This window comes from Dromiciops gliroides, chromosome 1, assembly GCF_019393635.1.
Source record: "Dromiciops gliroides isolate mDroGli1 chromosome 1, mDroGli1.pri, whole genome shotgun sequence".
NCBI lineage: Eukaryota > Metazoa > Chordata > Mammalia > Microbiotheria > Microbiotheriidae > Dromiciops > Dromiciops gliroides.
This window is the reverse complement of record NC_057861.1, coordinates 614,976,594-615,109,124: the sequence shown is the minus strand read 5'-3', so window position 1 is coordinate 615,109,124 and position 132,531 is coordinate 614,976,594. Positions and strand designations below refer to the sequence as shown.

Here is a 132,531-nt window from a genome sequence, read left to right as displayed (position 1 = left end):
AAGATGTTCTTTCTCCCTCCCTTCTCTGTATCATGAGTGGTTGCCCAGTCCCTAGGAGAGAGTTGGAAGACTTACTACCAGGGCCTCCTTCCCAGACCACCTACAATCCATGGTGTAGTAAAGGAAGGGTGACATGGTTGATTACTCTACTTGGTTAAACTGGGAGTTACCAATTCTAATACTTTTGGTGAGCTGGAGGACCACAAGTTCTTATCACTTGCTGCAGTATCTTAATGTTCTCTGGGGTTTTTTTTTTTGTTTTTTTTTGTTTTTTTTTTTTTGGGTTTTTGGTGGGGCAATGAGGGTTAAGTGACTTGCCCAGGGTCACACAGCTAGTAAGTGTCAAGTGTCTGAGGCCAGATTTGAACTCAGGTCCTTCTGAATCCAGGACCCGTGCTTTATCCACTGCACCACCTAGCTGCCCCTCTTAATGTTTTCTGGATCTAACCATCTGTCCTCCCTATCTACCCCTCCAGACTCCCAGGCACTATTGTATGGCTTGTTGGTAGATTCTAAGGGTCTAGTCATTCACCCTATTGCTCTATTTTCTATCCTTTCTTCAGCCGAACTATTTTTTATGTGCTGTTTCCCCCAATTAGAATGTGAGGTCTTTTATTTGTATCTCCAGCATTCAACACAGTATACATATAGTAAATGCTTAATAAATGGTTTTAAAAAATAATTTATTTATGCTCATTTTGTAGATGAGGAAACTGAGGCTCTCAGAGATTGTGACATTCCCAGGATAAAACAGCTAGTAAATGTGAAGACTAAGATTTCAATTACTCCAGTTCCACTGCTTTTTCACTATATTATGTTGCTAGTACCTTAATACTAATGTACGCTTTTATTTAATGTGCATATCCTAAATATTCTCTGTTACTATTTTGTATCTCCAATTACAAATTCCTAGATAGTACAAACCATGTTAGTTTCATTGACTTTTTTTTTTTTGCGGGGCAATGGGGGTTAAGTGACTTGCCCAGGGTCACACAGCTAATAAGTGTCAAGTGTCTGAGGCCGGATTTGAACTCAGGTCCTCCTGAATCCAGGGCTAGTGCTTTATTCACTGTGCCACCTAGCTGCCCCAGTTTCATTGACTTTCAAAGAGTCTTATCCCAAATGTTCAAATAAGTCTTAAACATTTTGTATGATGATAAAGGAATAAGATGGCTTATTTCAACCTTGTTAATTTTATAGTTGATAATATGGATCAGAGCATATTAGCATGGGCTTTGAGAGTATTTCCTTCTCCTAGGAGCTCTGTGGCACACTAAGAGGACATCTAGAACATGTGTCTCCCTGATGCTAAATCATTTTGCTCAGGAATAAATATGCACCCCTACCCTAGTATGTGTATGTGGAAAGGAGGGAGAAATTGGAGGAGTGTGCAAATTGTTTTCATGGTTCTAAGTTCAATGCTGTAATACTTGTTGAAAACATTTCTTTCTTAGGTATTGAGGAACCTTTCAGCACTTAGCACAGTGCTGGCCCATAATGAGAGTTTAATAAATGCTAAATGCCCAACTAATTTGTTATCAATGGATCAAGTCTTAGGTTGCACCTTTTGCAGTTGCCTTTGCTCCAGATTATAAAAGGAGAAGAGTATACAGGACACTATTAATGCTAAATGTTTGAGAACAAATTAGCCTGTGTACTTAACTAGGGAGCTCTTCAAAGTGGAAACAAGAGAAGAAGATATTGCAGAGATCAACTGGTAACAAAGATTGTCTATACTGCATAAATTGAAGAAAAAAATCTGGTGAAGGAACCATATATTTCAGTCAGTTATCAGTTTATACTGTTTATAGGGTTGTCATTAAGTTAAAAATGTACAGCTTAGTACCTGTTCCTTATAATTTCCATTAAATAATTCTTTCTTCATCCACCAAAGAGAAAAAGACCTATTTGTTACAAAAATATTTATAGCAGCTCTTTTTGTGGTGGCTAAGAATTGGAAATCAAAGGAATGCCCATCAATTGGAGAATGGCTAAACAAGCTGTGGTATATGATGGTGATGGAATATTATTGTACTATAAGAAATGACAAGCAGGATGATTTCAGAAAAGCCAGGAAAGACTTGCGTGAACTAAGGTATAGTGTGAAGTGAGCAGAACCAAGAGAACATTGTGCATATTGACAGCAATATTGTTTGATGAAGAATTGTAAATGACTCAAATATTCACAATAATACAATGACCCAAGAGAATCTCAAGGGATCATTGATGAAACATACTATCTACCTCCAAAGAAAGAACTGATATTGATGGAACACAGACTGAAGCATGCTATTTTTCACTTTCTTTAATTTTTTTCCTTTTAAGTTTTCTTGTACAAAATGACTAATATGGTAATGTTTTACATAATCATCCATGTGTAACCCTTATCTGATTGCTTGTCCCCTAAGGGAGGGGAGAGAGGAAGGAGGGAAGGAGGGAAGGAGGGATAAAACTTGAAACTCAAAACTATAAATAAAAATGTTTATTACTTTTAAAAATAATAATCTCTTGATCAAGACTATCTTGTGAGGTTCAACTACTAGAAGAACCAGAGTTATTGGCCCCCAAAGTTTTGGGTTCCAACACACTTGATTGCAATAGATAATTTACAATGTCACTTGGAGTTCTAAATATTTGATTCTACTCATTTTTACTGTGAATGTTAAACTTTGCAGAATTTATTAGCTTGAGATGTATAGAAATATTGAAAAAAGAAGAAGTTGAAATGGCAAATTGGTTCCCAAAGGATTTAGATCAATCCAGCTCTGAAATGGATTACTTAGAAAATAAAGTAATGGTTGGGGGTGCATCTCTAACCTACCTGCCATGCTTTCTCAGGACTGTCCTGCCAAATATATGCCATTGAGGCCCCCACAGATTTGGCAGCCATCCAATTAATTCAATCAGTGCAGATCACCAAACTGCCTAAATCACGTTTTCCACTTCACTGCATGTTCTGTAGACACAAACTCTTATCCGTGCCTTAAACAAAGTACAAGATGAGGTACTGTAACAATTAGTTATTTGTTTTCATCTAACATTTGAACCTAGTGAGATTCAGCCACCTCCTGGGAACCAACTGTCTGCCAATGGAGCATGAATAAAACAGGGACAGTTCCAGCTGGCATCACCTGCTATGTTTTGCCTTATTTTCTCTGCACTTACGTAATTTTTGTGTCAGAAGATGTGACCCCTGACACAATGGGCGTGGGTCACTTTTGTGACCTCTTACAAATATCTTTGGTTTGTGTGCCCTTACACTGGGGAGCCCTGGGAAATTCAGTGTCTGGCACATTTTGCTCTTCAGCAAAAAGGGACCTCAGCTATCTTGCAAGCATTTAGACTATCAAGGGCATCAAAAGAACAGAAAGGGTTTTATTTAAGATAGTAATGGTCACAGAAAGGACCTGTATGCTAACCTTTAGCAAGTTAGAAGAGCCCTCTCCTCCTTACATTGGAACTCTTCTTCTCTCCCAAAGATATTCCCCACTCCCCATGATGAAGAGCACTTATTTTATTGAATTAAATTAATTCATAGGCATAGGTGAGGAGGCAAGTGATAGTATATCTAAATTGATGAGAGTTAAGTAGGAGTTTAGGTGTCATGTGAAATATGGAAAATTCATTGAAATAAGTCTGATAAGGTAATCTGAAGATAGACTGGTGGACTTTACACACTGGGCTAAGGATTTCATATTTTATCTTAGAGGCAAAGGGAACCCCTGAAGATTTTATTTTTTTGGCGGGGCAATGAGGGTTAAATGACTTGCCCAGGGTCACACAGCTAGTGTCAAGTGTCCGAGGTTGGATTTGAACTCAGGTCCTCCTGAATCCAAGGCCAGTGCTTTATTCACTGTGCCACCTAGCTGCCCCCAGCCCTTGAAGATTTTTAAGCAAGAGAGTGATGTGGTGAGACCTAGGCCTTGGGAATATTATTTTGGCAGCTGTATGGAGCACAGATTAGAGAAGAGACAGGAAATAGGGAGACAAGTTAGAGACCATTGTGATAGTATGAGAGTCAATGAGGACTTGAGCTAGGACAGTGGCAATATTAATTGAGAGAAAGGGTAAGATGCAAGACATATTTTGGATGTGGAATTGACAATGGTTTGGGTGTCAGGAGTGAGGTAGAGAGAATTAAGAATGATTTCAAGGGGACAGCTAGGTGGCGCAGTGGATAAAGCACCGACCCTGGATTCAGGAGTACCTGAGTTAAAATCTGGCCTCAGATACTTGACACTTACTAGCCGTGTGACCCTGGGCAAGTCACTTAACCCCCATTGCCCCGCAACCAAAACAAAACAAAACAAAACAAAACAAAAAAAAGAATGATTTCAAGGTCATGAACCTGGTAGGATGATGATGCTTTCAGTGGAAATAGGGAAGTTTGGAAGAGGGGTAGATTTTGGGGAGAAATAACGGGTTCTATTTTAGACAAATTGAATTTGAGATTCTTGTGGAATATCAATCAACCAAAAAGTATTTCCTAAGTGCCTAGCCACTGACAGTATAGCAACAAGCAGGAGACTATTCCTGCCCCCAAGGCGTTGACATTTTATTTTATTTTATTTTTTTATTTTTGGTGAGGAAATTGGGGTTAAGTGACTTGACCAAGGTCACACAGCTAGTAAGTGTCAAGTGTCTGAAGCCAGATTTGAACTCAGGTCCTTCCTGAATCCAGAGCCAGTGCGTTATCTGCTGGGCCACCCAGCTGCCCCCTAATTTCTTTTTCTTTCTTTTTTTTTTTTTAAAGTGAGGCAATTGGGGTTAAGTGACTTGCCCAAGGTCACACAGCTAGTAAGTGTGTTAAGTGTCTGAGGCCGGATTTGAACTCAGGTACTCCTGACTCCAGGGCCGGTTCTCTATCCACTGCGCCACCTAGCTGCCCCAGGCGTTGACATTTTAATAAGATCAATACCACTTATGCAAAGGAGTGATGGTCAAGAAAGGAAGTCCTGGTCTATGCAGTATCCAGGACTGTGAATAGATCCATAATAGATGCCTTTTCTAGTAGCAAAAGTAGTGTCGATTTGATTGTTCTTTCCAGAGCAAGAGAAAGGGGAGGAAAGTGGAGGGTGGGTGCCTCTGTTGAGGCAGGGCAGATAGCAAGGTGTCCATGCTACATAGATGGCCGGATGGGATGAGAAACATGATCTAGGCCTAGATACATAGAATGGATTGAGGTGAGTTTTCACTCATTAACTCAAAGATCTGGATGACTCAGCCCCAGAGTAGAGTCTCATAATTGTGAATCAACTCACCTCATATTTGAGGGGAGGGAGGGATCATCTCTGGAGGTGTAGGTCTTGGAAGGAGGCCACTGTTTCTGATGGGGGAAGAGGACACGGAAGGAAGACAGATGACAAGCTGCCTGTGCTGGTAGGCCCTGTCATTTTGGTAGATGACTTATATTCAGTTTAGATGTCCAATAGAATATTTGGTGGGATATGGAAGTAGAATTCAGGAGAAAAATTAGGATTGGGTATATAAATTATAATTTATCTTACATAGACATGATATTTAAATCTATGGAATATGATGAGATCACTAAGAGAGAGAGAATAGGGAGCACATGTTTTAGTTTTCCTTGAGCATATTGGTATAATACAAGGAGTAATTGAAGCTGGCTGGAGAACAGGAATACTGTGACTACAGATATTATAATATAGCTAAGAAGAGGATAGAAAGATGGATCAATGAGAGTATGTTCACACTAAGTCACCAATGGCTTTCCTCCATACAGAGTGTTTTGTTTGAAACAAATGATCATCTTCAACAAAAGAAATTTAAATAGGGTCCTAATAAATTTGCCATCTCATTGACCTCATTATAGGCTACATTCTTTTTTTTTTTTAGTGAGGCAATTGGGGTTAAGTGACTTGCCCAGGGTCACACAGCTAGTAAGTGTTAAGTGTCTGAGGCCGGATTTGAACTCAGGTACTCCTGACTCCAGGGCCGGTGCTCTATCCACTGCGCACCCTAGCTGCCCCAATATAGGCTACATTCTTAAGATGAGATCTCTTTGAAAAGAAATGATATGGAATTATTCCCTGAAAAATATTTACACAGAATTCCATATAAATTTTTTTCCAGTGCTTAATAACTTGATCACTTAAGCAGTGCTGTCTCTGTCAATCAGGCAGCAAATGTTTATTAAGCACCTACTATGTGCCAGGAACTGTGCCTAACACTAATATATAAGAAAAGACACCCAGGTACATAAGATTACTCTATTGATATTTCATTCTTCTACCTAACTCACTTTCTTAAAAAGAAGCCCAGAAAACACCAGCAAAAAGTCTAGTTTCTCCTGGCTTTGTGTGTGTGTGTGTGTGTGTGTGTGGGGGGGTGTTGGGTGTGGGGTGGGGTGGCGGCTATTGGCTTGTTATAAGTACTGGCTGAATTTCTTCAGCAGTGTTACAAGCATTGCACCTTATCTTAAAATTCCTTGGCTAAATTCCTCCAACAAATCTGTTAAAAAGTCAGTGCTTTGTTTACTTTGGCATCTTTTCAGCAATGGACAATAGGATGCTTCATGAGCCGAAACCCACTGAGTGAATAAACAGATGAGAGAGACAGAGACAGAGATAGAAGTGGAGAAAGAGAGAGAGAGAGAGAGAGAGAGAGAGAGAGAGAGAGAGAGAGAGAGAGAGAGAGAGAGAGAGAGAGATTGAGATTAGTGAGGGAAATTTCTAGTTTAGCAGAAGCATATTAATCCATTGAAATTGCTTCATGAATAGAAAATAATTTCTAATAGAAACCTAAAGATACTTGACACACAAGCATTTTTTATAAATAGGAGTATCATATTACCTCTCTTGGGACAAATTGGGCCTACTTTGACACCAAGCCATGAAGGCTTCTAAGCTCCAAACCATGAAGAAAGATAAAGACAAAGAAAAGCTGAGTCTGGGTTCTCCTCTGCCCACCAGAAGGCCTCTGTTGTCATCTGCCATTGTCATCAGGAAGGGAGCTTGCAAAGAGAGCAGAGAAATAGAGGAGAGAAAAGAGACTCAGAAGGATTCTATGTCTTTAAGGCCTACCTTGTATTTTTGGTTTAGGTGGGGCATGTGCCAGCTTTCTACTTAGGTTCCATCATGGCAGAATCTATGTCTGCCCCATAGCTTGTGAGGATTACAGATTATTTTTTAAAAAAATAATAAACATTTTTAGGTATAATTTTGGGTTCCAATTTTTATTCCTCTTTCCCTCTGTCCCCTCCCCCCTTCCCTGAGGCGGCAAACAATCAGATAGGGGTTTTATATGTATGATTAGGATTACAGATAATTTCATATCTTCTGTATTCAGGCCAGGTCTGAAAGCAGATGGAGGGGTCTTCTTGATTTCCTTTACCCCTCTTCAAAGAATAGTTAAGTTTTGAATTGAGGAGAAACTGCCCTGTTAGGAACAAAAAACCTCGTTCATCTTGCCAAATGATAAGTTAGGGCTCGCTTTCCTGAGACTTGCTGTTCTGTAGTTCCGAGTAGAGCTGAGTCTTTTAGAGGTTCCCAAATGACTAGAATATAACAAAGTATCAGTTGAAAATGATGGTATTTCGGGGCGGCTAGGTGGCGCAGTGGATAGAGCACTGGCCCTGGAGTCAGGAGTACCTGAGTTCAAATCCGGCCTCAGACACTTAACACTTACTAGCTGTGTGACCCTGGGCAAGTCACTTAACCCTAATTGCCTCACTAAAAAAAAAAATGATGGTATTTCCAAAAAAGGCTAAATAAACAGACAGGTAGTCCTAGGGTGGTAGCAAGGATAGTAAAGTTCCTAGGATGATTCACCACAGATCATTATTACATTGCTACTCCTCACTGTTCGGCTCCCTTGCCTTATATTTATGGTAACTCTATGGCATAAAATGATGCTATTGTCTAGGAGTTTTGACCTTTGGCAACAGATCTCAAACTTACCATTCATACTTATCACTTACAGGCCAGGATGATTTATTCCACGTCTATATAAGGACAACAGTTCATTTCCCAAAGGAATATTTAAATGTAGATTGTTTCCTTAAGAGTTGAATTGGGATCGTGCCATTTGATGGCTAAAGGAGAGATTCTAATCACTCTTTATTTTCTGTATTTCTCATTTGTCATCTAACCATACACTGCCTATTTTATCTAAAATTTTCAGCAGTGTATGTCTTACATGCTCAACTACATTGGAAGTTTATGAAAGTCAAGGACTATTTTAAATTTTCATTGTTTCTCCCATAGCAGCTTAAAAAGTTGTTTAGATGCACCTAATACAATAAATTTAGAGATATGCTAGGGGCCTCTGAGAGATAAAAGTGAGATGCCTAGGGTCACATTACTTAAATGTGTCAGAGATAGAACTAGAACACAGGTCTCCCTGACCCTGATTCTAATCTCATTGACTTTCAATGTCCCCTTTTAAGATTACAAATTACAGAGCAGGTGCCTGTCTGCTTTGGTAGAGGCAATTTCCTCACCAAGAGTTTCCTATGCCAATGAAATGAGAGAGCTGGTCCTTTAAAAGAATCACCTAATTGACACTTCATTACCTTTTAGATATTTGCAAGGGTGACATGAAGAATAATGTCCTTGCCACTCAACCGAAAGTCTACTTGGTCAATGGCCCAGCCTTATCACCATCTTTCTCTTTTATTTCTATCTTTGTGCTTGGTGTTTGGAGCTGATTGTCTAGCACATAAATTCAACGTAGGTAAACCTGACATGACTCTATGGAAGAAAATGGCTTGTAATAAAATTCTATCCTTTTTGTAGGAATATTTGTGCACTTTTATTTTAATGATTTCCATATAAAAATTATGTTCTCAATTTTTTGAAGTAATTTTTGATAGATTTGCATGTTTGTACTGAGCTAGAAAATTTCCCCAAATTCCATGTTCTTATAAGTCCTCGTTAAATACTTACCTGTTTTTCAAGGAAAGCCATGTCTGTTCTGTTGAGTGATAGCCAACTACAATTGTGTGCTGACTACATTCTCATTGATCTAGAAATTTCCTGGCTCTCATACCCCAAAACCTTTCCTAGAATGTAGTTGTTAACAAAGTGCCTTACGCAGGATAGACACTAAAAATTGGAAGAGGAAGGGATACCAGGGATCTTTTAGTTCAACTATTTTGTCTTATAGATAAGGAAATGAAGACCAAGTGAGGTTGAATGACTTTCTTAGAGTCACATAGGCAGGAAAAGGACAAGGCTCCAAACCTCACATGAGTTTTCTAGTTGGTCTCTTGGATGACTTTCACTTCTACCATGCTCAGAAGGAAAGGGGGCAAATGCTGTATCGTTTCTGACTAGTAGACAAAGGTTTCTTGCTTGTGGGTATGGGATTTCCCAATCCTAACAGCTCATTTCAGACCGATGTAAGAGTGAAAGTAGAAAATCATGAGAGGGATATGGAAGAGGGGGATTTTTAGAGCAGGGACTGAATCTGAGAGTCAGGGGGTGAAGGAAAGAGCAAATTAATAGGTAGAAAGATCTCTGACATGAAACTAACTTTCCTTGAGTCCCAGAGATCTTTTCAGATTCAATCCTTCAATCAAGTCAGTTAACAAGAGTTGATTAAAAGCTTTTTACATGTAAGAAACTGCTAGGCAATGGACATAAAATGATTTTTAAAAAAGCAACATGGGGGCAGCTAGGTGGCACAGTGGATAGAGCACTGGCTCTGGATTCAGGAGTACCTGAGTTCAAATCTGGCCTCAGACACTTGACACTTACTAGCTGTGTGACCCTGGGCAAGTCACTTAATCCTCATTGCCCCGCCCCCCAAAAAAGAATAAAAAAAGCAACATGTACATATATACATTTATACAAAATACATACATAATGTAAAGTCATTTTTAGGGGGAAGCCCCAGCAGTTGGGGTGAGACCTGGGGAAAGGCCTCATAAAGAAGATAGTATTTAAGGTGAATTTTGAAGGAAATTAGGGATTCTAAGAGACAGAAGTGAGGAGAGATGGTATTTCACACATGGGAACAGGATGAAGAGAGGCAGGGATATGAGGGAGAAAATTTTGTATGTGAACTAAGAAGGTTATTTTGGTTGATCTGATGAATTCATAAAAGGAAGTAATGTAAAAGTCTAGAAAGGAAGGTTGGAGTTAGGTCTTAAATGCCAGAGAGTGGAATTTATGTTTGACCATAAAGGTAATAGGGGGCTATTGAAATATATTGAGTAGGGCAGTGACATGGTTAGACCTGGGCTTACTGCAATTCAAAAGGTTTATATTTCATGCTTACTGTGCATAGAGTACTGCATTAATCAGTGTTAGTAGAGGCCTTTCCTGATTTCCTTCCCTTCTCTTCTTCATTGTCCTCCCCCTACCTCCCGGTACCTTTCCCCTCCAATTTACCATATACACACACATATGTACATCTATACATCCATATGTATAACTTGTCCTTACATTGTTTGCATATTGTTTCCCCTATTATAATGTGAGCTTCCTGAAGAAAGTATTGTTTTTGTCTTTTTTTTATATCCTCCACAAGTATTAAATACTTATAGACCAACTGGTAGGAGGAGGGAAGGAAATCTAGGAAAGAAATAGAAGATACTGTCTCCAAGCATAACAAATGTATAGTCCTATTAGAGACGCAAACTATGCATGAACACCTAGGCAGGTGTTCTTAAACTCTCAAATGCATAAAAACTTATAGGTTTACAAAAGAAACCAATCATATTGAAATATAGTTATCACATTAAAAAAAAAAGTTCATGGACCCCAGGTTAATCACCTCTTACCTAGAGAAAAGCACAAAGCAACATTAGATTAGAGGTATGATAGCATATTGGTCAGGCAGCTACATGTGGCATAGTAGATAAAATTCATCTTCCTGAGTTCAAATCTGACCTTACACACTTACTAGCTGTGTGATTCTGGGCAATTCTCAACCCTGTTTGCCTCACTTTCCTCATCTGTAAAATGAGTTGGAGAAGGAAATGGCAAACCACTCCAGTCCCTTTGCAAAGAAAACCCCAAATGGGGTCACGAAGCATCGTACATGACTGAAAAATGACTGAACAAACTGAAGCATATTGGTCTGACCATAGGACACACCTGGAGCATGATCTCTCTGAAAGCAAATGAGTGAGTAGAGATATACCTTTATGCTGAAAAATAGTACCTATTCTAATGTGCATTAAAATATATATTCAAACCAGGTTATGGGGGAAAGTTTAGCCCATGTTCAGGCCAATGCTGTAATATGGAATAAGGTCTATATTTTACATATATGTCAAGACAGTGTGAGAGTAATTTATGTGATTAGAGTGGGGTGGTAGTTAATCCAGAGCAATGAAAGCTTGCCACAGTCCCTTTACCGTACTCCATCTTTTACCATTTCCCTTTCCATTTAATAAATGCCTTCCATTTAATAAACTACTGTTGCTCAGGCATTCCTGCTAGTTACCGTAATTCAAGCCAAAAGACACATAACCGAAAGGGCAATGCCAAGTAACAATAGCATAGAGACATGAGAGGTACTCAGAGTTGAGCTATTAACTATTTGTATGCTCTCAGTTGTTTCATCTGTAGCACAGGAATAATGACATTTATCTTACCTGCCTCAGAGGGTTGTGCTTCCCCTCAAGGCAGAGTGGTATAATAGACTGAACGCTGGCTCTGTCCTCAGAGGGCTGAGGTTTAAACCCTGCTTCTTATGCTTACTGTGTGACCTTGGGCATGTCATTTACTGTCCCTGAGACTCAGTTTCCTCATCTGTAAAATGAGGGGCTTGTATGAGTTGGCCTCTGAGTATCCTTCTAGCTGCAGCTCTGTGATCCTATTGTGAATTGATGATCAATATAGAATGAGGTGTTTTTTTTTAATGTGAAAACACTTCAAAAATGAAAAAGTGTTATTATATATAATGTCACCAAAGTCTTAGTGTAGTTTTAAGCACTAAGACTTTTAGGATTTCTTGTATAAATGTGAAGTATTTTCATCCTCTGGTCACCCATGTCTCTGCTCTCTTACTCTATTTCATTACAATCCTTTGAGACCATCTTTGAATGAAATTGCACACTGGTATCCTCTTGTTGTACTGTGTAGACCTGTCCATCTTGAAGTAAGGGTTGTTGTAAAAAGAGCTAGAGGCTTTTAGGTCGGTAGAATGGGTCTCCTACCCTCCGAAGGGTGAAGATGCATGTGCCGCTTCCTGTATTGTCTGGGTGTTGAGCATTTTGCATAAAGCTGGTCATCCTGGCAGACTCACAAAGTCATGAATCATGAAACATGGGTAATGGCTCTTCTTAGGGGTTCTTAGCAGCAGTATTCCTGAAAACCCTCTCTATGCTCAGGTTTTACTCTCAGAGTATTCTCATGGGCTATTCTCTCTTCTCCAGTGCCAGCTATCTGCCTGAACACAGATGTAACAAAGGGTGTATTGTGTGGAGTTCTTATTATATAAACGTATTAAAGGCCCATCTAATCTATTTTGGTTGCTATCAAAGGAAAGGATTGCCATCAAAATGTCTATTTATGCAAATAGAACAGAGTGCTCTATTGAGTCACCAATTAGGAGTATCCAACTATTTTGGTTTGTTCTCAGAATTTGCAAGTTTCTTCTGTGGTTAGCAGAATGTTAATGAATAGATAAATAAAACAAATATAGTGTGGAATTAAAACACAGTAGCCAAAGGGATTATTAAAATACCCTTATTGTAATTCTTGAGGGATGCCTAATAATGTTGTTTTCCCCTCACCATTTTGGAATTTGGGATAAATCCTGTCCTATCAGGATGCAATCGAGGGTAGCTAGGTGGCACAGTGGATAAAGCACTGGCCCTGGATTCAAGAGGGCCTGAGTTCAAATCTGGCCTCAGACACTTGACACTTACTAGCTGTGTGATCCTGGGCAAGTCACTTAACCCCCACTGCCCTGCAAAAAAAAAAAAAAAGGATGCAATCATTTAATTATTTGTGTGTGTGTGTGTGTGTGTGTGTGTGTGTGTGTGGTGAGGGGCAATGGGGGTTAAGTGACTTGCCCAGGGTCACACAGCTAGTAAGTGTTAAGTGGCTGAGGCCGGATTTGAACTCAGGTCCTCCTGGATCCAAGGCCAGTGCTCTATCCACTGTGCCACTTAGCTGCCCTCATAAGTTCTTGAAATCTATGTCGGAGGAATGCAAGGTCTGCCAAGTTCTACCAGGCAGGGGAGTATAAATCCAGTGTCAGTTTGTATCTGTTGAGAGAGGATGAGCCCAGATAAATAGTAAGAGGTTCATGGAAGTCAAGTCTTTGGTCACTTCTCTGACTCTGGTTCCTGTGTTTTAATCCTGATTTGTTTTATGTCTATTTATTCATATTCTATTCATTATTTTTTTTTCCTTTGTCCTGACCTATTTCAGGGACAGGTAAGTGGTGTAGTGGATAGATTGCTACACCTGCATGACCGATTGCTTCAGTCACGAAGATCTGAGTTCAAATAGGACTTCAGATACTTACTAGCTCTCAGCCTCAGTTTCCTCCTCTGTAAAATGGGGATAATAATAGCACCTACCTTCTAAGGCTGGTATGAGGATCAAAGGAGATAACATTTGTAAAATGCTTTGGAAACCTCAAAGTACCATATGAATGCTAGCAATTATTTCACCTTTTAGGAGCCTGCAGGTGAGGGAATTCCTTCTACCAATGCTAATGGTAAGGGATTCTGCAACTTAGAGCTACCCGAAACACTGAAAGATTAAGTGACTTGTCCTGGGTGATACAGTTTGTGTATGTCAGAAACTGGGTTTTTCTGACTTTAAGGTCCATTTTCTATTTACTATGCCAGACTGTCTATAGCCACAAAATAAACTCAGAAAACAGCCCTTAAAACCCAGTTTCCACAACTTTATTCCAACAAAAGTATAGCTTTAAATCTAGTGCTAGTCGTTGATCAAGTTAATGAGCATGCTATTTTGGGGAACAGTAAGTATAGGTCTATAATCAGGTTTTATCTCTGTCCTGAGACTTCAGATTTGTATCATTGATGATCTCAGAAGCTACTTCTACATATCTAGGTCAACCCAAACATTGTCCGGGATTTGGGCATGTAACCAGAAATGTTAGGTGGTTCATATCATCTAGCTAACTAATTTACATATACTAGCTGATTAGGTAATTTTGGGGCAATAAAAATAAGTGTGGTAGAAAAATAAGTGTATATAGAGAAATCACTCTATTTGCACCCAGATGAAATGAGTTTAAATCTAGATTCTCTTAGTTACTAAGTATCAACCAATCAAATAGCACATTTATTAAGTGCCTATTGCATGCTAGGCATTGTACTAGGTGCTTGGGATACAAATACAAAAGTGTTAACAGTCACTGACTTCCAGTTTAGGAGAAATAACATGTTCACAAGTAAATCTGGGATAAATGAAAAAATAAATATACAATGATTTTTGTTAGTCAACAAGCACATTTATTAAGTGCTTACTATGTATCAGGCATTGTGCTAAATGGCTGGGGATACAAAGAAAGGCAAAAACACATCCTTGCCCTTGAGGAGACAACAAGCAATCAACTATGCATATATAATCAGTCAGTCAATGAAATGTATTAAGCACTTACTATGTACCAGGCATGGTGTTAAGTGCTGAAGATATAAAAAAGGCAAAAGACAGTCTCAAGAAGTTCAGAGTCGCGGGGGAGGGAGGGGCTGGGTGATGGTGGTAGGGGAGACAACATATATACAACTATTTACAAACAAATTACATACAGGATAAATTGAAAATAATCAACAAAGAGAAGATTCTAGAATTAAGGGAGATCAGGAAAAACTCCTTAGAGGAGGTAGGATTTTATCTGGCACTTGAAGGACTCCAAGAGACAGTATAAATGGAAAGTAATTTCGAAGGGCAGGCACTAGTTTTGGGATAGGGGAGGGACACCAGGAAAGGATTCTTGCAGAACCGAGGATTTAAACAAAATCTGGAATGAGGCCAGGGAAGGCAGGTTTTGAAGTAGAGGAGCAAGAGCATTCAGGGCATGGCATTTGTTAGGGAGTGGAGGCAGCGCTAACAATGAGGGAAATCAGGAAAGGCCTCTTAAAGGAGATGGCACTAGCTACCTGTGTAGCCCCACCTGGGCAAGCCACTCCATTTCTTTGGGGTTCATTATCTTTAAAGTGAGGCAGTTGTAGAGCAATAGGGAACCTTAGAGATCATAGATATATGGCTGGAAGAATACTAGAGATCGTGCAGTTCAAATCCTCTATTTACAGTTGAGGAAACCGAGACCTGGGGAGATAAAGTAACTTGCTGAAGGTCACACAGGTAGGAAGAAGCATTGCTAGGACTAGATGATTTCTAAGGTCCTTGATCACTCCAAAAACCTATGATCTTGTCATCTCAGGTAGGCTTGTCCTCTTGCATTAGATGAACCATATTTGACCCTTGGGTAAAGTCACTACAACTCTTAAGTCAAATCAAAACTAAACTAATAACTATTGTTCATTTTTTTTTTTTTTTGGTGAGGCAATTGGGGTTAAGTGACTTGCCCAGGGTCACACAGCTAGTAAGTGTCAAGTGTCTGAGGTAGGATTTGAACTCAGGTACTCCTGAATCCAGGGCCAGTGCTCTATCCACTGCGCCATTTAGCTGCCCCTACTACTGTTCATTTTAAAAAAAGGGACAAGGGAATTAGAATCTCTTTGTAAAAATGCTGCATAAAAATAGTTCACCTCTAAGCTAGGGGGTTTCATGAAGGATGCAAGTCAGCGGTTGTAAACATTCTTTATTCCTCTCTAGAAAAGAAACACACCATGGCACAATAAGCTAGCTACTGCAGCTTGCTGACAACATTGAACACAGGTTTGCCATAGCCGAGTTTGCCCAAGGCCGAAAATGATACTGGGAAGAGATTTGGTCTTTGGAGGTGGAGAGAAGGGAGCTGCTTCTTCTGCATCGGCTCGCTAAGCAGCCATCTGCTCTCTCTTCCTCTTCAGTGATGATATATTTGTAAATGTGGGCTGCTTATGCCTACTTGTTAGATTATGTCACTCTCCTTGTAGTTCACATGTGGTACATTTGGGTGACATGAAACCTAGGCTATGTTTCATTTCTGCGTAATTTGATGGATATGCGTACATTTGCTTCCAATGCAACCTCTAAGAGTTTTTGAATGTCATTTGGATGAGATTCCTGTCTAACAACAATAACACTCACAGTTTCTACTTCCCTTTTTGTATGGTATGAGTCAGCCAGGAGAAACTTGGAAAAAAAATGACCAAGGGAACCCAATTATTAAATAACATCTTTGTTAATTTTTTCACTTAATTTGACACAAATGACCTTTTAAAAATGTCTCTGATTGCTATTTTACAATTCACCATTGAAAGTTATTTTCTATCAAAAGTCATCTGGACTCAAAGGGCAGGTTGTGGCAAATGTGTAAAGGAGAATTCTCCAAAGGTTATGTATGTATGGGTAGGAAAACTGGTTTTCTGCCTCCAGTGAAAAGAAATTCATTCTGTTCCAGTGCTTTGTGAGAGAGTAGGAGGAGAGTGGAGACTAGGTAGCTAAGGTATAGGCAGCCACTTAAAGAAAGACACATGGGCAATGGGGCACAAAACACAGGCAACAAAGTCTAAAGAGATGAAATTTGGGTTTTTCTTTTGTTATTTCATTAGTTTATTGATCTCTCATTGAAAAACATCCTACATCTGTGCTGCTCAGCACATTATCTGGAATGTAAAGTCTTCAAGAGTTGCCTTGGACACTGAGTGGTTAGGTGACTTTCCCAGAGTCACACAGCCAATATGTCTTAGGGGCAGGACCTGGATCTTCCTGACTCCAAGGCCATCTGTTTATCTACTCTACCATGCTGTTTCTCAAGATGAAATCTACTAGGGATAAATGTAAAGGCTTATGGTCAGATTCAAAAGACCATCTTTACAAGGACAAGATGAGGGTAGGTGTGGTTCAGCAGCAGTTCGTACGAGAAGGATCTGGTAATTGTAAATGTCTTGGAAACTCAATCTATGCCAATTGTGTGATATGACTCCCTTAAAAGCTAATGGGATCAGGGGGGGCAGTTAGGTGGTGCAGTGGATAAAGCATAGGCCCTGGATTCAGGAGGACCTGAGTTCAAATCTGCATCAAACACTTGACACTTACTAGCTGTGTGACTCTGGGCAAGTCACTTAACCCTCATTGCCCCAGAAAAAAAAAAGCTTATGGAGTATTAGGTTGCATTGGGAGAGGGAAGAGCACTATGGAGGTGCTATAGGATACTGTTCCCCTGGAGTGCTTTTTAAAATTCTAGACACCACATTTTACAAAGGACAGCGATACGCAGACGATCACCAAGATGGCAAAGGGTCTGGTGTTCATGACATGTGAGGATCAGTTAAAGAAACTGAGATGTCTCTATATGGAGGGGAACAATCATCTTCAAATATTGAAAGGTGATCACAGGCAAGAGGGATCGTACTTCTGCTCAGCCTCAGAAGGAAGAACTGGGAGCAATGAGGGAAAGCTACAGAGAGGCAGTTTCAGTTCATTATAATGAGACATCTCTTATAGATTAGAGCTGTTAAAAGTACATTGGGCTATCTTGAAGATAGTGGGTTCTTTGCCTTCTTTGCCTTGATACTCTAGTATTTTTTAAAAAAAATTATTCTTGGGGCAGCTGGGTGGCTCAGTGGATAAAGCACTGGCCCTGGAGTTAGGAGGACCTGAGTTCAAATCTGGCCTCAGACAACACTTACTAGCTATGTGACCCTAGGCAAGTCACTTAACCCCAATTGCCTCACCAAAAAAGCCAAAAACCAAAAACCAAAAAAAAAAAATTATTCTCTCCTGGTTCTCCTCCCACCCCTCTGACTTCTCCTTCTCAGTTTCTTTTACTGGATGTTTATCTAAGTCATGACTGCTAACTAAGGGTATTCCACAGGGTTCTCTCCTGAGAAAGTCTATACTCTTTCACTTGGTGACTTCATCAGCTCCCATGGTCTCAATGATCATCTCGATGCTGATGATTCTCAGATTTCCTTATCTAGCCCTAACCTCTCTGCTGACTGCCAGCCTTACACCTCCAACTGCCTTTCAAATAACTTGAACTGGATATCCAGGAGACATCTTAAACTCAATATGTACAAAACAGAACTCATTATCTTTCCCCCCAGCCCCTCCCTTTTCTCTAATTTCCTTATTACTATTGAGGGTTCCACTCTCCTCCCAGTTTCTGAGGCTCAAGATCTAGGTATCCTTCTATACTCCTCACTTTCTCTCACCGCCCTCACCTCTCTTCCAGGTACAAATGATTGCCTAGGCCTATAACTTCTCTCAAACACGCCCCCTTCTCTTCTCTGACACAGCTACCACCCTGGTGCAGGTCCTTATCTCCTCATGCCTGGACTATTGAAATAGCCTACTGGTAAGTCTGCCTGCCTCAAATCTCTTCTCACTTCAGTCTATCCTCCACTCAGCTGTTACAGTGATTTTCCCAAAGCACAGGTCCGTGGGTAGAGCCAAGATGGCAGAGAGAAGCAGGAAGTTGCCTGAGTTCTCCTGAGTTTCCCTCAGAAACAACATTAAATCAAGCCTCTAAACAGATTCTGGAGCTATAGAACCTACAAAAAGACAGAGAGCAATAATCTTTGACCTTGAGATAATTTAGAAGGACTTCAGTAAAGGTCTGTCTCACTTGGGTGAAAGGGGAAATGTGGAAGGTGTCTGGGTAAGTCAGTGGGGGGCTCTTGGCCACAGCACTGATCAGCAGATGAGACCCTTCAGTCCTGGCTCACACAGGCTGGTGGCACAGCAGGCCAGTTGTGAAGTCCCCCAGCCTCAGTGGAGAGGACAAACTGCCAGCTGGAGAAACACCCACAGGACAGGACAGGTCACCCCAGCACGGATAGCAAGTCCAGAGCAGTGAGTAATCTGAGAGTCCCAGAGTCCTCAGAGCAGAAAGTCAGTGATCAGGCCTCTGGCCACCAGCACAAGAAGCTTGGCACAGTGCCCCCTGTGCCCCAGAAGCAGAGTTCAGCTTTAAAAGTCACAAAATATGCTAAAATATGAGGAAGAAACAAAAAAGAACCCTTACCATAGAGAACTATTATGGCTATAGGAAAGACAAAAACACAAACTCGGAAGAGGACAACACTGTCAAAAATGGCTACATGTGAAGACTCAAAGTGGACAATGAATTGGTCTCAAGACCAAAAAGCCTGCTTAGAAGAGTTCAAGGGGCAGCTAGGTGGCACAGTGGACAAAGCACCGGCCCTGGATTCAGGAGGACCTGAGTTCAAATCCTGCCTCAGACACTTGACACTTACTAGCTGTGTGACCCTGGGCAAGTCACTTAACCCCTATTGCCCTGCAAAAAAAAAAAAAAAAGAAGAGCTCAAGAAGGATTTTAAAAATAAAATAAGAGAGGTAGAAGAAAAACATGGGAAGAGAAATGAGAATTATGAAAATTGGAAAAGGAAGCATAAAAATTGACTGAAGAAAACAATTGCTTATAATTGGCCAAATGGGAAAAAAAAATCCACTGAAGGAAATAACTCTTTAAAAAGTAGAATTAACCAAATGAAAAAGGAGGTACAAACACTTACTGAAGAAAATAATGCTGGGGGCAGCTAGATGGCACAGTAGATAAAGCATTGGCCCTGGATTCAGGAGGACCTGAGTTCAAATCTGGCCTTAGACTCTTTACACTTACTAGCTGTGTGACCCTGGGCAAGTCATTTAACCCTCATTGCCCCTGCAATAAAATAAAATAAATTTAAAATGACTTAAAAATTATAATTTGGCAGGTGGAAGCTAATGAATCTATGAGATACCAGGAATCAGTCAAACAGAATCAAAAGAATGGAAAAAAAAATAGAAGAAAATGTGAGATAGGAGCTAAAGCACAGGTCCAATCATGTAATTTCCCTCCTCCCTGCCATTTAATGGAGTCCAATAACTTTCTTTCACCTCTAGGATCAAGTATAAAGTCCTCTGTTTGGCAGTTGAAGCCTTTCATAACTTAGCCCTTCCCCAACCTGTCTAGTCTTCTTTACACTCTATCCCCCTTCTACTTACTTTTTGATCAAGTGACATAGACCTCCTTGCTATTCCTTGAATAAGACAAGGCACTCCATCTCCTGACTCTGAGTGCTTTCACTGACTGTCCTCCATGCCTAGAATTCTCTCCCTCCTCATTTCTTCCTCCCGATTTCCCTAGCTTCTTTCAGGTCCCAGATCAAGTGCCACTTTCTACAGGAAGTTTAATTTCCAATTTATCCTGTACATAGCTTCTTTGTATATGGTGGGTTACATGCCGTCTATGCCATTGGATTGTGAGCTTCTCAAGAACAACGAGTGTCTTTTGCCTCTCTTTGTATCCGCTGTGCTTAGCACAGTGTCTTGCACTTAATAGGCACTTGATAAATATTTATTGACTGAATGATGGATTGATTGATTTCATACTACCTTAGCCACCCACAGAGACAGAACTTAGATCTAATCATCACACATGACTATGTCATATGTGTAATCCTCAATTATGAAATTCTACTTTCAGAACCTAATTTCTCAATATTCTATCTTTCCCTTTCCTTTACTCTTCCTAAGTATATTATTCATCTTTGATGTGATTTGGCTTTGCTTCTGACTCTCTATTTCATTGCGATGCCTCAGCTGTCTTCTTTTTTTTTTTTTTTTAGTGAGGCAATTGGGGTTAAGTGACTTGCCTAGAATCACACAGCTAGTAAGTGTTAAGTGTCTGAGGCCGGATTTGAACTCAGGTATTCCTGACTCCAGGGCCGGTGCTCTATCCACTGCGCCACCTAGCTGCCCCTTCTTTTTCTTTTTCTTTTTCTTTCTTTCTTTTTTTTCTTTTCTTTTTTTTTTTTTTTAGCTCAGCTGTCTTCTTGACCTGGAAGTTCCATCAGTATCTATGGCCTCATTATCCTGGTACACCCTTCTACTCCTTTGGCCCCTTTCTCCCATTGGAGAGTATTTCCTGGAACCTCCATTTTGAGGAAAGGTTCAGGATGGATTTTTCTTCTCTAGGCTCTGCTTCTGACTCTATTGCCTATTTTTGTGTGTATTTGTTTCTTCAGTACTTACTACAGTACCTGATAAAGAACAAATAATAGCAGTGCCTCATAAACTGCTGAATAAATACTTGTTGACCTGGTTTACAATAACTCTGCTGCTTCCTATTCTCTCAGTCCACCATTACTGTTCTGACTTCACTTCCCTCCCTTCAAAGTCTTGCCCCTATGGTTGATCAGATCAAATATACATTGTGCTCTACCCTTGGATTCCTTGCTCCTTTATCCTATAACCACTCATACCTTACCAAATCCCAATCCTGGTTTGTCTCAACCATCTGCATTCTCTGTTCCTACTCACATGCTGCTCGAGGCTGATGAAGGAAGTTATAAAACTCTGCCAATTGGCTTTGCTACAAATTTGTTATCTAATCTTAACTGGGCCTCCGTTGCCACATGACAATCCTCTCATTTAATTATTGAAAGTTAGATAATGTATATAAAGTCCTCTGGAAATCTTAAAATGCTGTGCAAGTCATTTATTATTATTATTATTATTTTCTGAATGCCTTTTTTTTTAATTAAGTGAGGCAATTGGGGTTAAGTGACTTGTCCAGGGTCACACAGCTAGTAAGTATCAAGTGTCTGAGGCCGGATTTGAACTCAGGTACTCCTGACTCCAGGGCCAGTGCTCTATTCACTGTGCCACCTAGCTGCCCCCTGATTGACTTTTTAATCATTGTCTCCACAGTAGCTATTGCAAACTTTCTCTGCACTTATGTTTGCTATTTTGCCTTTCTCTAGCAACAAGGACCTTGCCTCCTTTTATTATTGACAAATTTGGAGTTATCTACTATGAACTCTTTCCCCCCACTTTATATCTGAAAACATTTCTTTATTACTCCCCTCTTCCCATTCTCTTTTGTTCCATTCACTGAAGAAGTGACCCTTTACTTTGTCAAGTTCAACCCCTTTCTTTACTTGTACCCCTGTTCCCAGTCCCTCCTGACACATGGGAATTTGTCCCCTTAATCATTCATTCTTTTATTGTCATCAGTCTCATCTAGTAGATCTTTCTTGGTGCCTACAAAATGCCCAGTTCTTTCTCAACTTTAAAGATCTTCCACTTGACCCTGCCATTCTCTTGAACTACAGTTCTTCGTCTCTTCTCCTTTTCGTAGCTGAATCCCTAGAAATGGTCTTCTACCCTTACATCTTCCATTCTTCCTCACCTCTCACCCACTTCTCAACCTTTGCCATTTGACTTCTGACTCTGTCACTCAACTTAAGCTGTTCTAAGATTATCTGTGGTTATCTGTGATATATAATAGGTCAAATGCAATGATCTCTTTTCATTCTTCATCTTGGTAAAAGCCCAGGTTCTGTAGTCAGAGGTCCTGGGTTCAACTTTCACTTCTGACTTGTGTGACCTTGGGCAAGAAAAATAGCCTCCCTGGGCTTCAGTTCCTTCATCCATGAAATGAAGGGGTCAGATTAGATCTTTGAGGTCCCTTCCAGTTCTAGAACTATGATTCTATGTGATGTTCTGGACTTCTCTAAAACTTTTTACATGTTAATTAACCCTCCACATGGATAATCTCTCCTCCCTTGTCTTTCATGATGCTGATCTCCCCTGGTTCTTGTCCTACTTGTTTTACCACTCCTTCTCAGTCACCTTTTCTGTATTATTTTACAGATGAGGAAACTGAGGTCGAGGGGGTGGGGCTGTAAATGACTTGCCCCAAAGTCACATGAATAATAAATTTGAGAGGTGGAATTTGAATCCAAGTCTCTTGAGTCCAGAACCAGTGTCTTTCCTACTATGCCACACTATGTAGATGACCCCTAAATCTAGCTTTCATTACCCTCCTAGTTGAATTCCAGTCCCACACTTCCTCTTCTGGTTGGATATTTAGATAGGTATATCTCAAATTCACCATAATCCAATAAGAAGTTATTAACTCTTTCCATAAACCCATCTTTCCTCCAAACTTCCTTGTTTCCACTGAGGAAACTGCTATTTTTCTAGTCACCCGAATTTGTAACTTTGGAGTCATCCTTGAACCTTCCCTCTTCCTCACTACCCATATTCAATAAATTACCAAATTTCATTGATTTTACCTTCACAACATCCATTTTTCTCTCTGTAGTCACATGGCCTGAACCCTAATTCAGGTCCTCATCAATTCTTACCTAACCTTTAAAATTTTTAGCCACAGGGCAGCTTGGTGGCGCAGTGGATAGAGCACCGGCCCTGGAGTCAGGAGTACCTGAGTTCAAATCCGGCCTCAGACATTTAACACTTACTAGCTGTGTGACCCTGGGCAAGTTACTTAACCCCAAATGCCTCACTAAAAAAAAAAAATTAAAAAAAATTTTCAGTCACCTCCAAATTAGCCTCCCTTCTCCTTACTCTAATCCATTCTCATGGATCTGACCTAAGGCATAGACCTTGCCATGTCATTTTGTTACCCTCAAATTTCTAGTGACTTCTAATTCCCTTTAGGATACAATATAAACTCCTCAGCTTGGTTTTTAAAATCAGTCATTATTTGTCTCCAACATGCTTTTCTGAACTTATTTCATATTACTCCTAGTCACACATACTATTCTCTAGCCAAATTGGACTAGCTGTTCCCCAAACTTGGCCTTTCATCTCCAAGCCTTTATTTTTTTTTAATATTAATATTAATTTTCTTTTTTAAATTCAATTTTGTTTTATTTTCAGGTCCATATTTTCTCCTTATCTTCCCTTCTCTCCAATTCAATGAGAAAGAAAAAAAAAGCACCCCCAAACCCTGTTACAAACATGTGCAGTTAAACAAAGCAAATTCCCACATTGCTCATGCCAAAAAAAATATGTCTCAGTGTGCCTTCTGAATCTATCATCTCTCTGACATCTCCATGCCTTCGTAAGATTGTTTATTAATGCACCCCCTCCTCATTTCTGCTTCCTAGAATCTTTAGGTTTTTTTCAGGTTTTAGTTCAGGATCCACTTCCTTTTCACAGCTTTTCCTGATACCCCTGTTTATGCTCTCTTCCTCATCAAATTACATCTAATGTACTTATTTGTGTACATGTTGTTTGTTCCTCCTTAGACTTTAATTGCCTTGTGCTAATTTTTATCTTTATAAATCCAGCGTCTACAATAGTGCCATGCACAGAGTAGATACTCAAATATTTGTTGTAATAAATATTTGTTGAATTAAATTAGATGAAGAGAAGAATAACAGAATCCTAAACTGAACTGTGTCTATCTTTTGCCACAGTAGGAGAGCCTTCTGCTTTGCAGATGACAACACTTACACATCAGTGTCAGGAGAATGATCATTTTGTAGTTTCTTTTACAATGTCCTGAGTCTTGGGGTATACCACACAGGCTGTATTATTGAGTTTACATAGAAAAGAATGGAAATAATGGTGTTTTGAGCAGCAGGGATTCTAGGGTTCTCTATGTGGCGAGTTGTATAGATTGGAGAGATGTTCAATGGTCACAGCTTGACTTGGCCCTGCTTACATCTAAAAGAAGAAAGATGACCAAATAGTTCAACTTTTAGCTTCTGCCATTTTGTGAGACCTTTACAACTCTTCTGTTTTCAATTTCTTTGTTTTCAATGCTTTGAAATTGATATGTGGATCTGAAGAAGAAATTATTAATTTTGTAGTCTAGGTTTATTCTATCAGTTTAAAAATATCTCAAGGCAATTTAAGATTTATATTTTTTTCTCTTTCCTTTTTAAGTCTGATTACCTTAACACAAACTTTTCATTTGTCAGGACATCGTTACCCCATAACTTTATTAAAAATTGTGAGGATGACGTTCCTTGACCCTAGGGAACATGAGTCATACAGCATTTGATTCAGGAGAAACTCCTCTAGGAATGGTGGCTCCATTTAAGTTTCTAGGGAAGTCCCAGTCAACCTCCTAGACTGTCCAGATCTTTAGATACTGACATTGAAAACTGTTGCTATGTGAAGAGGAAGGTGCTTTTCTATTAGTTACTGTGCTGCTTCCCTTAGTCTCTTTCTTTAAATTGAAGGAATGATCATAGGATGGTAATGTCATAGATCTAGAGCTTTAAGGGAGACCAGTGAATCATTGATTTTTTTGAGGGAGATCATTAGATCATAGATTTAGAGATGGGAGGGACTTTTGAGGTCATCTAGTGTCATCCCTGATTTTACAGTTGAGGAAGAGAGCTTGTGTCTTCCTCAATATAATAAGGTATTAAGTCTTGAGGGACATTTAAACCTAGATCCTTTAAGCTTAACACTAAGCCCTATCCCCATTTGGAATCTGACCTTTTCTATTCAACAGAATCCAACTCCTTTTTACAAATGAGCTAACAGAGACCAAGGAAGAATAAATGACTTTAAGTATCAGAGGTGGGATTTGAACCTAGGACACCAGTGGTTACTCTATTGCAAAATCCTTAGAAGATGCCCTCAGGTATATGCTCAACCAGCAAAATCTGGATTAAATTATCTTCATCGGCAGATTCCAACAGTCATAAAATCAGCCCCAGGACTTGTTCTTATGATCCCACAAGACAAAAGAAATCTCTCCAGTACTTGTTATCCTTTTTAAAAACATACAGACAGGACTATCCCCATGTGTTTGATTCTTTACCATATTATCAGAGGGAACCATTCACAACTCTAGAAGTAAATCCTGCTTCAGGCAACATACCCAAGTATATTTAAGAAGCTTGTAAACCTTGCTAAATATGGCATCTCTTAGGGCATAACATTTAGGTAAATGGTATAGAAAATTGAAATTAGCCAGCAGGTGAAGGAAACTTGCTTCTTCCGGTAAGACTTAGATGAAAAGATGAGCTCTGAGGATCTGGCTTTTCAGATTTAGGATGACAACAGTAACAGATGGTAAATGGTCTTGTATCGCAGTCTTTGCAGTGACAATAAAATCATATAGTTCACCATCATGAGAGTAAAGGAATTAGAAAACCAGTAGAATATCCTTTGGATCAAAAATCTGGATCTCATATTCTGATGATTAAATTTTTTTTTTTCATTTTTGTTTTTGTTCTGGATCTGATTGGTGTAAGATACTCCTAGTGATGGGCTCCCTCTACCAATGAAAACAGGCCACTGTTCTGCCTCTATAGCCTTGGAGAACAGCCTATAATAGTTCTGTATAGAACTATATAGAACACTCCAGATACTGGAGATATCTATCCATCCCTTCTCACTAGCTGCATTTCAGACAACCCAGGTGGACATAGAAATAACCTACGGCTCACATACCGTATACTAATTTTAAAAAATTAAATTGATGCCTCACAAAGGAGTTCAAAGAAGGAATGGAATCTGATATCAAAAAAGATATTAGACAATCTGTCAACAAGCATTTATTAAGCACCTACTATGTATTAGTCATTGTACCAAACACTGGAGATACAAAGAAAGGCAAAAACATAGTCCTTGCTTCAAGGAGCTTATATTCCTTTTTTTTTCCTATTTTTTTCGGGGCAATGAGGGTTAAGTGACTTGCCCAAAGTCACACAGATAGTAAATCTCAAGTGTCTGAGGCCAGATTTGAACTCAGGTCCTCCTGACTCCAGGGCCGGTGCTTTATCTACTGTGTCACCTAGTTGCCCCCAAGGAGCTTACATTCTAATGGGAGGGGGCCACAGCATGCAAATAACTACATCCATGAGACATGCAGTATAAATGGAAGATAATCTCAGAGGGAAGGCACTTAACAGCATGAGTAGGGGTAGGGCCAGGAAAGGCTTCCTGCAGATAGTCAGATTTGAGTTGAGTCTTGAAGGAAGATAGGGCTCACTCCTGCTTCAAAATGCTGTTTTGGAAATTTACCCAGTCATGCTGTAATTGTCTCAGCTTCTCCAGAAACAATGCAGCCCATTTTGACAATCACAAGGACCAGCAGACTTGTGGTACTGTTTTGAATAAAGGGCCTTGAATTGCTACTCCCAGGAGGCTCAATTTACTTGCAGCTGGCCTCAGACTGCTGGCATGCCTTCCCTAGGTCTGTGCACTCGCTACAGACATTGACAGTTCCTATGCAGACATAGGTGGAATGTATACCTTGGGCTTCTGATAGTGCTGACATTATTCCTCAGAGGAAGCATATTTGGATGGCTTACCTAGTCTTTTAAATGAAAGGGCTCTGCCCAGGAGGAGAGCTGAATGGGGAGTCCGGACCCATTTAAAATAAAAGGTAGACTTGATTGCCCCAAGGATTTCTGACACATTTAGCCCCCTTGCTGAAACTTTCTCCCATGACCTGTTAAGGCTGGGGATCTAGGGTTCTTGACCTAGTCTTTACCTTTCAGAAATGACATCCCAATGGTGTTAACTTGCCCAGAGATGGGATTCTTCAACTTAAATAAACATTGTGTGTCTAATTCTATCCATTACTGAGGAGTCAACAACCTGTATTCAACATCAGTGGGGCTAATGATTGCTCAAGAAAGGGTAATTTGCTTCATGTAACAGGAGTGCAAAAAGTCCCAGAGTAATAGCTAACACATACATGTATGTGTGTATATATGTGTATATATACATAAAAATACATACATACCATTTTTAATGACATCATGGTCCTCTTTGAGCATGAAGAACAAACAACAAAACAAACAGCAATATAGCACTTTAAGGTTTGCCAAAAACTTTACATATATATATATATATTTTTTTTTTGAATAAAAGTATTTTATAATTTTCCAGTTACATGTAGTTTACATATATTTTCTATTTTGTCCTCACAGTGGTCTGGGAGCTTATTATTGTCCCAATTTTAAGGATGAGGAAGTTGAAGTAGAAAGAGGTTAGGTAGCTTGCCCAGGGTCACATGGCTAGTAAAGGTATGAGGCAGTATTCACATTCAGGCCTTCCTGACTCCAAGACCAATACTTTACCCACTACACTACCTACTTGCCTTAGGCAAAGCTTTAGATTTAGAGTTAGGAGTCCTGAGTTCACATCTTCTTTCTTTTGCTTCATCCTTGTGTAACATAGAGCAGATAACAACCTTTTAAGGGTCGTAATTTCCTTCATATGTAAAATAAAGGGTTTGGATTAGATGATCTCCAAGGTTTATTCCTTCAACTCAAAATTTTGTGATCCTCCCAAGACATCTCAGTCCCTGGAATGACAGCCAACTTGACCAATAACAAGAAAGACATGGATTGGCCCACTACTTGGGTTAAGTTTAAGCAGTGCTGGCCTCAGGTGGGTCAGCTTGGATTTACCTGCAAAGGACACAGAAGTGGCAGTTTAGGTGTTCTACTTGATAGAGACCAATATCTCCCTGCCAGAACCAAGTCTATCAACTATTTATAGCAAACACTACTCTGTGAGTAACAACTCCAGGAAACATAGAGACCACGGACCTTATATCTTTCTCAATGAAAACCACATTCCCAAACAGTCTTCTTAAGAAACCTGAAGGCACCCAGAGCTGTTTAATTTCCTGCTTCTGATTTAGTTGTATATGGAGCTACCTGTGGCCAAGTCCCTGGCTGTCTGCAGAAATAGTTTAGCCCTTGTCACTTGTTAGCCCGGAGGTAACATCTAGACCATCCCCTCTCCCTCAGGTAGCTTTCCTAGAAGAGGCCTAATAAGCTTTCCAGGATAGGCCATAGAAGGAGATTGCCAATCTCCTAATTGGGTACTAAAGGAAAAGCCCTGTGTCTTTTCTCAACTATGTCAGAATTCCTGTTATGTCCCCAGGACTATAATTGGAGTTAGTTGGTAGTTCAAATGATTTCAGGACACAAGATGAACTGGACCCAGGCAAGATTTTAGAGATCATATAGGCTCTAACAATCCTGTACCTCCACTGAAAGACTGAATCATAGAATCTCAGAGTTGGAAGCAGGGGCTATCCTGAAACCAGCTCAAATTGGCTTGTGAAAGCCAATTGTTATTTTCAGTGTGAGCATTTATACCTTTGGAATCTGCAAATGGTACCAATCAGGGCTGGATTTATTGTTTTGTTGATTGTCTAGATTAAGGAAGTGATAGAGAAAATATTGATAATGCAAACTAAACTTAAAAATCTGTTATTGCTGTTGTTTCTTTCTGGAGAGCTGATTGTTAAACATTTACCAGTACACCCCTGTTTGGAAGGGACCTTGGAGATTGTATGGCCCAACCCATCCCTGAACTGAAATGCTCTTTACAATATCCAGTGATGGAAAATTCATTGCCTCCTAAAGTAGCTCTTTCTACTTTTTTGGCAGCTCTATTTAGTGTCTTTTATATTGAACTTTAATCTGTATTTTAGCAACTTCCCAATGTTGCTTTTAGCTATGCCCTCTGAGGTCAAGGAAAACAATGCACATGGCCTCCTGCACCTGATATTCTAGGACATCTGTTATGTCTTTTCCAAACCTTCTTTTATCCAAGTTAAATATTCCTGGTTTCTTCAGCAGATACTATCCTCGAATAGCATGTTCTTTAGTTTTGGGAAGCACCACAGTATAGTGCAGAGATTGGGAGTCAGAGGGAGTGAATTTAAATTTTGGCTCTAAAAGGGGGAAAATTGTACAAAAAATATTTATAGCAACTCTTTGTGGTGGCTAAGAATTGGAAATCAATGGAATGTCCATCAATTGGGGATTGACTGAAGAAGCTGTGGTATATGATTGTAATGGAATATTATTGTGCTATAAGAAATGATAAGCAGGATGAATTCAGAAAAACCTGGAAAGACTCATATGAACTGATGTATAGTGAAGTGAGCAGAACTGGGAGGACATTGTGCAGTATTGTTCTATGAGCAATTGTGAATGACTTAACTACTCTCAGCAATACAATGATCCAAGACAATCCCAAAGGACTAATGATGAAGCATACTATCCACTCTCAGAGAAAGAACTGATATTGATTGAACACAGAAGAGAGAGAGAGAAGAGAGAGCACTTGTGGATTGTTTAAAATAAAAAAAGAAGGTACAATGTCCAGGACTAAAGAGTTCATGGTTCAGGTGTACTTTGCCAGTTCTGACCACATTGGGTATATTTTGTTCATTTCTAGGCACCATATTTTAACAGAGATATTGAGAATTTAGATTTATTTATTTTTTGGGGGGGTGGGGCAGTGAAGGTTAAGTAACTTGCCCAGGGTCACACAGCTAGTAAGTGTCAGGTGTGTGAGGCCAGATTTGAACTCAGGTCCTCCTGAATCCAGGGCTGGTGTTTTGTCCACTGTGCCACCTAGCTGCCTCCCATGTTGAGAATTTAGAGAAGAGATTCTTTTTTTTTTTTTAAGAGGCATTGGGGATTAAGTGACTTGTCCAGGGTCACACAGCTATTACGTATTAAGTGTCTGAGGCTGGCTCTGAACTGGGGTCCTCCTGAATCCAGGGCTGGTGCTTTATCCACTGTGCCACCTAGTTGCCCCGAGATTCTTAATCTGAATTCGTGGACTAGATTTCAGGGGGTTCCTCAGATGGGAAAAAAAAGACAATTTTTGCTTTCACCAAAAAAAAAAAAAAATTGGCTTTGCCAGTTAGTGTCATCTTTTTTTTTTTTTTTAATTAATTAATTATTTTTTTTAACAAGGCAATGAGGGTTAAGTTACTTGCCCAGGGTCACACAGCTAGTGTCAAGTGTCTGAGACTGGATTTGAACTCAGGTACTCCTGAATCCAAGGCCAGTGCTTTATCCACTGCGCCATCTAGCTGCCCCCCAGTTAGTGTCATCTTAATTAAACTGCTTAAAATTTCTGAGCCTCATTTTCTTCATCTGTAAGATGAGGGTGTTGAACCATATGACCCCTGAGGTCCCTTCTAGCTTTAAAAATATGATTTGACTAGATCTGTGATCAATTGGGACATTCAACCTTTAGGGTCCCCTTTCAGGTTCTATGAATCAATGAGTTATTTATTATTCTTGGTTGCCCTTCTCTACATAAGGTCTGAACCTAGAGTTATCCCCTGCAGATGGCTCTGAGATGTTGTATTTGGGTTTAGCATTTCTCCCATTTACTCAGGGAATAGGAAAAAGATGTATTGATGTCAATCAGTATTCACAATGATTTTTATGCCAGAACCCATCCTAAGGAAAAACTCTATTCCTGCACAGGAGGAAAAACCTGGGCTTACGGCTAGGACAGGCAAGGCTAGCTGTTTTTCTCATGGTTGATAAACTTCGTTACAATCTGCAGATACCAAGACGGGGCTACCAACCACTCTCTCACTCTTGGTGGATCTGATTGATGTCTGGTGTGCCCAAGAATTTAATTGACTTGGGTTCAAATCCCTGCTCATCTCTTCATTCCTTGTGTGTTTTTCAGAAATACTTCTCTGAGCCTTAGTTTCCTCATCTCTAAAATGAGATCACTGGACTAGATGATCTCAAAGATCTCTTCCAGCTTTTTACCTGTGATTCTGTGATCTTATAGACGTGTGATTTATTTAGTATGAATATTTCCTTCACTGACACTGATCGGGGTTTTTCCACATCTTCTAATCTTATATGATTCTTACTCATGCTCTTATAATAAATAATTTGTAAAGGATCGAATCAGTATAATGGAGGTCTTTTCTATGTTCTAATTGCGGGCTGTCACTCAGGATTCTTATTTATTATCTCTTACCCTTATACCATAGCTACTTCAAGTTTTCTGGTCATATGTCCTCAATATTATCCACTTCTTCCATATAAGGTAATCTTAGTACCATGCAGTGTGACTGTTTAAATGGACTTGGTTTAAGTTTCAACTTGGAATAGATTGCCTATAAGAGAAAGAGGGAGTCAAAGGAAATTTGCTACAAATTCCTGGATTTACAAATAAACTTCTACTATTTAAAACCTGTGACTAGGCTAAGTGTAAGAGAGTAATTAAAAGTACATTAGTTACAAGTTAATTAGAAAAGATAGCGGACTACTGGGACTTGGCTTTTGTTTGATTTTCTTTTGCTCTATAATTTGTTGTTGATTTAGTTGTTATTTGAAAAAGTGAACTAAATTATTTATAGTTTGCTCTTATTTCAATACTTTAAAAGATCTGTGATTTTCATTCTCCTGTATGTGCCCTCCAGTGACACAGATTACATGCCTTCAGTGTCTTAGTGGATAGACAGTAGAATTGCTGTAGCAAAAAAAGCAGGACTTGGTTTCTAATTTTCTGATGATGAGTTTTTCTGTACTCATCTAAACATTCTCCAGATGATGCACAGTTTGTTGCTAAGCCCATATTCAAAGCCTTTCCAGCTTGGTGGGACTTGTGAGAAGTTGTGTTTCACTCATATAGCCTTCATGAACCCAGGTCCTACTGTTTGTAAGGAGGTTAATCAATCAGTTAACAAGATATTCTTAAGCACCTACTAGGTGCTGGATACAGTGTTATGTACTGGGGTTATAGCACAGAAATGAAACATATCCTGCCCTTGAAGAGCTTGCATTCTGTTATCAGAGACAATGTATACACGCATGCTTGTGTGTATGTACAAAATACATACAAAATAAATGGAGGGTGATTATAAGAATGAATGCATTACTAGCTGGAGAGAACAGGAAAGGCGTCATGTGGAATGTGGCATTTGTTTTGAATTTTGAAGGAAACTACAGATTCTGACAGGTGGAGGAGAAGAATGAGAGCATTCTAGGCATGTGGGATGCCTGTGAGAAGACATGGAGATGGGAGATGGAATGAGAAATGTGTGGAAAGGCCAGAAGACCAAGTTAGCTACTCTGAAGAGTGTGGGGAGCAATATATAATAAGGCTGGAAAAATAGGTTGGAACCATATTACATTGGACTTTAAATGACAAATGGAGGAGTTTGTATTCAATTCTGGAGGCATTAGGAAATGCAATTTATTGTAAATAAAGAATATTTTCCTTTCACATGATCCAGGTATGCAAGGGGCATGACCTTCATCAATAAAGGGAGGCATCTACACAGATAAAAACACAGAGATTTTGAAGAATTGATGGAACAACAAATTACAAGTAACTGTTTAAATAATTGAAGTATTAGAGGAATACCTTTGCACAATCAGACATAGATGTGACAATTACCTTGTATTTTTAAGTTCCCATCCTAGGAACTCAACAAGAGGCTTAAACTCCTTTGGATTATATGATTTTTTTCCAGACTATACTACTCCATAATGGCACTATTCATAATGGCAATGAAACAAGGGAAGGGTAAGTTCAGAAATTGTATGTTCAAAAAAATCAACCATACAAGTAGAAGAGGAAGAGAGCAAATGGCATTATTTATACAGCACTTGGCATAATGCCTGACAAATAACAAGCACTTAATAAATGCTTGTTAATAAAAAAGCATTTCCTAGACTGACTTCTAGGAAACTGGAAAATTTTTTTTTAATGACCCAAAGTTTCTCTTAGAAACAAAACCTCTGGGGCAGCTACATGGTGCAGTGGATAGAGCACGGGCCCTGGATTCAGGAGGACCTGAGTTCAAATCTGGCCTCAGACACTTAATGCTTACTAGCTGTGTGACCCTGGGCAAGTCACTTAACCCTTATTGCCTCACCAAAAAAAAAAAGAAACAAAACCTCTTCTTTTTATTATCAATATTATCAATATTCTGCCACTGTTTTAAGGACTACCATATAGGAAACAACAGTCTCTGAAGATTTAAAAATGAATTTTACACAGATGGATGTGAGAAAACACTATGACACCAGGAGTATACTAGTAAATGGTTAAAAACCAAGGCTCTCCAAAAAGGGACATTTTAAAGTTTAATCTGAATTTTTAACATTTTCTCTATCACTTTCTTAAGTCTAGACAACCAACAATATGATAAATCAACACTCATTTGCAGCATTTGTAGATTTCCAAGATATAAATCCTCACGCTGAATATTTGATCTCAGTCCTAGAGAGTCTGTATGACCACTGGGTTCCAACATGTGACCAATGAGGAACTTCAAAGAAGAATAGAAGTAAAAGCTATCATCAGGGAAATATATGATAGAAAAAGATAGGACAAGGGATGGCAGGTGGATAAATGAATGAGTGGATGGATGGATGAAAAAACATTTATTCAATATTTGTCATTAGGAACTATACAAGTTACTGGAGACACAAATACAAGACAGACTGTGCCTGCCCATATATAGCTTATATTCTAAAGAAGAAAGACAGTACATCCATGGGAATGGTGCTTTGGGAAGGAGACTTTGATCTGGAAAGGCAAAAGGATCATGCAATCAACAAACATTTATCAAGGGTAAGCCATGTGCCAAGCACTAGATGGGGATACGTATGAAAATGAAATAGTCCAAGCCCTTGATGAGTGTACATTCTTTTGGGGGGCAGACAATGTGTACATATAACTATTAGGAAACAAACCAATAAGAGATAAAGACATTTTGGGAAGGGAAGAAGGAAGGGGGAATGGAATGAGCATTTATATAGTACCTACTATGTGCCAGGTACATTTTACAAAGACATCTCATTTGATTCTCACAACAACTCTAGGAGGTAGGTGCTGTATCCCCATTTGTCTGCTGAAAAAAATGGAGGCAAGCCGAGGTTAAGTGATAGCCCAGGGTTACATAATTAGTAAGTATCTGGGACTGGATTGGTTTAGGAAAGGCCATAGGAGGCTGTGCTTGAACTGAGTCTTGAAGGAACTATGAGATTCTATGAGGTGGATGGGATTCAGGGTAATGGGGGGAAGTAGCACAAAGATATAGGAATGGGAGATGGAGGTTATGTGTGAGGAATGACAAGAAGGCCTTCTGGCCTAGATCATAGGGATGGGATATATAACAAGGCTGGAAAGATAGGTTGGGGCCAAACAGAAGTATTTAGAATCAATCCTAAAGGTACTAGGGACTTTCTTGAGTAGGGACTGGCTAGAGATAGTGTGCTGTGAGTCTGTGATAAGGCAATCACCAATCAAGACAGCAAATCCCCATGGTGGGAAGTCCAAAGTAGAGTGGCTTGGAGAGGCCTAACTTCTTCAGGGCATGGTCTCTGGAGTCTAGTTTGGAAGCCAGAGCAGCAGCAGTGGTGGGAAGATGTCCAGGGTGAAGTGACTCCAATGCTCTGCCAATGTCTTCACGATGTCATGACAAATAGAGAAACTCCTCCAGGAGGTAGACTGGGTCCCCTATGGTAAACTTGAGAGGACATGGACAATACTTATATAGGATGATCAGGCATATGGATTGCAATCTGCATTATTCCTGGCAACATCCAAAGGGATATAGTCATAGATTTGAGTATAAGTATGGGATAGGGAAAGCATGGCTAGATGACAGTTTGTATGAAAAAGACCAAGGAGTTTTAGTGGACTAGGTAGGTGGTACAGTGGATAGAATTTTGATCTTGGAATCAGGAAGATATGAATTCAAATCCTGCCTCAGACACTTACTAGCTGTGTGAGCCTGGACAAGTCACTTTTCTTAGCCTTAGTTTCCTTATCTGTGAAATGGGGATAATAATACCAGTCATATCACAAGGCTGTTGTCAGGATCAAATCAAATGAAATATACATGTAAAAGCAGACCTTAAGTGCTAAATAAATGTTAGCTGCTAATATTTTTGTTGTTGTTGTTGCTATATTATGTGTCATAGCAAACAAAAAAAAATACCCTAATGCAAAGCTAAGATGCCACAGTAAGATAGTACCCAATACTAAGGAGGTGATGGGATTACTATTTTCTGCCTTCACATATGAACTCACTGTTTTCATATACTGCTCCTCTCTGCTCTCACAATACTTACATATGGAGTACTATGTTTAGCTGTGGGCATCATATTTTAGGAAGGACATAAACAAAACTGAGTGCATTCTAGGGAGGATGACATGCCAAATGAAGATTCGCTGCACCAACTGGGGGTGTTTAGTTTGAAGAAGAGAAGGCTTCAGGGAAGCATTGTTAATGTCTCACAAGAGTTGAAATGTTGTCATATGACAGAGAGAGTAGGTTTATTCTGTTGCCCCAGGTGGCAGTGCTAAGAGTATTGGTGAAAGCTGTGGAAATTCAGATTTTGGCTTGCTGTGATGAAAAACTTCCATGACAATGGAGCTGTCTAAAAATGTAATTGCTTGGGGCAGCTAGTTGTCTCAGTGGATAAAGCACCGGCCCTGGATTCAGAAGGACCTGAGTTCAAATTGGCTCTCAGACACTTTACACTTACTAGCTGTGTGACTCTGGGCAAGTCACTTAACCCTCATTGCCCTACTAAAAAAAATGTAATTGCTTGAGGAGGTGGTGAGTTTCTCAACTCCAGAAGTGTTTCAGCAGAGGCTGAATGACTTCATGGCACAAATGTTAGAGGAGGGGGTCCAAGCTTGAAGAAGGAGCTGAACTGGATTATTTTCAGGTCTCTTCTAGTCCCAATTTTCTGTGACTTAAGAAGTCATTTTATTACTTGTTATATGTACAACAAATTGATAGTAACCTATCATTTCCTCTTCACAGACATAAGTATAGTCTCTTTAGTATTTCATGTATAGTAGGCATCAAGGTGGTGCAGTAGATAGAGCATTAGGCCTAGAATCAGGAAGATCTGAGTTCAAACTTGGTTTCAGACACTTACTACCTATGGGACCCTGGGCAATTCTCTTAACCTCTGTTTGTCTCAGTTTCCTCAATTGTACAATAAGGATAATAGTAGCATCTAACTTACAGGGTTGCTGTGAGGATCAAATGAGATAATATTTGTAAAGCATGGGCAAACAGTAGGTGCTTAGTAAGTGCTTATTCTTTTCTTCCTTTCATCCCCTTCATCCTAGGACTTCAGCTTCAAGTTCATTTCAGCGTAACCAGTAGAATGAATTCTAACATTCACATCTATTGACCAGAAGCCCCTAGTAACTTACTTGACATCTAATGATTTATTTTGACACCCTTAGGTGACACCTTTGGCCAGACATGCGGGTTATCCTTCACAAATTGTATCTGAAGACAGAGCTTCATAAGCAGTCAAGCGTCTCTTTGTCACATTCTAGTTCTACCACCTGTTGCTGTGTTAGTTCCTCTGGGATCCCAGAACAAAGAGCTCTTTGCTCTTTTATAACCTTACAAGCTATGTTTACCCATGCTCTGCACTACTGTCACTTAAAGCAGTTTCTAACTGCCATTGTTCAAACCTGTCCCCTGCCCTTTGCCCCTTCTTTTGGCTTCACATGCTTTACGATATCTTTTTTCCCCATCTGACCAGTTACAAAGCTCCATTACTAGTGGCCCAGGACAGGAAATAACCTTTTCTTTCCCCCCAAGCCTTCTCCTAAAATCCCAAGTTAAGCACTTGTGATTTATATCCCTTCTCTCTTCTTAGATATAGGCCCTAACACATAAACCAAAAGTTTTTAACCTGGAGTCTGTAAACTTGTTTGTTTTTTTAAAAAGTATTTTAATAACTATAATTCAACATTCTTGGTTTCCTTAATAGTTCCATGTATTTTATTTTTATGCATTTAAAAAAATTCTGAGAAGAGGTCCATAGGCTTCACCAGATTGTGGAAGTGGTCCTTGACACACAAAAAGGTTAACAACTCCTGACAGAAATAGTCTAGAAGGCACTTGTGAAGATGAGAGTGGGTGGGGAGACTTGTGGTCTAGTATCCTTTTAATTCTTATAAACCATTTTTCCTCACTGTGTAGGCACATACTGCTTAGCATTACTATTTAGGCTTAAAATTGGTATCTGCTAATAATCTGTCTTCTAAAAGTGAAACCTATAGATATCACTTTCTTGGGGGAAAAATCAAGATATTATCTTTCAGTGTAGTGATACTCAATTCTGTCTCTTCAAGATTCAGCTCAATTCTACCTTCTGCAGGAGACCTTTACCAGTCCCATTTCTCCTTTTAGATTTCTTTCTGGCTTGTGTCCATTAGAATATATTTTGGAAAATAAAATTCTATTCAAAACATTAAAAAAAAAGAAAAAAAAGAATGTAAGCTGTTTGAGGACAGGGGCTGTTTTTTGCCTTTCTTTGTAGCTGTGTAACAGCCCACAGCCTAGGGCAAAACCTCTTAAACTGTGTGGTTTGTGACTCCATATGGGGTCCCATAACTGAATGTGGTGGTTTCAGAAAAATTTGGCAACAGTAAAAGGTTATGGATATCTATTTTATATACCTATATACCCTGGGCTGTTTAAAAATCTCCCCTCTGATAATTGCTGTGTGACTATGGGCAAATAACTTAAGCTTTCTGAACCCAAGTTTACTCAAAGTAAAATGATGGGGGGTTGGATTAGATGGACTCTAAAGTTCTCTCTCTCTCTCTCTCTTTTTTTTTTGGTGAGGCAGTTGGGGTTAAGTGACTTGCCCAGAATCACACAGCTAATAAGTGTTCAGTGTCTGAGGTCGGATTTGAACTCAGGTCCTCCTGAATCCAGGGCCAGTGCTCTAACCACTGCACCACCTAGCTGCCCCCCCTTTTTGTGGGGCAATGGGGGTTAAGTGACTTGCCCAAGGTCACACAGCTAGTGTCAACTGTCTAAGGCCAGAATTGAACTCAGGTCATTTTGAATCCAGGGCTGGTGCTCTATCCACTATGCCACCTAGCTGCCCCTAACGTTCTTTTTAATTCTAAATCTATTATCCTATGACTTTTAAATCTATTGGTTACGAAGTTACTAATGAATATAGGACACAAAAGAGGCAAGAGACATGGGTCAAAAGTGTGATTCCCTTTCAAAGCGAGGCCTTTCTTGGAAGTGGCTGCTTCAGTTTTGAAATTTGGAGAAAGATTTCCAAGTAAGGAGGGATAAATGTTGCCACTATGGGCAGAATGACAGGGCCTGGAAATGAGTGATTCGTTTTAGGATGAAAACCAGCTTACACACTTAGAATATATGTGGAGTACATATGTAGTATATATGGAGTACATATATATAGAGTATATATATATATATATATGTGTGTGTGTGTGTGTGTATATTTATATATATATGCTTACACACTTAGAGTATATGTGGGAATTAGAAATAGTTGGAATTTGGGGGTAGAGTGTGAAATAAATTGTGCTGTGTGACTCTGTAAATTGGATATAGATAGGAGTGGATGGAAAGGGAAGACTTGTCCTGCCCGGGGAATAATTCCCTGCCTCCTTTCTCCTCCCATGGTGCTTCTCGCCCACAAAGACCTTCTTGTGATTTTCAAAGAGTATTTTCCGTCTAATGCTTCGGTGCCGTGGCATATTTGCAGTAAGTCTTGCTTCCTTCTTGGGCTATGAAATGTTTAAATAGTAAGATAAACATCTGAACCATGCAGTGCTTCAGAGACATGACTTTCATTTACTAAGATTTTGAAATAATCCTCCTAATTTTAGGATTTAAGAATGAAAGGAAAAAAAGGAAACACCAAGATGATTTTTGAAATTGAAAGTGAAATTTGGCAAAAAAAAAAGAGACCTAGAGCAGAAAATGTTACAGACACAAACTTTAAAAATAAAAATTCTATATCTTCTGGAGTAGTTTAAAGAGGATAGACCCACTTCCTCCCCTGTCTCTTCTACCCAAGGAACAGAAAGCTTAACATAAAGACACATGATGGCATTTTGGTAGTAAAGGAATTTTCTTCTCATGTTCTCTTAATTGTTGCGTGATTTTGGTATATCATGAAGCTTTTGCTGACTATTTCAGCTCATAGTCATCTCTTCCTTATTGGAACCCCTAAAATTTCACGTTTGTATCACTTGTAATCATTGATTCAGGAGCCTCCCCCCAGAAGATTCCGGGCTTATGTAGTCTTGAATCCTGGGGACTGATCCTAGAAGACCAATATCTGGGATCATGCTTCCTAGGGAATTCAAAGATCCCCCTCCTTCACAGAAGAGTTTGGAGTTCAGTAAAATTATTATCTTCCTTTGGTATAATGCCTCTATTTGGAGTTGCTCTAGGAAAATCTAATATATCAGTCAGTCAGTAAGCAGTTATTAAGCATTTACTATGTCAAGCACTATGCTAAGTGCTAACTATATGAAGAATGGAAAAAAATGGTTTCTATCCTGAATGAATTCACATTGTAAAAGGGGAGACAACATGTAAATTTTAACTATACATATATAATATTACATATAATTATAATATATCATATAACATAATATATAATAATTTACAATTATATAGATATTAAACTGAAGGTAATCTCAAAGGGAAGACATTGGGGAAGTGGGATGGGGGAGATGGAGACTTGGAAAGGATTCTTGCAGAAGGCAGAATTTGAGCTGAGTTTTGAAGGAAAAAGCCAGGTAAATCAGGAAGCAGAGTTGAGGGAAAAGATTATTCAAGACATGGTGGACAGTCAGTGAAGAGGCACGGACTCCCAAGTGTCTAGAACAACAAGTAGACCACTGTGGTGTTCTTCAGTTATTTTAGTTGTGAATGACTCTTCATGACCCCATTTGGGGTTTTCTTGGCAAAGATACTGGAGTGGTTTGCCATTTCTGCAAATCGTTTTATAGATGAAGAAACTAAGTCCAACAGGGTTAAGTGACTTGCCCAGGGTCACAGAGCTAGTCTGAGGCCAGATCTGAACTCATGAAGATGAGTCTTCCTGATTCCAAGCCAGGTACTCTATGCACTGTGAAATCTAGATGCCCTGGGGTTGCTATTAGGGGACCACTTTGACATTCTAGAGAGTTCCTCTTTCTCAGAGAGCCCTACACAGTTTCTTCAAGACTCATCATTCCACCCTGTAGTTTAGAATACCACTGAAAGGTAAACATATTTTATGGGGCTGCTGAATAAACCTTCTTCACATTGGGAACTTGACTGTCTAAATACCTCATTGACTTTGCTCTTCAAGTAGCATCTTAAAGAGGAGTCATATAGATGATTCACTTCTTTTCCCAAGAAGCTCTCACACTGCATTAGGAAACCTCTTTCTCTCTAGAAAATATAAATTTGGGAACTCTTGAGTTTGGGATTATTCTCCAGGGCACTGTGCAGGGAATCTCCCTACAAGCCTAGTTTCTAGGATCATGTGGTCTAGGAAACTAACAATCCTCCATCCTCCACACAGAAGTTTGGAATTTGGTGACATTGTGAACTATTCTCTCAGGCTATCTGCACGCATATACTTACCTATGCTTTATGTGGAGACTGTGAGTCTCCATTCTCAGTTCTCCAGGGAAGAAAACGGAATGAACACATTTAGTCTGACCCTCTCATTTACAGATTATATATATATGATGTTAGGTGACATCTTTTACCTTCCTATCTTATATTGTTATTTAACTCTTGCTTGCTACATTATTGTTAGATTTTCAGATATTTTATCTTATTTCCACAGTTTCTGGTAAGTTTCTAGGGGACAGAGGGTGACTTAGGGCATCCTCCACATTGCCTTTCACAAAGGTGTTTAGTAACTACTTGCTGACTGATGAACTAGAGGACAAAATCTTTCTTTGTAAAACTTGAGCACCTTTTCAATAAAGAGCAAGTATTTCTTTTCAGACTGAAGCATAAAGTGTATTTTGAAGTCAAATTTTATATTCAATGCATCCTAGTCTGTCTTTGTGTACTGGGAAATGTTTTAAGGTTTGGGAAGCGAAAAGATTTTATAAACATGGAAATACTCTTTAGGGTTTGACATTCCAAACCCTCTGATCCTACTTAACACCTGATGTCTCAATTTACATAACTATTTTAATTCATAACAATATGTATAGCCCTTGGTTGGCTTCAAGGCAATTTGGCAGTTTTGGTTACAAGCTTGGAGCTGGGTGCAGACTAGAACTGGAGTTGGCTCCTATTTTCTCCCTTCTTATCCCCCTTCCTCCCTCTACCCCCCACTTAACTTTGAAATTTACTAGAGTCATGTGTGTGTGTGTGTGTGTGTGTGTGTGTGTGTGTGTGTGTGTGTGTGAATAAGTGAAACTGTGAGCATAATACCAGCTAATCTGGAGAGTTTACTGTACACACTCCTCAGGAATTCTTCCTACGCCACTGTCCTCTGCCGATTTCCACGGGCAAGGAAAATGTTCCAGCTGGCAGCACATATAAGGTTGCCAGATCCGCTTCAATGATTACCTCCTTGAACCAGGAATAAACCGCACCAGCAGAGGGAATGCTAGGGGTGCAGAGGGAGGGTTTTCTCCCATTAGGGGCTATGTACCCTGACACACTGCAAGGGGAGAATTAGTCTGCATGTTAATTATTATCTTTTACACTCCCCTTTTCCACTTTCAGCTCCTCAGAGGGCAATGTGGAGCTGTAACAGGAAGAAAACACACCTCCTCCATCCTGACTTTTTGCTCAAACTTGGCTGGGGTCCAGATGACAGAGAAACACTGAGCTATTCGCTGGCAGCTTCTGTAATCACCAGTTTAGGAAGTTGTTGGAGGGAAACTTGGGAGGAGGGAGGTGGGAGTGGGGTGAAGCTGTATAGTTTCAGGATTTTAAAACTTTATCTCCTGCCTTGAGATGGCCATGACCCCAAATGGAACTTAGGAGTGGTTTGTTGAGGAAGGAGTTGCTGAGGAAATCCAAATCTCCTTCAATTCCTCCTTCCTACCCATGACTATAATGCTCCTGTAAATCTGTGAGGGCCTTTACTCACTATTAGGCAAGTTATAGGATCAGACTAGCCTCCCCTTCCCTCCCCAATGGTACTCCCATTCTTGGTAAACAGATAAGGGTTGTAATGGTCAACATCTGGATAACCCAATGAAATAAAAAGCAGTACTAGAAAATTATTTGTGTATGTTAAGAAATAGATTGATAAAACATGGGCTGTATCAGCTAAAGTTGTTCTGGACAGCAAAAGTAAGAAAAAGAAATGTATTGGCCCCTTGTCATAATTCCCAATCAGTACCCCAATCTTACATATATAAGATGATAATATGGCTGAACAAGAACTTATAATAGTTTGTCTTTAAAACCGAAACCACATTCAGGCACTGGCATTCCACTGTAAAATTTCTTTCCAGTAGTTGTCTACATCTCATATATCAGTAGCATAATTTCACCTATGTGGATACTCCTTCCCACATGGAAATTTGTAAAATGGAGATAATAACAGCACCTACCTTCCAGGGTTGTTGTGAGGGTCAAATGAGTTAAAAACATTTTATATATATATTACTTTATATATATATTATCATTGTTTTATACATTATAATATATTATAAATTATACTACATTATATATTTATATGAAATTATATATTATTTAATAGAATTATGTTACTATAATATAGAACTATATTATCTAATAATATATATTCTATATCATTATTATGTATTATATATGATATTATAATTATTACTTCCATTGATAGAAATTTTCACCTGCCCTCTACCTTAGTAGACAGTTTAGTGAGTTTCTGTGGTCAAGAGAAATCATCTGGTGGCCACCTCTCTGGAGACAAGACTCTTCAGACATAGATTGGTCCTCAGATGACATACAAGCATGGCTTCCATTAAGTCTATACCATGAGCTTTTCTATCTTGTCAGAATTTGTCCTCACTGAAACAGCCTTAACACATATAGGATCATCTCCATTCCATAAGGAAGCATCAGATAAAGGCTGGAGTGAAAGTGTAGCTTATGTATAATTTTAATAAGTATTTTTTACTCAACAGAATTATATTCCTCTTTCCCCTGTCATTTGAAAACATATCAAATGGATCAACGTATGTAAAGTGCTTTGCAAGCCTTAAAATGACATATATGTATATATTTATATATATTTGTATGCATAGATGTATATGTATAGATATACATCAATGCTAACTATAATTATTTTTAAAATATGTAACATTATTATATAGATAATATACTGTGGTCTAAGAAATATAAAACTATTACATCTCTCTCTCTCTCTCTCTCTCTCTCTCTCTCTCTCTCTGTCTTTGTCTCTGTCTCAGTACTGAGAGATGGTGGCGGTGTGGATATTGTACAGAATTTAAGTCCTGCCTCCTACATATACTCATGCTTATTCTGTGATTATGGGGACTTAACCTTTTAGGACTTCAAGCAGATCTCTAAGATGATCAAGTACAAAAGAGTTGCCAATGCGGGCAGCTAGGTGGTGCAGTAGATAAAGCACCGGCCCTGGATTCAGGAGGACCTTAGTTCAAATACGGACTCAGACACTTGACACTTACTAGCTGTGTGACCCTGGGCAAGTCACTTAATCCTCATTGCCCCACAAAAAAAAAAAGAAAGAAAGAAAAAGAGTTGCCAAACTGCCTCAGTGGCAGGAATTTCTACATTAGGAGTTTCCAACTATAATAAACTCACATGTCTGGGCACCACCTCTTCCCCCAATCTATTTTTGTACATGTGTTCTATAAATAAATGTTATTATACCAAACCTGTAATTTGAAAATCCAGAATTAAATATCCCTAATGCCTTGAACATTCACCTCCTTTGACACTGGCTGTGGCTGTGTTTAAACAGCATAAAATAAAATGGACATTGGACTATCATTGTGAGAAATCAAACTGGATTTTAAATATTCCTGTTAGCGCTCAGTTTCTCTGGTTTGGTTGTTTACACTACCCAAATTAATAAGATATTTGCAAACTACATTTTTCTCTGTTCTTTCTAGATATGGCTTCTAAGTTAGAGAATCCCAGAAGTGATGGTTCTACTTTACTTTATATCTATACTGTATATCTAGGGTATTCAAAAGCAGCCAATGTGCCTAATGAAAGATCACATCATCTTGGAGAGAACTATTTAGTGATTGGGGGGTATCTTGTATTTTCTCCACAGATCAAACACAGAACCCAAGATGGGTCCTCATCTCACAGTAAATTCATGTAACTCCCTTTCCTTGAATTCTATAAACATTCTAAATGTGGACTTTTCTTTACCGGAGTCTGTTTCTTCTTTACTCTATCCCAATGATCCTTGTTCATTCTCTTAAATATTGAATTTTGAATTCACGGTCTAGAACATCCTATCTCATTTCAGGTAATTTTGTGATAATTTTTAAAAGGTTGCAATTAAATGATAATATGGAATCACTTTGCCTGACTATATTTATTGGGCTTGAGAATGATCAAGACAAAGAAAAATCTGTGTGATCTATTCTAGAGAGAGTTCAGGTTATTGAACTGTTTCTTTAATGCCTTTTCTGGATTTTTGTAGCTCTTTTTCTATATAGGAGATCATCTGGAAATCCTGATAAACAGGGTTGAATAAATAATGCCATAATGTAATAAGAATACAAGGAGAAAAACTGCTTCATGGGGGTCTTATGAAGATTATTTAAATTGTGTCCCTTTTGCTCGTCAAGGTCAGCCCCTCTATTTGTGCCCTGGATCCCACCCTTCTTGTCACCTTTAGCAGATTTCCCCCTTAATCATCCTCTGTCTCTCTCATAGTGTCTCTCTTTTTCCCTTTGTCCTCCATTTCCCCTCTAATTGGATAGGTGTGAGGTAGTGCCTCAAAGTAGTTTTAATTTGTGTTTCTCTAATCAGCAGTGATTGAGAACATTTTTTTTGCAAATGGCTGTAGATAGCTTTAATTTCTTCATCTGAAAACTGCCAGTCCTTTGACTATTTTTCAATTGGGGAATAAATTGTATTCTTACATATTTGATTCAGTTCTCCATACATTTTAGATATGAGGCCTTTATAAGAAACACTAGTGTAAAAAATTATTTCCCAGCTTTCTGCTTTCCTTCAAATCTTGTTTGCATTGGTTTTGCTTGTGTAAAAACTTTTTAATTTAATGTAGTCAAAATTATCCATTTTGCATCTCATGATATTCTCATCTTTGGTCATAAATTCCCCTCTCCATAGATCTGACAAGTAAACTATTCCTTCTCTTTCTAATTCGCTTATGCTGTTGCCCTTTATGTCTATATCATGTACCCATTTTGACTTTACTTTGGGGTATGGTGTAAGATGTTAGTCTGTGCCTAGTTTCTGCCATATTGTTTTCCTCAGCATTATCCTTGATCCCTCATTCTCCCTAATCTCCTCAATATCCAATCAGTTACCAAATTTTCCTGTCTCTACTTCCACAGCATCTCTTACAACTGATCCTTCCTTTCTACTTATAGAGCCACCGTTTTTGTTCAGTCTTTAATCACCCCTGCCTTGAGGCAGGTAAGTGGTACAAGGGGTAAAATGCTGAACCCAGAGTGAGGAAGACCCGAGTTCAAATCTGGCCTCATTTTCTAGTCTCTGGGCATGTCACTTAACCTATGTCTCGCCTCTATTTTCTTAACTGTGAAATGGCACTTAATTGTATAATTGTAATTCTACCTCTTAGGGTTGTTGTGAGCATCAAATGAAATAATATTTTTAAAGTGTTTAGCACATTGCCTGGTGTGAATGAGATTTTCCCTAACCCTTAGATATAAGTGATTTAATTCAGTATAATAGACTAAAAATGGTGATTTACTCATGTTTAAGTAATAATAATATAGCACAGAGCATAGATATTATGTAATGTCCTTTAGTGGTTTAAGACAATGCAGTAATATGTTCTCAGGTATCCACTTTATTGTAAACCTGTTCCTTGACCCTCATAACTGTTGTCCTCTGTCATTGTGTTGAAATGTTCAACCAAGGTACTAAAAATAGTATCTTCTAAGCTGAAGGAGCAAATCAGAATTAGAGATTGCTTGACCCTGGGAATTTGGTGAATCTACTGACCAAATCTATCCTCTACAAAGAGGCCAAAGTGGTTCTTTGTAAGCACAGATCTGACCATGTAGTTCTACTACTCAGTCTACTTCAGTGAGTACCTTCTTCTTTTCTTTTAGTGAGGCAATTGGGGTTAAGTGACTTGCCCAGGGTCACACAGCTAGTGTCAAGTGTCTGAGGCCAGATTTGAACTCATGTCCTCCTGACTCCAGGGCTGGTGTTCTATCCACTGAGCTACCTAGCTGGCCTGTGCCTATTACTTCTTAAAATATAATGTGAACTCCTTTACTTGGCTTTTAAAGCCCTTTGTAACCTGACCCCAACCTATATTACCAGTTTTATTACATATTGGCCTCCTTCTTGTACTACAGTGTAGCTAACTGGTCTTTCTCTTGGTTCTACACATGGCATTCCATCTCTAAACTCTGCCTTTTCCTTGGCCATCTCCATGCTTATTCTTCTCCACCTCCTTGGAATCCTTCACTTCCTTTAAGACTGAATTCAAACAAGCCTTCTCCCCTCTATAGAGGCAACATGGTATGAGAGAAACAGCAATGGCTTTGAGGACAAGAGGACCTGGGTTCAAATTCCCTCTTTCATGTTTGCTATCTGTGTGACCTTACCTTTCTGTATTTTCCTTGGCTTCAGTTTCCTTCTCTGAAAAATGAATAGGTTTGACTGGAAGGCCTCTGAGATCCCTTCTACAGCTATGATCCTAAGCCTTTCTTGACCCCCTACCCTAATTGCTAGTTTTCTCTCTCTCTCTCTTTTTTTTTAGTGAGGCATTTGGGGTTAAGTGACTTGCCCAGGGTCACACAGCTAGTAAGTGTTAAGTGTCTGAGGTACTCAGAACTCAGGTACTCCTGACTCCAGGGCCGGTGCTCTATCCATTGCGCCACCTAGCTGCCCCTAATTGCTAGTTTTCTAACTACCTTCTGATTATTTTGTTTATATTTATTCTATATATACTTCTGTCTGTCCATGTCATCTCCCCTTATAGAATATAAGCTGTTTGAGAATATGGATCATTTCATTTTTTGTCTTTGTATTCTGAGTATTAATTGGTATGTACTAAGTACTTAATAAGTTCTTCTTTATTTATTTCATCTTATGAGAAGCATGGGCAGGGTACATGCTAACATTAGGCAGGGTTACCTGAGACCTACCCTCAAGAAACATATTTCTCAGCTTTTTTTTCTTTTAATGCCCTTTTGAGTGGCACAAAACACAAGAAATATATAAAAAGGGGACCTTAGGGAATTCCCTAAGAAACCCCAAACTGGCAAACATAGACATGTGTTGACCTGGGCTGAGTTCAAAAGGGAGAGTAAAACAGAAAATTACAGGCCCTAAGCAACAACCCAACTGCTGATTCAATTCAGCAGCTATTTATTAAGTGCCTACTATGTGCAGAGGACTGTGCTAGTCTGGGGTTAGATATAACTATACAGAAAACACAGTTGTGATTTCATTTATGAAATAAGGCACTCCAAAGTGAAGCATATGTTATTTAACATCATCAGACTGGTAGTGTTTTGTATGACCTTGTTCTCTTACAATTCTGTCTTGTTAGATATGCATACGTATATGTACTTGCTATAAAACTTTCTCTTAAGTTTCCCATCAGATAAAAAACATTAGAATAACCACTGGGTTAAATTCAGATAATGGGTTCTCCCAAGATCCATCTCAACCATTATGAGTACAAAATCTTCTTTCTATGGTCTTAGAAAAATCCAGGAAAAGGATAAAAATTGATTGGGAAAGATTATTGTTATTATTTTTTATCACTGAGGCAGTGTGGTATAATAGAAAAAGTACTGGCCCTTGAGTCTGGGGACCTGAGTTCCAATTATACCTCTGATACTGCTTGTATAACCTTGGGCAAGTTACAGATTTCCTAGGCATTAGTTGCCCCATCTGTCAAATAAGGAGGTTAGACTAGATTGTCCTTATGGTCCCTTCTAGCATTACATATAATAATCTTATATGCAAATCTCTCTGGTAAGAGTCTGATGTCCAAGATATATAGCTAACTAATGCAAATATACGAGATGAAGAGAAATTCCCCAATTGATAAGTGATCAGTTTTCAAAAGAGACTATTAACAGCAAAGTAAAATATTGCTCTAGATTGCTTAAAAAAAACCCAACAAGATAAATTAAAATCAAAACAACTCTAAGTTTTTTTTTCATACTTGGAAAATTGATAAGGGTGAAAAGTATAGGAATAGTCAATGTTGGCAGTGCTACAGAAAGATAGGAATACTAATGTGTTGTTGGTGGAGCTGTGAACTGGTTCTACTATTCTGGGAAATCGTTTGGAATTATGTTAGAAAAATTCCAAAAATTGTCCATACTCTTTGACGCACAGATCTCTTTTGCTAATCACAGACCACAAGGAGGTCAAAGATAGAATGAAAGATCACTTATACACCAAAATACTAATAGCAGTATTTTTTATGTTAGCTAGGAATTGGGGGGAAAGTAGATGCTCATTGATTTGGGCATGGTTCAGCAAATTGTGGGACATGAACATAATCAAATATTACCATACTATAAGAAATGATGAATAAGAAGGATTCAGAGAAGATAAATGACTTTGAAAAGTATCATGTTCTATAAGATAGAAAACTCAACTGGGAGTCAGGAAGACCTGGATTCAAATCCTGCCTCAGACACCTTCTAGCTTTGTGACAAAGAAAGTCAATTTAACTTCTTTAAACCTCAGCTTTCTCATCTATAAAATGAGGGAATTGAACTCAATAACCTCATTTGAAGGTCCCTTCCAGCTCTAAATCCATAATTCTATGAAGCAAATAGAATTAGGAAAACTATAAAAATATCTTTAATTTTTATACATTGTATTTATTAGCGATATACACAATGACTACATATAATACATATGACTATGTATGTGTGCATGTGTATATGGAAATGGAAGAACAAAACCTCCACAAACTAAGCACTATGTAATTATTATTTATTTATTTGTTTTTTAGTGAGGCAATTGGAGGTTAAGTGACTTGCTCAGGGTCACACAGCTAGTTAAGTATTAAGTGTCTGAGACTGGATTTGAACTCAGGTACTCCTGACTCCAGGGCCAGTGCTCTTTCCACTGCGCCATCCAGCTGCCCCCAGAACTATGTAATTATAATGACCAGGTTTGGTCCTAGAAAAGTGGTGATAAAATATACCTCTTTTTCCTTCTTTTCAGAGGTGCAGGTGAGTGTGGAACATTGAATATACTGTCAGACTCAGTAGATATGGAGTCTTGTTCTGCTAAAGTGCCTTTACCCCACTCTTTTTTTTCTTTTAAATCCTTTGTTACAAGGAGTAACTTACTGGATAGTGATAGACAATACCTGGAAATGAGGATGTTGTAAAAAGAAAAGACAGTGATAAAATTAAAGGACAGTCCTGGAAAATTAAGAGGATAACAATGACTGACAACAGGTGTTTTAAGGCGTTCAGAGTCTTAGTGCTTTCTATTAAAGCTTAAAATTGCACTGAGACTTTTGGGACATTCTGTACTATCTTATTTGAATGTCAGCACTCCTGTGAGGTAGGTGGTACAGATGTTAATGCTTTTCATTTCCCAAAATACTGAGATTCAGAGAATTTAAGTAACTTGGCCATAATTATCCAACCAATAAATCCCAGAGGCAAGATTTGAACCTAGGATTTCTTGATTCTTGGTTTACTGATTTATTCACTATGCCCCAGTTGCCTCTTATTTTGGCTCCAGCTAATCTTGATAAAATAGCCTGTGCTTATCTTGATTTGCCTAAGAAGGCTTTTGAAAATTGGCCCAGTTCTATTCATTGCTATGCACAATTGTGTGTTAAAAAAAACCCAAAAACAACAACACAAAAAACCCCAGCAACTCAGTCTTGGAAAATGTTACCCCTCAATAATGACAACTTACCAGGAAAGGGCTTTTCAGCTCACAGACTCAGAGGCTGTGCCTTACTGTGGGGGTGTTTATGACCATGTTTGTACAGCTTGACTGAATTGAGCCAAATAGCATGCACTTGGTTGTTGCTGTTTTATTCACCCTTTTGTCTTTTTTGGTCTTAACGACTCCATCAGATTAACTATATGGCAGTCCTATCAACCACTCAGCAGGAAAACTTACAAACAGTTGACCTAGTTGGCCCAATAGCTTTCAAGGTAGTCTATAGGGGAACAAAACAAATTAGATTGCTAAATAATTTATCTATAAATTTCACTCTAGAATCATAGAATTGGAAGAGATCTTAGAGACTATTTAGTGCAATCTCCTCATTTCACAGATGAGAAAAGCAAGGCCCAGAAAGGGAAGGTGACTCACTGAAAGTAGCTAATCTGTGAATAATTCAGGGTAAATTCTTCTTGTTTTTTTCTTTTCCCTGAACAATCTGGAAAACTGCCTTGACTTTCCATTTCCCTTTGCCAATGTGGAAACACCTTCAGACGGAATAAGAAAAGGAATCAAGACTGAACCAAAACTCTCTTTTTGTATGTGGTCTTAACACAACCTTTGAGTGAGAAACTCAGAAGGATGAACTCACCCATTATGTCTTGTTTCTGTTTTGATGAGGCCCAGGGACTTTCACGGGCAAATGAAATATCTTGGTTTTCTTTGCTCTGTTTTGTGGGTTGCCATGGCTGGAGAATTTATCACCTAGTGGCCAGTCTGCTGTTGAGCCACCAATCACAGGCCTAAAATTAATTCCCAAATGTGGAGGTTAACTATATAGCCATTTCATATATGTCTGTCTCCATTTTGAGTCATTATTAGAGTATGTAGCAGAACCGAAAGATTTTTAAACCTTAGAATGAGAAAAAAATACACAAAACTCCAGGAAAAGACTACAGGTTGAGAAAATTCTCATTTGTTCCTTTTGTCTATGTTTTTCTCTTCCTAAGAAACTGTAGAGAGGTATCATGGAGTAGAGACTAGTAGGCCAATGCTGGAATTAGGAAGACCCAAGTTCAAGTCCAATCTCTGACACAAACTAGCTGTTTGGACATGAAAAAGACATTTAAGTTGGTAGTGTCCTAGCAGCAGTCTTGTCTTCCATATTGTCTCCGTCCTCTGTATCCTGGCCTCCCTGACTTTCTTCAAGTTCCAGTTAAAATCTCCTTCTGTAGGAAGCCTTTCCCAATTTCATTTTGTTCTAGGGCCTCCCCTTTGTTGATTATTTCCTTTTTACCTTATATAGATGTCTTGTTTGTCCATAGTTGTTTGTGTGTCATCTTCCCCATCAAATTGTGAGCCCCTGGTAGCAGAGACTCTTCCCCTTTTCTTTTTATCACTAGAGTTTAGCACATTGCTTGGTACATAACAGGAACCTAATAAATATTTACTAGTTAACTGGCAGTCTAAGACCATAATGTAAAGAAGAGCTATTGAACTCCATCACTGTAGAGTTTCCACATTTGGGAATTCCCCACACTGATAAAATCAAGTTTTGAAACAACTATAAAAACAGTCTGTGATTAGAATGGTTGGCTAGCTACAGATAACTAGAGATTTTAGCAATGGGCAAAGCTTGAAGAACCAAACAGCATTTTATGCATATCTCTTGAAGGTTTATAAAACAAGTTATATATATGTGTATGTATATATGTGTATATGTATGCCTATATGTTGTAACGATTGGAATGACGCCACCTGCTGGATATTTACTGTAGAAGAGTTCTGCCCATGAAGCGAAGGTCTTTGAGGGCAAGACCAGGAGTCTTTTCTTTGGCGGGAGGAAGTGACGCGGACTAGTGGGAGGAGGAAGGAAGAGACTGGCGCTGACTCTGGGGCTCTTTCCTGAGGACGCTGGCGGAGAAGGGAGCTAGAAATGTGCTCTCCCTTTAATAGATAGGAATCTAGGCCTTTCTCTCTCTCTTTACCAAATTCTTATTCTACTTAATAAATGCTTAAAAGTCTAACTCTTGCTAAAGCTTATAATTTATTGGCGACCACTCATTAGATATTTTAGACAGTTTAGCTAGAATTTTAGCCCTTAACAATGTATAAATCTATGCATATATTTGTATATATATGTATATACACACTTTATATATATATACTTTATGTATATATATATATATATACACACACACACATATATAATTTTCCCTTCAATTATATGTTAGAACAAGTTTTTAACTTAAAAAAAAAGTTTTGAGTTCCAAATTCTCTTTCTCCCTCTGTCTCTTTCCTGTCCCCTCCCTGAGATGGTAAGCAATCAGATACAGGTTATCCATATGCAATCATGTGAAATATTTCCATATTAGTCATTTTTACAAAACACTTTCAATAGATACCTATGAAATAGAGGATGTATCTTTATAGCCATTTTCAGATGAGAAAACTGAGGCTTAAAAAAGTGTAGGTCCTAGGATCATTGATCTGGAATTGGAATGGATGTCAGAGGTCTTCTAGTCAAGTTCTCTTATTGTACAGATGGGAGTTAAATGACTTGACCGAGGTCACATAAGGACTGTCAGATGTGGGATGTGACCCCAGTTATCTTGACTTTGTTTTGGGCATTTTTTTTTGCAGGGCAGTGAGGGTTAAGTGACTTGCCCAGGGTCACACAGCTATTAAGCGTCAAGTGTCGGAGGCCAGATTTGAACTCAGGTTCTCCTAAATCCAGGGCCAGTGCTTTATCCACTGCCTCACCTAGTTGCCCCAAGTCATCTTGACTCTGGAGTTAATAGTCTTTATCAGAGCCAAGATTTGAACCTAATTCTTCTAATTCCAAGTCCAGCACTCATTCTACTATACAAGGCTGCTTCAAATACTGTGCAAATTGAGATAAATCTATACTTGGGAAGTTAATCCAGTTGGCTCTGAACCTTACTGTTTTAGGCAAAGGTAAAGCAGTTGGTAATTTATCTTCAATGCCATTTCCAGAGATAAAATCATATTTGCTTCTGATGTTGAGCCATGTAACCAAGGGCGTTGGTGCTGAGAATTTTATATTCTGGGTCTTCAGTAGCTGTGATTGCTAAGGCTTAGAAGCAGTTGACTCGTCACATCTCCAGACTCCATTGGAGTTTCTTCCCTAGACAATAGCTACAGGGCCTGGTCTGGAAGCAGGACCTGAGGGGGAGATAGAAACTTTCATTTCCAAGGGCCCCTGGTTTTATTTACCTATAGAAGACAGTTGGTCAGTGGTTGATAATGGTGGAGTTCAGGAAGGATTGCTCCCCTCAGTGATGGCTATAGGGGTCAGTTAGAGATAGGGCTAATGGTGGTTTGGGAGGCACTGTTATTCCTTGAGCTCTTGGGCTCAGGGTCCTAGTCTATCCCCATCCTGGTCTCAAAGGAGGTGATGGTCATTGTTTGACTTGGAATCAAAGAACCTTGATTCAAACCCTGACCTTACTCTAACAAGCTCAAGGCTTAACCCCTACAAGCTCTAAATGGTCTTCCTTTTCTCATAGCACACATGACATTTTGTATTGGTCTTATTATCATCAATTCTGCACTCTGGCCATTGTTTGTTTAGTGTGTGGTGGGTAGCTTGCTGGGATCTTTCTGCCTTTCTCCTCTTACACTGAGTTAATTTGAGAGAATGGTGACAGCTTAAGGATATCACTATAAGGATATTAAATAACTGATAAAATCACAGCTCTACCTTGGGTCAGTAATGATAACAACAATGAACACTTCCAATAGTGAAAATATTAGCTAGCGTTTTTATAGAACATTAAGATTTACAAAGTACTTTACACATTTTATCCTATTTAATTCTCACAACCCTGTAAGGTAGGTATTATTATTTTCCTCATTTTATAAGATAAAGAGTCTGAGGCTGGGCAAGGTTGACTAGCTTATTCAGGGTCAAACAGCTAGTGGCAAGATTATGAATTTGTGGCTCCAAGTCCAATACTTTATCCACTGTGCCATCTAGTATCCCCTATAGGGAAACCTTAATAATTAATTTTTTTAATTTTTAATTTTTTTTGTGAGACAATTGGGGTTAAGTGACTTGCCCAGGGTCACACAGCTAGTAAGTGTCAAGTGTCTGAGGCCAAATTTGAACTCAGATCCTCCTGAATTCAGGGCCGGTGCTTCATCCACTGTGCCACCTAGCTGCCCCCTGAAATCTTAATGATTACAAGGTGCTTTCCTTATAATTCACATGTGGAATAAGTAATAACTATTAAAGATTGCTAACAATCTTGAATGATTTCACTAACTGTTCTCAAGTGTCCCAAGTGCTCAAGAGAGCTAATTAGGAAGCATTTGGGGGTGTTTCATTGGTTTCTGAACAAGTGGAGAATATTCCCTTGGGTAGAAAACCCCTACCACACACATTAGAGATGAAAAGGATGTAGAGACTAACTTGCTCCATAGCTGAATCTGGAATTTGTGGTAGAGACTTGCACGAAATTGGAGCACAACAGAAGACTTGATCCTGAGTGAGCTGTTCTTTGTTCAGAGATGACAGAAAAATAGGAAAGAGGACCAGCCTCAGTAATAAGAAGTCCCAGAACTGCTACTTCATTACTTAGAGCTAGAATTCATTGTAGGGAAAAACATTGCCAGGCCTGGGAAGAACTAGGTTTGAATCTTGGCTATGGTACTTTGTACCTGTTGGTTCATGGGCCAGACAAGGAGAATGAGGCCAGGTCATTAGGGGCTGTTGTGGAAACCAATCCAGACCAGTAGCTATTACAGCCTCCCAGGGCTTGTGTGTGTCACCTAATGATGGACACATGCCTGGTGCTAGATTTCAGAATAGAGAAATTGCACTGTGATATAAGCACCACCTAGAATAGCTGAACTCAAGAGTAGTCTCTTCTGTGGGTGATCTTTGATAAAGAATTCCTGTTTAGGCATAATCCAGGTTGGAGGTGTGGGGGTGTGTGTGGAGAAAATGAGGACAGGTTTCTAAGTTATAGCAGAAATCTAGACCTGTGTACTCCCTGAACTTCCCTTCAGTCATAGGGATCTTGGAGGATTGTTGGGCCCAAGAGGCTGGGTAGAACATCTCTGACTCCTAATTCAGACTCTGTTCACATCTATCTTTGTCTATCCCTAAACAATCTAAAGCAACTATGACTGTGAATTTAACTATTAGTTCCTTGATACTTTAGACTTTTTAAATTTTTTTGGCCTTTCTTTTTATCCCTAGTACTTAGCATAATGCTTGGCACACAGTAGGCACTAAATAAATGCTTATTGACTTATTGATTTTGATTCTAGTAGCTTGGGTTAAGACTTTGGTCAGACAGTCAAAAAATGAAGGTTTTGCTCCAATAGAGGGGATTTTGGCCTCTGTGGACCAAAAGACTCGTGGGCATCAGACCAAGATAGAATAACATGAAGAGCCATCTGCAAGGAGCTACTAAGGGTGGCAGAAGGAACTGCAGCACTGAAACCACCAGCAGGAGGCAGTGAGTGGTCATCAGGGAATAGCAGTGAGTCTGTTGTTTGTCTTTCATTCTGGAAGAGGACCATGATATCAGAAAACGGACGTCATGACTTGTAGTGAATTGGATTTAAGTGAGGGAGGACTTTGCAAAGTTACCAGCCTCACTCTCTTCCCGGGAGCCATCTGAGTCCAGTGGCAAGATATACATCAGGATAACTACAGATGGCCCCAGATACAGTGGGAGACCTTGACTTTTTTAGCTGAGGTCTTTCCCAGGTCTCAGTAGAAACGAAGCAAAGAGAGGCCTCTTTTACCAAGTCAAAAGAAAATAAATAGCTAGATTGGGAGAATTGGGGAAGACCCTCAGGATTTCTGGCCAAAAGAGCTACAATTGCTATTTCATTCTAGTCTGAGCCATTAAGGGCCAAACAGTGGCAAAATGAGACCTGGGCTGGGGCCTATTGTTGGCCAATCAATGAGGAACAGAGTTATTTAGGTTTCAGGAGTGGTCCTTAGAAGTTATCTTGCAGGAGTCCATACACAACACCAGAAAGCAAGCTGCTGACCATTATACAGAACTATACAGGAGAGAAACTCTCATATTTGGCCCTGGGGATTTATATAGATTTGGAGGGAAGGTTGCTCATTAGAGATTTTCTGTTTTGTTTTACAAGGGTTATCTTATGTTTTTGTTTTGTTCCCTAGTTTCCGTTTTGTTCTCGAAGGGTTTTGTTTCATTTCCCCAGTTATTTCAACCAAACCCTACTTCTCTCAGTAATTAATGAATTGTGTCCTTATAAATAGTCTCTGTATGCTACTCTCAGAATGCTGGGTAGTACCATGCATCGGTTTTTCTAGTTTTTCTGAGCAGGGCATATAAGCCAAGAGAATTGAGAATATCTCTCAAAATATTCCTGTGCTCTTTGTACTTGTGAGAGTCTCAGACAAAAATTTTACAATTATTTTGTACTGAATATTTGTTTCTGTGCCATATTTTCTCTAAATTGTGAGCATCTTGAGGGAAGAGACTGTGATTTTATCTTAGTGTCTCTTTCCTCATGTATAAGGCACCTTAATTTGGTGGAAATAGTCCTGGAATTTAAGCTGGGAGACCTGGGTTTGACTTTTGACTCTACTTCTTGAGAACTCAGTTTACTCATTTGTAATGTGAGGGGGGTAGACTAGATATTTTTTATGATTCTATGAAGAAAAAAAGAGGAACCCAAAAAACCTTTAGAGAAAACAAAACAAAAAAAATCAAAACCAAAACCAAAAAACAAGAAAACTAAAACAAGCCTTAGAGAACAAAACAGAAACCTATTGAGCAAACTATTCCCCTGAACTATGTAAATTCCCAGTAACCCACAGTCCCAAACATGAGGATTCCTCTCCTGTAATAGTTTTGTATAATTCTCAGTAACAATTTTTAGGTGTTGCTCCCAATCATTTACTACTATTCTCTCGTATATCTACTACCCTCTTGCCTAGATCCACTCTAGACTGCCCCTCTTTCTTCTCACTGCTCATTCTGGGACAACTCCATTCTGGAACCCTCCTCTACTCATTTGTGTCTTCTTCCTCAGAACCACCATTTTGGGAAGGCCCCCAACAATGTTTCACCTCACTCTTTATTACTCATTTTCTCCCTTTTTATTTTTGTATCTCCACTACTTAGCACAGTGTTTGGCACATACTAGGCACTTAATAAATGCTAATTGACTGATTGACTGATTCCTCACCTGCTGCACAGTACCAAGCCCCATACCCTTCCCATTTCCTAATTTTTAATATCCCTTTATATGTTGTCTTTATCCATTAGAGCATAAGCCCATTAAGGTAAAGGCTTTCTGCTTTCTCAAATTTGGTATCCAACACTTAGCACAATACCTGGCACATAGTAAAGATTTAATAAATTCTCTACCTGTGCTTAGCATTCATGAATGAATGCTAGCAGAATAAAACTGGTTTCCAAAAGATTAACAGTTTTTTTGGCTTTCCTTATAGGCTTAAAATATTAAAATCTCCCTTTAGTCCTATTACCTCTTGGTTACATTTTCTCAGTTCCTTTTCCTCTATCTTTAAGTTATATGTCATAAAATGGTAAGAGATTTGGTTGCTTTATATTTGATTCCATTTTGTAAAACCCCTTAAAAAACCAAAAACAACTGAGGGTTACATACACTTGCATATGTAGTAGGGCACAACTTCTTGCCTGAAATAAGTTTTGTCCATCCAGAAGCTTACTGACTGCCACCAACTGGGGCAAGAATATAAAGATAATAATAGCAGATACATATAGTAATTTAAGGTTTGCAAAGCAATTTACATACGTTATCCAATTTGATCCTTATAACAATCCTATGAGGTAATTACTTCAGATATTTATCTTCATTTTACCAATGAGATAATTGAGGCTTAGGGAAGTTAAGAAATTTATCCACAGTCACAACTAATAATTGTTGGAGGTAGTAGTCAAGTCTGATTCTGGGTTCTCCTAGATATCTCCTGAATCTAAGTACAATGTTCTTTCTACCACACAAAATCATGTTTCAAGATAGATTATTTATAACCATCTTTAGAAGAGGATTACATCTAAATACTTTGAAGTCATGGAAAAATATGAAAAATTGTTGGGAAATGGAAATATAAATATCTGTATAATTTAAATTGTAATACTTTCTGTATCTCCCCATTATAGCGTTAGTCATTTTTGTTAGTTTTAGAACCTAAAACACTATTACACTTGACTTTTTTCATGACCACATTACTTTTTAAAATTGTCATTACATAAAATGATATTTTACTGTGGTGAAGATACTGAAAAATAGAACCTTATCCTCCTGGCTATCCCATAATAAATTTTTAGATTTGCTACCCACCTCTGTCATCCAATGGGTTTATCCAGCTGGGTTCATCATCTAATTTGATTTGCACATAAAATAATCACACTTGCCATAATAAAATTTAAAACAATACATTTAGATAATATATAAACATTTATTAATATGATATAAGCTTTTAGATGCTTTATAAATGAAAGTTAAACTTTAAGCAGTTAGCATTTTATAAGCATAGAAGATTTTATTAACATTTTAATAAAATGTTATTTTTAAAAAATTGATGTCCTGCACATTATCAGGATATTGCAGAAAGTGTTAATTTTCTGAGAAGTTGAGGGAAAAAAAGTTCCAAACCCAAATTAGTTGTTTATACTTTTGACATGTGGAACTTTGATCAGTTTCATTTTAAAAATGAACTGTTTCTGTCATCATTTTCTGCTTCTTAAGATACTTTAAAAAATAATCACTATTATAGGCTTTTTGAAAGCAAACGTTTAGCTACAAATGAAACAAGCTCCTCTTGGGTTTCTGTTTTACAGATGGGTGTTTTTCTTGATTTCATGTATCTGCAAACACAGGCAAGTTTATTTTTCCACCTGTAGAAGATGCTGCTTACATGAAGTAAGCAATGATAGTAGGTAATAACTGACATTTATTTAGCACTTTGACAGAGCCACGATTCAGAGGAGTCAGAGACTGTATAAAGGTCTTCCCATAATGATACAGGAAAACTGTGCTTGTCAGAATCCCACACTCAAGTGCTGATAGTTCCGTGGCTCACTCTTGACTTCTGGCAGTATTCTTGGGAAATTGGGGAAAAGCTTTGAGCCTTTTCAGGGTAGTGTGAGCAGGCCTTTGCCAAACAGCTGACAATAACCAGGAGCTGTCTGAGGTTCTGAATGAGCCATGGCAAATGGAATACTGTCCAGTGGTTTTAAGTTCCCTTTATTTCCTAGAATTATAATTACTTCGATGTGACCTTTGAGGTAGATTCAGTAGATTCACAGTCCTATCCATTTGGGGGCAAATTCAATAAGCCATGCATATACAACCTGCCAAAACCCAAGGACTTGTTGGGTTCTTTTGGCTCTGGTGTGCATCAATTCAGAGTCACTAGTGACTCAGCATTTTCACTATGGAAAAACTCTTGATAGATTGAATTTTTTGAGGAACCCTTCCCCTGATATGTTTAGTCATGACTTTTTTGAGGAACCCTTCTCCTGACATGTTAGTCACTGTCATAATGTCAAGAGTATGTGTATCTTCCGTAACCATTGTTAGGGCTCTGGGTAGAATTGGTGTGTCTTATTTCTTGAGTTCCTGGGAATGGAATGCCTTTGTGGGTGTGTGTTTATCTTTGTATTCCTGTGTAACAATGGGACAGTGTGGTGTGGTGGATAAAGTTCTGAATTAGCAATCGAGAAGGCCTGGATTTAATTCTCATTTCAGACACTTACTAGCATGTGACTCTGGGGAAGTTTCTTAACTCTCTTTGTCTCATTTTCCTCATCTTTAAAATGTGGGAGTTAGATTTGATGACCCCAGAGGTCCCTTACAGCTCCAAATCTTTGATCCTTTGAGCATGTACTGAAGTTGTCAAGTTATTAAGTGTCAGAGGACAGTGATATGAATTAAATCCATACTAGGACATTTTCTGGTCTTTGTGGTTCTGTGGCCCCTCCATTGTCTGCTTTATATACCCACCAATTATGTCTGCTACTGCCCAGACCAAAACTCCTTTCTCTGTCCATCACTCTTTTTTATTTGTTTTTTCCCATTCGAATGTGAACTTCTTGAGAGTAGGAACTGCCTCATTTTTGTATTTGTATCTCCAGCACCTAGAACGTTGTTTGGTACATAGACACTTAATAAATGCCCATTCATTCATTCATTCATTCATTCATTCATTCATTCATAAGGAAATACCAGGGAGAAACAGAGCCTGTCACAATAACCTTACATATTCTCCATAGGTCATACAAAAACATTTGTCCTGAGTTGTCTGAGGGTATAAGCACTGACTTGAACAGCTGCAGTGATGGAAAACCTTGGTCATTTCTAAAATTTATAGTACTGCCATACAGCTTACATACCATATCTATGTGAATGACTTTACCTTAGTGATGTATAGGCACTTATGTTGGAGACATGAGGGGGCATTCTGGGAAGATGGTAGAGTATGTCAGAAATTTCCAGGCTCTCCAGATTTCCTCCACAGACAGAAAATTGCCATGAAATGAGTGTAGAGCAGCTAAAACAAAAGGGTTAAAGCAATTGTCCTCCTAAGATAATTTGAGAGGAACTCAGAGAAGACTCCAGGGACTGAGATTTGGCCTGAGTGAAGTGTAGACACCTCCAGGCTGACTCCACTGAATCAACAGACACAGTTTCCTAAACCCAGGCCTAGAGGTATAGGCCAGAAGTGATCTCTGGCTGTGGCTGTGGGTTCAGAGGAGTGATGTCAGGTGAATGCAGTACCTGCAGGTAGCAAGAACATTTTCAGAATAGCATGGCTGGGGTCCCTTAGGGAAGGAGAGAAGTCCCTGAGGTTGAGACCCTGGAAAGATTTCAGAAAATAATGGTAAAGGAGAGCAGAGCCAAGGCGGCAGAGGAAAGATATTAAATGCTCAGAACTCCTGACACAATTACTCCAAAATCATCCATAAGACAATCCCAAGAGCAGCAGAACACACAAAAAGATGGGCTGAGATTATTTTCCAGCCAACGACAGCTTAGAAGTTCAACAGGAGGGGGGCCCTGTGCTGGGCTGGGAGTGGAATTCAACCCCATGATCCCGCCAACACAGCCCCAGCTCAGCTAGGCTACGTGAGAGAAACTTACCCCCGAGCCTCCTAATCAGCTACAGCACCTGCGTCTTCTGGAATTAAGCTTACGGTCAGGTGAGAGGGCTGAACAGCTGGCTGGGGGTGTGGAAAATACAGGGGCATCTGTGCGACCTAAGGAAGAATTTGGTAGCCCTACCCAGTGAGAAACCAGAAAGACATCTTGAGTGGCAGGAGGCCCAGGTAGGGGAGGGGCACAGGCTTATCAGAGCTAACAACCACAGCACACCAAGTTTTGCTGTCTGGTTAATTAGCAAGTTGGCTTGAGGTTATCTTCAGACCAGAGAACAGGCCAGGTGAGAGAAAAATTTGCCCTTCCTTAAACCAAAACACCTGGGATCCTCTGAAGCCTGAGACAGTGTAGCTTGGAAGTAGGGCCCCACTGTAAGAGGGAGTTAAAAGTCAAGTAAAATATGGGCAAGATGAGCAAGCAGAGAAAGTTGCAAACCATAGAAAGTTTCTTTAGCGACAAGGAAGATTGAGGTGCACCCTCAGAAGATGATAGCAACATTAGGGCCCCTATATCCAAAGTTTCCCAAAAAAATATGAACTGGTCTCAGGCCATAGAGGTGGTCAAAAAGGACTTTGAAGACAAAGTAAGAGAGGTAGAGGAAAAAATGGAAAGAGAAATGAGAGTGATGCAGGAAAGTCATGAGAAAAAATCAGCAGCTTGAAAAACCAAATGGAAAAGGAGATACAAAAGCTCTCTGAAGAAAATAATTGCCTAAGAATTAAAATGGAAGCTAGTGACTTTATGAGAAACCAAGACACAGTAAAGCAAATCCAAATGAACAACAAAAAATAAATAAAGGGCAATATGAAATATCTCCTTGGAAAAACAGCTGACCTGGAAAATAGATCCAGGAGAAATAATTTGAAAATCATTGGACTACTTGAAAACTATGACCAAAATAAGAGTTTAGACATCATCTTCCAAGAAATTGTCAGGGAAAATTGCCCTGATATTCTAGATGCAGAAGGCAAAATAGAAATTGAAAGAATCGACCAATCACCTCCTGAAAGAGATCCCAAAATGGAAACTTCCAGGAATATTATAGCCAAATTCTAGAGCTCCCAGGTCAAGAAGAAAACATTACAAGCATCCAGAAAGAAACAATTCAAATACTGTGGGACCATGGCCAAGATAGCACAGTCTCTATCAGCTTCTACATAAAAGGAGTGGAGGGCATAGAATATGATATTCCAGAGGGCATAGGAATTGGGATTACAACCAAGAATCACCTCCCCAGCAAAACTGATCATAATCTTTAAGGGAGAAAAATGGGACTTCAATGAAAAAGAGGACATTCAGGTATTTGTGATAAAAAGACCTGAACTGAATACAAAATTTTGCTTTCAAATGCAAGACCCTAGAGGAACATAGAAGGGTAAACAGGAAAAATAAATAATGAGAGATGTTAAAATGTTAAACTGTTGCAGGGCAGCTAGGTGGCAGAGTGGATAAAGCACCGGCCCTGGATTCAGGAGGACCTGACTTCAAATCCAGCCTCAGACATTTGACATTTACTAGCTGTGTGACCCTGGGCAAATCACTTAACCCCAATTGCCTTGCCAAAAAAAATGTTAAACTGTTTACATTCCTACATGGGAAGATGATATATCTAAACCATAAGAGCTTTCTGAGTATTAGGGCAGATGATAGTAATAAATTTAGACAGAGGGCACAGGTGGGAATTGATTATGAAGGGATGATATCTGTAAAGCATTTATTTTTTAATCTTTTTTTGGGGAGAGGGGCAGTCAGGAGTGGTGAGTGTCTTATGTCTGAGGCCAGATTTGGGCTCAGGTCCTCCTGGGTCCAGGGTGGGTTCTTTGTCAATTGTGTCACCTAGCTGCCCCATGATGACATCTTTAGGGTGAAATTGAGGGGAAAGAGGAATGCACTGGGGGAGGGAAAAGGGGAAAGGTAGAACGGGGGTGAAATCTCACATGAAACAGGCAGGAAAGGGTTTATGGAATGGGGGGAAAGATGGGGGAGGAGTGGGGCAGTGAATGAACATTACACTCAACAGAATTAGCTCAAAGACCCTAATCTCATGAAAGAAAATAATGGTAAAGACTTGCCTTATTTATCAGAAATCCTTATGTGCCCATAAAGATAGGACCTCCTCCTTTATTTGAGCCCATGCCTAAGAATGTAGTGTCTCATCCCTTAAATTTTATTTTGGCATCTCTTGTCACTATCAGCACCAAGACCCTAACTTCCTTTGTTTTGTGAAGATGTATGGGTCAGGAGTTTCCTTGGAAGAGTGATGCTTTTGAAGCCTCAAAATGATTCATCAGCCTTACCTTTGGTAGAGGTTCTCTGCCTACCTATTATCATAGGAGTAGCAGCAGCAGCAATAATTGTGATGGTGGTAGTTATAAAAAATGGCATTTACATAGCACTTAAAGTTTGCAAAGCATGTTACATATATTAACTTATTTTCTACTTTTTCTGAGCAAAAGAAAATACACAAGTTACACATAGAAAATTATCGTTAGTGAAGGTAGCAATAGAAACCAGGTGAGAGACTGACTGGATTCTTAGTTATGGTATTTGCTCATCTTTAGAACCTTAGCTGTTTTACAGAGGCCCATATGTCATCAGATCTCATACTTATGGAATGACATTTTCTCACATTTTCACTGGCCTTTTTTTATGGTTTAGGACCCTCCTCTTTCAGACTTGTTGGTTTGGATGGAGGAGCTGACACAGGCCTCACCTTTCTCATAAATTGTATTCTTTTAAGAAAGTGTCATCATGTCCCAATATCAAAATTTTCTTTCCTTTGAAACACACACAATATATATATATATATATATAAAATATGTGTGCATACATGTATATATACACATATATGTGTATGTGTATATATATATATATATTTCAACTTCAGTAAATTGTGGAGTTGCCAAACTTTTAATCATCTTAGTCATTTCCTTCTAAATGTTTTCTTAGATACTCTGTGCCCATAATTAAATACAATATCTCAGATAGAATTTGATCAATCAAAAGTACAGCAAAACTATCTCACTTTTCTTGCTTTGGACATTATTCTATTACTACAGGTTAAGGTTACATTAGATTTTAAAACAACCTTTAAATATTTTTGGTTGATTATTTGACTTGTGGTCAATTGAATCTTCAGGTCATTTAATTTTTTTTTTTTTTACAGGGCAATGAGGGTTAAGTGACTTGCTCAGGGTCACACAGCTAGTGTCAAGTGTCTGAGGCCGGATTTGAACTCAGGTACTCCTGAATCCAAGGCCAGTGATTTATCCACTGAGCCACCTAGCTGACCCTTGAGGTCATTTTTAAGGACCATTTTAGAATCAGATCATAACTATTCTGTGCTTATGCAATAATCTTTAAAAATCTGTAATATTGCTATATAGATATCTTGTTTATTCTGGCCCAGAATTCTAATCTATTGAAACATAGACTAAAGCATGTACAAAAATATTTATAGCTCTTTTTGAGGTTGCAAAGAATAGGGACTTGAGGGGGTACACATATAATGAGGAATAGATGGAATACTATTTCATCACATTTATATATCAGAGCTTGTCCATCTATTCCTCATTATATGTGTACCCCCTCAGATCCCTATTCTTTGCAACCTCAAAAAGAGCTATAAATATTTTTGTACATGCTTTAGTCTATGTTTTGCTTAGGATTAATCATTTCCTTAATTGAACCTCCCTATAATTCTCCCTTCTCCCTTTTACATCTTTCCCTTCTATATTTCCCTGTTGAAAGAAATGTATTTCTGTACCCAAATCTGTGCATGTGCATGTGTGTATATTCTTCCTTTTTTTTTACCATTTCATATGAGAGTGAGGTTCAAGTGTTAGATACCACCCCCCAACTTCCTTCTTCTTGTTTGTATAGATGTCTACTTGTACACCTTGATTAAATGAGATCATTTCACCTAACCTTTCTTATCTCTCCTCTCCCCCTGCAACCCCAGTCCAGTATATTCCTTTCCTCCCTCTCTTTCCATTAAGACATAATAGAATCACTCCTAGGCCTTGTAGATTCTCTTTAGGAACCCTGCTGATGATAGGTTTCAAAGGGGACACATATATAATCTCCCAATATTTGAATGTAAACAATTTATCTTTGTCTAGTCCTTTATCATTGTTCATTTTTGTTGTCCTATTTATGTTTCTCTTCACTTCTGTGTTTGAACTTAAAGTTTCTCTGATGATCGTTTTTTCCCCCCCAATCAGGAATGTTTAGAAGTCAAGTTTTTTTCAAGTTTAGAAGTTTAGATCTTATTAAAGATCCATTTCCCTACTGTACTCAGTTTTTCTGGGCAAGTTATTCTTGACTATAAATCCATATCCTTTGACTTCTGGAATATCATATTCTAAGTTCCCCTTTCTTTTATATTTTTGGCTACTAAATCATTTGTTTTTGTTTTTGTTTTGTTTTGTTTGTTTGTTTGTTTTTTGCAGAGCAATGAGGTGATTTGAGTGACTTGCCCAGGGTCACACAGCTAGTAAGTGTCAAGTGTCTGAGGCCGGATTTGAACTCAGGTTTTCCTGAATCCAGGGCTGGTGCTTTATCCACTGTGCCACCTAGCTGCTCCTTGCTAAATCATTTGTGATGCTGACTATGACTCCTTGGTACTTGAACTCTTTCTTTCTGGATACTTGCAATATTTTTTCTTTGACTTAGAATCTCTGGACTTTGGCTGTGATGTTCCTGGAAGTTTTGAACTCAGGTCTTCCTTATTCCACTGGGTTATCTATATATGTTAAGTGTTTTGCAAACTTCAAAGTACTACATAATGTGTAGATTTGATAAATTTATGCACATTCAGTTAATCACTAATCAATGAGCATTTATTCAGTGACTACTATTTGCAAGGCGATATGCTAGGGATAAAAAGACAAAAATGAGATAGCGCTTGTCCTCAAGAAGCTTACATTCATGTGTGCGTGTGTGTAAACAACATGTACAAATATAAGAAGAAACAAAATATATATAAAGTAAATATTATTATTATTTTGTGTGGCAATGAGGGTTAAGTGACTTGCCCAAGGTCACACAGTAAGTGTCAAGTGTCTGAGGCTGGATTTGAACTCAGGTCCAGGGCTGGTGCTAGGTATTATTGGGGGCAGGAAGGCACTAGACATGTGGGAGAAGAGGAAATGTCTAATGTAGAGTATCAGCATTGATGCTGAGTTTTGATGAAGTCTAGGGATTCTAAGCAACAGAGAAGAGGAGAGGAGCTTTCTAGGAACTAAGGACAACCAATGCAAAAGGCATAGAGATAGGAGATGGTTGGAATTGTGGGAGGAACAGCCAGAAGGCCAGTTTGACCACACTGTAGAATTCATGAAAGGGACCAATATGTAATAATTCTGAAAAGATAGGCTCAGGTCAGAGTGTGAAGGGTTTCAAATGCTAAACAGAGTAGTTTGTATTTTATCTGAGATAACAGGAAGCCACAGGAACTTTTTGAGGAGGTGAGTGACATATTATTATCTAAGTCCTTGGTAGTGATGTTTTATGGGACAGGGTCAAAGATGGAATCCTATGGCATAATACTACAGACTTCCCTCAGTGACTCCAGTCATTCAATCCGATGTGAACCCCTCTAATGATACTGTTATTCAGTTCACATCTTCCCATTTCTCTACAAGCAGACACTGAGAGACTGAGACACTTGGTCAAATGCTTTGTAGGAATAAAGATATGGTAAAGATATGATACTGGAGTAGAAAAAAGTAGTGGACTTTGAGACAGAACACCAGCTGTGTGAAAATTGGGATAAGAATATTTGCAAAACCTAACTCACAGGGTTATTGTAAGGAAAGGACTTTGTAAAGTATAAAGTGATATATAAATTTGAATATAAAGAGGCCTCAGAGCCCAGAGGACCTGGTTCAAGGTTCAAGCTTTGTCTCTAAAACATCAGGGTTTTGTGACCTTGGGCAGTTCTACTACTAGCAATTCTTTAAAAGTATAAGTTGCAGACCAGAAGCCAATCTGCATCAGAAGAGGAAATTCCATACTGGGACTCCATGATGAAATCACAGGTCTGCCTTTTAAAAAATGTGCTATTAGTTCCTCAATCTAATATTCATTCAACAAAAAGCAAACAGCTACTTTGGACAAATCACTATCACTACTAGAAAGAAATGAGATTGATTTTGTATAACTTTCTTAAAAGAATTTACTTATATCTTTACTTTCTAAGTGAGTGCTCACAAGCTAAATATTTGTATATTTAATTCATTTCAAGAATTTCAGCCTCACTTCTGGGTATTCTCCATTCTCTACCTCTAGATCAGTCTTATTCAGGATTTCTGTTTTGGCCTCCTTGAAAAAGGAGTAGTCATAGCTTCCTGATAATTGTCAGAGTCATTCCCCCTCCTTCAGGCCCTTCTCCTGGTTTCTGACTGGAGAAGAGGAGAGGGGAAGGGGACCAACTTTATTAAATTTCTTCTGACACCTGTTATGGTTTGTTCTACTCAGTACCAAAAGGGCAACAAATCTAGGCTGGCTTCTCTGTTTCCCTGACACAAACATATATTCTCTCTCTCTCTCTTTCTTTCTCACTCACTCATTTTGTCTCTTTCTCTTTTTTCCTTCATTCCCTTCCCTTCCCACCCCTTCACTTCTCTTCTTCTGTCTCATTCTCTCTCTTCTTTTTCTCTTTCTTTCTCTCACTTGATTTCTCCCTCCCATCCTCCCTCCCTCCCTTCCTTCCTTCCTTCCTTCCTTCCTTCCTTCCTTCCTTCCATTCATTTTATAATATTTAGAATAAATATTTCCTGGCCAGAATAATCTTTTCTGCAATGAAAAAAAGAGGCAACTTTGTTTCCATGACAGCCATGCAGATTTTTTCGAAGGTGATTTACTTTTAGTGAGGGCCCTTGATCCAGGTTTCTTAATGAGCTCCATTCCTATTTATAAATATTTACCATTGAATTTACCAGTCAACACAGTCAAGGAAAAATAGCCCCAACTTGAAATCTGGGCCTTTTACTCAGGGCTCTGTGCGTAAGTGGATGCTCCCCTGGGCTATTGTGTCTCCCAGGCTGCCTGAGCTGCTTTGTCTTTCACAAAACGGAGTGCCTTGTTCAAATGAAAAAGAAAAAAAAAAAAAGGACGGGCATGAGGGATGAAAAGAAAGCAATTTAAACTAAAAAAAATGTCATTGGTTAATTTAGGTTCTCCCAGGGAAACGTGTGCAGGGTGCTCTGAATGTCTCTCTAAAATGGCAGTAGGAATTCAAACAAATATGACCTACATTTCATTTACCACCCCTCTCCCCCACCCCATCCCTGCCCCCCACAACAGTTCAGGTTGGGTTCAACATTTGGCAAGATTAAGTAAGTGAGTAGTAAAGCTGTATGGAGGGGGCATTTCTTTTTTCTTTCGTCTGCATGATTCCCCAGGTTGAGCAAAAGCTTTTCATTTTTTCCCTTTATTTCCTTCATTTTCAAAATTCTTTAGGGCAAATAGCCCAGAGGAGTTGGAGATAGTAGGTTTTAAAGTTAGAGGATCACAGTTCAAACCCTCCTTCTGACATTTACTATCTTTGTGATCTTAGCCAAGTCATTTAAACTCCTTGTTCCTCAGTTTCCTTTTATGTAAGATATGAGTTAAGGTACATGACCTTTGAGGTCTCTTTTAACTTTAGACCTGTGAGGTTGTTTCCTGAGCATTGATTTTCATAGACAACATCCTTCATAGGCTCACAAATGGAAGCGACCTCAGGAGCCATCTGGTCCAACTGGCTAATTTTAAAGGTGAGGAAACTGAGGCCCAGAAAGATGAGCAACTTGCCTAAGGTCATTAAGCTGGGAAGCATCAGAGGTTGGATTTGATCCGACTCCAAAGCCAGTGCCCTTTTTACCATTCTGAGCTGTCCTCTTCTTCTTTGGTTTCATTAGCATTTCCATCTTCATAATTTATAAACCTGTAGTTTAAACCTAAAAAAACTATGTTTAAATTTAATACCTGAAAAGAGAAGCAGGGAGATATAGTGGTTACAGAGTAAAGGTGACCTGGCTTCAAATTTGGTCAGTACTGCAGGCAACAGTCTGAGACAATGGGTTGTGAGACAGATGCTGACTGGCACTGATGGGGTTTTCTTGCTGCTTTCCACCCTCCCAATTTTGTGTTCCTTATATCCACCCAATCATGGGTCCCAATAAAGAAAAGAAATACATACCTCACTTATATGTATTTTGGTCACAGTTGAAAAAGCTGGGTCAACAGAGATACAGAGATGCGGGCAAGCAAACCTCTCATCTTGGATTCTTATCATCCTCTTTTCTTCCTCAGTAGTCTTTGCTTTATTTTTCATCCACTTCCCTGACTGGCTCTGCCTTCCCTTTTCTGTGTTTTGGTTTACATTCAGTATATGTCTTTTTCTCTTGTTCAAATACTGCCTCCTGTACCACAGATTCAATTACCTGAATACAGGACAAGGACTTGGAAATCAGAGCAGTCACTAAGGAAAGCATGAGAGGCAAAGTAGAATTGTTAAAACAAAACAAAAACCAAAGATAATGCTAATGAATGCATCAGCACAGAAAAAAATGGTAGGCAGGAAGCATTATTCTCATCCTGATTAGATTCTTATAATTATGCAGTCTTGGAGACTTAAGAGACCATCTAATAATTATAATAATATAAAACTTTAAGATTTGCAAAGCACTTTTGCATATGCTAGCTCGCTTGAGCTTCATAACAACTCCAGGAGACCTAAGGTAGAATTTGACCTCAGGACTTCCTGACTCCATGTCCCACCCTGTATCTACTGAGCCACCTTCCTGCCTGTAACCCTGTCTAGTTGCAACATCTTGAGATTCATCTAACCTCTTCTCAAACACTTCCAGTGATGAAGAGTTCACTACCTTACAAAGTAGCTCTTTGCACTTGGAGACAACTCTATTAGAAAGTTACTCTGAGGGCAGCTAGGTGGCACAGTGGATAGAGCACCGGCCCTGCAGTCAGGAGGACCTGAGTTCAAATTTGACCTCAGACACTTAATGCTTACTAGCTGTGTGACCCTGGGCAAGTCACTTAACCCCAATTGCCTCACTAAAAAAAACCCCAAAAAACAAAAAAGAAAGTAACTCTGTTAGAAAGTATACTCATCACAACTTGAGGAATAACCAGTTGGAAACTTTTCAGAGGATAATGGCAAAGATGATATTAAAGATGAAGGGGGAAGAACATGAGGAAGATCTGAGAGTAATTGATGAAGAAAATGAATGGCTGAGGGTAGACAATATCCATCTTTAAGTCTGTGTGTGATTAATTATTATTAGGTAGATGGTAACTAACTGTCCTTTTTATTTTCTTCTGAAGCCAGTAAAGAGGGAATGGGGTGACACTGCTACACAAGATTTTGATTCAACATAATGTGACTTTGTTTCCATGGCAGCTCATTATCAGCTTATCATGGAGTGACTTACTGAATGGTTTTGAAATTTCTTTCTTGAAAATCTTCAAAATCTAGGCTTGTAGGTGGTGGTAGGGCAATAGATTCAAATGATTGCTATTCTAGTCCCACAGCTTTTCCTAGGAATTTAGTAAAGTCCAGAGCAGCAATTTCCAATTTTTTAGGGTTCACAAGCCATGTCAAGTGGGACAATGAAGCCTATGGCCCATCCACCCTGCCTGGTTCTCTTTGGGGATGCTGTAGAAGGGATTTCTATGGTAGAGGGGATTCCTGAAAAGTCTCTTTTGAGTTCCTCACAGAGCTCCACTTTTGATGAGACACCAATGAGGAAATGCTTATTTAAAAATGCAATGCCAAGATAAATGTTTGTTGAGTTGACATAGAATAAAAATAAAATTAACACCAGAAGAAAAGACATATAGACAAAGTCCCGATCTAAACATTAATAGTATGAAAGATCTGCCCTTGGACTCTGCAACAGACCTTCTTGACTCACACTTAAAACCATCGATTAAGGGGAATGTTTTATTTAACCTTGAGGAAATTTGGCTCTAAAATTGGTTTGTAAATGCATTCACTAGTATCTCATTGACCCTATTTCCCCCCTAGTAACAGAGATTCTTAACCTTTTTGCATGATGGTCCCCTTTGGTAGTTTGTTAAAACCTATGGACCCCCTTAGAATAATGTTTTTAAGTATATATAATAAAATAAGTGAGATCATGAAGGAAGCCAATTACATTGAAATAAAGGGGTATTTTTTCTTATCCAAGTTCACAGACCCCTCAAATCTATCTACAGACCTCCAAGTAGCCTGTAGTCATGAGATTAAGAAACATCACCCGAGTTACTCCTTCTTTATTTTCCTTTATAGCAAGTCTTTTGTAGCTTCTCCCAAAATAATAATGCCCAAACAACAGTAATAAAAATAATAATGATAGCTAGCATTTATATGGTATCTATTATCTGTCAGCCACTGTATTCAGAATTTAAAAAATCTCCCAAATATCTAATTTTTATCCTTACAAAAGCCCATTTTACAACTAAGGAAAGTAAGGCAAACAAAGATTAAGTGACTTGCCCAAGGTCACATAGTTTTTTAAGTGTCTCAGACTAGAGTAGGAACTCACATCTTCTTCATTCTAGGCTGAGCACTCTATCCACTGTGCCACTTGGAGTGAAGACAACTCTATCTCTTCCTGACCCCGTAAGGGTTCTAGAAGTACCCTTGAATGGTATCTTTTCTTCAATGCCATTGACTCAAACCTCCATTCCAGGTGTGTTCTCTCCTCTGTTAGCCTGTGACAAACACCCAATGTCATTTAACCAATTAATATTAATTAGCTTTTACAAAGGGAAATTTGCTATGAAGACATGTCAAGAACAGGACAATTTCCTGTCTCTCCTCCCCCCCAACATATTGGGTAAATTCTCTTGTATCCCCCTTGAGTGTTTGTGGGAGAATGGGCTGAGACTTAACTCAGTTTTTACATAGCATTGTTCCCACCAAGTTCACATTCTTATGTGGAATATTGGCAGATGAGTCCTCATCTAATTTCCTGCTGATCTGGGTCCAAGTTGAGCACTGATCATTGGCATTAATGTTTTGACATGGACTTGTCCCATACTCCTAAATTTCTGGTGGCTCATTTTCCTGATCTTAAGAAACTCATAAGGTCATAGCCTTCAAATTAATCCTTGTAAGCTAAAACAGAAGAATAAACAATGAGGCAAGGAACAGAGGTCTGTATTTACAGACAATAGGCCAGTTTTAGGGGTGGGTGGAATCCAAGGTCTTTCCTCTCATGGCATCTATGTTTATGTGTCTATTTTCTCTTGCTGGAATGCTAGCAGGAAGGAAGAACTCATCTCTAGAAGGGAGGAGGCCAAACCAAGGTATGTGTAGAATATGTATAGAGGTAGAATACTGCTTTTTGAATGCACTCTCTGCCAATCCAAAGGACTTTTCCATATCACATGTTCAACAGAACAGAAACAATTACAGAATGTCTAAACATGCTCTGAAGTCTCTCCAGGGCACTTCCTTTACATGTCATCATGACTCTTCATGCCCTAGCCTCTTTCATGGAGAGAAGCCTCATAAGTGTTCTTTGTTTTAGGTAAAAGAGATTAATCTGTAGGCTATAACCTTATTAGAGTCTAAGGGCTTAGTGGGTAGTCTCTCATTACAACTTCATAGCCAAGGTCCCAAACAAGTGGTCAACAATTACTTCTCCTCTCCCCATTTCATCACAGTCCATTCTCTCCTTAAAGCATTGCCTTCTTAATTCTTTCTCCAATGCTCTATTGATATGGAATCTTGAGAGTTCACTAGCAGTCTCCTAATGACCAAATCCAACAGGTTTCCCTCCCTCCCTCCATTTCTCAGTCTTCCTTGACCTAGCTGAACATGCTCTTTGTGGAATTCTGTGGCACTGTACTCTCTTCGACCTGTTTTATCATTCTTTTTTTTTTTTTTTTTGGTGAGGCAATTGGAGTTAAGTGACTTGCCCAGGATCACACAGCTAGTAAGTATTAAGTGTCTGAGGCTGGACTTGAACTCAGGTCCTCTTGACTCCAGGGCCGGTGCTCTATCCACTGCACCACCTAGCTGCCCCTGTTTTGTCATTCCTTATTTGGCTTCAAAGCTAGAACTAGGATGGAAAAACTGGAATTTTGGAATTTTGTTCCAGAGTAGGAAATTGACAATTCACTGACAGTGCTTGTATTCTAACGAAGGAGGGGATGGTGTTTTGGAGTAGGAGATGTGGAGGAGGGTTGGATCCAGATTATCAGGGTTTAGGAGGAGAGAGGAGAGGAGGTAGGGCCCATATCTGATAGGATCTGAGATCCATCTCCCTAGGGATGGTGAAGGAGGCTCAGCCCTGATGCACTGGTATCCTCAGTGCCAATACTAGTGGCCTGGAGTTCCTGAGTGGTTGGAAAGGGAGGGTATCTGGGGGCAGTGGGTTGCCTTCCCTGGGAAGATGAACTTGGGTCCAGGATATGGCTGCTTGTTCAGAATCCCTGTTTGTCCCAAGTCATCGGAGCAGGGTTCTGCTCTTCATGAAGGTTCCTGAAGATAATCTTGCTCATAGTTCAAAAGCAGATAGGCTGAAAATTGTGAGTGTTTCCCTCTAGTTACCCAATTTTATAGGCAGCTAGGTGTGATAGTGACTAGAGTGTTGGACCTGGAGTCAAGAAGACTTATTTCCCTGAGTTCAAATTTGGCCTTAGACACTTACTAGTTGTGTGACCCTGAACAAGTCACTTTATCTTTTTTGCCTCAGTTTATCATCTATAAAATGAGCTGGAGAAGGAAATGGCAAATGACTCCAGTATCTTTGCAAGAAAACCCCAAATAAGGTTACAAACATCAGACAGGACTGAACAGCAACAAGCTTCCAAATCTCACCTCAAAATTACTTTGAATTTATTTTATTTCTATAGGTAGGTAGTTAGATGTGTACATGTTGCTTCCTTCTTTGAAGAAAGAAACTTTTTTGTCTTTGATTGCAGAACTGAATTGAAATAAAGATGTCTTCATTGTACAGGATGCGGATAGGAAATGGATCTTTGGCCATGAACTGATTGATTCCTTACTCTTTCCTTGGTGTATATGATCTCTAGGTGGATGTGTTACTATTCTGAATGGGTCACTGAATTCTGTCTTAATAAAACTGTGATTGACACTTGATGGGTTGCTAGTAGAGTTTTTATTCTGCTTTGCTGATGGCCTGCACTAGGCAAACTGTTTAACTTCTTTTTATTAATCTGGATAGGTAACATGGAGATGCCTGTCCCCTATTTTGACAAGAATGCTACTTCTATTTATGAGAGCAAATTAATTGGAGTTATCTGTCTCCTCATCTAGACAAGACTAAACTTTTTTTAGGTGGGGAGTATATTATTGTTTATTTTTTCTTACCCAATTCAGTACCTTTCAAAATGTTGGATATCTAGTGGGTGCTCAGATACATGCTTTTAAAATAGAATTAAACAATAGTTTAAAAACTATTTCATTGTAGTTACAAAGGGGAAAGATGAAATATAAGTAATAGATGATGAAGAAAAAGGATTGTGTACAGCAAACTAGGAAATGAGGTACTTACAAGCAAATTAATTAAAAAAAACCCTGAAAGTATGGTAACTATCAAGAGAGCAAAGATTTCTTTTAGTAGCCAAGTTATCATCTTCAATGTAAGTCTGGCATTTACTCATGTAAGCAACTACAATGGATTTGATATTACTTAATTTTTAGTGTTTCCTAAAAGTCAAATTACCAAGGATGAGATTTGATTGATTGATTTTCGAGTTGGGTCTCCCTATCTTTTATATGCTAGAAGAACATTAGCCACTCACGGCCTCATGGGTCTGAATGCACTACTGTTAATGAATGCATGGAAGCTTTGACCTGCTTCATTTCCATTTGAGGTCAGTTCACCCTTCCTTAGGTTGGTCGGTGGCTTCATTTGTATTCAGGCTGGACTTAACATGAACCGCTGAATGGTTTTAGTGTAGAACACTGAACCTTGAAAATCCCAAACTCAAAGTATCTACCACCATCAACTTCCTAACTATAGGGATTACAGATGTATGCCACCATGCTCAACCTGATAACGTTTGTTTTTGAAGATTATTTTTGACAGGAATTATTTTTGAGTCACATTTTCTTTGCAATAAAATAATTGGAGTCAAAAAGCAGAGAAATTGTGACATAATGGATAGAATTCTAGACTTGAAATGAAGAAGTCTTGAATTCAAATCCTATCTAAGAAATTTACTAGCTATGTAACCCTGGGCAAATCACTTAAACTCTCTGTACCTCAGTTTCCTTATCTATATAATATATAATAATAATATAATATCTATATAATATAGCACCTATCTACCATGTTTTTGTGAGGATCAAATGAGATACTATATGTAAAGTGCTTTGCAAACTTTAAAATCCTTTAAAAATGTAAGCTATTGATATTGTCATAATTATAATCATAATCGTATGACTTCAGATGTTTTTATCCTATATTCATTGTATATTTGGAAGTTGTCTTCCATCCTTTTGGAAGGTTTCATATTAAAATAATTCTCTTGTCAAAATGTCTAAACACTCCAATAACAGGAGTTAGAGAAATGTTGACAGAAGGAAAGCAGGTGTTTTCAGCCACTGTTTTTAGTTTTTAGTTTTTTTTAGCAAAAATTTCCATACTTAACTCCTTCACTAGAGTAAATATTTGAGAGACATGATTTTGATGAGGTATAAATCTTTTAGGATGAAGAAAACAATGTGGAACAGTGTTCTCCAAGTTCATGTAGTCATAGAACAACTGAATACTTGATCTTGAAATATATTGAAGTATACATAGATGCTGGCCTGGGGATCCTGGGAGTATGGATAACTTTTGACATAAAATGGGAAGGGTAGGACCAAGAAAATTTTGGAGGAAAAAAAGTTAGACCTATTTTTGGTCTAAAAATGTCTGCATATGGTTTTTAGCTCACATACAAATCCATATATAATATTTTAAAGGAAAAAATGCCAGTAGTGTTAACATTTTTGTCATTGTTCACTATGTAAAACATTAGGGTTTTATGCTTTTCAACTTAGAAACACAATTATAGATAAACAAGTAATTTAAAGGTAATTTAAAACAAGGCTTTCACCAGCTACTAATTTTCTTCTTGGTTACAAAGACCATTGTTTGAACATTGATGGAAGGGACCTGCTCTGGACTGTTGATATAACTGAAAGAACACTAATTGGAGGTGACATGTATTAAGGAGAAAAAGGGGTTTTTCTTAGTTTGCAATTACAAGTGTAAATATTTTCTCTTTTTTTTGAAATCTGAACGTTGCTTATGGAAAAATAGTTTTACATTAAAGAAACAACTTTCAGTCACATAAGCATAATTTTAAAAAGTGATTTTTATTTATTCATTTGTCTCCTTCCCATCAATCAAAATTTACCTGGTTTGTATCCTATTCTCTTCTGACTCTGCTAGATGACTGGTTGAGTATTCTGATAAGCAAATTTGAGCTGAGGTGTTAATCATTGACAATAGCTGAACACGTGACACTTCCTATACCATATTTGAATTTTAACAGTGGCCTTAATTGTCTGTATCCAAAAGATTAAAATGAGAATTTCAGATCTCTGGGGAAGGATTAATGAAAGAGAGCATTTTTGTTAGGGTGACATTTCCCATCATCCTTTAACTCACATAGCAAAGTGGGCTGCTTATACCTGAAGGTTAACTTCTCTTCCTCCTAAAGTCCTAAAGCTAATCTTCAGGAGTGGCTTTCTAGTAGAAAAGACTACTTTGGGATTTAAACCCAGGTCATTAGTATTGTCCTGCTGTACTGTATGTTTTTACTTACTTGTTTTTTTTTCTGTTTTGCCTTAAGTCATGAGAAAATAGGGATAGAAGGGATATGGCAGAGGCTTCTTAGCTGATAAGTACTACCAATAAAAACTGGAACCTTGACAGGAGCTGCCTATAAGGGTTTTTGATACAAAAGCTTCTTAGATTGCCAAGGTAAACAGGAACCGGCGACAATATCTAGGAAGCTCTAGGTTCAGGATGAGTTATCTATTACAATCTAGGGCAAAATACAACCTCTATCATGTAACACATTAATGTAGCTTGATTGCATCAGTTTTTCTTCCTTTTTAAAATGCAGGTTCTTCCCACTGCTGATTTATATTAAATTTCTGGTTTACCACAGCTTCTGAAGCTTGTTCACATGATTTGTTGTTGAACTATATCTCATCCATTCTGTACTTGTTATTTTTTTAAGCTTTTAGTTTAATATTTTACAATTTTAAAAAATCTATTTTATCTCCCTGTCTTTATTGGGAGAAACATGGAAACAAAACAAAACAGAACAAGACCCTTGTAACAAACACTCGTAGTCAAGCAAAACAAATTCTCATTTTGGCCATGTCCAAAAAATTATGTCTCATTCTGCACCCAGAGTCCATCCTTTTTCTGTCAGGAGATGAGTAGTATGCTTTATCATAGGTCTGCTGGAATTGTGGTTCATCATTGTATATATCAAAATGAAATAAGATTGTTTTTCATTACAATGTTGTTGCTGTTGTCCAAACTATTTTTTTTTGCATCAGTTCATAAAGTTTTTCCAGGTCTCTCTGAAACCATTCCTTCATCTTTTCTTCTAGAATAATAGTATTTTTTTCATATGCCATAATTTGTTCAGCCATTCTACAATTTGTGAGCAATCCTTAATTTCTACTTCTTTGCTAACACAAAAAGAACTACTCATTTACATCAGTTAATTAGTTTTAAACAAAATAAAAGTTTTAAAATATTTATTCTTGTTAAATTCCATTTGCTTAATCTATGATTCCAACCTACCATGATTATTTATAATCTTGCTTTTGTCTTCCAATCCATTAGTTAACCCTTTCATTATTTTGCCATTGGGATGTTTAATAAATGTCTTCTATGTCTTCCTCCATATGACTGAAGTAAATCTCAACAGGTCAAAGCCAAGGACACAATCCCACAGCAAACATCAGGATACCTCTTTGCATGCTGATGTAAATCTGTTAACTAATGCTTTTTGTTTAATTAATTAAAAATTTGCCTACCTATACATTCATCCTGGCCAAATTTATCAGTCTCATGGAAAAGAATATTATAAGGAATTTTAGTTAAATTCCTGGTTAATATCTAAATATAACAGGTATATTAAGTGTTCCCAAAGGAACCTCTAGGTTCCTCAGTTTCCTAGCAAGAATCAAAGAGATAATATTTGTAAAGTACTTAACAGAGTACCTGGCTCACAGTAATTTCCAAATAAATGTTTATTCCCTCTCTTCTCTCTCAGGAGTTTCAAGTCATTAGAGATACTTTTTGGATTTCCTTTTACTGTATCATTTGTTTCCCTCCAAAACAACAGAAATATTCAATGTTTGGTAGGTCTGATGACCCATGGCAGTCACTTTATCATACCTTAAATAGATACTTCAGGAAGAAAACACATTCCCAGATTAGGCATGTCAAGTACTTAACTCCCTAACCCTCTGTTGGACATCATTTCTTCCTGATGTTGTATTGGGGTTCCATCTAATATAAAGGCTAATGTCTTTACACAGTTCCTTGTATTACATGGTTACTTATGTCCTTTCCCCAGAAAGACTGGAATTGCTTCTTGTGGGGAATGTCTCATGCTTCCAGACTTTGGTTTTTCCATTTATCAATTTAAATATATTTATTGAATGCTTATTTTTGAAATGCCCTATGCTTGGTACTGTAGTGGGTACAAGGACAAACATTGTCCATACCTTTATGGAGCTTATAGTTTAGTAAGGTGTATAAAACATGTATGCAAGTAACTATAATACAATATAGAATGTGAAAGTTCAGGAAGAGACATAAAATGTCATGAGAGTTCAAAGGATCAACCACTTTTGATTGGAGTAATTAGGGAAGACTTCTTAGAAAGAAGATAGTATTTGAATTGAATCTTGAAAAATGAGTAGATATATACCATTGGGAACAGAATAGCATTCCCAGAAGAAGGAATAATCTGAGCAAAAGTTCAGAGGTTGTTGGAGCATAGGTTACGCATAGGGGATGACAAGAACCGTAAGTTGAAGTCAAATCATAGAGGATCTTAAACATTATGCTAAGAAGTTTGGGCATTATTTATAACTAATGCATATAGAGTTTTGAGTAGAGAAGTGATATCATCAGAACTGTATTTTAAAGAGATTAACTGGAAGTAGTCAGGAGGATGGATTGCATTGGATTGAGGCTGGAGCCTGATAGACCATTTAAGAAGGTATTGCAACATCTCCTTAAGAAGTATTGGTGGAGGGACAGCTAGGTGGCGCAGTGGATAGAGCACCGGCCCTGGATTCAGGAGTACCTGAGTTCAAATCCGGCCTCAGACACTTAACACTTACTAGCTGTGTGACCCTTGCAAGTCACTTAACCCCAATTGCCTAACTAAAAAAAAAAAAAAAAGAAGTATTGGTGGATTAAATAAGAGTTGTGGTAGGAATAGAGAAAAGGAGATTGATTTGAAAGATTTTATAGCACAATTAGATATGGGTTGTTAAAGTGAGGGACCAGAAATGTTGAGCTTGGGTGACTGGGGGATGGTTGGTGCCATTGACTGGAATGGGAAACTCAGGAAGTGAAACAGATTTTTCAGGAGGGTGGGAAGGAGGTGATGTGGAGAGGAAAATAGAATTTAGATTTAAATATGTTGGGTTTGAAATTCTCTGAAGATGTCTAGGTGGCAAATCCTAGGATACAGGTATAAATTATAATGTAGAGTGCGAGAAAGAAAAGATAGTACTGTGGGTACAGAGTAGGGAGTTAACCTACATAACTGAAGTCATGGAAATAGACAAAATAGCAAAGTGAGAGAGTGTGGACAGAGAAGAGGAACAAGAACAACCCTGGGGAATGCCAACATTTAGAGGGAGGAAAGAAAAGGAGCTTGTAAAGAATACAGAGAAGGGACAATCAGAATTAAAGGGAGATCTAGGAATTACTGGAGGCTACTAAAGTTTTAGAAAGGTAATCACAGTGTCAAATATAGCAGAGAGATCAAGGATGATCAGGAATGAGAAAATGTCATTGGATTTGGTGACTACAAGGTCACTAGTGACCTTTGAGAGAATAGCTTTCGTGGAGGTGTGTAGGTGGAAACAAGATTGCAAAGGTGGCAGTGGGTGCTGAGAAAGTATAGGCAGCTATGGTGGGCTACTTATTAAAAAAATTGGCTGTGAAAGAAAGGGAGAGAGATAGGACAGCAACTTGAGTGCAGAGTAGGGTCGATGGAAGGTTTCTTTAGAATAGGGAAGTATGTTTTGTGTTATTAATTGTAGGGATGTAGTCACTGAAAGAGAGAATACCAGAGAAAAGGGGTTGGTAAATAATGGAGTGACATTTTAGGAGGTACTAGAGAATGATGGAGGGGAATAATGACAGAAGTGGTGTTGTTTGGTCTTGGAAATAAAGAGAGATTCTCCTTCCTTTGAGACAGGTAGGAAGAAAGGATGAGAGATTTGTTGGAAATTTGGTGGAAAGAAGGGAAGTTGAGGGAATTCATGGTAATGGAGAGGGAGGCAGGAGTAGATTGAGCTTGAGAAAGGTTAAGACTGAGGAGAATGTAGATGAGAAGACTGTACAGGAGAAGATAACATGAGGTAGGGGCTTATATCTAGGTAGTAATTTTATTGAAAAGTAATGTGGGGTGCAGCTAGGTGGTGCAGTGGATAGAGCAGCGGCCCTGGATTCAGGAGTACCTGAGTTCAAATCTGGCCTCAGACACTTGACACTTACTAGCTGTGTGACCCTGGGCAAGTCATTTAACTCCCACTGCCCCGCAAAAAAGAAAAGTAATGTGACAAAAAGGTTCAAGAGATATAGTTTTGAGGTAATTTAATCATTTTATTAATAAGGTTGGCAGGTTGTTAATATAAGGAGGGTCATTTGGCCATCTCTCTTAAACAAAAGACAATCATGGTAGCTTGCTTTCAATTTTTATGCCATTTGAAGAGTAGGTGTTCCATGAGGGGCTGAGAATGGCATCATGTCACCCTTGGACAGAAAACATCTCTCTATACTCAGACCACCCCCAGCCTTGGGCTATCCAGACAAAAGGGTCTGTCTCCACCCAAGTTTGAATAGAACATAATAGGGTTCCCCACTTTGGATTAAATTCCTTATCATTGTTGTTATTTGTCCTTTCTTCTCAAAGATGACCATGATATTGGGAGGTGATGTCATGACTTGCACTGAGTTGGATTTAAGTGAGGGAGGGCTATGCGAGGTCACCAATCTTACTTTCTCTTCCAGAGTCATCTAGGCCCAGTGGCAAGATATACATCATGGTGACTAGAGATGGCTCCAGATGTTTTCTTTTCTTTTTCTTTTTCTTTTCTTTCTTGTTTTTTTGTGGGGCAATGAGGGTTAAGTAACTTGCCCAGGGTCACACAGCTAGCAATTATCAAGTGTCTGAGGCCAGATTTGAACTCAGGTCCTCCTGAATCCAGGATCAATGCTTTATCCACTGAGCCACCTAGCTGCCCCCTCCAGATGTTTTCTTAAGGCAATTGTGGTTAAGTGACTTGCCCAGGATTACACAGCTAGTAAGTATCTGAGGTGAGATTTGTACTAAGGTCCTCCCAACTTCAGGGCCAGTGCTCTATCCACTCTGCCACCTAGCTGCCCTCTAAATTCCTTGTAAAGTTGGGTGGGGTCTGACCAAGATTGAAGAGTTCAATTCAATCTCATTGTCAGTAATGTCTTGTGAAAGACTGAACTTAAAATCAATATTTTGGAAGGAGAGAGCTCTGAATCTCTCTACGATAATGGTTATTAATAATAATTTATCTCAGAAACTTGAGGAATAGCTATAGTTACACTTAAAATTGTTTTTTTGATGAACAAAAAAATCTATTTTTTCTTTCTCCTTTCCTACCTTGAGAAAATACTCATAGGCAAGCAAAACAAATCATCTTATTGGACACATCCTACATACACACAGATATAGACACACATACATACATTTATGCATACATACATTTATGTGTGTGTATATATATATACATATGTAATATTGACATACACTTATTTATTCATTCATTCATTTATCTATTTATCTATCATCTATATCCATCTATCTATCTATCTATCTATCTATCTATCTATCTATCTATCTATCTATCTATCTATCTATCTATCTATCTATCTATCTATCTACCTATCTATCTATCTATCTATCTATCTATAGTTCAATCTGTCCCCTGAGTCTGTCACCTCAATGTAGTTTCACTTATGCATATGAACTGATGGGGATGGGGAAGGTGGAGTGGTGAAAAGGCTGAGTTATTTATCATATCGGAAGAAATTATTTATTGCTATTTTCTGACTTCATTTTAACTTTTTATGTAACATTCTCCGTTCCCTATGAAAGTCATTTTTTTTTTGTGTGTGTGTGTGTGTTTTGTTTTGTTTTGCGGGGCAATGGGGGTTAAGTGACTTGCCCAGGGTCACACAACTAGTAAGTGTCAAGTGTCTGAGGTCGCATTTGAACCCAGGTACTCCTGAATCCAGGGCTGGTGCTTTATCCACTGTGCCACCTAGCTGCCCCCTATGAAAGTCATTTGATGGAAAGGCATTATTTTATTTTATTTTATTTTTATTTTTTGCGGGGCAGTGAGGGTTAAGTGACTTGCCCAGGGTCACACAGCTAGTAAGTGTCAAGTGTCCGAGGCCAGATTTGAACTCAGGTTCTCCTGAATCCAGGGCCAGTGCTTTATACACTGTACTACCTAGCTGCCCCAATACATTATATTAAATGCTGATGTGGTCTGAGCTGGACCTTATAAAATCAGGACCTTTAGTTGCTGCTTCTGGTGTGAAGTTTTATCTCCTTTTATTTGTCAGGCATGTATTATTCATTGAATTATAAATTTAGACCTGGGAATGACCTCAGTTGCCATTTAGTCCAACATTTTGTAGATGAGGGAAGTGAAGCCCACAGAGGTTAAGCAATTTTCCCAGGGTCACACAACTACAGGAGTAGAATTTGAATGCAGGTTTTCTTGACACCATGTCCAGAATCCTGTCTGCCATACTCTACTGTTTCCCCCTTGCCACTGGTTTATATTTCCCTTTGCTCATTTAGATCTGTTGATCTCTGTCTTCTTTTTTTGCATCATGTTGCCAACCTGTTTAGGAAACTTTCATCTACAATGATAAGGTAGAGGGAAAAAATCATTCCTCTGTGCCAATGACCTTCTCTTCTAATGGCAAGCTCGTCTTACATTCTCAAAGCTGTTAATTGGTGTTCATCTCAGACAAGAAGATATTTGCACATACCCTGCAGGTCATTACAATAGTTACCTTGGTGATCATACTTGAAGATGAACTAATAGTTTTTTGTGGCTTACCCTGGAAACTCCCCCTGGAAGCAAACTGCCTATTTCCCCCAATTCTTCCCTGTATTGTTTGTCATGGGAACTCCTGTGAAAACTGATTTTAAACTTCACAGAATCTGAGTTGCAAGAGACTTCTAAGGTAATCTAGTTTAAGTCATGCCTGAATAAGAATCCCTACCACATTAATCCCAGTCAATTGTCATCCAGTTTCAGGTTAAGTCTCTTACTCTTTTTGTGGGTATGGAGAGAGACACATTTCGACCCAAGACAGTTCATTCATTCAGTCAAGAGCATTTATTAAGTGACCTACAAGGTGTCAGGCACTGTGCTAAGGTGCTAGGGATACAAAGAAAGGTAAAAGATACTCTTTGCCCTCAAGGAAGCCCCAAGCTAATGGATTCCACTTTTGGACAGCCTTAATTGTTAAACAAGTTTTTCCTGTTACCTTTTGGAAATTTGCTTATCTACCATTCCCTCCATTGCTTCTAATTCTACCCTGCTTTTTTATGAGTCCTCCATTACTGGTCCTTGCCTCCATCCTCTTTTGGTCTTTTAGTCTTTTGGTCTCTTTAGATAATTCCCATCCCCTTCTTTTTCCCTCATCAGAATTGGTGTTCTTTAAGTCTTCAGAATTTCAGTCTGGAGTGCTGTCTATCCTTTCTGAGTTGACTAGCCCAGTCAAATATAGTCCATCAAATTCTACCTACCCTTTCTTGAACACATTTAAAACATGTACTCCTAAAAATCTAGGCACATGTCAGATTATTGTTGACTTTTCTCTCTTTTTGTGTCACAAATGATAAACTGGACTAGTCACTTCCCTTCCAGGTCCCCATCACTTTCATCCCAGCCACTAAGTTCCTCTTTATAGATGAGAATCAGGTCTCGATCTGAAGTTCCCCTTGTCAGTTTGTTTGCCTTTTGAAAAATGAAATGATCATTGATGCAAAATAGGGGTTTTTTTCCAGCTGTCCTGTTTTTCTTTTTGCCAGAGAGGAGCTCGAGCAGGTACCTAGAGAGTTGAGGTCCCCTGATCACTACAATATCATACCCACATGCCATATTTATCATCTGTTTCTTGAGGTACTTCTGTACATATCCTCCATGTGTCCAGGGTTCCATGGTGCAATCATGTATTCTGAGGATGATATCACTTCTATAGCAGTGCTAAATCAGATGTTCTCCAAAATATTTCACCATTTATGTTTCTTGAATATGTCCTATTATTATAATTTACAACACCAGCATCTATAGGATATTTTATAGTTTGCAAAATGTTTTACTTATGTTATCTCAGTTGATCTTCATGCCAACCCTATGAGGTAGGCATTATTTTTATACAGTAATATTCCCACTATGCCTTTTGTCAATTATTATTCCCTTATTCTGTCTTACCTTATGAGAGGGATGGATAGGCATAGTGGACAGAGGGTCAATCTTGGGAATCTGGAAGACCTGGGTTCAAATTCCATCTCTGAGATATGCTGGCTGGCTATTATGCTCATATGATTATGGGAAAAACACTTCTCAGTGTCTCAGGCAACTTTCTAAAGTTACATGTTACAGATGAATGGATTTGGTGAATGGTTCCACAATAGGACTTTCTTATATTGGTGAAATGATAGCTCAGAACTGCTTCTCCACTTTCTCTCCATACCCCTTTTCAATCACTGTTTTAGCTAGCCAAGATCCCTTGAGAAAGATATTCTATTCATGAGTTTCATCCCAGTGGTAACTATGAGGTCAAATTAATTTCCTTGCTTTAGACTCTCTAGTTTACCCTATTTTTTTTGCCTCTACTTTGTGCATCTGTGTAGAAACTTCTGAATGAGTTTGGTTGTGTATTCTCTTCTTGTATACTGTACTGAGAATTTCTGGTTCTCTCTTCTTTTATTCTTCTTCCTATGTTGCACCTATTATGCTCCATGATTGTAGGCTCAGCTGGTCTATAAAGGGAGTTTTCTAACTCCTTCCCCATTTTCATTTTAACACCCTCTTGATTTGATTCACAAGATGCCAGACAACTAGACCTTGTTAGGTATACTTCATCCTTGGCCAAGAGCTTGTCATTCCCACACTTTAAGTCCAAGTCCAGAAATCCAAGATAGTATTTCCTAGTGGACAGAAAGAGTTTCTGTGATGCTGGGGAAGGTCACTTAAACTCTTAGTACCCCAGGCAATTTTCTAAGACTAATTTTCTAAGTTACACAGTAGATCTGCATCTGTACAGAGAGAATTTTCTTGCTGAGAGGTCCCTATACCAACAAAATTCCTGGTCCAGGCCAATTCTTAGATACTATCTGATTAGACAGTTCTTTGTTCATCAATCATTTTCTCTACTGAATCCTCTACTTTCAGTCAGTGGGAGTAATAGAAACCCCATGTGTATACATAATGCCTATTTCTGTCTTTCTCTGTTTCTGTCTGTCTCACTGTCTATGTTTTTCTATTAGGAGGCAGGTGGTGGTACAGTGAATAAGAATGCCAGGCTTGGAATCAGGAAGACCTGAATTAAAATATTGCCCTAGACACTAGCTGAACGACCCTGAGCAGGTCACTTAACTTCAGTCTATTCATCTGTAAAATACAGATAACAATAACATACCTTTTAGGGTTGTTGGGAGGATCAAATGAGATAATATATTTGGAAAAATCACTTAGCACAATGTCTGGCACCTAGTAGGTACTATATAAAAATGCTTATTCTTTGTCTCTTTCCTCCTCTTCCTCTTAGCAGTGCTTTGTAGAGATAGAATTTTTCCTCACCTGAAAATCATTTGGAGATGGGGAGGAGGGAAGGGATCATGTTCATGGGGTCTGATGAATCTTGGGGCTCTTTGCTCATCTTGGATATATGTCCAGAGAAAGTTGCAGCTATAGTTTATGTCCGGTTGGTGATTGACTTTGGCACCCCTCATCTGGGAGGGATCGATCACCACTGCTGACCCTTCCTGGATGAGTTCTCACCTCCTGATGCCTTTGAATCCACTTCAGCATTCCATATGGGACAAGCATTGGCTCCTTCCCAAAAGGTCCATTCCCTCCTTTTGGAGAAAAGCTTCACCTGCATTACTCAGCTCTAAATATCAAGTAGTCCTTTCTCCCTCACTTCTTGGTGGCCCATTATTCCACACCAGCACTTCCTTGATACCTCTTCATTACCTTCTCTCTGCCTCTTTGCATTATTTTCTTTGTTTTTCCTTGAAGCATTTCTCTCATTCTTGATAACCTAGAGAGCAGGCATGTATTCCTCAAGGTTGTTCACCTTCTCACATCCAGAGTCACTTCTGTGACAATTCATCCTCTGCATAACTGCCCCAATGATTTTTCTAAAGTACAGATCTCACCTTGTCACTCCCCTACTCAGGAAACTCCAGTGGCTTCCTCTCACCTATGTGATCAAATAGGCATTCTTCTGTTTAAGCATTAAAAACCCTTCACCATGTGGCCCTAATCTATCTTTTCAGCTTTTTCACACATTATAGTCATTACATGTTCAACCATCTTGTCTTCTTTTCATACATGACACCCCAGGCCCTGTCTATGTGCTTTTTACACTGGTTGTCCACCTATGGGCAATGGAATTGGCAGTGGAATGCTCTCACTTTCTCCTCTGTCTCTTAGAATCACTATTTCCTTTCAAAGGCTCAGCTCAAGCTCTGCCTTCTGCTTGACACCTTTCCTAGTCCCCCGGCTGCCAGGGTCTCTTCCCCCACCTCTACCTAAATTATGTTGTATCTTTTTTTTTCATCTCTTTTGTATTTAATTATGTAATAGTAACCAATGGTGGCTAGAAAATTCCCCCCTCCCCAGTGTTCCCTTTCACAAACCCCTGGAGAGCTGTCTTGTGACTAATGTGGTCAGGTTTTGGCTGACAAAAATCATCCTTTTATCTTAAGCTACAGGAGAGGATCATGTACTGGGATGGGCAGGAGGTTTGTAGGGGAAGGGACCCTGCTTTTCAGCATGAGAGTGGGGGAAGCCCAGGCAGGGAAGTGGAGTTGCAGCTACCACCCTGACCACTAAGAAGCTATGTAGGAGGCTGAAAAGAACGCCCCAGAGAAACTCAGCAGAGAGAGCTCTTAGTCATGAAGCTAGAAATATCTAGAGGAACCCGTGTGTCTCAAACACAATTGAAGGCCCCATCAAGTCACAATGATACTGATGGTCTTTTCAGGAAGAGCACGTGTTCTAAGAATTTTGTAGTGGTTAGGTCAATGACACAGGTCTCTAGGAAAGTGCCACAGAGATCTGTTTGGTATCTTAGAATTTTTTAAAAAAGTGATTTGGATGAAGGCCTTAATGACTTGCTCATCAGATTTTCAGATGATGGAATTGTTGGTGACACGTTGGGTGACAGAGCAAGGATCCACAAAGATCTTAACAGATGAGAACTAGGTATTAAATCTATAAAGATGAAATTTATGGGGCAGTGAGGTGGTGCAGTAGATAGAGCACTGGCCCTGGATTCAGGAGGACCTGAGTTCAAATCCAGCCTCAGACACTTGACACTTACTAGCTGTGTGACCCTGGGCAAGTCATTTAACCCCAATTGCCTCACCAAAAGATAAACAAATAAATAAATAAAGATGAAATTTATGTTAATCAAGGATCTATAATCTTTTTCATGGGTACTTCCTTTACTAACAGATTAATAATAATAACAATAATAAACAACAGTATAGCTAATATTTATATAGCTCTTACTATTATCACATTTAATCCTGACAGCAACTCTGGGAGGTAGGTGCTGTTATTATCCCCATTTTTCAATTGAAGAAACTGGGACAAACAGAGATTAAGTTACTTGCCCAAAGTCACAGAGCTAGTTAAGAGTTTGAACTAAAGTCTTCTTGACTCTAATCGTGGCACTGTATCAGATGAACTATCTAATGGCTAGATCACAATCTCTTTAATACTTAAGGGGTGGACTTTGAGAATTCCTATTGTTAAACAGTTCATTATCATGTAGCTAACTTGATGAAGCGCCTCTTCCAATTTAGCCATCTGGTCATCAGACAATGGGCACATGTTGTTCCAAAAGACCTGTGCTGGTACCCTTCCAAATGGATAGATTCTTCTGGAGCTTGGGCCCTCCTGCTATAGTCTAAAAAGTCATGCATGATGGAGATTATTTAGCCAAATACCTTGTGCAGTATTTGTTGAATTGAATTGGAGTATACAGCAAGTATGGGATGGGAGAAGCATACTATAAAAGCAGTTCACATGAGAAAGATTCCAGTGTCTTAATAAACCACAAGCCCCAAACTGAGTCAGAATGGTGGCAAAGAAGCCCCAAACCCAAACCCAAACTTAGGACAAGTTCACAGAGGTTTAGTGTGCAGACCTAAGGTGATAATCATTCTGGTGTACTCTAGTGTACTGCTCAGCCCGCATCTAGAATATTGTGTTAAATTCCAGGTACTAGATTTAAATAAGGATCATTAATAAGTGGACACATGTATTCATAAGATCATAGATAATAGGATGATAGGATCATAGATTTATTGTTATTTATTTTTTTCCCTTTCCTTTCCTTTCCTTTCCTTTCCTTTCCTTTCCTTTCCTTTCCTTTCCTTTCCTTTCCTTTCCTTTCCTTTCCTTTCCTTTCCTTTCCTTTCCTTTCCTTTCCTTTCCTTTCCTTTCCTTTCCTTTCCTTTCCTTTCCTTTCCTTTCCTTTCCTTTCCTTTCCTTTCCTTTCCTTTCCTTTCCTTTCCTTTCCTTTTTCTTTTTCTTTTTCTTTTTTTTTTGCAGGGGCAATGAGGGTTAAGTGACTTGCCCAGGGTCACACAGCTAGTAAGTGTCAAGTGTCTGAGACTGAATTTGAACTCAGGTCCTCCTGAATCCAGGGCCAGTGCTTTAAATACTGCGGCACCTAGCTGCCTCCAGGATGATAGATTTAGAACTAAAAGGGCCCCCAGAAGCTAATGCATCACTATGACAGGAGAAGAACTAGGGGAGGAAGGGAGGGAGGAAGAGAGGGAGGGAAGAAGAGAGAGAGACAGAGACAGACACAGAGACAGAGACAGAGGGAGACACTCAGAGAAAGAGACACTCAGTCTCAGAGATGGAGATATTTCATCTTGTCAGTGAGAAGTTTTTTATATACATATAAACACACATATATACATATCTACCTATATATAATACATATAAATATACTCATTTAATGTGAAGGGACATGTAATGTGTGTACATGCATGAATATATATATGTGTGTGTGTGTGTGTGTGTGTGTGTGTGTGTGTGTGTGTTGTGGGACATTTCCTCTTCTGTGAGAGAAGATTTTATATATATAATTTTCTGAACCCCACATGCAGTGGAATACTATTGCATCAGCCTTGCCTTCTCAGCATGTACTTCTGGAAGGTTATGATAGAGTAAAGATGCAAGGGAAATTCATGTCTAGGAACATAACTCATTCAGTTCATTTAGTGAATATGGAAGCACTCATGTCTGCTTGGCTTGCTGCCCTTTGATTCTGGCCCACTGTTAGAGGTGAAAATAAATACATTAGAAAAATGAGTGTTTCTTGAAATATCAGCTGCACCTTATTGTGCTCCAAGTTTCACACTGATAAATAACCTCTTTCTCGTTAATGTGCAGGCTCCCTACAATTAGCACTCTCATTTGCACTATGTAAAAAGCTTCTAACTGTGCCTTTTAGCGCCTCATTCAAACAAAAAAAGCAAGAAGGATAACAAAGAGGCATGACAAGCCTCAGTGAGAGGGAACCTTGTCTTCAGTGCTGGAGTTATAGTGCTAGTGCTTTTTGCAAAAGTGAGACCCATTGTGAGGAAAAATGCACCATTGGCCAGGCTTCCTCTCTGCCCTGGTGCCTCTCACCGAGTGGATTCAATAGCCAAGAACTGAACCCAAATGGAGTCACGTTGCTGGGCAGATGAGTGAAGATATAGAAGATATAAGGCAGATACAAGGTGAGGGTTTGCTATCAACTGCAAGGAGACTTCTGGAGGCCCCTTCCAAAGGATCCCTCATACTCAAAGCATAACTGAAAATCCTATTGAAGAATCTTTGGAACTTATAGCTAACTCCTTGATTAGTTTTTGCTTTGCTTTTTTCTTTTATTTAGTAAAACCTTCCCTAGACAAGCAACTGCTTGATGGTATACTTGAGATGCCATGTGCTATTTTGAGTCAGAACAGAATACATTTAAGTTTTGGTCAGCCAGTGAATAAACATTTATTAAACTCATGCAATGTGTCAGGCACTATGCTAAATATTGAGGATACAAAGAAAGGCAAAAAAAGTATCCCCGACATCACAGTTTAACAAAGGGAAACAACGCACAAACAACTGTACAAATGAGTTAAGTATATATTATAAAATGGAAGAAATCAACAGAAGAAAGGCTACAGATTTTGGGGGGATGGGGAAAGGCTTCTTAGAGAAGGTGCGATTTTGGCTGGGATTTGAAGGAAGTCATGAAAGCCGGCAGGTGGAAATAAAGAGGAAGAAAGAGCATTCCAAGTATGGAGGGATAGCCAGTGAAAATGTCCACAGGCAGGACATGGAGTGTCTTGTTCCAGTATTACTGAACTGCAGAATAGATGGGGAATAGCGGGGCGTAAGGTGTAAGAATACCGGAAAGGTGAGTTGGGGCAGGTTATGAAAGGTTTTGAATGCCAAACTAGGTATTTTATATTTGATCCTGGAGGTGATAGAGAGACGCTGGAGTTTATTGAGTATGAGGGCGACATGGTCAGACTGACTCTTTTGGAAGAGCACTTTAGCAACTAAGTGGATGATGGCCTGGGAGTAGGGAGAGACTTGTGGCAGGCAGACCAATCAGGTTATGGCAATAATCCAGGAGGGAAGTGATGAAGGCCTGCACCATAGTGGTGGCAGTGTCTGGCATATCAGACTGGCCCTCTTAAATATAGAAAAGTTCATCACCTGCTAGGTCACAGCAAATATTAGAGATTGTCTTCCTTGGAGGGATTGCAGTTTGCACTGGGGTTGGGTTTAGGCATACAGACAAAATCATGATCATGGATTCTTGAAAATTGAAGTAAAAAACAAAAATCAGATAATTCAGATTAATTCTAAACAATGCAAGTCACAATAGAAATACTATGTCTGTTCCCTAGTTACAAGCATACTTTAATAAATTCTGGAGTAGGATTTTGGAAAGTTAATTTATGTAGGGGTAGAGCAAATGAAAATAAAATCTGTCAAATTTGTCTCCATAAAACCCACTAATTTCAGACTTTTCATTAAAACAAAAACAAAAACCTCACAGAATTTTCAGTGTTCAAGAACATAAACAAACAACCCCCTAACATTAAGTCACCACTGATGGGCCCACACGGGCTGGAGCACTTAGATCTCCCTGTCCTCATTTAAAAGGGTGACCCTCGGGGCAGCTAGGTGGCACAGTGGATAAAGCACCGGCCCTGGATTTAGGAGGACCTGAGTTCAAACCCAGCCTCAGACACTTAACACTAGCTGTGTGACCCTGGGCAAGTCACTTAACTCTCATTTCCCCACCCCCCACAAAAAACCGGGGGTGACCCTTTGTAGAAAAGCCACTATGACTATATTTATGATCCAGTAATTACATTTACACGTGCCACCAATATGCAGAAGTGTGGCGGTTTTCTTTTTCTGAAGCCAGGGTTGGATTTTACAAGTTGCGTCCAGTGTGATTGAGGATTTCTGAAGTCTCACAGGTAGTCCTTAGTTTTTGGCTCAGGTAGATAAGAGACCTGCATAGGCAGATGACTAGATTATAGGATTCTAGATTTTAAAGAGACTGTGGAGACCATCTAATTGAATCTCTTCGTTTTACAGATGAGCAAATTTATGCCCAGGGAGGTGGTTACTTACTGAAAGTCACATAGCTAGTAAATGGAAGGTTTGGGGTTTAAATCAAGGTTTTCTGTCTCCAAGTACAGATTCCTTTCTACTGTATGGGGTATCCACCAAAAGTTTCCATACTTTTAAAATTTAGGATTATTCCTGGGCCCCTTTATGTACAAAAACACAATTTTCCCCTACTTGGATCTTAAAAGACAGAAATTCTTAAGGGTGGTGGAAAGAGTGTCAGACCTGGGGTCAGAAGACAGAGATTTGACAGTGTACACTGTCACTTGTAGATATAAATGTGAATTTATACATAAATACTTGCAGTTACTCAAATGGACTCGTGATTTTATCAATTCAGGAGCTTTCTCCAACAAAACAAATGTCAGCCCATCCATGCTTACCCATTCTGTGCACCTCTTGTACACATCCTACCAAAATTTTTCCAGGGTGGTAGTGGGGAAGGGAGTTCACTCACTGTGCTAGGTTTTTGTCATTTTCCTCCTGACATATGAGGGTTTCAGTGTTTCTCTCTGGCTAGCCTCTGTCTTCCTTTGCTCTTTCCCTGAGACTAATCCTGTCATACAATTCCCTGATGATTCCTTTACTTGTGTTCTTTAGAGTCCCTCATGTGATATATGGTGTAGCCTGTTTGGACCTGCCATACATGAATCTGTTTCCTCTGTGTGATGGTCATCTTTAATTCTCAGGAAGCAATGGTGTTATGTGTCTTGCCACCATAAAGATATCAAATGTTAGCAGTGAAAAGACGGGCCTTTCCTTTCAAGGAAAGTTTGAGGTCAATAATAGAGCTTTGCAATCTGGCTCACTTCCTTCTTTCTGCTCACTTCTGGGCCCCGTGTGTTGTTTACCTGAATTGTCTGCCCCAGACAGACAGGCTTTTGTATGAGCTCTAGATGGGTACAAATGCATGTGGAAATCTGGGCAATTGGCATTCTCCATCCAGTAGGCCTTTCCTGCGTGGATGAATAGGCCAAACTCTTGAGCGACTGCAGATCTCTTACAGGAGGCTCTGCAGTTTTCTGTGCTTTGATGCTATCGACACAATATCATCCACAAATGTGAACATCTGGACGACCTCACCATGCATAGGTAAGCTCTCTTTGACCCCTTGTCTGTGTTTTATCTCCTCCAGTACAGTGGCAAATACATTGGTCGAATAAACATTTCCCTGCTTCATGGTTCATCATCACAGGGTCATTGAGCAGGGTTATGTCTATTGTTACCTTTTCCAAGGAATCTTAAATGATCTTGATGTTTGGAAGAGGATGTGATATAAGAAATATGGCAATTATGTGCACATATATACATGTGACTATGTGTCTATATGTACATATAGACACATGGCACAATAAACACATGCATATGAATTTGTATGTATACATATACGTGTACAACACACACACACACACATATATATATATATGTGTGTATTAGTATACAATATAACATTTTGTTGTTGTTCAGCTGGACTCTCCCTGACCCCATTTGGGGTTTTCTTGGCAAAGATACTAGAGTGGTTTGCCATTTCCTTCTCCAGATCATTTTATTCATGAGGAAACTGAGGCAAACAGAGCTAAGAGATTTGCCTACTGTCACCTAGCTGGTTTGAACTTGGGCCTTCCTGACTTCAGGCCCAGCACTCTATCTACTATGCCACCTAGCTGTCCCACAAATAACATCTATTGTACAAATATACATGTGCATATGTGTACATATGTATTATTGCATCTTTATGTATATATAAACATAAATTATATAGAATATTAATTATATATTATATATGTAAATATTTGAGATTTGAGACTATAACATTAGTCCTAATGAGCTGCCTTACAACTCACATTTTGCCCAGTTAGACATGGGGGACAGGACAATGGGAAGAAAGATGAAGTGATACCAGCTGGTAGTTGAGGAGATGAGTTCTAGGGGCAATATTGGCAAAGTCTTACAAGGAAACGATGGCCTTGGGCAATGCACTGTGAAGGGTCAGAGTTCTTAAGCTATGGATGAGCAGTGAGCTTCTTTCTCCACTCTAATAAAACATTTCTGTCAAATCTACATAGGCTTAATAAAGTATTTAGGTTAATGGAAAGAGTCCTGGATTTTAAATCAGGAGGGAATTGGATTCAAAGACTCTGACGTTCACTAGTTGGGTCACCATGGGAAAGACATTTAACCTCTTTAGACCTCACCTATAAGATGAAGGCAACACTCACTGTCCTGTTTAGCTTACAGGTCTTGTGAAGACCAAATTAAAAAAAGAAGTATGAAAAATGTATTGCAAACTGCAAAGTGCTCTGCAAATTCCAGGCATTATTATTATTATTATTATTATTTTCTCTAGTACTCTGTAACCCCAGGTAACCACAACTAAAAAGAAGATCCAGGCTGTAACAGTCACTATTTGGGAACCAGGCCAGAAATTAGCTGCTGCTATTTGTGTTTCTATTTGTCAATTAAGACCAGAAAGGGTTTTTGTTGTTGTTGTTGTTGTTTTTTGTTTTTTTTTTTTTTTTAAAATGGAAAATCAAGGTCTGTAAATAAATATCTTGGGGGAATTAGAGAAGATTTGGAGAACAACAGTCAATCTCAATATAATTAAAAATAAGCTCTCACCTGCTACTAATTTTCTTCTTTCTCACTAACAGAAATCTTTGTTTGAACAAAGAGGTAAAAGGCACAGTTAGAAGCTGTTTACATAGTGCAAATGAGAGTGCTAATTGTAGGGAGCCTGCATGTTAATGAGAAAGAGGTTATTTATCAGTGTGAAATTTGGAGCACAATAAGGTGCAGCTGATATTTCAGGAAACACTCATTTTTCTAATGTATTTATTTTCACTTCTAACAGTGGGCCAGAATCAAAGGGCAGCAAGCCAAACAGGCCTGAGAGGGCTTTCACATGTACTGGGTGATCTGAAAGAACTGGATTCCTAAATTGATGGATTGGTCTATAGACCTGTCTTATGATATAAAGATACTTTCCTGTTTCTCTCTCTTGTGCTCTTCTTTCTCTTTTCTACTTACTCATTTTCTATCCATATTTAGGGTCCGATACAAATCTCACCTTCCTGATGAAGTCTTTCCTGATAATCCCAACCTGCATTGTTCCCTCTTCTCTCTAACAATTTACTCAAATTATTGTCCATACCAAGCAATAGTTCTTGCTTTGCACCTTTCTGTTTTTAGCACTTACTGGCTATTTCCACATTTAATTCTCATTATCCAAAAAAGAAAACTCTCTTTCAGTATTCTTTTATGAGACAACTATGGTCCTAATATTTATACTAGGAAAGGAGAAAGCAAAAATTTATATAAAGAAATATAGAGAGCAATATTGATGTGAAATTTTAAAATAAAATTATAATACATAAACTTTAGCATTATATCTAAAAATTATTCACCATGACAATATTGTATTTATGCCAGAGATGTGAGGATGGTTCAATATTAGGAAAACAATGAACATAACATCATATTAAAAATAAAATCAATCAAAACTACGTGTTTATTTTGATAGATACAGAAAATGTCTTTGATTAAATAGAATGCTAATTTGTTAGAAATCTCCAAAATCATAGAAAAAAAGAACATTTTAAAATATAATAAAAAGTCTCTACATAAAACCAAAAGCTAGCATTATTTCCTACTGAGAAACACTAAAATATTTCCCAGTTAAGACAGGAATAAAACAAGATGCCATATCTCCCCACTATTATTTGACATAGTTCAAGAAATGCTAATGATATCAATAAGACAAGAGAAAGAAATTAAAGGCATTAACATCAGTAAAGAGAAAATGGAATTGTTCCTATTAGTACTACAGGATTTTTTCTTTTTAAAAATTTAATATAGTTTTCATTTTCAGTTCCAAATTTTCTCCCTCCCTCTACCTCCTCCCCTATCCATTGAGAAGACAAAAAAATCCTATTTACATGTGAAATTTGCATGTGAAATGCAAAAACATATTTCCACATTAGCTATATCTCCCCCCAGGCTCCTCAAGGGGAGGTGGGGAAAGCAAGAGAAATAAAGAAAGGAAAAAAAAAATTCTTCAATCTACTATGGTCCATTAGGTCTCTATCTGAAGGTGGATAGCATTTTGCATCATGAGTCCTTTGGAGTTGTTGTGGATTGTTGTACTGATCAGATAGCTAAGTCTTTCATAGTTAATTATCTTTACAATATTTCTGTTAGTATATAGATTGTTCTACTATTGTGTTCACTTTGCATCAGTTTATTTGTGTTCCTCCTTCATCATTTCTTACAATACAATAGTATTCCATCACATTTATATATCATAATTTGTTCAGCCATTCCACAATTTATAGACATCCCTTCAGTTTCCAATTTTTTACTACTACAAAAAATCTGCTATAAATATTTTTGTACATATGAGTCCTTTTCCTTGTCCTTTGATCTCTTTGAGAGTGAGGGCCATAATTTGATATATGGAGCATTAATTGGGTGACTTGCCTAAATATTGGGATCCCAGAAATATGAGGGACCTTTTAGGTTTACCATCCCCTCTGAACTGCCCTTTTTAGATATTTCTCCCAGGCCAATAAGAAAGGAGCCTTACAGCTTTAATTCACAGAAGGATCAGATTTTATTACTTGGGAATTAATTAAACAACAAAGGTGAAACTAATAAAATCAAAGATAAGGAAATAGGAAAAAAGAAATACAGATAAATATTCTTAACTCTAAACTTAGCTTATGCAATCCCCAGATCATTTCCAATTAAGCTAATTCAAAGGAATTTAGGGTTTTCCGTAATTAACTCATGAAAACCTGGACAGTCTACAGTTGCTTGCGCCACCCGAACAACAGTAGCTGGAAAGAGAGAGAGTGTTCTGGAAGCACCTCTGCCTCCCCTCATGGAGTGTTCAATCTCAATAGTATATGTGACTTCAGGGTGGGCCAGGTGTGGCCCCTCCCAAATGAGTCAGCTAAAAACTGCAATAATAATTTTATCACAAATAATTTTTACCACATGAGATACAGACTTAGTAGTAGTATCGCTGGGTAAAAGGATATGCACAGTTTTATCGCCCTTTAGTCATAGTTCCAAATTGTTCTCCAGAATTGCTGGACACAGTTCACGGCTACATTAATGGGGCATTAGTTTTCCTCTTTTCTCACATTCCCTTCAGCACTTGCCATTTACTTTTTTCTGTTATATTATCCAAAAACTGATACAAATTAGGTAATAGTTCAAAGTTGTTTTATTTTGTATTTCTGTAATTATTAATAATTTAGAGCATTTTTATATGAATACTTATAGCATTGATTTTTTTCCTCTCTGAACACTGCTTGTTAATTTCCTTAAATTGGGAAATGGATCATATTTTTTATAAATTTGGTTTAGAATCTCTCTATATTTAAGAAATGAGAACTTTGTCAGAGAAACGCTGCAAAAATTTTTCACCAGTTTCCTGCTTTTATTCTAATTTTGTCTACGTTGGTTTGGTTTGCGCAAAAACTTTTGAATTTTCTGTCATTCAAATTAGCCACTTTATCTCCCATGAACCTTTCTGTCCCTTCTTTGGTCATGAGCCATTGCCCTTTCCATAGATCTGACAGATTATTTCTTCTAATTCCTCTAATTTGCTTATGATATGCCTCTTTCTGTAAGACTACTTTCTAGTTTTCCCAAGAGCTTTTTTTTAAAAATAGTATGTTCTTGCCTCAATAACTGGAATCTTTGGTTTATGAAATACTAGGCTATTATGCTCATTTGCTTGTATTTATTGTGTGCCTAATATAGTCCATTGATTAACCACTCTTTTTCTTATCTAGCAGCAAACTGTTTTGATGATTACTATTTTGAGCTTATCTTGATACATGGTATGAAATATTGGCCTATGCCCAGTTTCTGTAAGACTACTTTCTAGTTTTCCCAAGAGCTTTTTTTTTTTTAATAGTATGTTCTTGCCTCAATAACTGGAATCTTTGGTTTATGAAATACTAGGCTATTATGCTCATTTGCTTGTATTTATTGTGTGCCTAAAATAGTCCATTGATTAACCACTCTTTTTCTTATCTAGCAGCAAACTGTTTTGATGATTACTATTTTATAATATAGTCAGATTATATTATATTATAATATAATCTGGTATTGGTAGGTCTCTTTCCTTCATATGTTTTTCATTAATTCCCTTTGTAGTCTTGTCCTTTTGTTCCTTCAGATATATCTGGTTATAATTTTTTTTCTAGCTCTATGAAGAAATTTGGCAGTTTTAGGGATAGGGTACTGAACAAGTAATTTAATTCAAGTAGTGCTGTCATTTTTATTATATTGGCTCAGCCTACCCAGAAGTAATTAATATTTCTCTAATTATTTAGATCTGTTTATTTGCATGAAACGTTTTGTAATTGTATTCACATAGTCAGTCATTATGTATGTCTAAGTAGAATCCCAAGTATTTTATATTGTCTATAGTTATATTAAATTAAATTTCTCTTCCTGCTGTTTTTTTTTGAGGGGTAATATGTAGAAATGATGATGAGTTGTTTATTTTAATTTTTGCTACTTTGCTAATGTTGTTAATTGTTTTGACTAGTTTTTTGTTTAGTCTCTAGGGTTTTCTAAGCATACCATCATATCATTTGCAAAAAGTGATAATTTTGTTTCCTTGTTGTCTATGCTTATTCCTTCAAATTCTTTTTCTTGTCTTATCGCTATGACCAGTATTTCTAGCACAATATTAAATAATAATGGTAATGATGGACAAACTTGCTTCATCCCTGATCTTATTGGAAAGGTTTCTGGTTTATCACCATAACAGATAATGCTTATTCTTGGTTTTAGATAGATATTTCTTATAATTTAAAAATATCATTTATTCTTATATTAATTATATTATATCAATTATTTATTATTATGTAGATAATATATTAATGCAAAATATCATATTAAATATAATACATAGCAGTTAATGTTTATTTACAAGTGTTATTTATAGTTATTAATATTATATATTTACCATTACATTCTTAATATATTCTATATTATTATACATTATATTATGTGCTTTTTAGTGTTTTTAAGTGGAATGGGTATTGTTTTTTGTCCAAAGTTTTTTTTTCTGTATCTATTGATATAATCAATATGATATGATTTTTTGTTGTTTTTGTTATTGATAGAATCAGTTATGCTTATAGTTTTTCTAATACTGAACCAATCCTACATTCTTTTTTTTTTTTTTAGTGAAGCAATTGGGGTTAAGTGACTTGCCCAGGGTCACACAGCTAGTAAGTGTTAAGTGTCTGAGGCCAGATTTGAACTCAGGTACTCCTGACTCCAGGGCCGGTACTCTATCCACTGGGCCACCTAGCTGCCCCCCTACATTCTTGATATAAATCCAGCCTAGTCATAATGTATGACCGTTATCATATTCTGCTAACATTTTATTTAAGATTTTTGCACCAATATTCATTAGGGAAATTGGTCTATAGTTTTCTTTCTGTTTTTATCTCCCTAGTTTAAGTATCAAACCCATATTTTTTTCAAGTAAGTAATTTGGAAGGATTCCTCTTCCTGTTTTTTTTTCCAAATCATTTATGTAATATTAGAATAGTTTTTCTTTAAATGTTTGGTATAGGCTGGGAGCCAAGGTGGCAGAATTAAGTCGGGATGTTGCCTGAGCTCTCCCAAATTTCCCTCAGAAACAACATTAAATTAAGCCTCTAAACAGATTCTGGAGCTACAGAACCTACAAAACGATGGAGTGAAACAATCTTCTGGCTTAAGATAAGGTCTTCAGGAAAGGTCTGTCTCTTTTGGGCAAAAGGGGCAATACAGCTCAGCACAGAGGATATCTAGGCAAACCAGAGGAAAGCTCTTAGCCATAGCACAGATCAGCAGCTGAGGACCCTTGGTCCTAACTCAGCAAGCTAGTGGCACAACAGGTCAGTTTTAAGACCCCCAGCTTCAATTAAGAAGACAATCTGCCAGCTGTAGTATCCACTACACAGCAGGCCCAACTAGGCTGGGTCACCCCAATGCAGTGAGCAAGCTGCAAGCCACAGAGGTCTTAGAGAAGAAAGCCCCTGGTCCCCACCAAAAGAAGCTTAGGACAATAATGCTATATCACAGCAACAGAGCTCAACCTTGAAAGGCATGAAAGAGGCCCAATATGAATAAGAAATAGAAAAAACCCCTTCACCATAGAAAATTACTATGGTGACAGGGAAGACCAAAACACAAACTCAGAAGAGGACAACAATATCAAAATGCCTATATTAGAAGCCTCATAGGGGAAGAAGAATTGGTCTCAAGATCAAAAAGTCCTCTTGTAAGAGCTCAAAAAGGATTTTATAAATCAGAGTAGAAGAAAAATTGGGAAAAGAAATGAAAGTTATGCAAGAGAGAGTCAATAGTTTGGAAAAAGAAGAACAAAAATTGACTGAAGAAAACACCTCATTAAAAAATACAGTTGACCAAATGGAAAAGAAGGTACAAACGCTGCCTGGGGAAAATAATGCCTTAAGAATTAGGACTGGGCAAATGGAAGGTAATCACTCAATGAGACAACAAGGAAGAAGTAAAGCAGGATTACACAGGATTTGGCAGCCTCAATATTAGCAGATCTGAGGGCTTGGAATACGATATTCTAGAGGGCAAAGGAACTTGGATTATCACCAAGAATGTACTACCCAGCAAAACTAATCATTATCTTTTGGGGGAAATGATGGGCATTTAATGAAATAGGGGACTTAAAAACTTTCCTAATGAAAAACCCAGAACTGAACAGAAAATCCAGTCTTCAAAAACAAGACTAAAGAGAAGCATAAAAAGGTAAAATGGGAACCCCCCCCAAAAAAACCCATGTTATTCAATAAGGTTAAAATGTTTACATACCTACATGGGAAGAAGATACTTATAACTCTTGAGAACTTTATCTTTATTAAGGCAGATAGGAGGAATACAGACAGACAGAGGGTATGGGTGTAAGTTGATTTTGATGTGATGATATTTTAAAAAAAAACCTTAAGGGGTGATAAAAAGGATTATACTAGGAGAAGAGTAAAGGTGAGGCAAAATGGGATAAATCACACCACATGAAGAGGTATTAAATAGAAGCAATAGAAGAAGGGGTGAGCATTGTTTCAACCTTACTCATATGATTTGGCTCAAAGAGAAAATAACATACACACTCAGTTGTGTGTAGAATTTTATTTAATCCTAGGGGGAAGTAAGAGAGGAAAGAAAAGGGTGGGGTGCTGATAGAAGGGAGGGCAAAACTAGGAGGCAAAAGGGGAAAGAGCAAAAGGGAGGTAGGGCCAATAGAAGGGACGATAGATTGAGGGAGGTGGAGGTCAGAAGCAAAACACTGGTGAGAAGGTAGGTATAGGGGGAAAGGAAAGAGAAAAATATAAACAAGGGGAAAAATAGGATGCAGGGAAATATACACTTAGTAATCATAACTGTGAATGTGAATGGGATGAATTCTTCCATAAAAGGGAAGGGAATATCAGAGTGGATTAAAAACCAGAATCCTACAATATGTCATATACAAGAAACACATTTGAAGCAGAGAGGTACATACTGAGTAAAGGTTAAAAGCTGGAGCAGAATATATTATGCTTCAGTTGAAGTAAAAAAAAAAGCAGAGGTAGCAATCCTTATCTCAGACAAAGCAAAAGCAAAAACAGACATAATTAAAAGAGATAAGGAAGGAAACTACATCTTGCTAAAAGGTAACATAGACAATGAAGTAATTTCAATACTAAACATATATGCACCAAGTGGTACTGCATCCAGATTCTTAGAGAAGGAGTTAAATGAGTTACAGGAAGAAGAAGACAGCAAAATTATATTAGTGGGGGACCTCAATCTCCCCCTCTCAGAACTAGATAGATCTAACGCAAAATAAATAAGAAAAGTGGAAGCAGCTAGGTGGTGCAGTGGATAAAGCACCGGCCCTGGATTCAGGAGAGCCTGAGTTCAAATCCTGCCTCAGATACTTGACACTTACTAGCTATGTGACCCTGGGCAAGTCACTTAACCCTCATTGCCTTCCAAAAAAAAAAGAAATAAGTTAAGGAGGTGAATTTAGTTTTAGAAAATTTAAATATGATAGACCTCTGGAGAAAAATGATTACATGTAGTAATACATAAGAAATATTTTCCACCTGAACACTGGCATGTCATTTTGGTCTGGTACAGATATAAATGCAACAAATCTTAGCAATACATTCAAGAGCTTTTGAAATATGAAGTCAGGAATAAAATGATTTGACATAAAGAGAAATCATTGAATTGATGCACAATGTTTCTAAAGAAGATCACAGCAAAGGAGCAATTTTATTCAAGTCACAGTGAAGAAGGAATCATCTTTGGCACAGATCGATCTGTTGTACTGAATAGATTATCATGTTTCTTCAAAGTGGATAAGAGTAGAAGTCTAACAGGAAAACCAACATTTTTTATTTATTCAGGCATGTAGAGGCACAGAGTTGTATTATGGTGTTGAGGCAGACAGTGGTAATGATGAGGATATAATATGCCAAAAATACCTTTTGAGGCAGACTTCTTATATGCGTATTCTAATAGAATATTCCCTAGCTACTGTTTTTAGAAAAATTCAAAGAATGGCTCATGGTTTATCCAGTCACTTTGAACAGTGGTGAGACAGTATGCTCACAAGCTTGAGCTTAGGCAAATGCTTGACTGAGTCAATTGGAAAGTAGCCACAGAGTTTGAAACTTATTCCTTAGACATTGCCTTTTATGTAAATAAGCAGGTGCTATGTGTTGTTTTCATACTTACTAAAGAACTATATATATATATATATATATATATATATATATATATATATCCATTAAGAAAAACCATGCATTTTAATTTGTATGCCAAGCCAGTGGATGATAGGCCTGAGGACTACATTTCCTTGGTGATTTAGATGGCACACTTTGAGCCTAATACAGAGTATGGCAATGTGTGTGTGTGTGTGTGTGTGTGTGTGTGGTGGAGTTGGGGAGCGAATCACCATTCCTCCATTTAAGAGAACCAATACATTGCTACCTCAAATCCAGGCAGTTGAATTAGAAACTGATTAGGAATTAATACATTGAGTTTGTAAAGAAAAGAAGATAATGGAATTTGTTATAAAAAGAAACTATTGTATCTTCAAAACTTTCAGAATAATTAGGGGATAGAACACTTCTTGGTGACATTATCACAGGTTTTGAAGGTATTATGGAAAAATTAACACATTTTTAAAGTATATTTTTATTTAACTCTGAGACATAGCAGGCAGCTAGGTGGCATGGTGACTAGAGCACAGGGTCTGGAGTTAGGAAGAACTGAATTCAAATCCAGTCTCAGAAATTTACTAGCAATGTAGACTTCTCTTCCTGAGGTCAAATCTGGCTTTAGACACTTACTAATTGTGTGACCTTGGGAAAATCACTTAACCCTGTTTACTTCAGTTTCTTCATATATAAAATGAGCTGGAGAATAAAAAGGCAAACCTCTCTAGTACCTTTGCCAAGAAAACCCCAAAATGGAGTCCAAAGAGTTAGACATGAAACAACAATAACAACAACAACAACAACATCTTTTCATTAGGAATGCTTGAAAGTCCAATACTTAGGGCAACTAGGTGGTGCAGTGGATAAAGCACTGGCCCTGGATTCAGGAGAACCTGAGTTCAAATCCTGCCTCAGACACTTGACACTTATTAGCTGTGTGATCCTGAGCAAATCACTTAACTCTCATTGCCCTGGGGGCGGGGGGGGGCGAGAAAGAAAAAGAAAGTCCCCTACTTAATTAAATTTCTATTCTTCCCGTTCCCCCCATCCCCCAGGATTATACCTAGTTTTCCTGGGTAGGTTATTTTTGGCTATAATCAAAGTTCCTTTGCCTTCCAGAATTGGTCATAGTCCAAGCAATGTGGTCCTTTTAGAACAGTAGCTGTTAAAGCTTGTGTGATCCTGCTTTGGGTTCCATGATGTTTGAATGTTTTCTTTCTGGCTGCTTATATTTTCCCTTTGATCTTGAAGCTCTGGAATTTTCTATAACATTCCTGAAAATTTTCATTTTGGTATTTTTTTCAGGAAGTGATTGGTAGATTATTCCAATTTTTACTTTCTCCTCTGATTCTAAGATAGCTGGGCAATTTTTCTTTACAATTTCTTGAAATATGATGTCTAGGCTCACTTTTTGATCATGGCATTTCAGGTAGTCCAATAATTCTTAAATTTTTCCTAAACCTACTTTCTGGGTCACTTTTTTCTATGAAATATTTTATATTTTCTTCCTTTTAAAAATATTTTGATTTCGTTTTATTGTTTCTTGATGTCTCGTGGAGTCATTAGCTTCCACTTGACCAATTTTAATTTTAAGGGGTTCCTTTCTTCAGTGAGGTTTTGTACCTCTTTTAACATTTCACCAATTCTAATTTTTATTTTATTTTTTGCAACCAATTCTGATTTTTAAGGAGTATTTAGTATTTTTTGTGCCTCTTTCACCAAGCTGTTGATTATTTTTTTCATAATTTTCATGCAATGACCTAATTTTCCCCCTAAATTTTTCTTTTACTGCTCTTATTTGTTTTTTACAATACTTTTTCCATTTTTTCTTTTTAATCTTTTTCTTTAGCTCTTCTAGGAGTTCTTGTGGAGTTTGTGTCTAATCTGCATTTATGTTTAGTCTTTGACTATAAATGTTTTCAAGTCAACATCTTCTAAATTTGTATCTTGAACTTCCCTGTCACTATAGTAGCTTTTTAGGATAAGGTTTTTCCCCCCTTCTTTTCCAACCTATTTCTTATTGGACTTTATGTCAGAGTTGGGCTCTGCTTACCTTTGGAGTATGGGGAATATCCGGCCTGAGTTTCTGTCTTTTATGAGTTTCTGTTACTTTTGTGTGTGTGTGTGTGTGTGGGGGGTGGGCAATGAAGGATTTGAACTCAGGTCCTCCTGAATCCAGGGCCCATGCTTTATCCACTGTGCCACGTAGCTGCCCCCTTAATAGAACTATTTTTGTATTTTTGTTTTTGTTTTTGCATGGCAATGAGGATTACGTGACTTGCCCAGGTTCACACAGCTAGCAAGTGTCAAGTGTCTGAGACCAGATTTGCACTCAGGTCCTCCTGAATCCAGGGCTGGTGCTTTAAGCTTCTGTTACTTTTACAACTCAGTGGGTGCTTGTAAGTTTACAGTGTTTCCTGAGTGGTGTCCTCTGGGGGAGAGGTCTAGTCACTACCTTCCTGGCCTGTGCTCTGAAACTTACACAGGTAGGGCCCCTGCTCCCTTGTGACTGTGACCACTTCTCTCCACCCTGGGCAGTATGACCCAGAACTGAGTAATGGGTGATAGATTTGCCAAATGATACCTAATCCTGTGAACAATGCTAGCACAGGGGTCCACTGTAATCCTTTTCTGACTAGATGCTCATTCCTCTTACCTTCCCTGTGTACTGGCTGCTCCCAGTGCTGCTGATGCCATCAATGTGCTTCCAGAGCCCACGACAGGCAGACTTTGTATTCCTACCATGTTGTGTGTGCTGGCTAGTACCAACCCCATTGTCCAAAGACTTCTTTTTCTGTCCTCTTAATTGCCTTGGGCTGGAAAAATTACTTACTGTGACTGTTGGTTATCCTGCTCAGAATTCAGTTTGACATGCTTTTTAAACATTGTTTAGAGGGATGTGTTGGGAAAGCTCAGAAAAAAAAAAATGTTCATTTCACAGCCATTTTGGCTCTGCCCCACCCCCACCCCCACCGTGTTGCTTTCTTTAGGAAACTGCAGAGAATCAGTAACAAAACTAATTGAGACAATTACTAGCTTTAGTAAAATAACATGATACAAAATAAATATGCAAATATTTTCAACATTTTCTATATAGCAGTAAAAAGTCAGAAGGAAGATATGGGAAGAGAAATTCTACTCAGAATAACTACAATATGTATAAGCTATATGGTAGTCAATCTACCAAGATATATTCAAGACTTATAAAAACAAAATTTAATTAATTTTTTTACAGAAGTGAAGGTGGCAGCTAGGTGGCACAGTGGATAAAGCACCGGCCCTGGAGTCAGGAGTTCAAATCCGGCGTCAGACACTTAACACTTACTAGCTGTGTGACCCTGGGCAAGTCACTTAACCCCAATTGCCTGACCTGAAAAAACAAACAAACAAAAAAGAAGTGAAGGAAACTTAAACAATTGGAAGGAGAGTCATTGCTCATGACTGAGCTTCATTGGCATACTAAAAATATCAATATTGCTTACATTAATTTACACATTTTTTGCTATCTGTACTAAATTTAAGGGATATTGCTAGACAAAATAAGAGCAAAGGTCATTTGGAGGAACAAATGGCATAAGATAACAAGATAAAAATAATTTTAAATGTAGCAATTAAGTAGAAACAACATTTCTAGACCTCAAGCTACATTATAAATCAGTGATCATCAATATTATTTGGTACTAGTTAAAAAATCAAAAGGGAGGAGCAGCTAGGTGGTGCAGTGGATAGAGCACCAGCCCTGGATTCAGGAGGACCTGAGTTCAAATGTGGCCTCAGACACTTAACACTTACCAGCTATGTGACTCTGGGCAAGTCACTTAACCCCAATTTCCTCACCAAAAAAAAAAAAAAAAAAAAAAAAGGGAAATCAGTAGAATAGACTAGATTAGCAAGAATCTGAAGCAATTGGGCTCAAAAGTTCAGTGTTTGATAAACCCAAGAATTTAAATTATTTAAAGAAGCACTACTTATTTAACATTATTATATACTGCAATAAGTTCCAAAATATTGCATGACCCAAATATAAATGGGCACATAATAAAAATATTGTAGGAAATGGAAGAACTTTTATAACTATACCAGGGAGAAAATTCTTATAAAAAACAGAGGGGATCACAAGACATGGATAATTTTGATTAAGTGAAAATGGAAAGCTAAAATAATCTCAATGAAGCCGGGGTAAAAAAAACCCAAAAAACTGTCAACTAGTGCACAATTTTTATATTAGATGTCTTTGAAAAAAATCTGATAATTAATACAAATAAAGCATGTCCCAAAAGTCTTATGGCAATTTAAAGCTATTAAAATGGAAATACCAGGCTTTAAGACAGAGAGTCATTTCCCAATAGATAAGCTGTCAAAGGATATAACAAATAGTTCTCAAAGGCATTGTAAGCTATTAACAACTTCATGAAGTTAAAAACTCAGTAAAAAGAAGAGGAATAAATATACAACTCTGAGGTTTCACCATATGTCCTAAAAATGAACAAATATAACAAAAGGTGGAAGTAGTCATTGTTGGAATTATGATTTGGTGCCATCATTTTGGAAATTTGATTTGATTTAGACTAATGCTAAAATGGCTAAAATATGCTTATTCTTTCTCTTAGAGATTCTCCTACTGCGCCTCTATGTACCACAATAAATTTAAAGGCAGAAAAGGCATATATATATATATATATATATATGTATATATATATATATATATATATATAGCAAGCAAATAATTTCAGCATCACATTTTTGATAGGAAAAGAAATGTCAGATACAATTTGCTTTTATTTAATTGTTTTTTTCTTTGTAATAAGGAGAGACTCACAAGGTAAAAGGGGGGAAAGGTATATTTGGAAATATAGGTGATAAAAAAACTAAAAGGCATCAATAAAACTTTTTAAAAAAGAATAAAAGAAATGGCAGGAAGACTATGATACCTGGTTACATGCCTGCAAAATTTCTTTAATCTCTGTCTCTGGTCTGCCTGTGCCTTGTGAGTTTTCTTTTTTATGTCTGGGCATGATCTGAGGCATTCAGAGTCATTTGTGCCTATTGCAAAGGTCAGTGATGGAAGGGTAGGAAAGTTTTAAGAATTATATCCATGTTTTATAAAGAAAGGACATTTTCGGGGCAGCTAGATGGCGCAGTGGATAGAGCACCGGCCCTGGAGTCAGGAGGACCTGAGTTCAAATCCGGCCTCGGACACCTAACACTTACTAGCTGTGTGACCCCGGGCAAGTCACTTAACCCCAATTGCCTCACTAAAAAAAAAAAAAAAAAAAAAAGAAAGGACATTTTCTGGGTGAGCAGCATTGTGATTCTGCTATAATCAAGGAGTTGTTTTCTTTTATAGCCATGTTGGAAATATATGCCTCCAAAGGAATTGTCATGTTGTTATCTGCAGATCTCAAGATCATGAATCACTTTTTGAGAAGGGTGAAAAAGCTTGTGAAGCCTCAAGAATCTTGTGTAAGAGTTACTGCTTCCACAAAATTCTTGTCAAGGGTACCAAGACTGTGGAATGAATCTCTGGTAATATGCCACAAAATTTAAGGATGATTGAAGGTCTTTGATAAATACGGATGCTCTCCACTCTAAGACAGCTGTCACTTTTTAAAAATGTGACTCAGAAAATTAACTTAATGGAGGCTGAAGATTTATTTTTGTAGCTTGCCATGTATCCAATGTTGCCAGAGCTTATCTCAAACTATGCAGACATAGAAAGGATATTGTCTAGGATGGAATAGATCACAAAATGTTCAACAATGGACACAACGATTACACAAGTTAGCTGGCATCACTATATCAATGAAGAACTCATGCCAGGTTCAGAAGGTTGTCTTTCAAGGTTGTCTTTCATTCAACTATCTTTCATAATATATATATATATATATTTGTGTGTGTGTGTATATATATATATATATATATATACACATATATATGTATATATATATAGTTGGCACATTCTCTAAATATCTAACATTGTTTGAGTGGGGGCTATGTAAAGAAGGTTAACGAGATAAGGCTATGAATTTTGAATCCATAATAGTGCTAATAAAACAGAATTCTTCTCTCACTTTTATGATAAATACAAAAACCCCTGGGTAATGTACAGAAATAATGTGCTACAGTGAGAAAGAATACTTGTTTAGAGTCATAGTCTATAAGATGATAGATTTAGAGCTGCTATAGCTTAATAGAAAATCTATTATCTTAGGCATTGAGGATAACACCAAAATCTTGATTCTGGAAGATATACTTGGATAGTGGTATCCTTGGCAGTTAGAGGAAAGTTGCAAAAGTTGCTATTTTTTTTCCATAGGAGAAAAAATAAAGCAAAGTTCAGTTCAAGTTCATGGACAACAAAGGATTTCTCTGCCTTTTGGTGATTTCCTTAGGTGCTTGCCAAAAGGGCAAACTGTCTTTCATATTCTTTTGCTCTTTCTGGGTGTTCTGGAGATCTGAGGAATGATTTCTGGAAAAAAATAGTCTCTAGCTGATGTCCCTACTTCTTTGTCACCTACTTTCTTCCCAAGCCTTTGCATTCTCCAGCATTTTACTGAAACTGCTCCTCAGGAGTCACTAATGGGTTCCTAAACATTGCATTCAGTGCTTTAGACCTGATTTGGTTCATGTCTTCCTTGGCTCCTCTGTAGTTTTTGACATGATAGATGGTCATGGATGACTCCCTATTGACTCCCTCTTGCTTCAGGGATACTCTATTCTTCCTACTTAAGTAATGATTTCCCCTGTGGCATCTAAAATAAAATTCAGCTGACTCTCATTTCAACATACCTTTTTTAGTTGTACATCCACTGTTTAAAGTGAAGTGCATTTTCCTTATTGTATTCACTGCTTATGCTGATTATTTATTATAAGAAATGTGATAGTACTGCTATTATTGCAGTAGTCCCCTAATTATATTCGCTACTTCAAATCTCTCCCCTCTCTGATCCATCCTCCTTTTAGCTGCTAAAGTAATTTTCCTAAAATGTAGATGTGATTATGTCCCTTCTTTCCTCAACAAACACCAGAATTACTATAACTTCTAGGGTCAAATATTACTCTTCGATTTGGCATTGGAATCACTTCATAACTTGACTGTAAACTACCTTTTCAACCTTATTCCAAATTACTCCCCTTCACCAACCCTGTGTTTAAGCCAGTCTTGCCTTATTACTATTCCCCTCATAAGATACTCCATCTCCTGTCTTTTTATTATCTTTCCCTCATGTCTTTGTACTGATTATTCCCCTGCTTCGAATGCACTCTCTCCTCACCCCTGCCCTGTTTGTTTGTGCAATGAAGGTTGAGTGACTTGCCCAGGGTCACACAGCTAGTAAGTGTCAAGTGTCTGAGGCTGGATTTGAACTCAGGTCCTCCTGAATCTAGGGCCAGTGCTTTATCTACTGCACCAACTAACTGCCCCACCCCCATCTGTAGGAATTCCTAGGTTTCTTCAGAAGTTAGCTTCAATATCACCTTTTCATGAAGCCTTTCCTCTTCCCTCTGAAAAGAATTTTATATCAATTCTGTGTGTATATTTATATACCAATAAATACACATATGTCTCTGATAGACTATAAACTCCCTGAGAGCAGAGATTATTTGGCTTTTGTGTTTATATCCCTAGAATCATTATAGTGCCTACAGAGTAAGTACTTCATAAATGCTTGTTGACTCTATGACAGTAGAGAGAATACTTCTTTTAGTATCAGGGCTATGCTTTCTTCCTGACTGCTACTTTTTTGGCTGTGTAACTCTGGGCAAGCTGCCTAATTTTTCCCCCCCTAATCTTTGAGTCTCAGTGTTCTCATTTGTAGAACTGGGTAATATTCAGACTCTCTCCCTTCTATTGTGGCTATGAGGAAAATGCATTGTAAATCTAAAAAAGCTATTTCAATGTAATTCTTATTAATATTAACTGGAGGAACTAAGAAAGACTTCTTGAAGGGAGTGACATATAATCATAGTTTCTAGTAGCAGAGGAGAGGAAGGAGAAAATTCCAGGGTCTAGAAACAGTTGATGCAAAGACACAGAAGTGGAAGATCAAAGTGACTAATTTGTCCGGTATATAGTAGTGCGTGGTGCATGCATGCATGCGAGTGTGTGTACGTGTGCATCCAGTAATGTGAATAGTCTAGAAAGGTGGATTGGAGTCAGACTGTGAAGGGGCCTTAAACGCCCAGATGAGAAGACAATGGGAGGTCACTGACATTTCTTAGGCAGAAGGGGTGATGTGGTCAAACCTGAACTTTGGGAATATCAACTTGGCTCAGATTTGGGTTCAAAAAGAGCTGAGTTTGAATCCTATTTCAGACACAGATTGACTGAACATGTCATTTAACCTTTAGTAATGTGAGACATTTGGCCTCTAAGCTCTCTTTCAGCTTTAAAGCTATAACTCTGTGACCACTTGCAGTCTTCAAGTAGAGGCTGGATTTGGTGACTTTATGGAAGGGTTTTTGTTTAGATTTAGGTTTAACCAACAGGACTCTCAGATTGTGTCCAAATGAGAAATTCTGTGCTTCTGTCACCTCTTTAGAATGGAGTCAGAGTAGGCTTGCAGAAAAATAGTTTAGGGGTCCAGAGTCAGAAAACCTTATTTCTTCGATCTTGTATTTCCATTATGTGACCATTGGCAGCCGTGTATGCTTTCTGCATTTCAGTTTCATTATCTACAAAGTGGGAATAACAATCTCATACACATGGATATTAAGAAGGAAAATGAGCACAAGTATAAAAATATTTTGTGTTCTAAAGTTATGTGCAAGGTAAAGATAAGGTAAAAGTATTAGTAGTATTACAGAAATACATAAGTTTTATAGTTTATATTTCCGAGATTTATTTTTGATTATTTTATTCCTTTGGATTCACAAAGAAACAAATGATCTATGAGTTTGCCAATCAAGGTCTTATTACTGACCTTTGCTTTGTTTAATTTTGCCCAGATAGGAAACTTCATCACAGAGGGAAGTAGATTCTCCCTTTCCACACTAATGAATGGAAAGTGATGACAACCATGTGATGCAGGAGTTTCCCCCCCCCCATATTTGTTTAAATTGAAGAATTGAAATTATCCCTGACGGAGGTGATATGATATCATTCTACTATCTACCATGTCTGAGCAACCACTTCCTCTTTATGAGGTCCCATGACTGAAACTCAGTATGGTCCCTTTTATAAGTGATGTCAGATAGCTAGAGGTTGGTTTTTCATGGAATATTTTTACTGCCCAATTATTAAGCTACCTGGCTTCGAGACAAATACTGCTGGAATCACAATAAGCTATATTATTGAAAAAAAAGCAAATAATTTCAAAATGAATAGAAAATCAATTTTAATTTTTGGACACGTGACTTGAAAGTCATAATACCAATCATATTTAATGATGCCTATAGAAGAGATATAGTTCATTATTGTGTAGATTTGCATATAAATGAACCAAATCATATCTTTGAACCATTGATGACATATAACTAAAGTCTGATATCATGTAAATGTTAGCTTATGATAAGAATATTAGTACAATCCATTGATTTTCTAAAGGATGAATAAAAGCAAGCATATCTAGCTGACCTGAATACAGTCTCTGAGATTGTTTTATGCTGTAATGATAACTTCTGTTTGTTTATGGCATAATATGACAACTTTCAAGTTATTGGGTATTTTTTTTTAGGACTCAATACATCCATATGTAAAATGGGATGATATTATTATAAGGAAGAACACAGCAAGAATTTCTCCAATTTCTAAATAGGGAGAAAAGGATGCTACAAAGCTTTGTGTAAGTGAACTTTTTTTCTCTGACTAAAATTCAGTACTAATTTGTGCTACTGGCAGAAACACATGAATAAAAGCAGGAATTCAGGCTAGGGTTGTGGAGAAGAATGACTTTTCCTTTTTTGCTTACATTTTATTCTGGTTCAGATTCCTTTAAATGCTGGCCAGAGAAGATCTTGGTTATTTCCAACCCCAAGTGAGATAATTCTTCAGGACAAGGGACTACAATCTCTGGCTCAGACAGAGGCTAAAAACGAAAGACTGAATCATGATCTGGAGATACTGAGTGGCTTTGGTTAGCTCATTGTGGTAGCCATAACTAAAGAACTGTTAGCCCACTCTTCTCAGGGAAAGGTTTTCTAACAACTACACCTGATTACCCAACTACAACCAGCTATTAGAGCTGGTATGGAGTGCAGATGGCCTAAAAGAAGTGGATGACAGAAGCTGGTAATAAATAGGTAGCAATGTTCATCAGAGACTATAACCACGAGACCATTAAGAGACCAGTAGAACAATGCCAAGCCAAGGCTACAGACCTATAAGCAATTAGCAGTTACCATAAAGCTGGCAACAAGACCAAAAGTTATGCCATATCCAGCAAAGAGTAGGCCCAGTAAGGGCTTTATCAAACATTGCCAGATGAATTTGGTAGTCCTGTATCATTAAAGACATTTTGGCTTAGTCACATGTGTTCCTTAACATGTTCTCCTTAGGCATGGTTCCAATTCTTGCTCACTCTTTTTACTGATAGTCTATTTGTGGGAGTGTGTAACTTAACACTATTGTTATGATAGTGGCAGGATATTTTACTTTTGACTTTTTTTTTACTATACTTTTTTCATTTGTAGATTCTTGTGAATCATATGGTTTTGAGTGGATGAGGACACAAAGCACACCTTGGACCAGGAGTAGCTATTTGGAGGGCTCCATGTGTGAGAGCTGGGTACCTTAGGTGTTACATATAGAAGGAAATACTGTGTGTGTGTGTGTGTGTGTGTGTGTGTGTGTGTGTGTGTGTGTTTTGGACCAAAAGAAAGGATTTTGACCTCATGAGTCAGGGTAAATGCTAACCAAGGCTGAAGTACTAGAGAAGTTTATCTATTTATCAGCTCTTACCACCTTGGAGTACTTATTTCTTGAGCTCTGCTTAAGAAAAGATAAGGAACAACTTGCTAGTCTATGAATGTTTTTATGTAGATACTCTGGAAGCCTATAACTCATACCTCAAACTTCCCACATGATTAGCTTTTTGCCCACACACAAAAATTAAGAGAGCCTAATTCATATATAAATATATATGTATGTATATGTATACATTCATATGCATATGTACACAAATAATAAAATAGGTATATATCTATATACATACATGTGTACATGTATTACATATGTATATCCTTGGTTACTTGGCTATTACTTTACTCTTTTAGAAATCAGAAAACTTTCTTCAGCTTGGCTATGTTTTACATGCTTTTAGTGTTGTATCTCTTATAGCTTATTCAATTTTATTCTATTCAGCACATATTCATTCACAGGTGTACCCGACACATTTGAGTGAAGTGTGCAAAAAACAAAATTTATTTTAATTTTTAAGGAGAACATTTATTGAATACTCAAACATAAAGGACATTATTTTTATTAATCAAACACCTTAAGAAACTTAAACTTGAATAAACACAGTTTTACAAAAGTAAACTTAAAATAACTTTGAAAATACCATTTTGGGGGGGAGTAGGAATTAGGGTAAGGCTAAGTACATATTTACTAAATATTTGTTAGATGGAAAGACTCAGTATATTTTCCATTTTATTTTCATCATGGTGCTTATGTCCTACTCCTGCCAGTTCAAAGCATGTGTCTTAACCATTTCACCACCCAATTCTTCCCTTGGAAAATTATAATAATAACAATTGGCCAATCTGGTTTCCAGTGCAAAACCTGACATAAAGCTTCTTTGTAATATCTAAATACCCTCATGATGAAATCATGTGTGATCTTTTAGTAACTACCCAATATTTATAAACCATTCTGACCTTACTACAATAAGACAGAACAACCATGATGCCAATAGAAGAGTTTTATAGGGAAAAAACCCCAGCTTTATGAAAGCAGCTAAAGAAAATCATGGGATCAAAATAGATTTAGAGCTGGAAGAAATGAGACACCAGCAAGTCTCATTTTAGAGGAAACGCTGCCACAGAGAGGCTAAGTGTCTTGTGTAGGGTCACAGAGCTAGTAAATGTCTGAGGTAGGCTCTGAACCCTGATTCCAAGTCCAGTGCCTTATCTACTATATCATGCTACCTCGATACAATTTCTATCTCTGCTTAATTTTTGCTGTTTAGAAGAAATTTAAAAGTGGAAAATTGTATAGAGCTGAAAATATCTTGGTACTCTATTATCCTCATAATTTTGAATGTAAAATGGGATGGTGTTATGAAGGTAACAATATAAGCATTTTTCTTGTTCTTTTTATTAAAATTGTTGTAGTTACTGTTACATTGTTTCTTGGTTCTGCTTTCTTCACTTGGCTTTAGTTCATGTCTTTCCATGCTTTTCTGTATTCATCATGCTTGTCATTTTTTACAGCACAGTAATATTCTATTGCATTCATGTACCATGATTGAGCCATGCTGTAGTAAATGGGTTTCTACTTTTGTTTCTAGTTCTTTGACATTGCACAAGTGCTGCTTTTTAATCATTGACTTCTGGGATATATGGCCAGCAATAGAATCTCTGGGTCAAAGGATATGGATGTCACTTTATTTGTATAATTCCAAATTACTTTCCATACTATTTGGACAAATTCACAATTCTGCCAACGATGCATTAGTGTGCCTGTCTTCCCACAATACCTTCAACATTGATTATCATTGCCAATTCTCTTTGTATGAGGTGAAGTATGCTTTAAAAAAAAGTCAGATTTGCCATATTTTTTCTTACTTTCTTTCTTTTACAACATTTGGATTTAGTTTTTTAATCACTTTATTATTTTCATTTTCAACTATATAATTTCTGTTCTGAACTTTGTTGTTTTTTCTGCTTTCTCTTGGTATATTTATTTGTATGTATTTTAGATTTTTAAAGTATAGAATAAACTTGCTAAATTTTTTCCTCTTCTTTTATTGGAAAAGGCATTAAGAAAAATAAATTTGCCTATGAACACTACTTTTGCTATATACCATAGGTTTTGTTAGGTTCCATTTGCATTGCCATCTTAAATATAATTTGCCTCTAAAATAATTTCCCTTTTGCTTAAACATTATTTAATAAAAATTAGTTTTTATAAGTCTTTGTATTAACTTTTTATTTTACTTTGTATGATAATTTTATAATATAGTCATTGTATTATAATCAGCAAATGTATTGAAAAATGTGATTTTTACATTGACCTATATCCCTTTTGTGATCCCAACAAATGATTGATTTTTGTGTTAAAAATATATATTTTCTTTTCTCCATTGACTTTCAAGATGCAGTAGAAATCTATAGTTTGTTTCTCACTTATCTTTTTTATTTAAAGATTAATTCTATTCCCATAACAGGTGATTTTAGGCAGTTTTTTTCCTTTCCAGCATATAAAGCTTTTCTTTACAAATGTAAGTGTAGATTTTTTAGGTTATATATTTAAAATCCATAAATTCTAATTTTGGATATAATCTTTTAGTATAATGGATGTCTTTTAAAAATCTCTTTTAGTGCTTTCTGGTTTAATTATTTGACTTTATCATCAATGCCAATCCCACATTTCATGATTTGGAGGTACTGTGGTCAAATTTAGATCACACTTTAAGCCTGAATTTATTTAAGTCTTATTGGATTAAATGTGCTTGCTCTAAAAACCTTATCATTACATTCTGTTTAATTTATCTTGCAACCGCTTTTGTTTTTGTTGAGTTCAGTCCACTTTAATTTGTATAGTTTTTCTTTTCTTTTGTTATTTGATTTAGTGGTAGGGAACACAAACTTCCTTATTCTTAATTTTTCTTAATTTGAATTTATCAAAGTCACTCTAGACACAATTCCTGTTTTACTAGTAGCTACATCATACTTCCCCTTTATCAGATGGGATCTTCACTTTGGGATTACCCTGTACTTCTTATTTTCCTTGTATTCCCTTTGTTTATCTGAAACACTCATTTAAAATATGTAGTAGTTGAGCCAACAGAGAACTCTGAGTGTTCTCACATTTTGTCAGCAACTGGTTAATCTTGATTTGAGAAATGTGACAAGATATTTATCTCTTTGGTCTTGGTGCCTTATTTATTTTTCAAATTTACTTGAAGTGCTTCTGCCTACAAACTTCTTAAGCTTCTGTGGAAATTTATTTTGATTTGGGGACCCTACCTTTAGGCTGAGATTAGAAAACCTTAGGCCCTCAGGGTCTCTTCCCCTCCCCCTCTGCTTCAGCTGAGCCATAAAGCCCCGTGGGCTGTACAAGACGTCAGGTCAGACAGCTGGGGAAAAAAAAAGCCCCCAGCTCCCTCTGACCTGAGTGGAGCTATCCGAAAGATCCCAGATAACCTGTGCTGAGGCACGTGAGGCTGGAGCGCAACCCCCCCCCCCCCCCACCAGCCGCAGCCCTGGCTGGAGGATTAGCTTGGTCTGTGGGGGTGCAGGAAGCCCTGAGATTTGAGTGGAGAGAAGAAAAGGTATATATAGACCTGGGAGTTAGACAGCAGAGGTTCTGTGGGATGGGGGACCGATGAGAGAGGCTGAGAAGGGGGTTTGGAAGGATGAGAAGAGGTGGAGAAGAGGTTAAGTAGCAGCTGACAAGATTAGAAAGGTTGGAGCAGGGCAGACTAGAGATGGGGCTACAAGGACGCAGTGGAGAGCACAGAAGCGGTCAGCACAGGGTACAGGTTGGAGAAAGTGAAGATTAAGAGGAGTTAGAAGAAAGTAGCTGAGTAGGGAAAGTGTAACGTGCCCTGAGGCTGGAGGCGGCTAAGGCCCTTATTGTATTAAAAAGGTTTGAAGTGCAGCAGGTGGGAAAGAGAGGCAGTGGAAAGAGACTGCAGGAAAGCAGTCAGGTTGTACGTTTTATTTCCCTGTATTCTTAATTTTAAATAGTATCTCATAAATAAACTCTGCTTTTATTATTTAGTTAAGAGGCTTCTTAATATTTTGCTTATCAATTTGGGAGTGGAGCAGTGTGGTGGAACTTTATAAACGGCCCACATTAAATTTACAGCAGTCAGATTAGCCCCAAAATTAGCCCTAGTCAGTCAAAATATTTTTACACTTCCTAATCCTCCTTAGTGTATTTAAATTCTGTTTTCAATTCCTCTTGCAATCTTTTACATTTTGCAAAATCTTGTATTTGGTCTTTTTCTTTTCTTACAAGTTTTAGTTCTTGTTTAATATCTTTAAATGCATCATTTTATCCATTTGAGCATCTCTCTATAGGTATGAATTTGTGTAATTTCTTTTTTCTCTCCGTGTTTAGCTACTTTAGTGTCTCTGTAAGTATTTTTTGAAAAAAGGATTATTATATTAGCAGTCTTTATTCCTTTTCTATCTTTCTTGAGTCTCACATTCACCTTTTAGGATCACTCTATTTTTCTTTTCTTTTCTTTTTTTATTTTTGGTGAGGCAATTGAGGTTAAGTGACTTGCCCAGGGTAACACAGCTAGTAAGTGTTAAGTGTCTGAGGCTGCATTTGAACTCAGGTCTTCCTGACTCCAGGGCCAGTGCTCTAGCCATTGCGCCACCTAGCTGCCCCTGATCACTCTATTTTTCAAAGATCAGTTCAGTTGCTACCTCCTGTTTGAAGCCTTTCCTGATTAACTACTACCCATACCTCCATTCCCAAGTAACCCTCCTCCCCCTATCTGTGCTTCTGAAACAGTTACTTTGACATCATGACTCAGCTGTCCTCTCATCTTACAACTTTCCCTAGTCTCTGGGTCCTTCTCACCTTGTAATATCCTTCTATCATGCTGGTCTCCTTCTCCTAATTGTGAGTTCCTTTCAAGGCCTCATTTTTGGATATGGGCCCAGAGTGGTCATGCTTCATTTTCTTCCCAGTTGTGTGTGACTCTTAGGACTTTATCAGCATACCCCTTATTAGAATATAAACTCTTTGAGGGTAAGATTTGTCTTTCTTTTTTTGTTCTATTTGTATCCTCAGCATTGACTATAGTGCCTGGAACTAAGTATTAAATAAATGCTTGTTACCTATTTATCTACCCAGCTTCTAGCCCCTCCTTCTCAAAAAGGTTACCTTATTTTTTTTTACTTTTTTATATATTTTATATTAAAATATGTGTACACATTGATCCTCAAATAGAAGGTAAGGTCCCTGAGGGCAGGGATTTAAAAATTTTCTATTTGTATCCCTTAGCATAATGCCAGAAACACAGGTGCTTATTAAATGCTTGTTGACTGCTCTTACAGTCACAAGATGATCATGGGGATAAGGACCTGGGAGAATCTGCAAAGAAATAAATTTAGTTTTGAAGTCAGGGAACATTTTCCCAAACTTTAGAATAGATGTTCCCAGTTTGGAACCTGTCAAATGGTGTTTGCATCATTACCTTGTTTGGTATGTTATGGGATTATTTTTTAGATATGGGTTGGACTAGATGACCTCTAAATTATATCATTATTATTTTTATCTTATTATGTGTCTGGCCTCATTTGAATCTGCTACTTTGTCACATTTACTGGAAAAGCCATAGCTAGTTGTAATGGGCAATTTCCCAGAAGTTGAAATCCTTTTGGAATGGCACCATCTTTTTCTCTTGTACCTTAGTATGGATAAAGTATGTATGAAAACAGTGACCTTTTATGGCATATATTTCCACATTATCTTTCTAGAATAACTACTCTAGCATTCTGTTTCAATACTTACAACTAATTTTGACTTGACAAACTTTCTTGAGAACTGCCCTGCTTCCCATCCAGCTTGTTTTCCATTTCATTTTATTCACTATAGTAGAGAAGGTATAATGCAAAATAGTTCAGAATGGAAAAGAAAACATGTAATAATTTAGAATCCCTGGAGAATTATCATGGCTCACCCAATTACTATGGTCAGTTGTCTGATATTACTTCAATCAGGCAGAACTTAAGATGGATAGAGGAGAGTTTCATTGTTGAAGCAAATGTTTTTCTTTTCTTTTTTCTGAATGACAGATTTTTTTGAAGGGTTTATTCACTAATGTAGTGAATTCATATCACAAATCATTTACCATAATTAGAGCTAAACTCCAATTCCACTTAGTGAAAAATGGTTGGAGACCTTATAAGTATCACAAGATCATAGATTTTGAATTGGAATGGACCTCAGAAGTCATTGAATTCAGCTCCCTCATTTTGCCTGGGGCTTCATTGGCATAGGGAACTTCTGATGTGGGAACTCCATCTATTAATGGAAATGAATAGCTTCTCTGAAACTTAGTCTTTGAGAATTGGCTGGGGGCACTGAGAGATTAAATGAACTGCCCAGGGTAACACAGCTAGTAAATTTTTTTTGGAGTGAGTGGATGGGGTTATGGGAAGCTTGTGGGAGTCACAGCCTCTCCATTGCCATCTTGGCTCTGCCCCGCTAGTATTCTGAGTTAAGATTTGCACCCTGGTCTCCAAGTTCATCACTCTATCTACCACACTCAACAACATCTCTTTGCTCCCATATCTTGTCTTGCAGCATTAATTTAATTTTATTACATAAAGAAAAGTCTGATGGGCAGTGAAAATAGTTTAATAAAAGAAATTAAATAAATTCTAATTTGACTCAGATTTAGTTTTCAATTTTTCAAGCAATTTTTGAAAATTGACAGATTTTTAAATGGCAAAATTACTCAAGTCTTTATTTTTATCTTTCATATTCCTTTTCTTCTGTAGGACCAAAGAGGTTTATCATCCATTTGGGGTGAAGTAATGGAGATAGATGGATAGATGATAGATAGGTAGATGGATGATAGATAATGATTGATAGATAGATGATAGATAGATATGGAGAATGGTTGGGCACTTCAAGAGACCATCCTTTTAAAATGGTCATATCCATATTCTTCCTATGAGTTAGTACAATTGTACAACATTTAGAAGAATTTTGTAGGTAGGACAACTTATTTTTTGGAATAATGGTTAAAAGAAGTCTTCTCTATTTTTTGTTCAGTTTTATTACTAGAAGCCATTTGTAAATGAGAAATGGTCTGAAATTATCTTGAGCATATGTAGTCTTTCACTTTCTGCCCCAATATAGAAAATAGATATGCCAAATAATTTATTTTAGATAACAGATATTCAGAATGGCTGATGGTGTTCCAAAAAGTCACCCAATTATTTCGATTTTTTTCAGCAAGAAGTTAATACAATTATACAATTTAATGGAAAAGAATTTTATAGGCCAAGAAAATGATTTTCTGAAGCAAGGTTAACAAAGAACCTGGAATTTATATACTATTCTCTTTCAAATCAACCTCTATATCATTTTGAGCTTCTGTTTTGGTGTGTAGAAGGTAATTTGGATTTGGCAAGCTGTTAGGAGCTAAAAAGCACTTGCAAACATATTCTGTTTCCCTGGTTCCACCACCATGGAGATTGTGCATTGCAAATTCTTTCATTTTGGATAGGAACACAAGTAGTGATTTAGAACAGCTGAAGAGCTTCCCATGATCACTGTATTATTTCAGTCAACTGCCTGATTTCTCAGCAATGAGGTGGAACAATTGTGATGAACAGTTTTGTAGATGAATCAAATGGTTTCCTTTAATGAAGGCAAAAAGAAATCTCTTTCAAATCTATGTTCCAGTTTTCATATATGCTGGTAATTACCATTTGGCAAACTGTCTTGTACTGACAATCTTTTGCAATTGCGTTGTCTTCCACTTTTCTTCATCAGAATGGAAAGTGAGCAAACCAAGCCATTCATTTTGGATGTAAATACAATGGCTGGCTGGAAATGTTCCATTTATCACCCAATTATTTTGGTCCACTTTGGGTATGCTGCAGTGATATGAAACAAGTGTGAGTTATTTGAGAGGCGTTTTTACTCGTAGGATAAATCATTTTCAGAAAAAGGTTAAATTAAGTCTTTACTCCTCACAAAACACTGAAGTAAGATTAGGCAATGGATTATGAACATAAGAATTGTAAGAATTTTTTTAAAAATTTAAATTTTAAGCTATACTGAGAAAAAGAAGATCAAGGAAGGATCACTAATTAAGGGATGGGTGTGACAGTGTTAACAAACGACACAGAAAACAGTACTCAATTCTTATTTTGCTTGTTTTGTCTGCCAAGGATAATGATCTTTGGAATAAAAGGAAATAAGAAAAATGGCTAAAGGGGAGTTGTTACTAAAGACATAAAAGGACATATGTGAGGTAGCACCAAGTTACCAGTCCCATTGTTAATGATCTTTGATCATTATGATGGTCTGGAGAGTGGCAATAGACCTGAAGAAAGTTGTGTTTTACTTATTTAATAAAATGGAAGAGAATAAAATCTGCCAACTATAATCTTAATTAAGAGAAGACTAGCTGCCCCAAATAAATGATGTGCTAGTTCCAGTGTACACAGTTCTATCATATTGCATCTGGAGTATTATGTTCAGTTACAGGACATTACCTTTTAGTAGTAGTAGTAGTACTTTGTTTTGTTTTGGTGGGGCAATGAGGGTTAAGAAACTTCCCAGGGTCACACAGCTAGTAAGTGTCAAGTGTCTAAGGCCAGATTTAAACTCAGGTCCTCCTGAATCCAGGGCTGGTGCTTTATCCACTGTGCCACCTAGCTGCCCCAGGACATTACCTTTTAAGGAAGCCATTACTAAACCAGAATAGTGAAAGGCCTTGATATCATGTCATTTGAGGAAGGATCTGTTGAAGGAATAAGTTGAGAATATTTAGTCTGGAGAAGAGAAGACTTAGAAAGGGTGTGATAGTAGTCATTAGGTATTTAAAAGGCTGATAGGGGAAGAGCAATTAGACATGCTTTGCTTGATCTCAGAGGGCAGAACAAAAAAAAATAGGTAAATATTGTACAGAGACAGATTTAAACTTGATTGAAGGGAAAACTTCCTAAAATTAGATCTATCCAAAGTTAGATAGGAAATGGGTTCTCCCCCACCCCCCACAAAAGAGGTTCAAACAAAGACTGTAAAAGAGAATTTTTAGTTAGGTACAGGTTGTATCAAATGCCCTCGTAGGATCCCTTTCAATTGTGAGATTCTGTGATTCTCTGCCACAGTTTTGACGTGGCATAGGGAAATCACTGGACTCTGGGGTCAGAGAACTTGGGTTCAGATCCTGTCACTGATGCTTGTTCTCTAGTTGACCTTGGACAAGTGATAAATTCCTATCACCCAAAATTTGTTTTGAAGAGTAATTGTCTGTCTTGAGCACTTGTTCATCAGTATAAAGAGACAGCGTGCTACGTTAATGATATGGTTATGTACAAGTAAACATCTGGTTGCAGTATGCAGTGGTTTTCCATGGATCACTACTCAATGCCCTCTACACTTTGCAGAAGGTATCTGTTTACCAAAGATAAGCAGTTCTACTCATGTTTTTATGTTTCCACAAGGAAAATAGTAGTTACTCATTTACTGGAGAGAAGTGAAGTAAAATTTCTCCTGGAAGCTTTTATTCTTGGTCTAGACATGGATTAGTTCTTTCTAGTCTTTTGTGAGTGGCAAAACTATTGTACTCTTATTATTCATTTTGTTTATGATGCTTTTTGACAATAGAAAATATAGTGCCTCATGACATGCCTTTATATATTTAAAGGCTAGTATATCCTGAGAACCTGAAGTGAATTATAAATTGAATGATCCTTGTAGAAATTCAGACACATTCCCATTTACTCATGGGCAATAATGGTTCTAATGGAGGAGTCCTGACACCTTGTTTGCGATGATTTATCTTTATTCAGGATGATTAGACCATAATTAATGAAATTTCTAACCTCTGTTGCATACATTAGTGGTTCTTTTTCTGAAAAGTATGAATTAGAATAAATTATTTCAGGAAAATTGTTATTGACCCAGAAGTTATAAGCATTTTGATATAGTGGAAAGTACTAGAATTCAGGAGACCTAATTTCCAGTTCTGGCTATGTCACTTACTGTATGACCTTGGGCAAGTCCATTAACTTGTTGGTGTATACATTTCTTCATGCGTGAAATATTAATAACTATATTGCCTGCCTGACAGGTTTAATTATGAGGATTAAAATAATGTGTGCTTATGTGGATTTCCCATTATGTGAGTTTCAAAAGAAGATGGAGGCTTTTCTAAGGAGATCCATAACTGAATCTATTAAATTAAAATAGTACTGAGTTTAGTTGAAAGAAACTAAACATGCTAGTGATCTTCCCTACAGCTAGGGATTATTAAAATTGTGGAAAATGAGGTATATTTCTTTACTAAAAAAAGTAAACATGATATCTTGTAAAAACACATATATCTTGTTAATTTAAAAATACTAACAAATTGGCACTGACCACAAAATCAGTAATTGTTATCCAAAAATGTTAAATGGAAGACAGTTTATTTCCCATATGGATACTTCCCAAATACTTCCAAATGATTATTTATTTTTTTGTTTGTTTGGTTTTTTTTTTTTGGTAGGGCAATGAAGGTTAAGTGACTTGCCCAAGGTCACACAGCTAGTAAGTGTCAAGTGTCTGAGGCTGGATTTGAACTCAGGTCCTCCTGAATCCAAGGCCAGTGCTTTATCCACTGCGCCACCTAGCCGCCCCCCAAATGATTATAAAACCTGAAAAACACAAACCAGCATTTATGGACTCAAAGAACTTTAGAGCTAGAAGAAATATTACAGGGTATCAGTGTCAGTCTGGCCAAGTTGGGTCCCTTAAAGTAATAGAAGGCCTCAAAGTCTTCTGACAGCAGTCTCTCTCTCTCTCTCTCTCTCTCTCTCTCTCTCTCTCTCTCTCTCTCTCTCTCTCCCCCTCCCTCCCTCCACTAGCCTAATAATATAATATAACATAACATAATATAACAATATAACATAACAACATAATATATACATATACACACACATATATACATGGCAAGCCTACTCTGAATCCCTCTTCCAGAACCAGGCATCACTCCCAGAAGGGTTTAGGGGTGCCTCTTCAATAATTTCATAGGTTTAATTTCCTACTAGCTGTTTCCCCTAGTGTAATGTACCAGTGACCAGTGCCCCAATTCTATTTAATCACTTACTATCAATTAGCTCTTACAAAAGGATATGTACTTAGAAGATCCAGTAAGAGCAAAGGACAAACATTCCTCCCCAAAACCTCAGGGCCATACTCTTTCCCTATACCATCTTGATCCTTGAGAAAGAACAGGGTTTCTCATAGCACAACTCCTATATAAAATCAGTTCCACCAAGTTCATATCCAGATGCAGCATGACTGCTGGATGAGTCTTTGACTCAATTTCTGATGGCCTGGGTCCAGAACAACACTCCCTTGCCTCTTGGGTTGTCAATGCTGCATTGACTGTTTGCAAAACTCAGACTCTGGAGCACTGGGATGCTGAGACATTCTTTTAACCTTTTAAAACTAAAAAAATCAGAGGTTCCAATCTTTTCACTTAAAAGGGGAAGGGACAAAGACAGAGAACCTTTCATAGGGTCACAGAGACTCAAGAAGGCCTTAAGGGCCCTCCTTTATAGCATTGTCTTTCTCTAGATGCTGGGAGCAAGGGAATCAAATGACTTGAAAACAGTTGTATCAAGAAAGACTAAAAGGGGCTAGGCTCATGCTGACTCCAGTCACTTGAAGACATTTCCAGTTTTAGCTGTAAAGCCTCCTAACCATGTAGCCAGCAGGCCAGAACCAGCTACAGAGTATCTATGTGGATTCTGCAGTCTCTCCGAGGCATTTTTATTACACTTCATTATGATTCTCCTGGGACTGGGCTCCTCCACAGGAGGAAATGCTTCCTCTGAGGCTCTGTTCATGTGCTGGACCCTTGTTACATCTAATGGCATCAGGACTAGAAGCAAAATGGGTGCCTTGAGACACTTCTGTTAAATCATAAATTAAAGTATTAAAACCTTAAACAACCAAAAATAAATAAAGCAATTGAATAATCAACTAATCTCCTTTTTTAGAGCACAGTCATTAAAAATAGATTTTTCTACATAATTTAATTGTGGTGTGGAGATCACCTGAGATTCTTGAAAGCTAAGCCAGCGGAATTTAGGTTCTGTCGGGCCCTTCCAAGTTGTGAAGCCTTTGAGCACAGGAACAGGAATTTACTATTTTCTTGTTGCTCAAGCCCAAGTTCAAAGGGGAATCAGTGGAGGGTAGTGCCTGCCCTGAAGAATTCATAGATCTTTGAAGTAGCAATGTTATCATACAAAGTATAAGGAAAGGCCATCGTTATAGGACAGGCCTGATTTAGACTAGTCTGATGCTTCCCATTTGAGATGAAGCACTTGCACACCATCTAACGGTTAATAAAAAGAGATTTACTTAGCTATAGCAGGGAAAGGATACTCAGCAAGAATACAGCATTGATTCAGTTGGGTAGTTGGGTGAAGCTTTCCCAAGTTGGCCATGAGAGACAATCAGTTAGAAGCTTGAGGTAGGAGCCACCCCTGCCTCCTTGTGGGTTGACTTTTGTTTATAGGAAATCATGAAACTGTATCAGTAACCTGAGCTTCAGTATCCAAAGTTTATTAAATGTTGAGGATGATTTCAATGCCTTTAAAGGGAAAAGTAGCCTATCATATATACATGACATATATGGTTTCTACTGCAGACACCCAAGTCCTTGTCCATAGGAGCATCAGGTCTTAATTAGTCACTATAATCATCCATTTAACTTGATTGGGGAAGAGGTAAAAGAGAAAGGAGTATGTAATTAGATAGGTACTCCTCACGATGTTTGATGTTTGACTACAGATCAAGTATTTGCAGCTGTTAGCTTCTTGCAAATAAACTTGTTTGAAGTGGAAAAAAAAGGAAATGGGATGGTTTGTGTATTGTTTCAATGAGAGAAAAAAGAAACAGGATGATTTGTCCTAGGTCGTGAAGTGACAAAAAATGGGAAGTGGAGGTATGTCAGGTATCACTGAAAAGATATGGGATGTTAGCTTGCCTTATCCACTCTCCATGATAAATACTGTCTTATTCTGTTGTTGTTATTGTTGTTGTTGAGCTAGCAGCAACTGGTTTCTTTTTTGATTCTGTACCAGTCAGTCTGGAACTTAAATGGAGCTATACAGAAGAATTAGATTAGTGAAAATAATAGGCTTAAAAATTCATAGAAGGGAAAGCAAAACAAAGAATCTTTGAATAAAAAGTCAACAGGGGTGGGAGGGAGAAAAAAAGGAAGTGATTTAATCATTGGATTATGCTGTAGACCGCCTGGATGGAAAGAGGAAATAGATGAGGAGTTTGGGAAGTAGATCATCAGCCTGGAATAGAGATCTAATGTAATTGTGTTTGTTTGGGGACTTCAGTTATCCAAACATCTGCTGGAGCTCTTTCTGCCAGACCAGAGTACCTAATAACTTCTCAATTTGCTTTAGTGATAATTTCATCCTTTTAAAAGATGGAGGAATCAATAAGGGGAAACTTGATTCTAGACCTCATTCTCATTAACTGGGATGAGCTGCTTCCTGTCTTGGAGATAATAGGAACCCTGGTAGTCAGTGACCATTCCCTCCTAGATTTTATGATAGAGGAGATGAAAACTGGGCACAGCACCTTAGATTTGGGAAAGCAAATTTGAAAAAAAAGTACAGAGGTAGAATTCCATGAACTAAAATGGCACAGGGGCAGCCATCACCAAAGGGATGCTTAAAAATGAAATTCTGAAGACAAAAAGGAAACATTTCTAAGGAGAAAGAAAAAATGTGATTTATCTGAAGAAACCAATGTGAAAGCACAAGAAACTTTCCAAGCAACTTAGATTCAAAAATGAAATATAAAGAATATGGAAGCAAGGCTAGGTATGACCCAATTCTGTAAAAATAATGTCAAGAATGCTGAAGCTTGGGGTAAGCAGAGGTTGTCAAAGAAGCAAAGAAATGTTTGTAAATGTATTGGAAGAAAAAGGAGTGTCAAAGAAGGGATAAGACCTTAAGGGTGAATGGAACAATGATTGCTGACAACAGAGAGAAGGCAGAGATGCTTAATTCTTGCTTTGGACCTTCTTTTTCTGCCAAGGAAAATGACCTTTGCACTGGAAATGACAGAATAAAAATGGCCAACATAGAGTTGATACTCAGGATAAGTATGGAGATAGGAAGAGAACATCTCATTGCCCTTGATGAATTCATGGATTACATTCTGAGTAGTGGAAGAAAACAACCTTATAGATGTGATTGATGAATATCATTGTCTATGATATTTTAGAGATCCTGAGAAATGGAAGAGGTACCACACTGGAGAAAGGTATTTGTTGTCTTGTTTTTTCAAAAAAGAGAGTAGAACAGTTTGCTGACTGCAGGTTGATAAATTTGACTTTGATTTCTAGAGAATTCTAGAACAGATATGAGAGATTGGTGCATGTCTAGAAAGGGTAATGGTGATTATGAAGAACCTATTTAGTAACAATGGAACATGGAACTAAGTTTATTTGCTTTTTGGGACACATTTGTTAAACTAACATGAATGGGGGCAGCTAGGTGGCGCAGTGGATAGAGCACCGGCCTTGGAGTCAGGAGTACCTGAGTTCAAATCCGGCCTCAGACACTTAACACTTACTAGCTGTGTGACCCTGGGCAAGTCACTTAACCCCAATTGCCTCACTAAAAAATTAAAAAAAAAAACTAACATGAATAAATGAATGAATGAATGAATGAATGAAAAATATCATTAAGTTATTACTAAATGCTAAGCAGTGTGCTAAGAACTGGCAAAATATAGACAAAAGACAGCTCCTTCACTCCAGGAGCTTACATTTTAATGGAGGAGATACAACATAGAGGGAAATATTATCTTGGGAGGGGTATTTTGCTTTTGAAAATCACAAGAGATAGAGCCATATCAGAGTCACAGGCCCTTTCCAGTAGGAATAGCAGTATTTTTTCTTTTTTTTCTTTAGAATGTTATTTTCCCAAATTATATGTAAAATACAAATTTTGATATCAATTTAAAAAAAAATTTGTGTTCTAACTTTTCTTCCTTCCTCTCTCCCAACCCTCCACCCCCAAGAACTCAAGCAGTTCAATATAAGTTATACATGAGCAGTCATGAAAAACATTTCCCCATTAGTTTTTAAAGAAAACAGACAAAAACAAAACTTCAGATAAAGGAACTAACAAAAAAATTTTGCTTCAATCTGTATTCAAATGCCATCAGTTCTCTCTCTCTGTAGATGGAAGTTCTTTCCTGCTTCTTTCATATGAGATTTCACCCCATTCTACCTTTCTCCTTCCACCTCCCCCAGTGCAATCTTATCTCCCCTCAATTTTACCCTAAAGATGTCATCATGGGACAGCTAGGTGACACAGCGGACAAAGCACCTGCCCTGGACCCAGAAAGACCTAAGCCCAAATATGGCCTCAGACACAAGACACTCACCAACTCTGCAACCCCAGGCAAGCCATCCAACCCTGACTGCCCCACAAAAAACCCCAAAACCCCAACAAAACCAAAAACCCCAAAACAAAAACAAACAGTAAACAAAAATAAATGTCTTACAAATATCCCTTCAAATTCAATTTCCATCTGTGCCCTCTGTCTAAATTTATTTCTATTATCTACCCTAATACTGAAAAAGTTCCTATGAGTTAGATATATCATCTTCCCATGTAGGAATGTAAACAGTTTAACCTTTTAATATCCCTCATGATTTCTTGTTCCTGTTTGCCTTTTTATGCTTCTCTAGGGTCTTGTATTTCAAAGTCAAATTTTCTATTCAGTTCACATCTTTTCATCACGAATACCTGAAAGTCCTCTTTTTCCTTGAAGTCCCATTTTTTCCTTTGAAAGGTTATATAATCAGTTTTGCTGGGTAGGTGATTCTTGGTTGACATCTGAATTCCTTTGCCCTCTGGAATATCATGTTCCATGCCCTCTAGTCCTTTAATGTGGAAGCTGCTAGATCTTGTGCTATCCTGACTGGGGCTCCACAGTACTTGAATTGTTTCTTTTTGTCAGCTTGCAATATTTTCTCCTTGACCTGGGAGCTCTGGAATTTGGCTATAATATTCCTGGAAGTTTTCTTTTTGGGATCTCTTTCAGGAGGTGATCAGTGGATTCTTTAAATTTCTATTTTAGCTTCTGGTTCTAGAATATCAAGGCAATTTTCCCTGACAATCTCTTGGAAGATGATGTCTAATCTCTTTTTTTGATTGTGGTTTTCAGGTAGTCCAATAATTTTCAAATTATCTCTCCTGAATTTATTTTCCAGATCAGCTGTTTTTACAAGGAGATATTTCACATTACTCTCTATTTTTGGATTCATTTGGATTTACTTTATTGTATCTTGGTTTCTCATAAAGTCACTAACTTCCATTTGTTCGATCCTAATTCTTAGGGAATTATTTTCTTCAGAGAGCTTTTCCATTTGTCTTTTCAAGTTGTTGACTTTTTTTTTCATGATTTTCTTGAATCACTCTAATTTTTTCTTCTACCTCTCCTACTTTATCTTCAAAGTCCTTTTTGAGCACTTCTATGGCTTGAGACCAATTCATATTTTTCTTGGAAGCTTTGGATTTAGGAGCCCAGAAGTTGCTATCCTCTTCTGAGGGTGTACCTTGATCTTCCTTGTCACCAAAGAAACTTTCTATGGTTTGCACCTTTTTCTTCCTGCTCATCTTGCCAGCCTATTTCTTGACTTTTGACTCCTTCTTAAAGTGGGGCAGTGCAGGGTGGGGAGCTAGGTGGCACAGTGGATAAAGCATTGGCTCTGGATTCAGGAGGACCTGAGTTCAGACATTTGACATTTACTATCTGTGTGACCCTGGGCAAGTCACTTAGCCCTCATTGCCCTGAAAAAAAAAATAAAAAAAAATAAAGTGGGGCAGTGCTTCCTGGATGCACTGTCCGAAGCTTTAGGGTGTCCAAAGTGGTATGATTCCTTCTTAAAGTGGGGTACTGCCTACAGGATGAACTATCTCAAGTTTCTGTGGGTCCCAGGTGGTAAGATTTAAGGAGAGGCACATTTTCAGCTTACCTGGCCTGTGTTCTGGTTTGTAAGGAATCACAAACTGCTTGCTCTTTAACCCTGAAACAAATCTGGTTGACTCTGGTTACAAGCTTGGGTGTGCCTGCGCCCCTCCCCCACCTGGGACCACCCACCAAGACTTTTTCCTATATACGGGCAAAACATCAGAGTTCCACCTCAGTGCCAGCAGAGACCCCTATAATCTCCCCTCAGCCAACTGCCTGGCCCTCTCACCAGACTGTGAGCTGAGTTACCTGCAGCTGTAGCTGATTCAGAGGCTCTGGAAGTCTCTTTCTCTGGGATGGCCTATCTGCAGCTGGATCTGTGTCAGAATAGCCGTGGGGTTGGGCTCCACTTCCACCTCAGTACAGCAGAGCCCTCCTGCTGAACTTCTTCTTTTTTGTTTTTTTTAGTGAGGCAGTTGGGGTTAAGTGACTTGCCCAGGGTCACACAGCTAGTAGGTGTTAAGTGTCTGAGGCCGGATTTGAACTCAGGTACTCCTGACTCCAGGGCCGGTGCTCTATCCACTGCGCCACCTAGCTGCCCCCTCCTGCTGAACTTCTAAACCATCTTTGGCTGGAAAATGTTCTCAGCCCATCCTTTTGTGAGTTCTGATGCTCCAGGAATTGTCTTATGGCATTATTTGGGGTTTTTTGGAGCAATTATGTTAGGAGCTCTGAGATTTACTGCCTTTCCTCCACCATCTCGGCTCCACCTCTGGAACAGCAGTATTGATTTGGTTCTGATTCAGTAGAAGCATATCAGTGACCCACCCTTTCCAGTCGTAATAGCAGTATTGATTTATCTCTGGCTCCAGGGTTGTGCAAATGTGGCCAGGGAGTAAAAGAAAGCATGGCCAGAGAAGGCCTGGATATGAAACATTTGAGACACTTGCCAACCAGGGTAGCATGGATCATGGGTCTAGAGTTTTGGAGATGAAATGGTGAAATCCTCCAGTGTGTGGTCCCTTTTTCACTCTAAGGAATGGTAGCTGGGCAGGAGAAGAGAAGATGGCCAGAGAGTAGAGATTAAGGAATGCTGTGGATATGGTTCATCTAAGTTTCAGTCAAACTTTCGATCAAGTATCACATATTTTTGAAAACAATAGGGAAGCAAGGATATAATTAGA

The 132,531-nt window shown here is 38.1% G+C and overlaps 1 pseudogene; it reads left to right on the top strand.

The window, feature by feature from the left end:
* The first annotated feature begins 16,893 nt into the window (after window positions 1-16,893).
* Window positions 16,894-103,562, top strand: LOC122752705 (annotated as a pseudogene).
* The last annotated feature ends 28,969 nt before the right edge of the window (window positions 103,563-132,531 follow it).